At 40.8% G+C, this 144179-nt stretch overlaps 1 protein-coding gene, 1 non-coding gene and 1 pseudogene across 2 annotated transcripts; all 3 read left to right on the forward strand.

Moving 5' to 3' along the window:
• The first annotated feature begins 40842 nt into the window (after positions 1–40842).
• Positions 40843–98077, forward strand: LOC144337079 (zinc finger protein 728-like; annotated as a pseudogene).
• On the forward strand, positions 66476–67422 carry LOC144337588 (18S ribosomal RNA). The gene has a single exon (XR_013410803.1). It is a non-coding gene; the product is annotated as an 18S ribosomal RNA (ribosomal RNA).
• LOC144336940 (uncharacterized) lies at positions 85499–87240 on the forward strand. The gene is given in 2 exon segments (XM_077978653.1): positions 85499–86657; positions 86660–87240. Coding segments are annotated over 2 exon segments (1740 nt in total).
• Positions 98078–144179: the final 46102 nt, after the last annotated feature.

Raw genomic sequence — 144179 nt, forward strand, 5'->3', positions numbered from 1 at the left:
TAAAGGAATAAGAGAAGAGTCAGGTTTCCTAGCAACTAGGCTAGATTATATGTTACAATTACCCGAGTGGGCAGGACTCTCATGAGAAGACAGTCACATCATGTAGCTGATGAACTAAACAATGCATCACAATTCCCACTGTGTACTGGTCCCAGAAAGAAGAGGAGAGTCCCATCATCTAGGTGATGGGCCCAGAAATATGCCATAGGCATCTGGGCAAGCAACAGGCAGAAGTATCTGAGCATATCTGTGGTAGGCCCGGTAGTAAGTTACTCTCCTTTCTATGGGCATGACCCAGGCAGAAGAAGTCACATCGCCTAGGTGCTGGGCCCAGATATATATATCACAATATCTTTTGTGGAAAAAGACCAGGTAAAAGAAGAGACTCACATCAAACAGTTGATGGGTCTAGAGATACGTTACAATCTGTCTGTGGGTAGGGTCTGGGCAGGAGACTCAGTCACTGTGGTCCTGGGCACAGCACTATGTAAAAATGCTTTATTTTGGAAGAGTCAAGACAGAAGAATATCACCTGTCTGTTAGCTCAGGGACATGCCACAAAATCCCCTTGGTTTCAAACCAAACCTTGAAAGAAGAGTAGAGTAACGTCAGCTGGGTGCTGGTCCCAATTATTTGTCAAAATTCTTCTTTTGAGCAGAAATTGGTAGAAGATGATTATCAAAACACAAAGTTGATTGGTGCATAGATATGTCATAAAAACCTTGTAGGCAGGGCCAGGCAAGAGAGTTGCATCACCTGGGTATTGGACTCAGCAACATGGCAAAATGGCCCATATGGGCAGGGCACAGGCAGGGGAGTCACATAACCTGAATGTGGTGCCAGTGATATGTGACAATGCCCCCTGTGGGCAACATGAAGACAGAAGAGACTCATGTTACCTGGGTGCAAGGCCAAGCAATATGTCACATGCTACCTTTTTGCAATGCTAAGGCAGGAGCATGCAGCTACATCACCTAATTGCTGGTTTCAGTGAAATTTTATAATTTCAGCTGTGGGCTGGGCCCAGGGAGTAGAGTTAAATCACTGAGGTGACGGGCAGAATCTAGGTCACAAGCACACCTACAGGAATGTCCAGGTATGAGATTAACAATCCCATATATGTCTAGGTTCTAGGTGTAAGATTCAATAGCTCATGTAGGTTGGGCCTAAGTAAAGGAGTCACAATCTAGATGGTCGAATAATCTGTCCATTAGACCCTTAATTCCTCGTGTGGACTGTATCTCCTTAGTGAAGTCACAGCCTCAGAGTTGTGTTGAATCTGAGAGTCACCAACCCACCTGCGAATGGGATCCAGGTATGATAGTCAATTTTCTAATTTTGACTACCTCCAAGTCTGAGATTCAGAAGCTCAATCATTGGTTGTTTTCATGAGACAGAATGACAGTCTTTACTGTTGACTGGGTGTGCATAGGAGTCTCACAATGTCACCTGTGTGCTAGGCTCTGTTGGAACACTTTCTGCACCGCCTAAGGGGTTTACAGAGTGTGCATAAAAGTCACAGTCTGCTCTGAGGCCTTTCTGCTTGTATGTACACCATGATTCTATCTGTGACCCTAAGTTCAGGTGTGAGCATAGTTGGCAGGGTCAGATTAGAGAGTCCTCACTCTCTAGTCGGCAGGGTCTAGATTGGAGAGTCTTCACCTGTCTATGCACTGCATTTATTAATGAGTCACCACCTTAATTGTGGCCAAATGTTAATATATGACAGTAACAATTCCAACTTTGAACTGTGTCCACCTGTGAGATTCAGGAGCTCACTAGTTGTCTTTTGCCATGTGTGGGGGTGACAATCCTAACAGTTGGCAGTTTCTGCATCTTAGAAACAATCTCACCTGTGTGCTAAACCCTGTGAAGACACTCTTTGTGCCACCCAAAAGGTTTACAAAACACATCAAAGATTGGTAAGACTTTTTTTTTTTTTTTTTTTTTTTTTTGAGAAGGAGCCTCATCTCACGCTGTCACCCAGGCTGGAGGGCAATGGCATGGCCTTGGCTCACTGCAACCTCTGCCTCCTGGGTTCAAGTGATTCTCCCACCTCAGCCTCTTGAGTAGCTGGGACTACAGGTACATGCCACCACAGCCAGCTAATTTTTGTATTTTCGGTAGAGACTGAGTTTCACTATGTTGGCCAGACTGGTCTCCAACTCCTAACCTCGTGATCCACCCACCTTGGCCTCCCAAAGTGCTGGGAATACAGGCATGAGCCACTGTGCCCAGTCAGATTGGTAATTCTTTATGACATTCATACAAAGAGGGGGCCCAGGATCTTACTTGTTTCCCTAGGCTACAATACAAAAGACACTATCTCCCCTATTGGCTGATTCCAGGTATGGGAATCATCATAGCACCTATGAGTTGGGCCAGGATATTTGTCACAATTCCATCTATAAATAGAAAACGAGCAGAAGAGTCACATCACCTGGGTGCTGTATGAGGGATGTCATAGTATTTCCTGGAAGCAGGGCACAGGCAGAAGAGTCACATAATCTGGTGGCTGAGCCCAGTGATATTTCACAATGCTCACTGTGGGAAAAGACCTGCCAGAAAAGACACATCACCTGGTTACTGGGTGCAGCGATATGTCACAATCTTCTCTATGTGCAGGCTGCAGGCAGAAAAAGAGTCACATCACTTTGGTGATACATGCAAACATATGTCACAAGGCCGCCTATGGGCAGGGCTTATTCAGTAACCTCTGATCCAGTCCTATAGGTGTTGGGTCCAGTGACATGTCACAACACCAAAGATATGCATGGCTCAGCAAAACAAAAGATTTACATCATCTAGGTGCTGGATCCAGTGATATGTCACAATCCTCTTCTTTGGCATGGCTCAGGAAGAAGTAGAGAGTCACATCACCTAGGTGTAGTAGAGAGTCACATCACCAAGCCATATGTCACAACACACAGTAAATGCAGGGCTCATGAAAATAGGAGAGTCAAATCTCTGAGGTGCTGGAAACAGTGATACATCACAATTTCTCCTTTGTCAGAGCCACATCACCTAGGTGCTTGGTCCAGTAATATGTCACAATTCCCTTGAGAGGTGAGCCCGGGCAAGAGAGTCACATCATTTAGGTGAGAACCCCACAGATGGGTCACTATTTTCTCTGTGAATAGGGCTCAGGGAGAAAAGGATAGTCACATCATTTAAATGACAGGCCCAGAGGTAGATTACAATGGCTCCTGGGTACAAAAACCAGGCAGAAGAATTATATCACATGTGTGCTGGGCCCAGTGATAAGTCATTTCCCCTTGTGTGGGCATGGCTTCAGCAGGAGAGAAGAGTCACATCACCAAGGTTCTGGTTCCAGAGATATGTCATAATCTCTCCAATTGACAAAGCATGGGTAGGAGAGGAGGGTCAAATGAAGCAGTTGATGGACCCAGAGATATGTCACAATGCCCCCCATAGGCAGAGTACAAGCAGGTACCTCCCAATTCTTTAGGTGTTGTGGTCAGGGACATGTCACAATACTTAAAAAATGCAGAACCCAGGCAATAAAACAGAGTCACATCACCTAGGTGCTAGGTTCAGTGATATGTCACAATCCCTAATTCAAGACGGCTCAGGGAAATAAAAAGAGTCACATAACTAAGGTGATAAATGTAAAGATATGTCATAATACTCCTGTGGGCAGAGTCCATTTAGCAGAGTCACATTACCTTGATGTTGGACCCAGCCATATATCACAATACACAGCATACCCAGGGCTCAAGCAGGGAAGAAAAATCACATGATCTAGTTGCTGCATTTGATGATATGTCACAATCACTTGTTTTTGCAGAGCCCAGACAGAAAAGAAGAGTCACATCTCCTAGTTGATGGATGCAGAGATAAGGCAAAAGGCTCCTTGTGGGCAGGACCCAGGCAGAAGGCTCTCACGCCCTAGGTGTTTGTCTCAGACATATGTCACACTACCAAATATAAGCAGGGCTCAGGCAAACAAGGAGTTTAATGATATGTTACAATCCCCACTCTTGGCAGGGACAGGACGCACACACACACAAACAAAGGCACATCACCTAGGTGATTAAAAAAACAAACAAAAAGATATGTCATAATACCCCCTGTAGGCAGGGCCCATGCAGAAGAGTCTCATCACCTAGGTTTTAGACCCAGTTATTTGTCACAATACACAATTTATGCAAGACTCACACAAAAGAGGAAAGTCACATAATGTAGGTGCTGGGTTCAGTGATACATTATAATCCCTCCTTGGGTAGAGTCCAAGCAGTAGAAAAGAGTTACATTACCTGGGTACTTGGATCAGGAATTTGTCACAATACCTCCCGAGGAAAGAGTCCAGGAAGGGGAGTCACATCACCTAATTGAGGGGCTCAAAGATATATTTCCCAGAGCTCCTTGTGGGTAGAGCTGAGGATAATCAAAAGAGTCACACAACCTAGGGGCTGGGCTCAGCTATATGTCACAACTTCCCTAGGTGCAAGTCTCTGGTATGAGGAAGAGTCACATCACGTAGGTGCTGGGCCAAGCAATATGTTACAATCCCCACTGTAGGAAGGTCTCAGGAAAATAGAAGAGTCACATTATCTGGTTGATCAGCACAGGAACATATCACAATTACCCTAGACTGAAGTGTTACATCCCCTGTGTGTGAAGTCCAGTGATAAGCCACTCTTCCTTTTGTGCACAGGGTTTAAGCAAAAGATGAAAGTCACATCACCTAGCCGCTGGGCTTACAGAATTGTCTCAAGCCCTCCTACGGTCAAAGCCTATTTAAGAGACAAGAATTATATTAGCTGCTCTGCCTATGGAGCAGCCATTTTTTTGTTTGTTTGTTTCTTTACTTCTCTAATAAACTTGCTTTTGTTTTACTGCATGGACTCACCCTGACTTCTTGGGGTCTGGGTCAAAAGCCCTTTTCAGTAACAGCTTTCTGGCAAACTATAAAGCGACCATACTGAGGAGAAAACTTAACTGAAGGAAATAAACTGCAGCACTAATTAGCCAACTTTGGGTAAGTAGTGGGGTACACTTTACCAGGGTAAAAAATGGGATTGGGTTACAGGCCCAACATGGAAGAGTTACAGTCTCTCCTAAGACATACTGGGTTAAAGACCTCTCTTAATAAAAAGCTTGAGGCCTAAGTTAGGAAGCTTCGAGTCCTTTCTAAGATTTAGGGTGTTGGCTGGGCATAGTGGTTCACATCTGTAATCCCAGCACTTTGGGAAGCCGAGGCAGGCAGATCACCTGAGGTCAGGAGTTCGAGACCGGCCTGAACAACATGTAGAAACCCGTCTCTACTAAAAATACAAAAACTAGCTAGGCGTGGTGACACATACCTGTAATCCTAGCTACTCGGGAGGCTGAGGTGGGAGAATCACTTGAACATGGGAAGCGGAGATCACTTAAATGCAGTTAACCAAGATCGTGCCATTGCACTCCAGTCTGGGCAACAACAGGGAAACTCTGGCTCAAAAAAAAAAAAAAAAAAAATTTAGGCGGTTAGAGACCCCTCTCAGTAATGTCACTCTTGGTTAAAAATAGATGAAGCAGGCCAGGCGCTGTGGCTCATGCCTGTAATCCCAGTTACTCAGGAGGCTGAGGCAGGAGAATGTCTTGAACCCGGGAGGCAGAGGTTGCAGTGAGCCAAGCTCGTGCCATGTACAGGATCATGAGACATGGGGAGCTTCTATTCTCAAAAGGGGAAACTTGAGAGCTAGTGAAATTGCTGGAAATTTCCTGAGAAATTTGCGACTGAGAAGTCGCCGCCTGAATTTCTCAGTGTCGCTGCAATGGGTGGGTCTTTCACTGGCACCCCTGAGAGCCTCCCTTTCCCCAACCTGCCTCAGGCAATGCTTTTCTTTCCTTCTATCCTCTTTCTTTCTTATCTTTTCGGTTATTCAGGGCAACTGTCCTTTGTTTTTTTGTTTGTTTTGAGACGGAGTTTCCCTGTTATTGCCCAGGCTGAAGTGCAATGGGGCAATCTTGGCTCAACACAACCTCCGCCTCCCGGGTTCAAGCGATTCTCCTGACTTAGCCTCCCAAGTAGCTGGGACTACAGGAATTTGCCACCACGCCCGGCTAATTTTTGTTTGTTTGTTTGTTTGTTTGTTTGTTTGTTTTGAGGTGGAGTTTCACTCTTGTTGCCCAGGCTGCAGTGCAATGGCACGATCTCGGCTCACCGCAACCTCCGCCTCCCAGGTTCAAGCAATTCTCCTGCCTCAGCCTCCCTAGTAGCTGGGATTATAGGCATGTGCCACCAGGCCCAGCTAATTTTGTATTTTTAGTAGAGACGGGGTTTCTCCATGTTGGTCAGGCTGGTCTGGAACTCCCGACCTCAGGTGATCCACCCGCCTCGGCCTCCCAAAGTGCTGGGATTACAGGCATGAGCCACTGCGCCCGGCCTAGTTTTTGTATTTTTAGTAAAGACAGGGTTTCACGATGTTAGCCAGGCTGGTCTCGAACTCCTGACCTCAAGTGATCTGCCCATCTTGGCCTCCCAAAGTGCTGGGATTACAGGCGTGAGCCATCGCACCCGGTCATGTGTGATATTTGTATATGAAAGAGTTCTGATTAATTGACTTAAGAATAATAAGTGCTTAAGTCTAACTTTTTTTCAGAAAAGGAACAAACGTAATGCCTTTTAGTTCATGTGACATAAGTAACCCTTGGGAAATAAAAGCAGTTTTACATGCAAGGTGTGCAAGAAAAGTAGAATGTGGCCGGGCGCGGTGGCTCAAGCCTGTAATCCCAGCACTTTGGGAGGCCAAGATGGGCGGATCACGAGGTCAGGAGATCGAGACTATCCTGGCTAACATGGTGAAACCCCGTCTCCACTAAAAAATACAAAAAACTAGCCGGGCGAGGTGGCGGGCGCCTGTAGTCCCAGCTACTCGGGAGGCTGAGGCGGGAGAATGGCCTAAACCCGGGAGGCAGAGCTTGCAGTGAGCTGAGATCCGGCCACTGCACTCCAGCCTGGGCGACAGAGCGAGACTCCGTCTCAAAAAAAAAAAAAAAAAAAAAAAAAAAAAAAATTCTGTGTGTGAACATATTGGCTACAGTTAAAGAGATATTATGCAGTTTTTTTTGTTGTTGTTTGAGACGGAGTTTCGTTCTTGTTGCCCAGGCTGGAGTGCAGTGGTGCAATGTCAGCTCACCACAACCTCCGCCTCCAGGTTCAAGTAATTCTCCTGCCTCAGCCTCCCTAGTAGCTGGGATTACAGGCATGGGCCACCACGCCGGGCTAATTTTGTATTTTTAGTAGAGATGGGGTTTTTCCATATTGGTCAGCATGGTCTCGACCTCCCAACCTCACATGATCCACCTGCCTCAGCCTCCCAAAGTGCTGGGTTTATAGGCCTGAGCCACCGCACCTGGCCTGTATTCAGTTTTTTTTTTTTTTAAATAAATTAAACATTGGAATTTAAGTACAACAGGTGTTTTGTTTTGTTTTGTTTTGTTTTTAAAGCACAGAACTGTTCCTTAACGAAAATTGTAGAGAGTTATTAAAAGTTTACGAGAATCTTGCCTTACGGTCAAACTGATTAAGATTGGATAAATCTGTATATAAGAATTTTTTTTTATTTTTTATTTATTTTTTGAGACGGAGTCTCGTTCTGCTGCCCAGGCTGGAGTGCAGTGGCTTTATCTCGGCTCACTGCAAGCTCTGCCTCACAGGTTCACACCATTCTCCTGCCTCAGCCTCCCGAGTAGCTGGGACTACAGGTGCCTGCCACCACGCCCAGCTAATTTTTTGTATTTTTAGTAGAGACGGGGTTTCACCATGTTAGCCAGGATGGTCTCGATCTCCTGACCTCATGATCCGCCCGTCTCGGCCTGCCAAAGTGCTGGGATTACAGGCGTGAGCCACTGCGTCCGGCCAATATTTTATGAAAAACTTGTTTTGGCTGGGTGCAGTGGTAGAGGGAAGCTCAGGAGGGAGGCTCGGGAGGCTGAGGCAGGAGAATTGCTTGAGCCCTGGAAGTGGAGGTTTCAGTGAGCCGAGATCTAGCCACTGCACTCCCAGCCTGGGTGACAAAAGCAAAACTCCATCTCAAAAAGAAAAAAAAAAAAAAGTGGGTTTAACCCCAATAGTACACTCATTCGAAGGTGAAATGTAGGCTTTCTCTTTTAAACAAGATTTTTATATTACATTTCGAAAAATGAACAATTTTGTGTGCCTTTTGAATAAACTACAAGAAAAACAAGACAGGAGACAAATGGTTTTTCTTTTTGTTGGTGGGGTTTTTGTTTGTTTGTTTTTCATTTGTTTTTGTCATTGTTTGTTTGTTTTTGAGATGGACTGTAGCTCCATCGCCCAGGCTGAAGTTCTGATCTTGGCTCACTGCAATGTCTGCCTCCTGGGTTAAAGCAATTCTCCTGCCTCAGCCTCCTGAGTAGCTGGGATTACAGGCAAGTACCACCACACACAGCTAATTTTTCTATTTTTAGTAGAAACAAAGTTTGGGGCCAGGGGGGTGGCCCACGCTTATAATCCCAGCACTTTGGGAGGCCGAGGTGGTCAAATCACGAGGTCAGGAGTTCAAGACCAGCCTGACCAACATGGAGAAACCCCGTCTCTACTAAAAATACAAAAATTAGCTGGGTGTGGTGGCATGCATCTGTAATATCAGCTACTCGGGAGGTTGAGGCAGGAGAATCGCTTGATCCTGGGAGGCAGAGGTTGCAGTGAGACAAGATCGAGCCATTACACTCCAGCCTGGGTGACAAAGCAAGATTCCATCTCAAAAAAAAAAAAAAAGGAAAAAAAAAGGGAAGGGGAGGGGAGGGGAGGGGAGGTGAAGGGAAGGGAAAGGGACAGGGTTTCATCATGTTGGCCAGGCTGGTCTTAAATACCTGGCCTCAAGTGATCTGCCTTTGTATTTCTAGTAGAGATGGAGTTTCCCTATGTTGGCCAGGCTGGTCTTAAATTCCTGGCCTCAAGCAGTCCAACCAACTGGACCTTCCAAAGTGCTGAGATTACATGCATGAGCCACCACACCTGACCTCATTTTGGCTAAAAGAATGACATATGGTGACCTGGAATTTGATTTCATACTATCAAGTGTTTTAAACCTTTGATAGTTGACAAACTTTTCAATATTAAATTACAAATTTTGTCTTTTTCTGACCTAGTTAATCTTTTAAATATTAGGTTACCTAAAGTCCCCAAGTGACATATTCAGCTTATTTGGTATTAAAATCATGCAGGATGTATTGTCAAATATGAAATGGTGGTTGGCTTTCTTTAGGTTATATCAGTATAAATATGTTATTGGTGAGTGTCCCAAAATTATGGAAAACTGTAAATCTGATGTGATTTAGTGTGTTATTAATAATTATAATTTTTATGTCAAATAGTTGTATCCCACAGGAGTAAGCAAAATTTCTAGTCAATTGTGGCTTTAATAATGGCTCTCTAGTTGGGCATGGTGGCTCACGCCTATAATCCCAGCACTTTGGGAGGCCCAGGTGGATGGATCACCTGAGGTCAGGAGTTCGAGACCAGCCTGGCCAACATGGTGCAACCCTGTGTCTACTGGGAAAAAAAAAAAAAAAAAAAAAGTTAGCCTGGCCTGGTAGCAGACGCCTGTAATCCCAAGACGCCAGCTACTCCCGAGGCTGAGGCAGGAGAATTGCTTGAACCCAGGAGACAGAACTTTCAGTGAGCCGAGATTGTGCAATTGCACTCCAGCCTGGGGACAGAGCAAGGTGAGGCTCCATCTCTAAATAAATAAATAAATAAATAAATAAATAAATAAATAAATAAATAACAGCTGTCCTAAGACTTTTTGTCACCCATAAACGATTGCTGTCTTGATTTGATCCTCTTCAAGAGATGATTTATAGTCTGCTATAGAAATTTGCCAGGTGCTTTTAAATGCAGGTTTCTGATAACTTTGGAGACTGCAACATTAGAACAGAGGAAAAATTTTCAGGACTGTCACGGAGAGCTGAAATGTTAATGAATATCAAGCAGAAAAGGAGTTTATGGCATGAACTGAATTAATAGAAGACAAAAGTAATATTTTTTTTACCTTTTTCTTAAAATGCTGCAAATCCTTTTTTTTGTTTTTCAGAGTCAAAATATTTTTAGCTATTTACAGTTTTTAACAACTGAGGAATGTATACTTCTGTAAAAAAAATTCGGAGCATATTTGTTTTTCTCCACCTGATTTCTCCAGGATGTGGAAATCTATTATTTTTTTTTAATTTATGGAAATATACTTATTTGCATATGTGCCATAAGCATGTTTTCTTTTGCAACAGGGCACAATTGGAGACACTGGTAATTTCATGAAGACTTTGACTGGAATGGAGTGCTTTCCTTGAAGAAATCCTACTGAATTTGTAGAGTCAATATAAGCCTTTTGGGAAAGCTGGCCTCCGACTTTGCGCAGTCCCTATGCAGGGTTCCTGACCCATGGTAAGTATAAGAAATGTTTTTTCTTTCTTTCCTTTCTTTCTTTTTCCTTCCTTCCTTCCTTCCTTCCTTCCTTCCTTCCTTCCTCCCTCCCTCCCTCCCTCCCTCCCTCCCTCTCTCTCTCTCTCTCTCTCTCTGTCTTTCTTTCTTTCTTTCTTTCTTTCTTTCTTTCTTTCTTTCTTTCTTTCTTTCTTTCTTTCTGTCTTTCTTTCTTTCTTTCTTTCTTTTTCAAACAGAGTTTCCATCACCCAGCCTGGGGACAATGGTGTGATTTCAACTCACTGCAACCTCTGCTTCCCAGGTTCCAGTGATCCTCCCACCCCAGCTGCCTGGGTAACTGAAACTACAGGTGCACGCCAGCACGCTCAGCTAATATTAGTATTTCATGTCAAGATGAGTTTTCACCACGTTAACCAGGCTGGTCTCGAACTCCTGACCTCAGGTGATCCACTCACCTTGGTCTCCCATAGTGCTTGGGATTACAAGTGTGAGCCACCATGCCTGGCCAGGAATGTCTCTTTCTGACAGAACCAGGAGCCCGAAGTTATCTTGGGACCCCAAGAAGAGAGAAATTCACCCAACTCATAGGTATTTGATGGTACAGACCCATGGCTGGGCTTGGCTTTTAAAAAGTCTTTTCTGATAGTCCTTTAATGGAACGTAGTTACATCAAAGCCAATTTTTAAAACCTATGTGAAAAATAATTACTTTTGCTGCATTTTATACATATAATCAGGCCAAATATAATACGAAAGCTTTTTATGCAAGAAAATCAGTTTTACCATGATTTGTCTTTAGTAGAAATGGAAAACTGGAGAGACAAAAAAATTATGTTTCAAGAACTATGGTACACCTGTTATTAGACACTAGTCTCATTTGTTGTTTATGAGTATTTTCCCTGCTATTTAGACTAATTCTGCTTATTCCTGTGAACACACCACTGATCTCTGACTGCAGCTGGAAAGAACCAAGAGAGATAGGTAATCTAAAAATCTGGATCAGGGGCCAGGTGCTCATGCCTGTAATCCCAGCACTTTGGTAGGCCAAGGCGGGTGGTCACAAGGTCAGGAGTCCGAGACCAGCCTGGCCAACATGGTGAAACTCTGTCTCTACTAAAACTACAAAAATTAGTCGGGCGTGGTGGCACATGACTGTAATCCCAGCTACTCGGGAGGCTGAGGCAGGAGAATCGCTTGAACCCAGGAGGCGGAGTTGCAGTGAGCCGAGATTGCACCACTGCACTCCAGCCTGGCCAACAGAGTGAGACTCCATCTCAAAAAAAAAGAAAAAAAAAAAACAAAAAAAACTCCGGATCAGTATTCTAATTCTGAACACATATTGGAATCAGGTAGCAAACCCATAACAGCTTCGTTCCAACACTTGCCCTTATTTAGTTTACGTGGGATAATTTTACTTACTTTGCTTTACTGTTGTGGATTATATTGTTGTTGTGCTCTTTGTGTCGAAATGCAGCATAAGCTTGCTCAATGTTTTCTTAAATAGAACAATTTTGCAGATATCATCTTTTGTTAAGAACTCAAGAGTTATAAATGGCCCTTGTCATACTGATGCTTTCTCACCTGGCCGGGCATGGTGACTCACGCTTGTAATCCTAGCACTTTGGGAGGCCAAGACAAGTGGATCACCTGAGGTCAGGAGTTCAAGACCAGCTTGGCCAACATGGTGAAACCTTGTCTCTACTAAAAATACAAAAATTAGCCAGGCATGGTGGCAGGTACCTGTAATCCCAGCTTCTCACAAGGCTAGAGGCAAGAGAATCGCTTGAATCCAGGAAGCAGAAGCTGCAGTGAGCCAAGATCATGCCACTGCATTCCAGCCTAGAGTGAGACTCTGTCTTAAAAAAAAAAAAAAAGAAAGAAAGAAAGAAAGAAAGAAAGAAAAAGAAGAGTCAAATCACCTCGGTGCTGGGCCCAGAGGTACTTCATAACCCCTCACTGGGCACAGCCAAAGCAGTAGAAAAAGTTACATAACCTAGGTGCTGGGTACGGCAGTATGTCCCAATATCCCTTGAAAGAAGGGCGAGCCAGAGAGTAATATCACCCATGTGAGGGACCAAACGGTATGTTACAATGTCTTCTGTAGGCAGAGGACAGGGTGGAGGATTACATCACTTGTATGCTGAACTCAGCAATATGTCAAAACGGCCCATGTGGGCAAAACACAGGCAGGAGAGTCACATAACCTAAGTGCGAGGAGCCACAATATGTCAAAGTTGTCTCTATGGGCAGAACCAAGACATTGACTAAGTGCTGGGTGCAGCAAGATGTCACTACCCGGTCTGTGGGCTGAGCCCAGGCAGGAGCATAAAACTTCTCAAGTGCTAGGCTGAGGTATATGTCACAATCACAGCTGCAGGAAAGTCCAGAGATGAGATGAACCATCCTGAACATGTCTTGGTTCGAGGTATGAGAGGCACCACCTCCTGTATGTTGGGTCTAAGTATATAACTCACAATCTCAACAGTTTGCTGAATCCATCCGTAAGAGCCTCAATCCCTCCCACAGACTGTGTCCCTTTAGTGGAGTCAAAGCCTTACAGATATGCTGGATCTTGGTCTTAGAGTCACCAACCCACCTGCAAACCAAATCCATATATGAATCAATTTTCCAACTTCAACGTTCTTTGGATGTAATATTCAGAACCTCAACAGTCAGCTGTGTTCGTGTGGAAGAATGACAATACTTACTGCCAGCTGGGTATATACACATGAGTGTCATAATCTCACCTCTGTGCCATGCTCTGCTAGGACACCCCGTGTGTGTGTGTGTGTGTGTGTATACATTATATATACATATATTATATATATATAACGTGTGTGTGTATATATACACACATATATACACACATTAAAGTCACAGTATGCTCTGAGACCTTTGTGCATTTACAGACTCATGATCCTACCCGTGGCCCCAAACCCAGGAATAAGAGTCAACATCTCTCCATTGAACATGTCCAGGTAGAAAGGATCTAACTTGCCAGAATTAGAAATGAGTCACCATCCCAACTGTAGCTGGATGATCACATATGACAGTCACAATCCAAACTGTGGGCTGTGTCAATGTATGAAATTCAGGACCTCCCCAATGGGCTCTGTCCATCTGTGAGGATGACAGTCTTAACAGTTGGTGGTTGTTTAGTGTGCCCTGTAATGACACTTTCTGTACCACTCAAGGGCTTTATATAATATGTAAAAGAATAGTAGTCCTTTACGACCTTAATACATAGAGAAGACCCACAATCTCTCTCATTTTCCTAAGTCTAGTTATGGGAGACAGTATCTCTTCTATTGGATGGTTTGAGGTATAAGAGCAATTAATGAACCTGTGAGCTGGGCAAAATATATGTCACAATTTTAGCTGTGGGTAGGAAGTGAGCAGCAGATTCACATCACGTAGGTTTTTGGCAAAGATATGTCACAATGTTTCCTGAGGTCAGAAACCAGACAGAAGTCATATCACCCAGGTGCTCAGTCACAGATATATTACAATCCCCTCTGAAAGCAGAGCACAGGCAGCGGAGTCATTTCACCTGGGTGCTGAGCCCAGTGATATGTCAAAATGCTCTCTGTGGGCACAGCCTTGGCAGGAGAGACACATCATCTGGTGTCTGGGTCCGGCAATATATTACAGTATTTTCTGCGGGCAGGATGCAGGCAAAAGAGGAGAGTCACATCTCTTAGGTGATGGAGGAAGAGACATTTTACAAGGCTCCTCATGGGCAGGGCACATGCAGGAGCCTCCCATCCTCAAGGAATGATGCCCAGCTATATGTAACAATACCCAAGATATGCAGGGCCCAGGGAAAACAGAAGAGTAGCATCGCTTAGGTGCTGGGTTTAGTGATGTGTCAAATTCCCCCATTTTGTCAGGGCCCAAGCAGAAGACAAGAGTCATGCCACCTAGGTGATGAATGAGCAGATACGTTATAATACCTCTGTAGGCAGGGCCCAAACAGATTTGCATCACAAAAGTGTTTGGTCCAGGCAGGAATGGAAAGTCACATCACCTAGGTGTTGAGCCCAGTGCCATATCACAATCTGTTCTTGGGCAGAGACCAAGAAAAGGAAAGTCACTTCCCCTGGGTTCTAGGGCCAGCGAAATGTCACAATGCCCTCTGTGAAAAGTGCTAAGGCAAAAGTATCGGCTCACATCACCTAGATGCTGGGTTCAGTGATATGCCACAATTTCACCTGTAGGACCTAGGCAGAAGGATCAGATCACTCAGGTGCTGGGAAGAGCTGTATGATACAATCACATATGCAAGAAGGTCTAAGAATGAGATTAACGATCCCACACATGTCCTGGTTCAAGGTACGACAGTCAATACCTACTGTATGTTGTGTCTAATTACACGAGTCACCATCTCAAAGGTGAAGTGGATCTGTGGATTAAATCCTCAATCCCTCCCATGAACTGTGTTCCCTTAGTGGAGTCAGAGGCTCACAGGTGTGCTGAATCTTGGTCTGAGAGTCACCAACCCGCCTGTGGACCAGATCCTTGTATGTGATTCAATTTTTCAACTTTCAGCTGCCTTTGGGTGTGAGGTTCAGAGTCTCAAAAGTTGACTGGGTTCACGTGGTAAAATGACAATGTTCACTGTAGTCAGGGTGTGCACAGGAGTGGCATAATCTCACCTGTGTGCTTGGCCCTTTTAGGACACTCTCTGTACTATCCTAGGGCTTTATATGGTTTGCATGAGAGTCGCAATCCAGCCTGAGATCTTCATGCTGGTATAAACCTGTGATTGTATCCGTGTCCCTAAGCCCAGTTATGACAGTCAACATCTCTCCGATTTTCTGGGTTCAGATAGGAGAGCCCTCATTTTCCTATGAGCTGCATTTAAAAATGTTTTGCTGGCCGGGCGCAGTGGCTCAAGCCTGTAATCCCAGCACTTTGAGAGGCCGAGACAGGCAGATCACGAGGTCAGATCAATACCATCCTGGCTAACACAGTGAAACCCCGTCTCTACTAAAAAATACAAAAAAATTAGCCAGGCGAGGTGGCGGGCGCCTGTAGTCCCAGCTGCTCCGGAGGCTGAGGCAGAAGAATGGCGTGAACCTGGGAGGCGGAGCTTGCAGTGAGCCCAGATAGTGCCACTGCACTCCAGCCTGGGCGACAGACTGAGACTCCATCTCAAAAAAAAAAAAAAAAAAAGTTTTGCTATCGCCAGATGCGGTGGCTCACATCCGTAATCCCAACACTTTGGGAGACCGAGGTGGGCGGATCACAAGGTCAGGAGATGGAGACCATCCTGGCTAATACAGTGAAACCCCGTCTTACTAAAAATACAAAAATTTAGCCAGGCACGGTGGCGGGCACCTGTAGTCTCAGCTACTCAAGAGGCTGAGGCAGGAGAATGGCAGTACCTGGGAGGCAGAGCTTGCAGTGACCAGAGATAGTGCCACTGCACTCCTGCACTCCAGCCTGGGTGACAGAGCAAGACTCCATCTCAAAAAAAAAAAAAAAAAAAAAAAAGACCAACCAGTTTTACAATCCCAAATCTGGATGGATGGTCACTTATGACAGTCACAATTCCAACTGTGGACTGCATCCATGTGTGAGATTCACAACTGGGGTCTGTCCATCTGTGAGGGTCACAATTTTAACAGGTGCTTGGTTGTCCATACATGCAAGTCAATCTCACCTGTGTGCTGGGCTCTGTGATGGCACACTGTGTACAATCCAAAGACTTTATACCATAGGTGAGAGTGTGGTAATCCACTCTGACCTTCATAAAAATAGGAGACCTAGAATCTCATCCATTTTCCTAAGCCAAGCTATGAGAGACAGCATATCAACTACTGTCTGGTTTAAGATACGAGAGTCATCATCTCACCTGTGAGATGGGACATGTAACTTGGGAGTAGGTAGTGAGCAGGAGAGTCACATCACCTGGGTGCTTGGCCAGAGATTTGTACAATATTCCCTGATGGAAGGGACTAGGCAGGAGAGGAACATCACCTGGGTGCTGAGTCCAGTGATATGTCACGATGCTCCGTGTGGGCAAGGTTCAGGCAAAAGAAACACATCGTCTGTTCGGTAGGCCCAGCAATATGTTACAATCTTCTATCTATAAACAGAATGCAGGTAAAAGAAGACAGTCACATCTCTCAGGTAATGGATGCGGAGATACGTCACAAGGCCTTCTGTGAGCAGGGCCCATGCATGTGCCTCCCATCCCCTGTGTGTTGAGTCCAGTGATATGACACAATACCCAAATATTCAGGGCCCAGGCAAAATAGGAGTGTCACCTCACCTAGGTTCTGGGTCCAGTGATTTGTTACAATCCCCCTTTTTTTTGGCAGGGCCCGGGCAGAAGAGAAGAGGCACATCACCGAGGGGATGAATGAAAAAATATTTCATAATACCCCTGTAAATAGAACCCATGGAGAAGAGTCACATCAACTATGTGGTGGACGCAGACATGTCACAATACCCAATGTAGGCAGGGCCCAAACATAAGAGGAGAGTCACATCATCTAGGTGCTAGGACTGGTAATACATCACAATCGTTCCTTGGGCAGAGTCTAAACAGTGAAGGAGAGTCATATCACCTATGTGCTGAGTCCAGCAATGTGTCACAATAACTCCTGAGGGAAGAGTCCAAGGAGTATTGTTACATCACCTGGGTGCCGGGGCAGGAATATATTGCAATCTTCCTTGAAAACAAAGACTAGGCAGGAGAATCACATGATCTAGTTTCTGGGACCAGCAATATGTCACAGTGCTTCCCAATGGAGTAGGCCCAGGCTGGAGAGACACATGACCTGGTTGCCAGACCCAGTCACAATCTCCCCTGAGGTCAGGGAACAGGCAGAAAAAAGACACAACCCCTACATGATAGATGCAGGGAAAACACAATAAACCCCTTCTAATCAGGGTCAAGGTAAAAGTCTCTTATCTTCTAGGTGTTGGACCCAGTAATATGTCACAATACCAAAAATATGCAAGGTCCAGGTAAAAGAGGAGAGTCACATCAGTGAGGTGCTGGGTCCAGTGATAAGTCACTATTACTCTTTCTGGCAGGGACCGGGCAGAAAATGTGAGTCACATCACTTAGGTGACTAACGACATGATAGGTAATAATGTCCCTGGGGGCGGAGCCCATACAGGAGAATCACATAACTCAGACATTGCACCCAGACACATGTCACAATAGCAATGTATGTATAGCCAAGGCAGAAGAGGAGAGTCACATAACCTAGGTGCTGGGCCCAGTGATAAATCAGTTTCTTACTGGGCAGAGCGCAAGTGGTAGAGAAGAGTCATATCTCCTAGTTGCTTGGTCTGAAAATATGTAACAATACCCCCTGAGGAGCGGGCTCAGGCAGGAGAGTCACATCACCTAGGTGATGAGCTCAGAGATATGTCACAATGCCTTCAGGTGAGTAGGGCTCGGGAAGAAAAGAAAAATTACATAAACTAGGTCCAGGGCCCAGCCATATGTAACGATAACCCCAGTGGGGATCACCCAGGCATGACAAAAGAGTCACATCACGTAGGAGCTGGCTCTAGCAATATGTAGCAATCTCCAGTGTGGACAGGGCTGAAAAAAAGAATGACCACATCAGTCGTCAACCATGTAATGAACTCAGAAATATGTCAAAATTATTCCTGTGAGCAAAGACCAGGCAGAAGGATTACATCATGTGTGCTGGGCTTAGTAATAAGTCACTCTCTCTGTGGGCATGGTTCAGGCAAAAGAAAAAAGTCACATTACCTAGGTGCTGGGCCCAGAGTGATGCCACAATCTCTTCTATGGAGAAAGCCCAGGAAAAAGAGAAGAGTCACGTCAAATAGTTGATGGGCCCAGAGATATGTCACAATGCCCCTTGCTAACAGGGTCCAGGCAGAAGACTCACATCTTCTTCGTGCTGGGATCAGCAGTGTTTCCAATGTTTTTGAGAGCAGGACCAAGGAAAGAGAGTAACATAACCTCGGTGTTGGGCCCAATGATACATCACAATGTCCCCTGTGGGCAAAAGAGAGGAATCACATTATCTAGGTGCTGGACCTGGCAGTCTGCTTCAGTTCAATACCCTCTGTAAGCAGAGACTAGGCAGGAAAGGAGAGTCACATCACCGATGTAATGGGCACAGTGATATGTCAGAATACTGTCTGTAGGCAAGGCCTAGGCAAGAGAGTTACATCACCTGGGTGTTACACTCAACAATATGCCACAATGGCCCATGTAAGGCACAAGCAGGAGAGCCACATAACCTGGATATTGGGTGCAGTGACATGTCATAGTGCTCCCTATGGGCAGCGCCAAGTCAGGAGAATAGATTCCCATCACCTAGGTCCTGGGTTCAGCGATGTGTCACAATCCTATCTGTGGCCTGAGCCCAGGCAGGAGAGTCAAATCACTCAAGTGCTGGACAAAGGCGTATGTCACAAGCACAGCTGCAGGAAGGTCCATGAATGAGATGAACAATCCTGCACATGTCCAGGAGTCACAGTCTCAACCGTGGACTCTATTTCTGCATGAGAGCTTCTATCTGTCCTGCACACTGGGTCTCCTTAGTGGAGTCAAAGTCTCTTAGGTTTCAGGTGTCCTGAATCTTGGTCTGAGAGTCACCAACTCACCTGTGAACTAGATTCAAGGATGAAAGTCAATTTTCCAACTTTTGAAATGTTTTTTTGGTGTGGAAATTCAGAATCTCAACAGTGTGCTGTGTTCATGTGGAATGATGGCAATCATGAGTGTTGGCTGGGTGTGGATATGATATCACAATCTCACCTGTATGCTGAGGTCTATTAGGACATTCTCTGTACTACTTCAAGGCCTTATACTGCATACATAAGAGTCATGATCCGGCCTGAGACCTTTATGCCCACATGGACCCATAATTGTACCTGTGGCCCTAAGTCCAGGTATGGGAGTCAACATGTCTCCAGTTGGCTTAGTCCAGATAACAGATTACTTAACTGCCTATGAGCTGGGTTTAGAAATGTTTTGCCATTTCGGCCGGGTGTGGTGGCTCATGCCTATAATCCCAGCACTTTGGGAGGCTGAGGCGGGCGGGTCAACTAAGGTTGGGAGTTTGTGACCAGCCTGACCAACATGGAGAAACCCCACATCTACTAAAAATACAAAATTAGCCGGGTGCGGTGGTGCATGCCTGTGATCCCAGCTACTCGGGAGGTTGAGGCGGGAGAATCGCTTGAACCCAGGAGGCGAAGGTTGTCATGAGCCAAGATCGTGCCATTGCACTCCAGCCTGGGCAACAAGAGTGAAACTCCATCTCAAAAACAAACAAAACAAAACAAAACAAAAGAAATGTTTTGCCATTTCAACTCTGGCCTGATGTTCACATATGACATTCAAAATTGCAGCTGTGGACCGTATCCACTTGTGAAATTGAGGACCTCACCAGTTAGCTCTGTTCATGTGGGAGAGTAACAATCCTAAGGGCTGTTGTGTTGTGCCTCTGAGAAACACAACCTTACCTGTGTGCTAGGCTCTGTGATGACACTCTCTGTCACCTGCGAGCTTTACAAAATACGCAAGACGGTGTCAATTCTTTATGATCTTCATAAAGAGAAGAACCAAAAACTTTTCCATTTGCCTAAGAGTTAAAATGTATAAAATCCTAAAATGTATAAATGTATAAAATCAAGCTGTGACCCAACCACCTTAGGCCCGCGTTGTCACGACCTCCTGAGGGTGTGTCACGGGTGTGTCTTTAATCTTGGCAAAATAAACTTTCTAAATTGAGACCTGTCTCAGATACTTTGGGGTTCACTTTACTAATTTTAGGTAGAATTTAAAATTCTTCTTAAAATAGAAACAAACATAAGGACTAAACTGAGAAACACTTTAAAAAGTGTACTCAAATTCACTGACACAATCATGGGTATACCTAAATAATGAGATTCTATCCGTTTTAAGTAAGTAAGAAGAAAATACATAATTACAAAGGAGGCTTTACCTTTGGGAAAACAAAAAGCTACTTTTGACCAATTATTCCCACAGATACACACCCGGTCCCCAACCACCCGCCAGGAGGGCCCATCCTGGTGCCTGGAGGGCAGGGTTCCTGCGATCTGGGGTTGGGGTTTGGGCTCAGGCCCCGCGCGGTGGCCTTGGGTCGCGCCCGGCCTGCCGGGTCCCCCAGCCCGAGGGACCGAGCGAGTGCGGGCGGGGCGGGCAGGGCCAGGGTGTCGGGGGCTCGGACTTCTAGCCACCCCTGCCGTGGGGCGGGCTGGGGCCGGATTCCCGCTCTGGGAAATTTGCCCCCGCCGTCCCTGCCAGTGGCTGTCGTGGGTAGCCCCGCCTTGGAGCCTCGGCTACGGAGCTGCGCCGGACGGAAGAGCTGCGGGTGGGGAGGGACCAGCGGGCGGAGAAGGGACGGCCCTGCAGGTGACGCGTGGACTGGAAAGGGCGCCTGGGTGGGAAAAGGCACTGGCGGGTGATTGTGCCCCACGGGCCAGCCCCCAGGCTTTGCTGCCGACACTTCCCGAAATTCACAGCCAGAGCGGGCGCACTAGTGTGTGTGGCGCCTGGAACCGCAGGGTCCCCACCCAAGTACGAGACCCCCGGAGGCAGCCCTGCCCAGGGGCGTCCACAGTCCCGGCCCCAGACCCCAGGTCCTGGCCATATTCGCCAAAGTCAGAGGCTGGAATCTGGCGGGCGGATGTAGGGTATCAGTTGAGCCCAGCTCTTGCCCGGCGGTGGCCAGCATAACGCAGTAAGACTCTCTGGAGTCCCCACTGTCCCCAACCTGCTGTCAAGCCCGCTGGGCTAAGGGATCCCTCTGCTCCTAGAGGTGCGTACCCAACGCCAGGCAGAGGGAGCAAGTGTGGGGCTGCTGGCGGTCAAGGTCCCCGGAGATGATGAGGGTCTTCTAGGAGGAGCCCCGGGGCCACAGAAGGGGAGGGGAGTGCGCGCGAGGCCCACCTTGCAAAGGCGTTCTCGTCCCCGAGGGGCTGCACCTTCGGCCTCCAGACAAGTCTCTGTGCGCTCCCAGTGCTGCTGCCGGCACCTGCGCTCCACACTCCTGGCTGCCAAACAAAGAGGAAGCCAGCCCCCTGGGAACAGGCCACTCTCAGCTTCAGGTAGGGCTGGAGGCCCAGTGAGTCTGAGTGACCAACAAGTGAATGAGCTGGGAATGAAGCCTCCTGGGGCCAGGAGAGAGAGACCAGGTGGGAGGGCAATGAATGCCTGTACCTCTGGGGCTCCGGGCTGCCAGTGGCCCGACCAGGCTCCCGGTGTCCTCCGCCAACCTCAGTTTCCTCACCTGTCCCACAGGACGAATATAGCAGGACTGTTGTGATGATGAGGCTGGATAATACTGGTAAGCATTTATTAGCCTGCCTGGTCTCTGGATATATATATTTTTTCTTGGTAAAGAAACTTTGCCGCCCAATATCTACTATGGGGGAAAGAGTTTGGGAGGCAGAAGGCAGGACTCTCACCCTTGGCTTCAGAGTCCCTTATGGGTGCCCTGTCCCTTAGGTTCAATTAAAGCACATAGTTGGAAACAAGTCCCCTACCCAGTACAGCGACAGAGTCTGGAACCAGAAGATCTTGTTTTCTTATTGCCAAATCCTAATTCCTCGGGGTGGGGAGGGGGGTTAGCTTCAGACAGGAGTCTGAATTTGATTCTCACTCTCCAGGGTCAATCCAAGGCTCTTGTGATGCGATGTTGCTCTACCCCATCCCACCCCCGTGCTTCCCCCAGTGCACTGGGAGTCCTTAACTGTATTGACCTCAATTTGGAAACAATGTTCCCAAGGCAGGAGATGTGGCCCTCCCCAGGTAGCTGGCCTGATAAACACCTGTCCTGGGGCAAAAGACCTAAAGCAGGGAGGGACTCTCACTTCCCACTTTCATATGCTATAGCCATTTAATGGACTGTGGTGACCTCTCTGGGTCACCTAGCCTGCAGAATGGGATGTTGACTTCATGCCACAGTGAGGGAACGGAGGCACAGGGCTAGTGAGTGAGAAAATCAGAAAGACTCTGTGACTAGGAAACACTATTCAGGCCCACGGCCCCTACAGGACTCAGCATCCTTTGGGGTGCACCAGTGGGTGGTATGCAGCACCCTGGTTACCATCTGTACCTTGTGGGGGTGAGGGTGAGTGTCCTGGCAGGACAAGGTGCTCTAGGACCCACGAGGTAGATAGACATTGCCCCCCTTTCCCTGGCTGTGGGCACGGCAAGAGTTCTGAGTTCTGTTCTCTTTTTTTTTTTTTTTTTTTTTTTCGAGACGGAGTCTTGCTCTGTCCTCCAGGCTGGAGTGCAGTGGCCGGATCTCAGCTCACTGCAAGCTCTGCCTCCCGGGTTTAGGCCATTCTCCTGCCTCAGCCTCCCGAGTAGCTGGGACTATAGGCGCCCACCACCTCGCCCGGCTAGTTTTTTGTATTTTTAGTAGAGACGGGGTTTCACCGTGTTAGCCAGGATGGTCCCGATTTCCTTACCTCGTGATCCTCCTGTCTCGGCCTCCCAAAGTGCTGGGATTACAGGCTTGAGCCACCGCACCCGGCCCTGTTCTCTAATATATGTGAGGACCAGTGCCTACATGCAGTAGACACTTTCTCATTTCAGACATTCCAAAGATTTTAGGGGATGCATAGAAAGAAACTGAGATTCTAACTACATCCTCACACTGACAGGAGCCTCCAGTCCGGGCTCAGCTCTGACTCCTCCTGGGGAGGTTCACTCCACCCTCCTCCTTCCAACTAGAACCCACCCCCAATAGCCCCGTGCACACCCATCTTTTATAGCAGCAGCCTGTCTTGGGAACTCAGCATTCTCTGCAATAATCTTGCTGTTTGTTGTTTACTTCTTTAGTGTTTGCTCCTTGGAGCTGTGTCTAGTTCACCGCTATGTTCCCAATACCAGGCACAGTACTCGGCCCATGGGAGGTGCTCAATGAGCAGTTGTTTAATCCATGAACAATGGCTGTCTCTGTGCTAGGGAAGCAGAAGGAGTAGGTCAGAGCACACCTTAGCTCACCCATTCCCTACCTGGGTGACCTTGGATAAGTCCTGAATTTTTTTCCTTTCAGTCACCTCATCTGTGACATGGAGATTAATTAAACTTACCTGAGTTATTTCTGATGAGAATTTAATGCACAAAAGTATCTAAAATGCTTCTAAACACAGACTGGCACTGTCAGGCCTCTGAGCCCAAGCCAAGCCATCGCATCCCCTGTGACTTGCATGTATAGCCCAGATGGCCTGAAGTAACCGAAGAATCACAAAAGAAGTGAAAATGCCCTGCCCCGCCTTAACTGATGACATTCCACCACAAAAGAAGTGAAAATGGTCGGTCCTTGCCTTAAGCGATGACATTATCTTGTGAAATTCCTTTTCCTGGCTCATCCTGGCTCAACAAGCTCCCCCACTGAGCACCTTGTGACCCTCACTCCTGCCCACCAGAGAACAACCCCCCTTTGACTGTAATTTTCCTTTACCTACCCAAATCCTATAAAGTGGCGCCACCCTTATCTCCCTTTGCTGACACTCTTTTCGGACTCAGCCTGCCTGCACCCAGGTGATTAAAAAGCTTTATTGCTCACACAAAGCCTGTCTGTTTGGTGGTCTCTTCACACGGACGCGCATGACAGGCACAGTGAGAGTGCAGCACACATGTGAGTTGTTTGCATTATCATGCCGCAGGTTGTTGGAATTCTTTTTCACTCATCATTTAGAACTTGAAACTCTGTTTACCTCATTGCATGTAAGGAAAATACATTTTGAATTATGTTTAGCATTTCACACTGAAATTATTTAAACTAAAAATAAACTTTAAAAAAATAGCTGGGTGTGGTGGCCGGCGCCTGCAGTCCCAGCTACTCCGGAGGCTGAGGCAGGAGAATGGCGAACCTGGGAGGTTGAGCTTGCAGTGAGTCGAGATCGCACCACTGCACTCCAGCCTGGGAGACAGAGTGAGACTCCGTGTCAAAAAAAAAAAAAAAAAAGATATATATAAATAGTTGATATTTATATATGATTCCTGTATGCTGCATAACTGTTGTAGCACAGAGCTGTTTATTTTTTAGATAATGTATATTACACAGTTATTTATTTTTTAGATAATGTACATTATTTGCCTTTTTCAGTGATATTTTGGTATTTTATATTCAGTTTAGATAGCGTTTCTATTATTTGTATAAATAAATATATTCTTTTCTATTTTCAGCTAATAACCGTGGCCACATAGTTTTAAAATATTTTATTACATTATCTGGAAGAGTTGATAAGATAATCTTATATTTTGTGTATGAACATATAAATATATTTTATATTTTTGTGTGTGAATATATAAAAATATTTTATATTTTGTGTGTGAACATATAAATATCTGGACACTGAAAAACTGATAATACATTTCAAATGCTTTTCTTAATCACTCGATTTTTAATCACTCTATTACATTCATCTTTTTATACATTCTATGAATGGATGGATGTAGAATATGTTGACAGATACTATATAAATGTATGTATAGATAAATGTAGATGCAAATATACATCTGTTTAGACAATGCTGTTTTCAAAATCACAGAGAATGATCACATTTTAACCTTTTATGTAATTAAACAAAAGATTTTCTATTTTTAATTACATTTACATTTTAATAATACAATACATAAATATACAGCATATTTTTAATAAAATTCTGGATTCCATTTAATATTATATTACTAGAACTTCTGTATCTATTCTGACACTTGAGATGAACTTTAACTTTCCTTTTGCTGAGTTTGCCCAGTTTTTATTCGAAGTAATACTACATCATGGGATCACCTTAGAGGCTTTCTATATTTATATGTTTTGCATCAGTTTCTAAAACCTGTAAATTATCTCATTTTGAATTTCTTATGGAAATAGAATCTTCTCCACTAAAAAACCCCATTAGTATACTGCACATTATTATTATTATTTTTTCCAAGACAGAGTCCAGCTCTGTTGCCCAGGCTGGAGTGCAATGGTGTGATCTTGGCTCACTGCAACCTCCGCCTCCTGGGTTTAAGCAATTCTCCTGCCTCAGCCTCCCAAATAGCTGGGTTTACAGGTGCCTGCCACCATGCCCAGCTAATTTTTAAATTTTTAGTAGAGATGGGGTATCACTGTGTTGGCCAGGCTGGTCTCCAACTCCTGCCCTTGTAATTTGCCTGCCTCGGCCTCCCAAAGTGCTTGGATTAGAGACGTGAGCCACCGTGCCTGGCTACAGCACTTTAAAGTCAGGAAAACTAAATGTTTCTCTTCTGGTCATATTATCTACACAATGTTTAGTTATTATTATGTATTTTCATTTGCTTTCAATTTTAGTATTTGCTCTTGAAATTACTTTTTAAAATGGCATAATATTCCCTTGGATTCTATTAATGAACGTCAGTGCTGTTTTTTGTATTTTGATATAAAAAATAAAACCTCACTGTGGATGTGATGGCTCACACCTGTAATTTCAGCACTTTGGGAGGCTGAGGTGGGAGGATTACTTAAACCCAGGAGTTTGAGATCAGACTGGGTTACATAATGTGGCTGCCTGCTGTCTAAACCATCTGAACTCCCTGGGGGAGGGGCAACAGCCATCACTGCAGCTGCTAGCTACCAAAGACACTAAGCCCCTGGGTCCAGGGGAGGGTGGCAGTCATCACTATAGCTCCAGGCCATGCGATTCCCCTGTTGGATCCAGGGAGGTTAGATAGCTTGGTCCTAAGAGGTATTCCCTATAGCACAGCACACCAGCTGTTGCAGACAATGGCCTGATTCCCTCTTTAGGCCAGACCTCGATCCATCCCTTCTCACTGAGTGGGGAGTCTGCAGAAACTCTAACAAATCCAACTGGGAGTGAAAGGACACAAAGATAGATGTGTACCCGCCCCCCACCCGCTACACCCTTGTTCTGCTCTCTAATCTTTGCACATACCAGAGATTTCATAAGTTCTGTGAGTACCTGGTTTTCTGCACGTACCAGAGATTTTGTTTTGCACATACCAGAGATTTTGTAAGTTCTGAGGCAAGGTCACAAGACGTGTTTAAGTAAGATAAACTCTTGCTGCCATAAACCTGCTCTCCCGCCTCAAAGGTTGAACCGAAATATCAGAAATGGCGGGAACCAATCATAGTTAGCCAAATCGCCTTGTTCAAACACTAGCCAATCATATATCTGATTTGTATAATAACTCTATGCCCACTTTTCTTAGACTACATAACACTGCTCGGAGCTCAGTGGGGGAGCTGTCCTGCCCGTCTCGTTTTGCGAGCGAGGGAGAGTTCCAGGTTCGAACCTGTAATAAAGATTCTTGCTGCTTAGCTTTGACTCCGGACTCTGGTGGTCTTCTTCGGGGAATAAACGGTCTGGGCATAACACTCTGATCTTAGTTATTTCTTGTCTTCTGCTAGGTTTTGAATTTGTTTATTCTTGCTTCTCTAGTTCTTTTAATTGTGATTTTAGGGCATTGATTTTAGATCTTTTCTGCTTTCTCTTGTGAGCATTTAGTGCTATAAATTTTCCTCTAGACACTGCTTTGTCTGTGTTCCAGAGATTCTGGTATGTTGTGTCTTTGTTCTCATTGGTTTCAAAGAACTTATTTATTTCTGCCTTCATTTTGTTATTTACTCAGTAGTCATTCTGGAGCAGGTTGTTCAGTTTCTATGTAATTGTGTGGTTTTGAGTGAGTTTCTTAATCCAGAGTTTTAATTTGATTGCACTGTGGCCTGAGAGACTGTTTGTTATGATTTCTGTTCTTTTGCATTTGCTGAGGAGTGTTTTACTTCCAATTATGTGGTCAATTTTAGAATAAGTGGGATGCTTTTCAGCATTCTTTGTATGTAGGGCTTATGCAGTGCCAGTGTGCTTTTTCAAAATGTGGTTATTTTGAAAGGTTTTTCTCTTTTTATTTGGCAGGACAGATTTGCTGATGGTATTATTCTAACTTAAAAGTAAATGTAAAACAGGAAAACCCAAAAGTATATAAAAATTAAACACAAGAACTGGGCACCGTGGCTCACGCCTGTAATTCCAGCACTTTGCTGGAGGCCGAGGTGGCTGGAATACCTAATGTCAAGAGTTTGAGACCAGACTGACCAACATGATGAAACCCCGTGTCTACTAAAAATACAAAAAAAATTAGCCAGACATGATGGAGGGTGCCTGTAATCCCAACTATTCAGGAGACTGAATCAGGAGAATCACTTGAACCCAGAAGGTAGAGGTTGTGTTGAGCCGAGATCATGCCACTGCACTCCTGCCTGGATGACACAGTGAGGCTCTATCTCAAAAATAACCCAAAAAATATAGCAAGATCCTTTGGGAGGCCGAGGTGGGTGGATCACTTGAAGTCAGGAGTTCAAGACCAGCCTTCCCAACATGGCAAAACCCTGTCTCTACTAAAACTACAAAAAATTAGCTGGGAGTGGTGGCAGGCGCCTGTAATCCCAGCTACTCGGGAGGCTGAGGCAGGAGAATTGCTTGAACCCGGGAGGCGGAGGTTGCAGTGAGCCAAGAACTTGCCAGTGCACTCCAGCCTGGGTGTCAAGAGTGAGACTCCATCTCAAAATCAATCAATCAATCAATCAATCAATCAATCACTAACATATTCTTGCTCAAAAATTTAATTTTGTTAAGATGTCAATACAACCTATAGTGGTAAACAAATTCGACGTAATTTCTATAAAAATACTAATAGCACAGGTTGTTTAAACAGAAATATTCTTTAAAGTTTTTAAATTTGATTATGAACTATAACTAGCCAAACACCCATGAAAAAGAGGAGCCAATATACTTTCTCATTTCAAAACATGTTAAAAGCTATAACAAAACAATGTAGTACTGACACAAAGATGGATAAACAGATGATAAATCAGAATAGGGAGCCCAGAAATGAACCCTTCTTTAAATAAGCGATCTTCCACAAAGCTACCAAGAGCACACAATAAAGAAAAGATAATATCTTCAAAAATTAATGCTGAAAACTGAATATCTGCACTGATAAAGCTGGATTTTTTCCTTGAACCATATGCAAAAAAAATTTAAATAAAATACTTAGATATAAAAAATAGCTAACAAATCTCTTAAAAAAAACGTGGAGAAAAGACGTGACATTGGCCTTGGAATCATTTTCTTAAATGACATTAAATGCATAAGCAACAAAGAAAAGAACAGAAAAATTTAACTGAAATATACTTAGAAATTTTTGAACATCAAAAAAAAATTCAAGAGAGTGACAATGCCTCCTAGGAAATCAGTGAAAATATTTGCAAATCACATGTGATAGAAGTTAATATTCAGAGGCCGGGCGCGGTGGCTCAAGCCTGTAATCCGAGCACTTTGGGAGGCCGAGAAGGGCGGATCACGAGGTCAGGAGATCGAGACCATCCTGGCTAACACGGTGAAACCCCGTCTCTACTAAAAATACAAAAAACTAGCCAGGCGAGGTGGTGGGCGCCTGTAGTCCCAGCTACTCGGGAGGCTGAGGCAGGAGAATGGCGTAAACCCGGGAGGCGGAGCTTGCAGTCAGCGAAGATTGGGCCATTGCACTCCAGCCTGGGTGACAGAGCGAGACTCCGTCTCAAAAAAAAAAAAAAAAAAAAAAGAAGAAGTTAATATTCAGAATATATAAGCAACTCTTAAAACTGAACAATAAAGCTGAATAATGGGATTTAGAAATGGAAAACTAATTAAACTAAATTTTTATCAAAAGTATAAACAGGAAGAGTATTTGAACAGACACACAAAATTACTATTTTGTAGAGGAATGCATAAAAATTACAATGAAAGACAAAATAACTTCACACCCATTAGCATAGCCACTAACGATTTTTTAAGAAAACCAAATCTGTTGATGATGCTATGAAAATGAAACCTATGTTAATTGTTGGTGGAAAACAAAGATGCAGGCATTATTTTAAAATGTTACAAATGTTCCTCAGATAATTAAACATAAAATTTTAACCAATTATAGCAATCTTACTTATAAATTTATTTCCAAAGTATGCAGCACAGAACCTGGAAGAGATATTTAAACGTTTATGCTTATTGTACCAGAATTCACAAAAGTCAAAAGGCTGAAACAACTTAGATGTCCCTTGATTTATAAATACATCAAAAAAAATTTAACATATATAGACATGGAATATTATTCAGGCTTTTTTTTTTTTTGAGACGGAGTCTCGCTCTGTCTCCCAGGCTGGAGTGCAGTGGCCGGATCTCAGCTCACTGCAAGCTCTGCCTCCCGGGTTTACACCATTCTCCTGCTTCAGCCTCCCCAGTAGCTGGGACTACAGGCGCCCGCCACCTCACCCGGCTAGTTTTTTGTATTTTTTAGTAGAGACGGGGTTTCACGGTGTTAGCCAGGATGGTCTCGATCTCCTGACCTCGTGATCCACCCGTCTCGGCCTCCCAAAGTGCTGGGATTACAGGCTTGAGCCACCGCGCCCGGCCTATTCAGGCTTAAAAAAGAAAATCTTGTCACATTTTAAGGTAAATTTTGAAAATATTATGTAACGTGAAATAAACCAGTAACAAAATGATAGATACTACATGATTCCATTTACATGAGACAAGTTAAATAGTCAGACTCATAAAAACAGAAAGTGGAAAGGTGTTTGCCAAGGGCTGGAGAGAGGGTAAAATGGGCAGTTGTTACTTAGTGGGTATTGAGTTTTAGTTTTAAAAGATGTAGAACCTCTAGAAGCCTTTCGCATAACCAGGTGAATATACTTCAACATGCCTGAAATCCACAGCTTTTTTTTGACAGAGGGTCTCACTTTGTCACCCAAGCTGGTGTGCAGTGGCAAAATTATGGCTCACTTCAGCCTCAAACTCCCAGGATAAAGTGCTCCTTGTCCCTTGATCTCCCAGGTTGCTGGAACCACAGGTGCACACCACCATGGCTTGTTATTTTAAAGTTTTTTGTGTAGAGCAGGTCTTTGCATGTTTCCCCAGCTTGTCTCAAATGTTTGGGCTCAAGTGATCCTCCTGTTTTGACCTCTTAAGTTTCTGGGATTACAGAGGTGAGCCACTACCATGCCTGGCCATAAAATGTCCACTTAAATAGATTTTTAAATAATCAATTTTATGTTATCTGTTTTTAAAAAAATTATTTTAGAAGGAAAACTAAATGCAGAATTATAAATATTTTCTAAAATTACCTTCAAATCACAAAAGTGTTTCTCTCACACAAAGGAAATATATATTCATTATTAAACACAGGGTGAAAATAAGATTATTTCCACAACTGCTCAGACAAGATAAAACCACCACTGAAAATCAACTAAGAAAGAATATATACGAGATAAGCCATAATCATAATTGGGGTCATATTTATAGATAAAAACAGAAACATATAATCTGATGGTGATAGACATATGGCTAATTTATTTCTTAACTAAACCCTACATTGACTTAAAGTGCACAAACAGAATTGCAAATTGTCTAGAATTACAATATGTAAGTAAAACAAGAAAACACTATACACTGATATTAAGAAACTGACACTAAAAAGCACACCTATAGAACTGCAAAATAATAATAAAAGTAACGTTTACTCATAAGATCTGGTATGCAACATTGATGTACCATTAAAAAGACTGCCTAGATAACTACAATATTTGACTGTATCTGTGTACTCATGGAAGGCAGGTATTTTGAATCATCGACATGCACTGCATGGCAGTAAAATTTAAGAGAAATTGCAATATAATCATAAATAGAAGATTCTAATGATAAGCTTTTAATAAATAAGCATTAAAGAAAACTAGAGGTAAATTTCATAAATGTCATGTTTATATATGCTATTCTTACACAATATACGCTACATATATTCTTAAAGAATCTATGCTATTCTTACACAAAATGAAACTGCTGTAATTTAACTTTAGAAGCAAAGAATAGTCTTACCGGGGCTGGGCGCGGTGGCTCAAGCCTATAATCCCAGCACTTTGGGAGTCCGAGACGGGCGGATCACGAGGTCAGGAGATTGAGACCATCCTGGCTAACACGGTGAAACCCGGTCTTTACTAAAAAGTACAAAAAACTAGCCGGACAAAGTGGCGGGCGCCTGTAGTCCCAGCTACTTGGAAGGCTGAGCCAGGAGAATGGCGTAAACCCGGGAGGTGGAGCTTGCAGTGAGCTGAGATCCCGCCAGTGCACTCCAGCCTGGGCAACAGAGCCAGACTCCATGTCAAAAAAAAAGAAAAGAAAAAAAAAAGAATAGTCTTACCTTGCTAAATAAATAAAAAAAAAATCTTGCAGAATATAATTAAAGCCTCTGATATATAAAACAAATATCTGGGAAGAACTTACTTTATTATTTAAATATAAGCTGAAGAAAGTGAATGGAAATCATATAATTCCTTTCTGTCTGCAGCAAACTTAAATGTATAACTAAATATTTTAGTAAATATGGAATGCCTACTAATTATCTAATTTACTTCAGGCATAACACGTAAATTCTAACATGTCCTAAATGTCTGAATCTAAAATAACAGAGAAATTTGAAATAGAAAATAGAAAGTAAAAATGTATAGGGAGAGCAACATCAGTAAAATAATAATAATAATAATAATAATAATAATAATAATAATAAAGTGACCTATTTTCTTTTTTTATTTCTGAGATGGAGTCTCTCTCTGTCGCCCAGGCTGGAGTGCAGTGGCTCAATCTTGGCTCACTATAACCTCCGCCTCCTGGGTTCAAGCAATTCTTCTGCCTCAGCCTCCCGAGTAGCTGGGATTACAGGTGTCCACCACCATGTCCAGCTAATTTTTGTATTTTTAGCAGAGACGGGGTTTCACCATGTTGGCCAGGATGTTCTCGATCTCCTGACCTTGTGATCCACCCACCTTGGCCTCCCAAAGTGCTGGGATTATAGGCGTGAGCCACCATGCCCGGCCAGGTAACCTATTTTTTTATCCCCTGATAGCAAAAAACTTGTGAGCCATCCCTGACAAAAATGTCTTTATGAAAGATCCAGGCAACCTGGCTCATACCTGTAATGATAGCTACATAATACATTGAGGTTGAAGAATTTCTTCAGGCCAGAATTTCAAGACCAGCCTGTATTATGTAAAAAGACTTCATCTCTCAAACAAGTACCTTCAAAAGAGCTTTGAGATCCAGGGATGGAGTTGTGAAACCCTCCTAAAGCCCAAGATTGAGGAACGTTCTTTTTAGGAGACAGGCTTCTATTAAGGTGGCAAACTACAGAACCTCTGTTCTTGGCTATAGACCAAAAAATAACCAACCCAACTTGCTCCCACTGAGAATTCTGAACTTACCCTATAACCATTCCAAACTCCTCCCAGTCAAAACCTGGAGAGCTTCTGCTCTTCCAGAGGCCTGGAGGAAAACACCCATTTGTAGCCATACAGTTTAACATTTTACTTCTAGCTCCAAGCCACAGTTCATGGCCAATTGTGCTGAAGTAGAATCCCACACAGTGACCTGGGAAGATGCTCTCTGGTACTCAGTGAAAGGCATCCTCATCCACATCGTGACGGAAGGCCCACCATATGCAGACCTGACTGCAACAACTTCCCCTAGTGTCTGCTCTGCAGATGAATGTCCTGAAGGATATTCAGTTTGTCCAACAATAAAATGGGAATTACAACTACCCAAGCCTTTTGTAACAAGCCAACTAAAGGTAAATCCTCTGTAGACGCAGCAGCCTTGTGACCAACCTACCACCTCTGCTTATTACAAATGAAGAGGTCATCCTATAAATATGGGATCTTTGCCTCTTGTAACCAGTTCATATAAACTTGAAGAGGTTTTCGTTCAATGAAATTTTCAAAAACCAATGCAAAGCAAAACTATATTGTGCCCATTGTCAATGTTTCCATTTTAACATAACCCTGGAAGTATGTAGCAGAAGAGTTAGGCAAAAATACATTGTTTAAAGCCATTGAAATTGAAGACAAGTAAGTAAAGAGTTGCTGTTTGCAGATCATATAATATTATACATTTTTAAAAAACCATAAACGGTAAATTTAAGGCCAGGCATGGTGGCTCATGTCCGTAATCCCAACACTTGGGGAGGCCAAGGCAGGCAGATCACCAGAGGTTAGGAATTCAGAACCAGCCTGCCCAATATGGTAAAACTTTGTTTCTACTGAAAACAGAAAAATTAGCCACGCATGTTGGTGGGCGCCTACAGTTCCAGCTACTCAAGAGTCTGAGGCCGGAGAATCACTTGAACCTGGGAGGCAGAGGTTGCAGGGAGGCAGAGGTTGCAGTGAGCCAAGATCATGCCACTGCACTCCAGCTTGGGCAACAGAGTAAGACTCCATCTCAAAGAAAAAGAATATATTTTAGCCTAAAATATTAACTCCATGCTTCATAAAGATAAATTTTCTTGTTTCACCTAAGTTGTACCTTAAGAAATGCAATGAGATAGACAACAACATAAAAATAGTGGGGGACTTTTATACGTTACTTACAGCATTACACAGGTCATCATGAGAGAAAGTCAAACAAACAAACAAAAATCAATGGGCTTAAACTATAACTTAGAACGAATGGACTTAACAGATCTTTACAGAATATTCTACCCAGCAACTGCAGAATATATATTTTTTTCATCAGCACATAAAACATTCTTCAAGATAGACAATATGATAGGTCACAAGACAAGTCTGAATTTTTTTTTTTTTTTGTAACAGCGTCTCACTCCGTCACTAAGGCTGGAGTGCAATGGTGCAATCTTAGCTCACAGCAACCTCTGCCTCCCACGTTCAAGGGATTCTGCTGCCTCAGCCTTCCAAGTAGCTGGGATTACAGGCACATGCCGCCATGCGTGCCTGCTTTGTATTTTTAGTAGAGATGGGGTTTCACCATATTGGCCAGGCTTGTTTTGAACTTCTGACCTCAGGTTATCTGCCTGCCTTGGCCTCCCAAAGTACTGGGATTAAAGCGTGAGCCACCATGCCCAGCCCCTGAATAAATTTAACAATATCAAAATTTTATCAAGTACTGTCTTAGACCGCAGTGGAATAAAATTGGAAATCAATTCCAATAGGAACACTTAAAACCATACAAATACATGAAAATTAAATAACCTGCTCTTGAATGACTGTTGGATCCACAATGAAGTCAAGATGGAAATTAAAGAACTCTTTAAACTGAATAATAGTGACACAACATATTAAAACCTCTGGGATACAGCAAAAGCGGTGCTAAGAGGAAAGTTCATAGCATTAAATACACACATCAAAAAGATCAAAACACCACAATAAACAACCTAAGATTACACCTCAAGGAACAAGAGAAAGAAGAACAAACAAAACCCAGCAGAAAAAAAAAAAAAAAAAATCAGAGCAGAACTAACTAAAATTGAAACTTAAAAAATATAAAAGATAAATAAAACAATAAACTAGTTATTTGAAAAGATAAACCAAATTGATAAGACTATTGGTGAGATTAACCCAGAAAAGCAGAAGGAAGATCCAAATATGCTCAATAAGAAATAAAAGATCATACTGAGTTTTCGGCCAGGCGCGATGGCTCAAGCCTGTAATCCCAGCACTTTGGGAGGCCGAGACGGGCAGATCACGAGGTCAGAAGATTGAGACCATCCTGGCTAACACGGTGAAATCCCATCTCTACTAAAATATACAAAAAACTAGCCAGGTGTGGTGGCCAGCGCCTCTAGTCCCAGCTACTCGGGAGGCTGAGGCAGGAGAATGGTGTAAACCCGGGAGGCGGAGCTTGCAGTGAGCCAAGATCCGGTCACTGCACTCCAGCCTGGGCGACAGAGCGAGACTCCATCTCAAAAAAAAAATAAAAAGAAAGAAAGAAAAGATCATTCAAAGCTACTATGAATACCTTTACATGCTCAAACTAGAAAATCTAGAGGAATTCCATAAATTCCTGGAAATATACAACCCTCCTAAATTAAACCAGGAAGAAATAAAAACTCTGAACAGACCAATAACAAGTAGCAAGATTAAACTAGTAATAAAAAATTGCCGCTGGGTGCAGTGGCTCATGCGTGTAATCCCAGCCCTTTGGTAGGATGAGGCGGGTGGATCACTTGAAGTCAGTCTGCTAGGGATGCAGAGATGATTTAACATAGGTAAGTCAATACATGTTATCCACCAAATAAACAGAATTAAAACCAAAAATTATATGATTATCTCAAAATACACAGAAAAATCATTTGGCGAAATCCAGCATCCCTTTATGATTAAAATCCTCAGCAAAATTGGGATAGAGGGAACATATTGTAAGGTCATAAAAGCCATCTATGACAGGCCAGGTGTGGTGGCTCACGCCTGTAATTCCAATACTTTGAGAGGCAGAGGTGGGCGGATCACCTGAGGTCAGGAGTTTGAGATCAGCCTGGCCAACATGGTGAAACCTCATCTGTACAAAAATACAAAAATTAGCCAGGAAGGATGGCGGGTGCCTGTGGTCCCAGCTACTGGGGAGGCTGAGTCCCAGAGGTGGAAATTGCAGTGAGCGGAGATTGTGCCGTTGCACTCCAGCCTGGGCAACAGAGCAAGACTCTGCATGGAAAAAAAAAAAAAAAAAAAAAAAAAAACTATCTATGATAAACAGCCAACATTACACTGAACGGGAAAAAGTTGGAAGGATTTTTTCTGAGAACACAAGACAATAATGCCCACTCTCACCACTTCCATTCAACATAGTAATGGAAGTCTTAGCCAGAGCAATCAGAGTAAAGCAAAAAATAAACAGCATCTAAATTGGTAAAGAGGAAGTCAAACTGTCACTGCTTATCAATGATATAATTGTATAGCTGGGAAACCCTAAACACTCATCTAAAAAGCTTTTAGGGCTGGGTGCAGCGACTCAAGCCTGTAATCCCAGCAATTGGGGAGGTGGAGGCAGGTGGATCACCTGAGGTCAGGAGTCCAAGACCAGCCTGGCCAACGTGGTAAAACCCCGTCTCTACCAATAATACAAAAATTAGCCAGGCGCGGTGGCAAGTGGGTGTAATCCCAGCTACTAGGGAGGCTGAGACAGGAGAATCACTTGAACCCAGGAGGCAGAGGTTGCAGTGAGCTGAGATCATGCTACTGCACTCCAGCCTGGGCGACAGAGTAAGACCTTGTCTCAAAAAGAAAAAAAAAAAAAGAAAAGAAAAGAAAAAAAAGCTTTTTGATCTGATACATAAATTCAGTAAAATTTCAGGATACAAAATCAATGTGCACAGATTAGTGGCACTGGTGTACACTAACAGTGACCAAACTAGGACTTAAATTAAGAACTCAACTCATTTAAAAATAGCTGCAAAAAAAATAATAATTAGGAATATGTCTAACCAAGGTGGTGAAAGATCTCTACAAGAAAAATTACAAAATGTTGCTAAAAGAAATCACAGACAATGGAAACAAATGGAAACATATTTCATGCTTATGGATGGGTAGCAATCCTATTGCAACAATGATAAACCAACCAAAAGCAATCTGCAAATTCAATGTAATTTCCATCAAAATAGCATTATTATTCTTCACAGAACTAAAAAAAAATCCTAAAATTTATATAAAATAAAAAGAGAGCCTCCATAGTTAAAGCAAGAAAAAAAAAAAAAAAAAAACCCAACAAAACCAAAAACACACACACAAAAAATCTGAAGGCATCACATTATCTGACTTCGAACTATACTACAAGGGTATAGTTACCAAAACAGCATTGTATGGGTATAAAAATAGACATTTAGACCAATGAAACAGAATAGCGAAACCAGAAATAAACCCAAATACTTACAGCCAACTGATCTTTGACAAAGTAAACAAAGATATAAAGTGGGGAAATAACACCCTATTCAATAAATGGTGCTGGCATACTTGGGAAGCCACATATTGAAGAATAAAACTGGGTCTTCGGCTGGGCACAGACGGTCATACCTGTTATCCCAGCCTTTAGGGAGGTTGAAGTGGGTGGATCACGAGGTCAGGAGTTCAAGACCAGCCTGGCCAAGATGGTGAAACCCCATCTCTACTAAAAATACAAAAAAAATTTAGCTGGGTATGGTGGCGGGTGCCTGTAATCCCAGCTACTCGGGAGGCTGAGGCAGAGAATTGCTCGAACCTGGGGGGCAGAGCTGAGATCACGCCACTGCACTCCAGCCTGGGTGACACAGCGAGACTCCGTCTCAAAAAAAAAAAAAAAAAAAAAAATGGATCTTCATCTCTCACCTTATAAAAAAATTAACTCAAGATGGATCAAATACTTTAATCTAAGACCTGAAACTACCCGAATTCTAAAGCCTTGGAAAAACTCTTCTAGACATTGACTTGGGCAAAGAGTGCATGACCAAGAACCCCAAAGCAAATGCAACAAAAACAAAGACAGATGTGACTTAAACAATTCTCAAAAGAAAATATACAAATGGCCAACAACAACAAAAAATACTGAACATCACTGATGATTAATGATCAGGGAAATGCAAATCAAAACCACAATGTGATACCACCTTACTCTTGCAAGAATGATCATAATTGGCTGGTCATGGTGGCTGATGCCTGTAATCCCAGCACTTTGGGAGACCAAGACTGGTGGATCACCTGAGGTCAGGAGTTCCAGAGGAGCCTGGCCAACATGGTAAAACCCCGCCTCTACTAAAAACACAAAAATTAGCAGGGTGCGATGGCTTATGTCTGTAATCCCTGCTGCTCCGGACGCTGAGGCTGGAGAATCGCTTAAACCCAGGAGGCAGAGGTTGCAGTGAGCCGAGATCGCACCACTGCACTCCAGTCTGGGCCAGAGACCGAGACTCCATCTCAAAAACAAAGAAACAAACATACAAACAGAAAAGACCATAATTAAAACATCAAAAAATGGACCAGGCACGGGTGGCTCATGCCTGTAATCACAGCAAACTCCCTCTCGGAAAAAAAAAAAGAAGAAGAAGAAAAGAAAAGAAAAGAAGGGATAAAACCCCAAATGTTGTGTGTCCTCACTTATGAGTGGGAGCTAAGCTATGAAGATGCAAAGGCATAAAAATTATATAATGGGGCCAGGCGCGGTGGCTCACGCTTGTAATCCCAGCACTCTGGGAGGCCGAGGCAGGCGATCACCTGAGGTCGGGAGTTCAAGACCAGCCTGACCAACATGGAAAAACCCTGTCTCTACTAAAAATACAAAATTAGCCGGGCATGGTGGCGCATGCCTGTAATCCCAGCTACTCGGGAAGACTGAGGCAGGAGAATCGCTAGAACCTGGGAGGCGGAGGTTGCGGTGAGCCAAGATCGCGCCATTGTACTCTAGCCTGGGCAGCAAGAGCGAAACTTCGTCTCAAAAAAAAAAAAAAAATTAAAAAATTAAAAATTAAAAAGAATTATATAATGGACTCTGGGCACACAGCGGGAAGGGTGGGAGAGGGAGTGAGGGATGAGAGACTACATATTGGATACAGTGCACACTGCTTGGGCGATTGGTGCACCTAAATCTCAGAAATCACCACAAAAGAACTTATCCATGTAACCAAATACTACCTGTACCCCAAAACTACTGAAATATAACAATTTAAGACAAAAATAAAACCCCCAAAACCCCATAAGTTGAAGTTTATATGCTTTGGCTTTTTTTTTCCAGAAATGGTCTCACTCTGTCACCCAGAATGGAGAGCAGTGGCTTGATCAGGGCTCACTGCAGCCACAACCTCCTGGGCTCAGGCAGTCCTCCTACTTCAGTCCCTGAATAACTGGTACTACAGGTTCAGGCCATCATGCTAAATTAGCTGGGCGTGGTGGTGGTGGGCGCTTGTGATCCCAGCTACTCGGGAGGCTGAGGCGGAAGAATCGCTCGAACCCAGGAAGGCGGAGGTTGCAGTGAGCTGAGATCATGCCATTGCATTCTGGCCTGGCTGGCAGAGCAACATTTGTCTAAAAACAAAAAAAGATAAAAATAAAGATTGTTTCAAGTTAAAAAAAAAAGTCTAATAAAATAAAATAGAAAAAGTTAAAAAATTATAAGAGATTATAAGGCCAGGCGCCATGGCTCATGCCTGTAATCCCAGCACTTTGGGAGGCTGAGGTGGGCGGATTGCCTGAGGTCAGGAGTTTGAGACCAGCCTGGCCTCAACATGGTGAAACCCTGTCTCTACTAAAAAAACAAAAATTAGCCAGGCGTGGTGGCAAGCACCTGTAATCCCAGCTTCTGGGGAGGCTGGGGCAGGAGAATTACTTGCACCCGGGAGGTGGAGCTTTCGCTGAGCTGAGATCGCGCCACTGCACTCCAGCCTGGGCGGCAGAGGGAGACTGTCACAAACAAACAAACAAACAAACAAAAAAGAGAGTATAAAATTTATGTGAAAATTAGAGTGTTCAAAAATGACAAATTTGATGGATTTATTTATAAGATTTTACTAAAATTAGGTTTAGTTTTTTTTTTGTTTTATTTTTTGAGATGGCGTTTCACTCTTGTTGCCCAGGCTGGAGGGCAATGGCTCGATCTCAGCTCACTACAACCTCCACCTCCTGGGTTCAAATGATTCTCCTGCCTCAGACTCCTGAGTAGCTGGGATTACAGGCGCCCATCACCACAGCTGACTAATTTTTGTATTTTTAGTGGAGAAGGGGTTTCACTACATCGACCAGGCTGGTCTTGAACTTCTGACCTCAGGTGATCTACCCGCCTCGGCCACCCAAACTGATGCCATTAAAGGAGTAAGCCATCACGCCCGGTCTTCAGTATTGATAATACACTATTACTAAAGTAAAAATTGGTTTACTGTTGAACAAAAATTTTATGTATTATTAACATGGCAGTAAACTATATTTGTTCACATTTTGAATACATTTAAAAAGAGAGTAAAGAAGAGAAAGAATTTTCCCATGCTCTGGGGTGGGCCCGGCTCAGCTCAGGGAGGAAGCCCTGCCTGGAAAGGCTGCAGCCTTTTGTTATCAGAAGCATCTGATAACATCTTCTGTCACTCAGGGCTCGAAGGGGCGGGGCCTTAAACATCATCCAATCAGGGACGCTGGGCTGAGACCGTCCAATCAGGCATGCAGCTGGAGCGGACAGGGCGACTTCCGGGATGTGGTCGGACCTTTGGCTCTCGCCGCAGCCGGAGGTCAAGGTGGGGTGCTTGCTCCTGTGTGTCCTCTCCTCCTAGAGGCCCAGCTTCTGTGGTCCTGTGACCCGCAGGTATTGGGAGATCCACAGCTAAGTCGCCAGGACCCCCTGGAAGCCTAGACATGGTGAGTGTGCCGGGTCCGACATCCGGAGAGAGTGGCCGGGGCTGGTTGGAACCGGCTGTGGCGGGACTCAGGCCTCCCCGCAGTCAGCTCCACAATCTGTGCCCGAAGTTCTCCTTGCCTAGCTCCACCTCAGTCCGCTTCAGCCATAAGATGGCGGCTGCGCTGACACCCGGCCCCCGGGCGTCCTGTCTCTAACCTGCGCTATAACTGTGCCCTGGCCTGGAGACCTCTTGGGGCAGCTCTGCACCCGCAGCGCGGAGTGTCTCCCATATGTGCAGGGACCATGGGAGGGTCGTCAGAGGAGAATCCTGACTCCGCGTGTGGGTTCATGAATGGAAAGAGCTTTGGTCCGTGAGGTTCCCAGCTCCTGTTTCCTCTTATTAAAAATTTACGGAAGTCAGCGCACAAATATAAAATAATTTATCCAAAGAGTGATTCCAAAATTGTAGAGCACCCAGCTGTGGGTTGTAGTTTATGGTCTATTGAAGGGATTTGACGGAAGAGTTTTATAAGGCGCATAATGAAGAAAACCAAATTCAGTAATTGGTTAGGTACAGTTAGGTAGTTTCTTAGTTTGTACTATCAAGATGGAAATTTCTTGATTATGTAGTCAGAGATTAATTGGCAGTTTATAGTTACTTAAGCCTGAATTTTTTTCCCCAATATCGTAATTTACAAAAAGTGCATTTGAATTAGTTTGTTTTTTTGAGACAAAGTCTCACTCTGTCGCCCAGGCTGGAGCGCAGTGGCACCGTCTGGGCTCACTGCAATCTCCGCCTACCAGGTTCACGTGGTTCTCCTGATTTAGCCTTCCAAGTAGCTGGGATTACAGGCATGCGCCACCACGCCTCCTTAACTTTTTTTTTTTTTTTTTTTTGAGAAGGAATCTGGCTCTGTGGCCCAGGCTGGAGTGCAATGGCGCGATCTCGGCTCACTGCAAGCTACGCCTCCCGGGTTCACGCCAGTCTCCAGACTCAGCCTCCTGAGTAGCTGGGACTACAGGCACCCGGCATCACGCCCGGCTAATTTTTCTATTTTTAATAGAGACAGGGTTTCACTGTGTTAGCCAGGATGGTCTCGATCTCCTGACCTCGTGTTTCACCCGCCTCGGCCTCCCAAAGTGCTGGGATTACAGGTGTAAGCCACCGCGCCTGGCCGGATTAGGTTTTTTAAAAGTAGAATTTAGGAACTAGAGCCTCTTCAGTCTAACTGCCAGCCACTTAATTATTTGCACACCCCACAAGGAACTGCTGTTTCCTTGCATTTTTCACATGTGTCCCAAGTAGGGCCTCAAGTCTATCCCCCATCCCCTATTTCTCCAACCTGACTCTGGCTTGCAGTAAAATACTTAATTTCCTCTTCCTTCTGACATTCCCAAATGCCAGTTTGCCCTCCCTTATTCATATTATCAACTATTTGTCCTTTAGTGTATATTTTGATACCTGTTTTAATCATTTTTTTGACAAAGCATTTGATGGCACATTTAAAAAAAATTGTTTTCTGTTTGTAAATATTTTTTCTTCTGTTTTCCCTAGACACAGATATCAGAATGTTTTGGGGGTCAAGGTTTCCCTTTGGAAACTTTATAGGGAGATGTGTCCTCAGCTACCCTTCAATTTTTTTCTTGGACCTGAGATTCAGTACTGTCTGGGGAAAAACCAGGATACCCGCCATGGCTATGTCTGCGAGAGTGTCTAGTGAATATCAGTTCCTGGGTCATTTTCTCCCCTAAGACAACCTGAGGTATGGAGTGGAGCCTCTCAAGAGAGCAGGTGAATGCCCTTTGACTGAGAGGCATCTTCTGGTGCGCTGTTTTTTTGGAAAGCTACCCCCTTGAGATACTAATATTGTCTTTACCCAACCCAGCTTCCATTTCTTGGAGACGCGTTGCTGTTCAGACAATCAGATGCTGGTAGTGAAGGGGAAACCAAAATAATTTTTGCCCCTGGATTCTCTTAGGGGACAGAAAAATAGTGATAGAAAAATGGTAAAAAGTTTGTGAAATAAAATAGCACTCCAAAGACAAAGAAAAAAAACTGATCCCAGTGAGATGGTGCAAGAACTTGCAAAGTGAAATATACCTGGGGCACTCACTGGGGCAGAGTTTGTTCAGAGTCTCCTGAGAGAATGATTATTGAGCACTTAAGTGAACAGGATGGGGTGGGAGAATCTCTAAAGTAATTGGATGGCCTGACTTGACACACGAGTCAGACATATCTGTACCTTGAAATGATTAAGTGATTTCTTCACTTATTTTGACCAGGTTTTTGTGTGTGTGTGTGTGTGTGTGTGTGTGTGTTTTTTTTTTTTTTTTTTTTGGACAGTGTTTTCCTCTGTCGCCCAGGCTGTAGTGCAGTGGTGCAATCTCTGCAGTGCTACTTTTTGTATTTTTAGTAGAGATGGGGGTTTGCCATGTTGGCCAGGCTGTTTGAGCTCAAAATTCTGACCTCAAGTAATCTGCCCACCTTGGCCTCCCAAAGTGCTGGGATTGCAGGTGTGAGCCACTGTGCCCGGCTGACCTCAGTTTTTTAACTGTAAATTGCATTTTATTAGTAGGGCTTGAAAGGTAAGAAAATATTTACAAAGGGCATAAAAAAGGTGAGTTTCAGAAAATAATACCTAATTATATATTTGTTGAAAATTCTCATTCACCTTTTTCTCGGAGTGAATTTAGAAGTTTTCTCAGGTTTGTTTTGTTTTGTTTTGTTTTTTGTTGAGACAGAGTCTCACTCTGTCACCCAGGCTGGAGTGCAGTGGTGGGATCTCAGCTCACTGCAAACTCTGCCTCCCAGGTTCATGCCATTGTCCTGCTTCACTCTCCCGAGTTGCTGGGACTACATGTGCCCACCACCAAGCCCAGCTAATTTTTTTGTATTTTTAGCAGAGACGGGGTTTCACCTTGTTAGCCAGGGTGCTTTCGATCTCCTGACCTCATGATCCGCCTGCCTTGGCCCCCCAAAGTGCTGGGATTACGGGTGTAAGCCACTGTGCCCAGCCTTCTGGTGTGTTTTTTATGGCTGAATGATTTCAAACAGAATTCCATCTAGCTTTTAGAATGTTAGCTACTGAGAAAAAAAAATAAGAAAAATTGTTCTTCCATTTCGGCTGTAGAGAATTAATATATTTCCACAAGCAAATGTGGTAGATAATTGGGGAGTTACATAGATTTGTGAAAACATCAGTTTCTTTTTTTGCAGGGTGAATTTGCTAAAGTAAATATCTTTGTTCTATATCCTGTTATTTCGATTTCTGAGTTTAATGCTAAATTTTATGTGATGAAACTTGGTACCTCCTAGAAGTGTTCCCATATAACTAATTGTTTACCACATGATTTTTAATACAAAAAGTAAAATAATACTTTATTGTCCAAAAGAAATAAATACCTTTCTTTCTCTTACTGAGGTACAAAATACTAGCACCTTAACATTTTCTTATATGTTTTTGGATCATTTTGCTGGATTTTTTCAAACACTTAGTTTCAAAAACTAAGTGAATGACTCTGACATGGTAATTAAAGCTTGAGCCCAATGACTGCAAACTGAGGTTAATTTTGAGCCAGCAAAAGGAGGTTATTAAAGACCCAGTTAGTTCCTTCTGGAAAGCCTTTCCTGCAGATGTCCCAGCCTGCTCACCCCAGCGGTGGAAGAAGCCTCCATAGTGAGAGAAGCTACAGAGCCCTGCAAAGCTGGGGCCCCACAGGCAGATGCAGTTAAGGTTAAGATAGAAAGGGTTGGGGAATGTCTTACTGAAGATAAAATTTTTACTGTTTTGAGGCAGTTTTGAGAGGTTTTAAACCAGTTACATGTATGTTAAAAAAAAAAAAAATTGAATTCCAAAGGAGTATTGCAACAGGAGGAAGTACCAACTATAAGATCTTTAAGGATTGCAAAGATTAGGCAGAAAAGGGCTTTTTTTCCTAAGGATAAAAAAATAAGTTTAGAAAAAAGGTGAGGGGAATGTTTAAATGAAGGTTGAAATAATCAGGTTTTAGATCAGAGAATGTTTTACCCTGAAGTCAGTGTGTTCTTAGGAGGGATATAAAATGAGGTTGTGTGGTGGCTCAGACTGAGCATAGCTCAGAGTTCGGGAGCCTGTGGGAAGAAAATAAACTTAAGTGAATTTTGATTAAGAAGTATTTTATGTTGACCACTGAAGACAAATTCAGCTGCTTTTTTAATGAGAAAAAGAAGAAAATATGCGAGTGTTTTCCTGGCTGTGTATTGGGTAAGTAAAGAGAGAACCATCTAAGTCATAATGGGAAGGGTGTGTCTTTTCATAAAGTGTTCCTGGAGAACACAGAGGATAGAGAATTTTATTAATCACAGCTGTTTATTGTCTATGTGCTTCATCTTTTCCCACCTCTTTTCTTGGTTCTATACTTCCATTTGGCTTTTTGGGAGTTGTATATTATATTTGAAACCAGTAAATATAACTACAGTGTTCTGCTGAGTTCTGTGAGTAACTCTATCGGGTTACTGAATTTCAAAAAGGTTATGGGAGTCCCCAACTTTTAAACAGTAGGTCAGAAGCATAGATGAGCCCATGGAGTTTGTGACTGGCATCTGCAGTGAGGACAATGTTGTGGGACTGAGCCCTGAATCAGGGTCTATGCTGACTCTGGGTGGTGTCAGAATTCAAGTGTTAGACAATGAGTTGATGTTGGAGAGTTGTTGGTGTTCATCAAACTCTGCAGATTTGGTGCCAGAAGAAAAATAGCACAGACTTCTGGCCTGGAATGAAACTCTAGGTGTCTGGGAATGGGAGGCTCTGCTCTCCTCTACACAGGCTGTCACACTGCCCCTTGTTCTTTGATTTCAGATCTCCTCCCAGGGTGACAGAGGACTGAAAACTTAGAGATCTGATGACAAACCCCTTTTTGCGAAAGCTGCCAGCAGAGGATTTCCACCCACTCACAAACACTAGACATTGATGTGTCCACACCCCTCTCAGGACAAGGCACCACCCTCAGGAATTTTACCACAGCATTTTTGACCCTAGTGGTTTTTTTGGCCAAAAACCTACAAAAGTATCTACAAGTCTCCTGGCATATCTCTGTTTTCAGACACTGAATCTGCAGTAGCGACCTGTTTCTCCACCAGCCTAGGGTTGTCGACCACGTGTTCATAATCTTATCTCCCTGCACAGCCCCACCTGAGCCACTATCTATTGCGCAGACCAGTCTGTCCACCTGCATTGCACTCTCTCTAACCCAGGGACTTTTTTTTCTTTTAACTTTTATTTTTGGTTGGTTCAGGGGTACACATGCAGGTTTGTTGTACAGCTAAAATTGTGTCATGGAAGTTTGGTGTGCAGATTATTTTGTCACTGCAGTACTAATCATAGCACTAAAAAGGTACTTTTTCTGACCCTTTTAGTTCTGCCACCCTCCATCCTCAACTAGGCCTCAGTGTCTTTTTTTCTCCTCTGTGTTCATTTGTTCTTGTTATTTAGCTCTTACTTATAAATAATAGCATGCATTTGGTTTTCTGTTTCTGCATCAGTTTTCTAAGAATAGTGATCTCCAGCTTCATTCCATGTTGCTGCAAAGGACATAATCTTTTTGTTTTGTTTTGTTTTTTTGTTTTGTTTTATGGCCACACAGGATTTCATGATTTCATGATGTTTATGTACCATTATTTGTTTGTTTGTTTTGAGATGGAGTCTCGCTATGTCACTCATGCTGGAGTACAGTGGCATGATCTCAGTTCACTGCAACCTCCACCTCCCAGGTTCAAGCAGTTCTTCTGCCACTGCCTCCCGAGTAACAAGGATTACAGGTGTGTGCCACAACACCCAGCTAATTTTTGTATTTTTAGTATAGATGGGGTTTTACCATGTAGGCCAGGCTGGTCTCAAACTCCTGACTTCCGATGATCCGTCGCCTTGGCCTCCCAAAGTGTTGGGATTACAAGTGTGAGCCACTGCACCTGGCCCATATTTTGTTTTTATTAAGTTTTTTGTGTTTTGTTATATTTGGAGACAGGGTCTCACTCTTTTTCTCAGGCTGTAGTGCAGTGGTGTGGTCTTGGCTCACTAAAACCTCAACTTCTCAGGCTGAAGCTATCCGCTTCTACCTAAGCTTCCCAAGTAGCTAAGAATAAAGGCTTGTGCCACCATGCCTAGCTAATTTTTCTTTTTGTATTTTTTTTTTTTTTTTTTTTTTTTTATAGATGGGATTTTGCCATGTTGTCCATGCTGGTCTCAAACTCCTGAGCTCAGGCAATCCACCTGGCTCGGCCCCCAAAGTGCTGGATTACAGGCATGTGCCATCATATAACCATACCATATTTTGTTTATCCAGTCTACCAGTGATAGGCATTTAGGCTGATTCCATGTCTTTGCTATTGTGAATAGTGCTGCAATGAACGTGATTGTGCATGTGTCTTTGTGATAGAATCATCTGTATATTTTTAGGTATATACCCAATTGTGAGGTTACTGGGTCAAATGGTAATTTTGTTTTTAGTTTAGTGAGGAATCACCACACTGCTTTTCACAATGGTTGAATTATGATAATGGCCATTCTCACTGGTTTGAGATGATTTCTTGTTGTGGTTTTCTTTTGCATTTCTGTAATGATTAGTGATGAGCATTTTTTTATATGCTTGTTAGCCACATGTTTGTCTTCTTTTGAAGACAAGCATCTTCTTAATGTTTTTATCTTTTAAGTGAGGTTTTTTTTTTTTCTTGTAAACTTGTTTTAGTTCCTAATGAATTCTGGATAGCAGACCTTTGTCAGAAGCATAGTTTGCAAGTATTTTCTATTATTCTGTAGGTTGTCACTTTACTGTGTTGATCCTTTCCTTCGCTGTGAAAAAGATCATTAGTTTAATTAGGTCCCATTTGTCAATTTTTGCTTTTGTTGCAATTACTTTTGATATCTTCATTATCTTTGCCAGTTTCTATGTCTAGAATGGCACTTCTTACCTTCCAGGGTTTCTTTTTTTATATACATAATTTTTCAGATTAACATTTAAGTCTTTCATTTACCTTGAGTTGATTTTTTTATATGGTGTTATAAAAGGATCCAATTTCAATCTGCTACATAGTGGTAGCTAGTTGTTCCAGTACCATTTATTAAATAGGAAGTTCTTCCCCCATTCCTGTTGTCACCTTTGTTGAAGATCAGATGGTTTTAGGTGTGTGTCATTATTTCTGGGCTCCCTATTCTGTTGCATTGGTCTATGAGTTTGTTTTTGTACCAGTACCATGTTGCTTGGTTTACTGTAGCCCTGTTGTATAGTTTGAAGTCAGGTAACGTAATGCCTCCAACTTTGTGGTTTTTGCTTATGATTGCCTTGGCTATTCAGGCTCTTTTTTGGTTCCGTGTGAATTTTAAAATTGTTTTTTTAGTTCTGTTAAAAAATATTTTGGTGGTTTGATTAAATTAGCATTACATCTGTAAATTTATTTCAGCAGTATGACCGTTTTATGATAGTGATCTTTTTTATTCATGAGCATAAAGTGGTTTTCCATTTGTTTGTATCATCTCTGGCTTCTTTAAGCATTGTTTTGTAATTCTTGTCATAGAGATCTTTTCCCTTTCTGGTTATCTGTATTTCTAGATATGTTATTCTTTTCTGTGGCAGTTGTGAATGGGGTTGTGTTTTCCATTCAGATTTGGCCTAGATGTTTTTGATATATAGGGTTGCTACTAATTTTTGTACATTTCTTTTGTATCCTGAGACTTTACTCAAGTTGTGAGTTTCAAGAGCTTTTCTGCTTAGAGTATATGGGTTTCCAGATGTAGAATCATGTTGTTTGCAAATAGGGATAGTTTGACTTTCTCTCTTTTTGTTTGGATGCCTTTTATTTTTATCTTTTGCCTGATTGCTGTGGCTAAGACTTCCAATTTTATGTTGAATAGGAGTGTTGAGAGAAGACGTCCTTGTCTTGTGCCAGTTATCCAGAAGGAATGCTTCCAGGTTTTGTCCATTCAGTATGTTGGCTGTGAGTTTGTCATAGATAACTTACTATTTTGACGTATGTACCTTCAATGCCTAGTTTGTTGAGGGTTTTTAACGTGAAAAATGTTAAATTTTATTGAAAGCCTTTTGTGCATCTATTGAGATAGTCTTGTGGTTTCTCTCTTTAATTCTGTTTATGTGATGAATCACATTTATTGATTTGTGTATGTTGAACAAACCTTGAATCCCCAAAATAAACCGTAGTTTATCACAGCGGGTTAGCTTTTTGATAAGCTGCTGGATTTGGTTTGCCAGTAGTTTGTTGACGATTTCTTTTTTTTTTTCTTTTTTTGAGATGGAGTCTTGCTGTGTCACCCAGGCTGGAGTGCAGTGGTGTGATCTTGGCTCACTGCAACTTCTGCCTCCCAGGTTCAAGTGATTCCCCTGTCTCAGCCTCTTGAGTAGCTGGGCTTACAGTCGTGTGGTACCATACCCGGCTAATTTTTTTGTGTTTTTAGAAGTGATGGGGTTTAATCGTGTTGGCCAGGCTGGTCTTGAACTATTGACCTCAGATAATCAGCCCATCTTGGCCTCCCAAAGTGCTGGGATTACAGGTGTGAGCCACCAGGCCCAGCCGTTTGTTGAAGATTTTGGCATCAATGTTCATCAAGGATATTGGCCTGAAGTTGCCTTTTTTTTTTGTTTTTGTTTTTTCTGTTAGGTTTTGGTATCAGAATGATGCTGTTCTTACACAATGAGTTGGAGAGGAGTTTCTTCTTTTTAATTTTTTGATTTTGTTTTAGTAGAAATAATTTAATCTTTTGAAATTGTTTTAGTAGAAATAATATCAGCTTCTATTTGTACATCTGGTAGAATTCAGCTGTGAATATGTCTGGTCCTGAGCTTCATTTGATCGGTAGGTTATTTATTACTCTTTCAGTTTTTTGAGCTTATCTATCTATTTAGGGCTTTGATGTTTTTGTGTGTATTCAGTCTTGGGAGGATGTATTTGTTCCAGAATTTTTTCATTTCTTCTAGAGTTTTGTTTTGTTTTTTTTATGTGCATAGTATGTTCATACAGACTTCAGTATATATATATATATTTTATTTTATATTTGCTTATGTGCATAGTATATTCATAGACTTCAGTATATTTTTGTGGGGTCAGTGGTAATGTATCTTTTTCTCATTTCTAATTGTGTTTATTTGTATCTTCATTAATCTAGCTAGTAGTTTATTTACCTTTTTTTTAAAAAAATAGATTGAATGCCTGGATTTCTTGATATTTTGTAGTTTTTCATGTCTAAATCTCCTTCAGTTCAGATCTGATTTTGGTTATTTCTTGTCTTTTGCTAGCTTAGCGGCTGATTTGCTTTTGTTGCTCTCAGTCTTTTTTTTATGTTGTCAGGTTGTTAAACTGAGATCTAACTTTTTGGTGTGAGGATTTAATGCTATAAATTTTTCTTGTAATACTGCCTTAGCTGTATTGCAGGGATTCTGGTATGTTGTATTTTTGTTCTTATTTGTTTCAAAAGACTTCTTGGTTTCTGCTTTAATTTCATTTTTTACCAAAAGGTTATTCAAGTGTAGGCCATTTAATTTTTATTTAATTGTATGGTTTCCAGTTGTTTTATTGGTATTGAATTATATTTTTCTTAAGCTATAGTCTGTGTGTGTGGTTTGCATCATTTTGGGATTTTTGAATTTGCTGAGAATGGTTTTATTTCTGATTGTGTGGTCAATTTTAGAGTATGTGGCACGTGGTAATGAGAAGAATGTGTATTATGGTATTTTTAGATGAAGAGTTCTGTAGATGTCTATTAGGACTATTTGGTCAAGTGTTGAGTTCAGGTCCTAATATTGTTGTTAATTTTTTTCTTCAGTGATCTGTCCGTTAGTGCCTGTGAGATGTAGTCTCTGATTATTACTGTGTCAGATTCTAAGTCTCTTCATAGGTCTCTAAGAACTTGCTTTATTCATGTGGACCCATGGATTTTTTTATAACACCTTTCTCTCTTCTGCTTTCCCCCCCATAAACGTCCTTTCAAGTGCACACAGTGTGCAAAATTCAGATGTCCAAGAGTTCAAGAACTTGTCCAGAGACCTGGCTGTTTTAAGAGAAAATATAAATTTGCAACAAGAGGCTTTATTCTCATATGTGAAAATAAGGGAGGATAACTTGCTGATTTTTTAAAAAAGGTTTAGATTATGTGTATATATTTCTTCTGCTTTTTGAAATATATGTAAATCATATTAACAATGAAACAAACCTTTTGTCATTCTTTTTGACTCAGAATTGTCTTTATTTGGGACCTGAGATTCATTGCTTTCTTTTTGTCTTGGCAAAAGATTATTTTTTTTTTTATCTTTAGTCTTTAAACTAGACACAGATTTGTTCAGAGTAAACTTCATTTCAAGAGCATTAAAAAGTTGAGCACGAAGATCAGAATAAATTTAGCAATACAGAATAATATAGACTAAAAGATACTGAGTAAGTTCTTTGGCAGAAACCTGATTATCCAAGATGATTATTTGCAGGCTGACATACTTACACTGCAAAAGCCAGAAGAGTTCAGTGTATAAACTGAACAGTGGAGTCTGTTGTACTTGGGTTACTTCAGTACAGTTAGTGCAGTTATGTGTAGTGTTTGTAGACAACTTGCATTCATGTAAATTAAACAGTATTTTCTACGATAGTATGAATATAAGGCCACAATGTTTACTTTGAATTCCTTAGTTATTTTAATATTGTTATTCATACTTTTGAAATACAGTGTTTTAACTGAATTATAGTTCAGATAATTTTTTAAAATCTTACATACCTTCTGACAAGTACATAAAATTAGTCATATATGTATATCTGATATCCAAAGAAATTTACCATTAAATTGTTACAGTAGATATTAGTCTGACATGCTTATTAATTTATCCAATAGTAATAATTATAGGTAAGCATAATTTTAGTGTCATATTTTACCGAATTAGTATGCTGCTATTACGGAACAAATAAACACAGGTGATATGGCTACCCAAAAACCATAATAGCTCTCCAGTTAGCTATGTTGCAAGCTCTAATATATTTTACTATATTAACACAGATTTCAATGTTTTATAAAATAGTGCTGGTGGAAGCTGTCAGATATATTCCAATATAGATCTCACATTCAATGGTTAGGAAATAAGAGAGCAGCAGAGATGGAAGATAAATCTTTTAAAATTCTGCTGAGAACTGGGCATGGTGGCTCATGCCTCTAATCCCAGGACTTTGGGAGGCCAAGGTGGGTGAATCACCTGAGGTCAGGAGTTTGAGACCAGCCTGGACAACACAGTGAAAACTTGTCTCTACCAAAAATACAAAATTAGCTGGGTGTGGTGGCACATGCCTGTAGTCCCAGCTATTTGTGAGGCTCAGACAGGAGAATCACTTGAACCCAGGAGGCAAAGTTTGAGGTGAGCCAAGATCACACCATTGCACTCCAACCTGGGCAACAAGAATGAAACTCCATCTCAAAAAAAAAAAAAAAAAAAAATTCTGCTGAGAATATGCCCCCTTTATTCAATAATGCTCATGTTTCTCTTGCTGAGAGTAGCTATGCACTTCGGGTGTTTGGAGAGAAATTCTTCTTAGGGAGGTATTTTCTGGCTGACTTGATCAATTTTATATCCAATCTCAGTTTTTTCTTAACACATTTTAACTTTTTTCTCTCAATATAATTTTTCTCAGAACAAGAGCTGTTTTTCTCTCGAACGCATTGCGTGTCTGTTTCAGAAACCCTATTAGTATCCAATGGTATCTGTGAAAGATGTGGGCTGTCACAGTGAGAACTCTGAGAGCTATCTCTATCTGGAGTCATGCTAAAACCCAGCAGTATTTTTTCATGTCACCATTATAAATAAAAACTCAGGCTGAAACACTGCTCCTTTTTCTATTATTGTGAAGGTGCAATTCTACCCAGGAGGTCTGCAGACTCTCCTCCTGCTGCTCAGGCTTCACTCTCTGATGTGGCACCGGAGTGCTGCTGTGGCAATTGGGATTCAACTAAGATGTGAGTTTCCAACTGTGAGCCCTGTGCTGTGGGCCGTGCCTCAGTGGCAGATGGTAGGGGTCAAGAGAATACACTAGCCACCAGGAGAGGGAAACAGGAGTGCTCAAGCCCAATGCTCGGGAAGTAGAGAGCTATTACTTTAAAATTTAAATAGCCAAAAAGATAGCACCCGAATCAACAATTTTTGTAGAAGAGTCAAAGCCTACCTTCACCAGACACTGGGGTTCAAGTTGCACAACTACCTCCAGTCATGAAGATGTGAAAAGTTTATTTTTTCATTGATTATAACCATTTAGCATACATGGATGGCCTTCCCAACTACCAGGTGAATTTAGGATGAACTATGTGTGACATGGTGCTGTAAATTCTACTTGTAGATGAATTATGGTGATTGTCTTTCTGTCTTTGCAATCTCTTGAGCAAATTGACTGTAATGCATGTCACATTCACATGTAATTGTATCATAAAACAGTTTTCTTTCTGTTCTGTTATTGTGGAGTTCCTTTGGGGCTAAAGAAAATTTTGCTTTTAATTATATTTTCCAAACCCAGTCTAGAATTACCAGACATAATGTAAACACATAAGGTACCAACTAAGCTTTACTCTAGATGGGCCTTTTTGGCTTCCAGTCAATTCACAATTGTGCAGTGAAGTGCATGCTGTCCCCTAAATATGCAGGTGGAATTGTGTCTCTGCCTACTTGGTATCTATCATCCTCTACAGTCACTTTTAGAGAGGCTAGACCAGATGTCTACAAACTTCGTAGGTCAGATATTAACCATTTTACCTCTTCTGATGACTTGTGTCTTCAGACTTGAAACTGATTCAGTGACCATCTGTCACCGAAACCCAATCAGTAAAATATGTGCATTGAGTAGACCTGTAGACATGAGAATCTCCATTTCTCCCTCCTTCCTCATGCTAAAATGCCCACAAATGTTCAGGTAACATTTACCTTGAATATTGCTGCTACTTTACCCATGGAGGGCCTGAATTTGCAGCTCCAAATTCTAAATCTAGGTCTTGAGAATTGAGACGGAAAAAACAAGTTTTTATCTGAGGAATGCAAGTCCTTTTAGGTATCAAACTCAGAGAGACATTAAAATGAGAGCACAGTCATGTTTCTCTCCCTTTGTTTTCAGCTATATATCTCTTGAAACTGTTCACTGTTGCCACAAGTAGCTATAAATTAAACTAATTCCACAGTGGACACTACATTCCATATCCTTAACCTTGATGTATATCCAATCAATTATTAAAGTTATTTCTTTACAGAAATAAGAATTTCTCACAACAAATTTTGCATCAGTGAGCACTCACAGTTCCTTTTTTTTTTTTTTTTTTTTTTTTTTGCCTTTACAAATCCACTTGTAAGTGCTGCTAATCAAAGTGTAGGTTCCAGGCAACTTGAATATTTTGTCTCAAGTTAAAATCCTTAAGCTTGACCCAAATAAACTGTCTGCTTTTGTTCATGTCGTGTCAGCTTTTTAAAGGTTAACTATTATTTAGAATGTTCTAGAGCAGCCTCTATGAGGGAATCTCTCCTTTGATTTCACTTTACTTGCTGTAACACCCAAAAATGCAGAGTGAGGTTGATTTCACCTAGAATTTGCAAATAAGGTCTGGCTGACCTCTGCCTGGGATTTACAAGGCAGGGCCGGACTTTGGATTTAGAATTTATAGAAAACCAACAGGAGGCATTTTCTGCATTGTGAGATATCAACATAGACATTTTGAATTCCTCTTTTGAGAGTGTGGCTTTTTGACCTTTTCACATCTTTTTCATTAACTTGCCATAGTTATGTGAGAGGCTCCAGGGGTAAATAGAATCTGATGGCAGAATCTGTAAGTGTAAACAAGCATCTTAAGGCCACAAAGTATCCAGAGCCACGACCACAACTATACCTACCTGTAAAATGTGATACTGGAGTAAAGTATTCTTGTCCTTCTACTTACCCAACAGCTAGCAAATCAGGACAGCTAGCAAATCAGGATGGATGACCCAGGTTGTGGAGTTCAACCAAGGCAGTTCCATTTTTTATTTAGAATCATCCTGAGTCTTCTCTGCCTGGCTTATCAGTGGACCATCAGCCCCAGGTCACTGGGAACCCTCTCACAATCACCTGTGTATCTTTGAGACATTTGAGAATGTCCAGAACAGAATTGTGTCAGGCTGACAAGAGTGATTAATTCTGCTTCTGTCCCAGTGTGAGAGAAATGAGTCATCCTGTGTTTGTTTTGCCCCTTACACAAGAAGTATCTTTGATTGGTACCCAGATGAGAGTTTTTCCAGTTCCTTGGTACTTGGGTAAAAAATCAGGAGGTCTGGAGGCTCAAATAGATAAACTAATTGCTTTCATTTCATATAGTCATTAAAAAAAATAGATGAAGCAGGCCAGGTGCAGTGGCTCATACCTGTAACCCCAGCACTTTGGGAAGCCAAGATGGGTGGATCATCTGAGATCAGGAGTTTGAGACCAGCCTGGCCAACATGGTGAAATCCTATCTCTACTAAAAATACCAAAAGTAGCTGGGTGTGGTGGCTCATGCCTGTAGGCTTGGCTACTTGCAAGGCTGAGGCAGGAGAATCTCTTGAACCTGGGAAGTGGAGGCTGCAGTAAGCCGAGATCCCATCTTTGCACTCCAGCCTGGGCAACAAAGTGAGACTTCATCTCAAAAAACAGAAAAAGAAAAGAAAAATAGATGAAGCAGTCATAGTTCCTACTATCCTGGCAGTTTTAGCCTAGACTAGCAACTGGAAATATGGTTGAAATATACATCAGATGGTGGGTACAGCAAATAGACGTGTGCAAAAAATTGGGGCTTTATTTGGGCCACTTTCTTTATACTGTGGCTTCTGATGTCTACACCTGAACTTAGAAGAGTCATCATTATTATTTGTATTTATTTTAGCCTGCTAAGAATACTTTTCTTTTTTTTTATTTGAGACAGAGTCTCGCTCTGTCGCCCAGGCTGGAGTCCAGTGGCGCGATCTCGGCTCACGGCAAGCTCCTCCTCCCGGGTTCATGCTATTCTCCTGCCTCAGGTTTCTGAGTCGCCGGGACCACAGGCGCCTGCCACCACGCCCAGCTAATTTTTTTTTTTTTTTTTTTTTGTATTTTTAGTAGAGACAGGTTTCACCGTGTTAGTCAGGATGGTCTCGATTTCCTGACCTTGTGATCCACCCACCTCAGCCTCCCAAAGTGCTGGGATTCTAGGCGTGAGCCACCGCACCTGGCCATAATACTTACTTTTCTTCTAAAAAAGTTATTCTAGATAACCTTAAGGGATTTTTAAAAATTGCTTATTAGCATATAATATAAAATTTGCAGGGCAGTGGCAAAAAAGATTAAAATTATACAAACTCAGACTTAGGTTTACTTAAGTAAGCTTTAAAAAAATGAACTGACAATACCCCCCAGTGGCACAGAGAACTTAATTGTACATCGGCTGTACACTCTGCCCCAGCCCTGTGCATATTCACCCTTTTTAGAGTCCTTATTTATGTTTGGCTCTACCCTGGCGTCTTGCCTCACAGAACTGATTAGAAGAGATCAGAGTTTTGGGTCATGAATCCTGTTGCCTTTTTAGAGCTGCTGCTCAACATTTTCTGCAACCCAACAGATAAATGGGAAATATAAAGTATGTATTATAGGATCTTACTTTTCAAATTTTTTATTAAACCCAGTGCTTGCAGAAACATTATTTAGCAACTTGTTTTCTGTTCCTGCAGATCTAGTAGTTGATTCACAAGTCCCAAGAAAGTAAGTATAAACACAATAAAAGTTTATCTAAATTGCATTAAACTCTTTCCATCTGTATCTCTTTCATCTGTCTATATTTACCTTTTATTCTTTGCATTTTTTGAAAAAATCAATGACAGATCAACAGAAATAGAAATAAAAATGCTGGATCCTTTAAAGCCTTGGAATTATTGAACACGTAGTATCGACTCACAGGGTGTTATTAGGATTAAACCACATAATGTGCTATCACAGTGCTCTGTAACATCCTATTGAGCACATAGTACCTGCTTAATAAACATTGCATTAGTACATGTGCACATGTTGTTTTCCAAATGCAGACTTACTCAGAAATTGCTACCTTCTGTTTTCTCTGTAAACTTTAGAGTCAGCAAAGAGTATAATACTTTAGAATGAAGAATGATTGTCTTCATTTGTACCAGAAGTATTTGTGTTGTGACAAGAGTGCTGGGTTATCAGCCCAGGCTTCTAATGAGTGTCACCTGGCCATTTTGCAGAACTCTCTTTACTTGTGCCCTGTCCGTGGATTCTGTTTATTGTTCTGGTGGAAGCCACCATGTTATTTTAATTAAGTGGTTCATGTGACTCTAAGGTGAGGTCAGAATCAAGTATGAGGAATTCAAAATACATTCATGAGAGTTAAGTTCCATCTTTGCATTAAAGGGTGGTTCAAGAACCCGTTCTGTTTGGATTTGGTAGGGACAGGACAGCGTGGCCCATATTTCCAATACTGTAGTGGAAATTGCTGGTGCCTGTGTCAGGGGATGGCTCCTGAGGACAAAATAAAAGTGCATTTTTATCTCTGTGGAGCTACTCATTGTTTCTCAATCTCTTCTCCTATAAAGGACAGAAATGGGTGGAGTTTCTCTGTCTTGGTTCTTCTGCCTGTGGATGTGGTGACAGCAGGTAGACCTGTGGTGCTGACACTTTTAAAGGCATGTTCTCAAGATGCAGGTATAATTTGCCCAGAGAATTTTATCTGAGAAATAATCCTAGAGAAGGAGGAGAAAGAGGAAAAAATGGCCTTTTTTTTTTTTTTTTTCAGCTAAATATGTCTCAGATCAAGATCTGTGTCCACTCTGCTTCCTCCAGGAAACAAGTTTGGTACTTGCAAACCTGTACTTCTCTACTTGTGTTTTTCCTCCCTAATGAGTTTGTCTTAACTACTTTAAAAAATTCTTACAATAATCAAAGTCTCTGAAAAATATATTTTTCTATATACCAGAGCCTTCTCTACATTATGGCTTCTTATATGCCATGCAGAAATCTCACTATGAATTTATAATCTGCAATATTAAAAATGTCCCTTTGTGGCTGTTGAACATGGGAAGGTGTAGATACTCCAAATTCCTGTTGGGGAAAACCTGGGGTTTTTAGTGAAGACAGAGAACATGTAATGTTGAGGTTTCATCTGTGTTCTTTATTATGTCTATGCAGTACAGAATTAAGAAAATACCCATTGAAGCAGTATGGTATTTATTACCCAGAAAATTATAAAAAGTTTGATAGGAGATAACTGCTCTTTACAGTACTAAAGAAAGACTATTTAAAATCACTATTAAAAATTACAGAACATGGGAGATACCTGTATCTTGAACTTTCCATAAAACTAATGTTTCCCTATGGTTAAATTCAGACTATAATTTACCTTTCAGGGGGCAGTATCTCAGCAGTAATGCTGTGTCCTTCTGGGTGCATCAGGACATTATAAAAGTTTGTTCTAGTGTAGTTGATGTTAATAAATCACTTAGTTGATAAGCTCTCTGATACATGTTTTACTATAGAATTAATTATTTTTCTCTTCATTGTTAAGTATCTTTATGCAGCTGATGTGAACAAACCACCACATTTAATCTGGCAGCTGCCCTTCTTTCTTAGGTTTCCTTTGCATTTGTCTGTTTTTGGAAAATGAAGGCTCTCATCTTTATTTACAAACCAGAAAAACACAGGGTCATTCAATTACTGGATATTTGACAAAATAGTCTTTTTGGGCCAAAAACATTGGCATACTGATGAGCTTGTTAAAAATTCAGCAACTCAGACTTTATCCCTGATCTTCTGAAAAAAAAAAAAAAAAATCTGCAATAACAGGATCTCCAGCTTATTGTACACATAAAAATTTGAGTGATAGCTTCTAACTCAACATGTCTATTCCATCTGAATAATATACAAAAGTATGTCCATCTGAAAAATACACACAATTAATTCTTTTTTTTTTTTTTTTTTTTTGAGATAGAGTTTCACTCTTGTTGTCCAGGCTGGAGGGCAATGGTGCGATCTCAGCTCACCGCAACCTCCGCCTCCTGGATTCAAACGATTTTCCTGCCTCAGCCTCCCAAGTAGCTAGAATTACAAGCACAAAGCACCATGCCCAGCTAATTTTGTGTTTTCAGTAGGGACGGGGTTTCTCCATGTTGGTCAGACTGGTCTCAAACTCCCGACCTCAGGTGATCTGCCCGCCTCTGCCTCCCAAAGTGCTGGGATTACAGGCATGAGCTACCATGCCCGGCACACGATTAATTCTGTATGATGTAAATGTAGCACTCAAAATTGTACATGTTAGTGTTTATGCCCTCAATTTTATACTTTATTGTCCAGAAAAATACACTATATACACTGGTGTTATGGATCTTATAACACTTTGTTTTCTCAGAGTTAGAGAATACATTAGAGAATATTTCTAGTGGAAAACTATTTTATTGAATTATGTCAGTCACTCTTAGAAGTCAGAACCAGCTCTGTTTACTCTCTCCATTTTACGTTGAGTCAAATTAAAAATTATGCCCATGACCACTTGGTAAATAAGTGTGTTTGTGTGTGTTTTCCAGGGATCATTGACATTTCGGGATGTGGCCATAGAATTCTCTGTGGAGGAGTGGCAATGCCTGGACACTGCACAGCAGAATTTATATAGGAATGTGATGTTAGAGAACTACAGAAACCTGGTCTTCCTGGGTGAGAATAACTTTAATACGCAATTCCTAGTATACGCTATAGGTTTCATTTTGCTGCTGACTTTACTGGCCTGAACAAAGGAGGTTGAATGCAGGAATAAAGACAAAGACGGCACCAGGGGACTCCTTGCTTCTAGTGAACAAGGGCCGTGAACTTCTATAGCTCTTCATATTTATTGAGTAAAGGAGATAGGGAGAAGGGGGAGGTTGTGGTCAGCTGCTTGACTTAGTGACTGTATTCTTTGAACAGTACTCTCCAGATGTTCCAGTAGTTAACCTCAAGGAGCATGGCACCAGGGAGTGACTGTCCTCAGTGTACCTTCTGGCGGCATGAGCAGAAGCAAGTTTGCCCACATTCTGCATTCATGACAAACAATTTGCCGTTTGATTCATTCAAGTCCAGTGGAATGCTGAGTTGGTCACAGCCCTCAGGCTTTCGGCTCCCAACAGTATTGCTCTTTTGTATAATTTCTTTTTGGTAATTTATGCTTCAGATTTCTGTTTTCAAGAAAATCACAGGGAGTTTTCCATAGAGAAAAAATTTCAAGATGTTTCATCTTGACCTGAACTTACCACATTCTTGAGCTCCTCTCTGTCCTTCACTTTAGATTAATGGTAATTTCAAAATTTTACTGGCATAAAATATTATTGCTCACACTTTAAAATCTAATTACCACCACCAATTTTTAATTCAGTAGTGCCAGGTGATAAAAGTAAGAACCCACAAAATTAGAGTATTTTCTAAATATTTAGAAATTTCTGTTGTAATTTAGTATTTTGGGATAAATGTATTAGAATATTGTGTTAAATCCTCTTTACTGAGCACATTATTAAGTTGTTAATTGGAGAATATGAGCAAGAGGCATGTTACTTATTTTTAATAAAACAGGTATTGCTGTCCCTAAGCCAGACCTGATCATTTTTCTGGAGCAAGGAAAAGAGCCCTGGAATATGAAGAGACATGAGATGGCGGAAGAACCCCCAGGTAGGTGAGAGTGAATACAACAGACAACGTGGATGACAGGTCCAAAGTCAAGAAGAAAGCAAGTCCCTAAAGTGATATGGGAAGCAGTGTTCCAAAAGAAATAGTTTCTGGAAAGCCTAATTTTTATTTTTATTTTTAAATTTCCTCTCACACAGGGACGTCTTCTCTCTTTTGCTTTTAAAATATCTAAGAATTCTTTCCCTTCAGCAATCTTCCTTCAAGTTTACAGTGATAGCCAAAGTACTGTTCATGGCATACAAGAGAGTGTGCAAGCTTAGTTTTTTCATTTTTGTTTTTGTGGACACACAGATGTTTGCATAATTTTAAGACACTCACGTTAGACTATCTTTTAAGTTCTCTTTTTCCATCATCTCTGAAATGTGTGAGAGTAGTGATTTCTGTATTATTGGGTGTTTTTTGTTCATTTTTTCTGCACATTTCATCCTGTTTTTATTATAGTCTTGAAATATAGTTTGAAATTATAAAGTATGATGTCCTTCTGCTTTTTTCTTTTTCTTCAAGATTGCTTTGGCTATTCACAGTTTCTTGTAGTTTCATGTAAATTTTATGATTGTATTTTTCATTACTGTGAAAAAAAACCACTGGAATATTGATAGAAAGTTTATTGAATCTAGAGATCACTTTGGATAATATGGCGTTTTAGCATTTATTCTTTGAATCGATAGAGAAAATATATTTAAATTTATTTGTGTTCTCTCATTTTTCATTGATAAATCTTTCGCTTGAAAAGTTTTTCAGTTCCTCGGTTAAATTTGTCCTCAGATATTTATTATTTTAGTGCTATTTTAAATAAGATTGTTTTCTTCCTCTATTTTATCAGATAGTTTAAGTGTATGGAATCATAACTTGTATGTTAATTTTATATTTTGCTAATTTACTGAGTGTATTTATTAGTTTTAAAGGTTTTAATGTACTGTTTATGGTTTTTTTATAGAGAACATTGCATGATCTACAAGCGGCAATGTTTTACTTGTCTTCAATTTCAATGACTTTAAAAATTTTTTGACTAATTTTTCTTCCACATACATCAAGTGCTGTGTTGAAATAGAAGCTTTGACGATGGGCACAATATACTTTTGCATTGGTGTCTCAATTTGAAGGAGCAAACACCTCAAAGTTTTGATAAACTGGTTTCAGAGGGTAAAAATCTTCCTTTCTTGGGCCCCCAGGGTGATAGAATGCCCTCTGGGTTTGTAGTAGAGCGGGGTTGTAGCTTGGTCACAAGGCTGCTGGCTCTGCACTAGGGTCGGCTTATCATAAAGGACTTGGGTAGTTGTAATTCCCATTTTACTTTTGGACACAGTAAATATCCTTCAGGACTTTGCTCAGTAGGATAGATGCTAGGGCAGGTTTCTGCAGTCAGGTCTGCATATGGTGGGCTTTATATTAGGATGTGGATTAGTATGGCTTGTACTGAGTACCAGAGAGGATTTCTGAGGTCACTGTGGGTTTCTACATAGGCAGAACTGGCGATGAACTGTGGCTTAGGAAGCTGGAACTGAATCATGGAACTGTTATTGGGACCAAGGTCTGCAGGCCTGCCAGCTTGGCTCTAAATGGGTATCTCTCCAGGCTTCTGGAAGACCAAGACCTCTCACAGACTGTGGCTGGGAGAAGTTTGGGATGCTTACAGAGTAAGTTCAAAATTCTCAGTGGGATGGAGTTGGGTGGGACATTTTCTGGTCTGTAGTCAAGAGCAGGGGTCCTGTCGTTTGCCACCTAAATGAAAGCTTGCCTTCTGAAAAGGGTGCTCCTCAATCTTGGGCTCAGCAAAGTTTCACAATTCCCTCCCTGGATCTCAAAGCTCTCTTAAAGGCACTTATTTCCGAGATGGGGTCTCACTGCATAACCCAGGTTGGTCATAATATTTTGGCCTGAAGCAATTCTCCAACCTTACTGTACCATGTAGCTGTCATTACAGGTACTAACCATGATGCCTGGTTCTCTCATTAAGACATTTTTGTCATGGATGACTGACAAACTTTCTTGCTGTTGGGGGTTAAGCAAATAGGGCACCTTTTTCTTTTTATCTGCTTCTAAGAGTGTAAATGCTTTATATCTGTCTATCTCTTACAATCTTTGTCTTTTTGTGGCTGACGTTTCATTTTGCATAACGTTATCAAGATTTATCTTTATAATTGGTAGACTGTTTTCTGCTTTTTGAAAACTGAGTGATATTCCAGTATTTTTATATTTCAAATTGTATTTACTGAATGATTTGGTGACGGAAATTTGCATTGCCTTTACCTGTTAGCTTACAGTAATAATTATTGCTATGTAAATGACTCCTCATATGACCATACATGTTAAAGTATATATATATGGGTTGCATTCTATTTCATTAGTTTAATTTTCATCCTTATACCAGATTGTTTTAATTCTGTAACTTTGTAATGTCTTTTGAAATCAGGAACTTTAATGCCTGCAACATTCCTTTATTATTATTCTTATTTTAAGATTGATGGGAACTTTATTGCCTTTGGGGTTCGATATACTTTTGGGGTTGCTGTTTCTGTTTCTTCAAAAATACAATGAGAAATTTGAAAAACATTTCATTAAATTTGTAGATTACATTGACCAGGATTGACCAGGATGAACATCTTTACAATATTAACTATTACAACCTTTACATAAGAGCGTGCTCGAGTGTTTTGTTAAATTCCTATGTGTGTGTATATATATATATATATATATATATATATATATATGGTTTTTTTTTTTTTTTTTTTTTTTTTTTTTTTTTTTTTTTTGAGACGGAGTCTTGCTCTATCTCCAGGCTGGAGTGCAGTGGCACGATCTCGGCTCACTGCAACCTCTGCCTCCTGGGTTCAAGCGATTCCTTTGCCTCAGCCTCCTGAGTAGCTGGGACTACAGATGTGTGCCACCAAGCCTGGCTAGTTTTTCACATTTTAGTAGAGACAGGGTTTCACTATGTTGGTCAGAATGGTCTTGATCTCCTGACCTCGTGATCCACCTGCCTCGGCCTCCCAAAGTGCTGGGATAACAGACGTGAGCCACCATGCCTCACATTTTTTTTTTTTCCAGTTTCTGTCTATTATTGTTGTATACTTGCATTTGAGTTTAGTCATAGAAAATAATTCATAAAATTTCAGTTTTAAAAAATTTGGTAAGACTTCTTTTTTGGCCTAAGAGGTGGTCTATCAAGAAATATGTTGTATGAGCTATTGAGAAGGGTGTGTATCCTGATGTTGAGGAGTGCTCTCTATACCTCTGTCAGAAATATTTGTTTTATACCACCTTTAAGTAGTCTGTTTCCTTATTAATATTCTGTTTTGATTTTTTTTAAATTATACTTTAAATTCTGGGGTACATGTGCAGAGCGTACAGGTTTGTTACATAGGTATGCACGTGCTGTGGTGGTTTGCTGTACCTATCAACCTGTTATCTACATTAGGTATTTCTCCTAATGTTATTCATCCACTAGCCTCCCACCTCACCACAGGCCCTGGTGTGTGATGTTCCCCTTCCTGTGTCCCTGTGTTGTCGTTGTTCAACTCCCACTTATGAGTGAGAACATGCTGTGTTTGGTTTTCTGTTCTTGTGTTAGTTTGCTGAGAATGATGGTTTCCAGCTTTATCCATGTCTCTGCAAAGGACATGAACTCATCCTTTTTTATGGCTGCACACTGTTGCGTGGTGTGTATATGCCACATTTTCTTTATCCAGTCTATTATTAATGGGCATTTGGGTGGGTTCCAAATCTTTGCTATTGTGAATAGTGCTGCAATAAACGTATGTGTGCATGTGTCTTTATAGTAGAATGATTTATAATTTTTTGGGTATATACCCAGTAATAGAATTGCTGAGTCAAATGGTATTTCTAGTTCTGGATCCTTGAGGAATTGCCACATTGTCTTCCACAATCGCTGAACTAATTTACACTCCAACCAACAGTGTAAAAGCATTCGTACTTCTCCACATCTTCTCGAGCATCTGTTATTTCCTGACTTTTTAATGATCACCATTCTAACTGGGATGAAATGGTATCTCATTGTGGTTTTCATTTGCATTTCTCTAATGACCCGTGATGATGAGCTTTTTTTCATATGTTTGTTGGCCACATAAATATCTTTTTTTGAGAAGTATCTGTTCATATCCTTTGCCCACTTTTTGATGTGTTTTTTTTTTTTTTTCTTGTAAATTTGTTTAAGTTCTTTATAGATCCTGGATATTAGCCCTTTGTCAGATGGATATATTGGAAAATTTTTCTCCCATTCTGTAGGTTGCCTGTTCACTTTGATAGTTTCTTTTGCTGTGCAGAAGCTCTTTAGTTTAATTAGGTCCCATTTGTCAATTTGGCTTTTGTTGCCATTGCTTTTGGTGTTTTAGTTATGAAGTCTTTGCCCATGCCTGTGTCCTGAATGGCGTTGTCTAGGTTTTCTTTTAGGGTTTTTATGGTTTGAGGCGTTACCTTTAAGTCTGTAATCCATCTTGAGTTAATTTTTCTATAAGGTATAAGGAAGGGGTCCAGTTTCAGGTTTCTGAATATGGCTAGCCAGGTTTTTCAACACGATTTATTAAATAGGGAATTCTTTCCCCATTGCTTGTTTTTTTCAGGTTTGTCAAAGATCAGATGGTTGTAGATGTGTGATGTTATTTCTGAGGCCTCTGTTCTGTTCCATTGATCTGTATATCTGTTTTGATACCAGTACCATACTGTTTTGGTTACTGTAGCCTTGTAATATAGTTTGAAGTCAGGTAGCATGATGCCTCCAGCTTTGTTCTTTTTGCTTAGGATTGTCTTGGCTATATGAGCTTTTTTTCTGGTTCCATATTAAATTTAGTTTTTTCAAAATCTGTGAAGAAAGTTAGTGGTAGCTTGATGGGGATAGCATTGAATCTATAAATCACTTTGGGCAGTATGGCCATTTTCACGATATCAGTTCTTCCTATCCATGAGCATGGAATGTTCTTCCATTTGTTTGTGTCCTCTCTTACTTTCTTGAGCAGTGGTTTGTAGTTGTCCCTGAAGAGGTCCTTCACATCCCTTGGTAGTTGTATTTCTAGGTATTTTATTCTCTTTGTAGCAATTGTGAATGGGAGCTCAGTCATGATTTGGCTCTCTCTCTATTATTGGTGTATAGGAATGCTTGTGATTTTTGCACATTGATTTTATATCCTGAGAGTTTGCTGAAGTTGCTTATCAGCTTAAAGAGATTTTGGGCTGAGACAATGTGGTTTTCTAAATATACAATCATGTCATTTGCAAACAGAGAGAATTTGGTTTCCTCTTTTCCTATTTGAATACCCATTATTTCTTTTTCTTGCCTGATTGCCCTCATGAGAACTTCTAATACTATGCTGAATGGGAGTGGTGAGATTTAATGTAACATCCAAGTTAAATTAATCCTCCTCACCACGGATACCCCCCTCACTTAGGTGTCCCTTGTTCACCATCCTCCATGAAATCAATATCCCGCACAAGAGTGCTACTCTCCTCGCTCCGGGCCCATAAATCGTGGGGGTAGCTATAATGAACTGTATCCGGCATCTGGTTCTTTACCTCAGGGCCATATAACTAAGATCGCCCACACGTTCCCCTTAAATAAGACATCTCGATGGATCACGGGTCTATCACCCTTTTAACCAGTCACGGGAGCTCTCCATGCATTTGGTATCTTTTATCTCTGGTCTGCACGCGACCCCATCGCAGAAAACTGGTCCCGCCACAACACGTCCCGCAGAACCTGTCTTTGATTCCTAGTCCATGCCATTATTAATCGCACCTACGTTCAATATCCTAGCCCCACATAAGTTTTACAAGGTGTTATTTAATTCTTGCTTGTAGGACATACCAATAATTACCATGTAATCCATTTTCAATCACACTGCAAATAACGCAGGAAACTATCAACAAACCCTCCCACCCACATCTCTGACTTCTTCTCCAAAAATTCACTCTTGCCAAACCCCAAAAACAAAAGCTTTCACACACCTAGCCAGAGATCGCGTTTTCATCTTTTAGGTGTGCACAACTTCAACTGCCATTTCCTCAACGAACACAAAATTACTTCATTTTACCCCTCTTAACTTCATCCCACTCCTTCTCTTTCCTACTTCCTTGCTCTCATGCACTTGTTCACTACTAAATATGGGCCCTCATTGTCACAACCCGAAAGACAGCACCTCACAACTATACTTCTCTCCGTGCTTATGTAGCTTAATTCACCTAAAGCAAGACACTGAAAATGTCTAGACGGACTTGCACACCCCATGAGCAAATAGGTTTGGTCCTGGCCTTTCTATTAGCTCTTAGCAAGATTACACATGCAAGCATCCCTGCCCCAGTGAAGACACCCAATAAATCACTACGATCATATGGAGTAAGTATCAAACATGCACAATGCAGCTCAAGACACTTTGCTCAGCCACACCCCCACGGGAGACAGCAGTGACAAACCTTTAGCAACAAATGAAAGTTTAACTAAGCTATGCTAAAATCTAGGGTTGGTCAATTTCGTGCCAGCCACCGCGGCCATACGATTAACCCAAGCTAATAAAAACCAGCGTAAAGGGTGTTTTAGATCTAGTCAAATAAAGCTAAACTCCATCTAAATTGTAAAACCTTAGCTGATGTAAAATAAACTACGAAAGTGGCTTTAAAATTTCTGAACACACAATAGCTAAGACTTAAACTGGGATTAGAGACCCCACTATACTTAGCCCTAAACTTCAATAGTTAGAACAACAAAACTACTCGCCAGAATACTACAAGCAACAGCTTAAAACTCAAAGAACTTGGCGGTGCTTCACATCCCCCTAGAGGAGCCTGTTCCGTAATCGATAAACCCCGATCCACCCCACCATCTCTTGCTTAGCCTATATACCGCCATCTTCAGCAAACCCTAACAAGGTCGCAAAGTCAGCATAACTGTCCCCGCAAAAACGTTAGGTCAAGGTGTAGCCCATGAGATGGTAAAAAATGGGCTACATTTTCTACCCCAGAAAACCCTCGATAACTCTTAGGAAACCTAAGAGTCCAAGGAGGATTTAGCAGTAAATTAAGAGTAGAGTGCTTAATTGAACCAGGCCATAAAGCACGTACACACCGCCCGTCACTCTCCTCAAGTATATTTAAGGACTAACTTAACTAAACACCCCAACATTTATATAGAGGAGATAAGTCGTAACACGGTAAGTGTACTGGAAGGTGCACTTGGATAAATCAAAGCATAGTTTAACACTAAAGCATCCGGCTTACACCCGGAAGATCTCAATATCATTTGATTGCCTTGAGCTAATAATAGCCCTAAACCAATCTAAAACTAATACCAAACTAACATACACCAAACCATTTACCAACTCAAAAGTATAGGCGATAGAAATTCTATCCTGGTGCTATAGACACAGTACCGTAAGGGAAATAAAAAACAAACAAGCACAAAATAGCAAAGTTTCACCCCTGTACCTTTTGCATAATGAATCAGCTAGAAACAATCTCGCAAAGAGAACTAAAGCCAGACTCCCTGAAACCAGATGAGCTACCCAAAAACAGCTGAAAGAGCGCACCCGTCTATGTAGCAAAATAGTGGGAAGATTTATGGGTAGAGGTGACAAGCCTAACGAGCCTGGTGATAGCTGGTTATCCAAGATAGTTAAGTTTACCTGCAGAACTACCCAATCCCCCTGTAAACTTAATTGTTAGTTTAAAGAGGGACAGCTCTTCAGACATCAGGAAAAAACCTTGTATAGAGAGTAAAAAATCTGACCTCCATAGTTGCCCCAAAAGCAGCCATCAATTAAGAAAGCATTCAAGCTCAACATCAATTATATAAAAATTCCAAACACACCACTGAACTCCTTATTCCACATTGGATTAATCTATCATTTCATAGAAGCAACAATGCTAATATAAGTAACATGAACATTTTCTCCGCCGCATAAGCCTAAATCAGACTGAAAAACTTCACCGATGCTTAACAGCCTAACACTAACAAACAGAAACAAGTCAGTATTACTCACACTGTTAACCCGACACAGGCATGCTTTAAGGAAAGGTTAAAAAAAGTAAAAGGAACTCAGCAAACTTAACCCCGCCTGTTTACCAAAAACATCACCTCTAGCATTACCAGTATTAGAGGCACTGCCTGCCCGGTGACACATACTCAACGGCCGTGGTACCCTGACCGTGCAAAGGTAGCGTAATCACTTGTTCCTTAAATGGGGACTCGCATGAATGGCATCACGAGGGTTCAACTGTCTCTTACTTTCAACCAGTGAAATTGACCTGTCCGTGCAGAGGCGGACATGAAACAATAAGACGAGAAGACCCTATGGAGCTTTAATTTATTAATGCAATCAAAACTATACAAATCCACGGACCCTTACACCACCACACCTGCATTAAAAATTTTGGTTGGGGTGACCTCGGAGCATAACTAAACCTCCGAACAGCCTACGCTAAGACTACACAAGCCAAAGCGAACCAGCACCTGTAATTGACCCAATGACTTGACCAACGGAACAAGTTACCCTAGGGATAACAGCGCAATCCTATTCCAGAGTCCATATCGACAATAGGGTTTACGACCTCGATGTTGGATCAGGACATCCTAATGGTGCAGCAGCTATCAAGGGTTTGTTTGTTCAACGATTAAAGTCCTACGTGATCTGAGTTCAGACCGGAGTAATCCAGGTTGGTTTCTATCTATTCTATATTTCTCCCTGTACGAAAGGACAAGAGAAATAAGGCCCACTTCATAAAGTGCCCTCATTCCATAGATGACCTAATCTCAATCTAACAAAATAACACCAACCCAACCCCAAAACAGGGTTTGTTAAGATGGCAGAGCCCGGCAATTGCATAAAACTTAAAACTTTACAATCAGAGGTTCAACTCCTCTTCTTAACACCATGTCAACAACAAATCTCCTACTCCTTATTATATCCGTAATGGCCGCCATAGCATTCCTCACACTCATTGAACGAAAATTACTGGGCCACATACAACTACGCAAAGGACCAAACACCATTGGCCCCTACGGGTTGCTACAACCTTTCGCTGACGCCATAAAACTATTCACGGAAGAACCCTTAAAACCTTCAACATCTACCACCATTCTCTACATTACCGCACCAGCCTTGGCCTTTTCCATTGCTCTTCTCCTATGAACTCCCCTTCCCATACCCCATCCACTAATTAACTTCAATCTAGGACTTTTATTTATTCTAGCCACATCTAGTCTAACTGTCTACTCCATTTTATGATCAGGATGGGCATCAAACTCAAACTATGCACTAATCGGAGCACTATGAGTTGTCGCCCAAACAATCTCATATGAAGTCACTCTTGCTATTATTCTCTTATCAGTCTTACTAATAAGCGGCTCATTTAATCTTCTCATACTTATCACAACACAAGAACACCTCTGACTCCTCCTACCATCATGACCCCTAGCCATAAAATGATTCACCTCCACATTAGCTGAAACAAACCGAGCTCCTTTCGACCTCATAGAAGGCAAATCGGAACTAGTCTCAGGCTTTAACATTGAATATGCCGCAGGCCCATTCACCCTGTTCTTCATGGCTGAGTACATAAATATCATTATAATAAATGCCCTAATAACCACAATCTTCCTAGGCACATTATACTCTATTAATTCCCCAGAACTATTTACAACGTGCTTTACCACCAAAACACTTCTTCTAACCTCATTATTTTTATGAATCCGAACAGCATATCCTCGATTCCACCATGATCAACTTATACACTTACTGTGAAAAAATTTCCTCCCACTTACACTAGCTCTTCTCATATGATATATCTCAACACCTGTTGCAATCTCCAGTATTCCTCCGCAAACCTAGAAATATGTCTGACAAAAGAGTTACTTTGATAGAGTAAATGATAGAGGCCCTAATCCTCTTATTTCTAGGATTATAGGTATCAAACCTACCCCTGAGAACCCAAATTTCTCCATGCTACCTACCACACTCCATCCTAAGTAAGGTCAGCTAAATAAGCTATTGGTCCCATACCCCGAAAATGTTGGTTATACCCTTCCCGTACTAATTAACCCACTAGCCCAACTTATTGTCTACCTCACCATAATCACAGGCACTCTCATTACAACGCTAAGCTCACACTGATTCCTCGCCTGAGCAGGCCTAGAAATAAATATACTAGCTTTCATCCCAATTCTAATCAAAAAAACAAACCCCCGTTCTACAGAAGCCGCTATTAAATATTTCCTGATACAATCCACCGCATCTATAATCCTCATAATAGCAATTATCTCCAACAACCTACTCTCCAGATGCTGAACCACAACAGACAACATCAACCAACTTTCATCTCTAGCCATAACAACAGCCCTAGCCATAAAATTAGGAATAGCCCCCTTCCACTTTTGAATCCCAGAAGTCACCCAAGGGACATCTTTAATTTCTGGTCTGCTCCTCCTCACATGACAAAAACTAGCTCCCATCTCAATTATATACCAAATACATTCTTCAACCAATACAGATATTCTCCTGACCCTCTCTACTCTATGTGTTATAATAGGCAGCTGAGGAGGCCTTAACCAAACACAACTACGCAAAATCATGGCATATTCTTCAATTACTCACACAGGCTGAGTAATAACACTAACCTACAACCCAAATATCACAATCTATTACCTAATCATATACACTATTATGACAACTACGGCATTCCTAACTCTCAACCTAAACTCAAATACCACAACTCTTATACTATCCTGCACTTGAAACAAACTAACCTGACTAATACCATTAATATCAACCACCCTCCTATCCATGGGAGGCTTACCCCCACTAATCTGTTTCCTACCCAAATGAATTACCATTCAAGAACTTACAAAAAGCAATAACTTCATCATCCCCTCCATTATAATTACCATAACCCTACTCAACTTATACTTTTATATACGCCTAATTTATACCACCTCCATAACAATACTCCCTACATCCAACAATACAAAAATAAAATGACAACTCGAAAATACAAAACCCATACTCCTCATCCCCCCACTCATTATCCTCACCACCCTCCTCTTAACAATTTCTCCACTAACCCTAGTCATCCTCTAGAAATTTAGGTGAAGTAAGACCAAGGACCTTCAAAGCCCTCAGTAAGTTAAACCACGCTTAATTTCTGAAATATATAAGGACTGCAGATTCTATTCCACATCAAATGAATGCAAATCAATTACTTTAATTAAGCTAAGCCCTTACTAGATTAATGGGACTCAAACCCATAAAATTTTAGTTAACAGCTAAATACTCTAACCACTGGCTTTAATCTACTTCTCCCGCCGCAGGGAAAAAAGGCGGGAGAAGCCCCGGCAAAATTAACTGCTCCCTTGAATTTGCAATTCAACATGAAAATCACCTCGGAGCTGGTAAAAAGAGAACTTTAATCTCTGTCTCTAGGTTTACAGCCTGATGCTTACTCAGCCATTCTACCCCTCCTCCCCCACCTATGTTCGCCTACCGTTGGCTGTTCTCAACAAACCACAAAGATATTGGAACCCTTTACCTACTGTTCGGCACATGGGCTGGGATCATAGGCACAGCTCGAAGCCTTCTTGTTCGAGCTGAACTGGGTCAACCAGGCAGCCTATTAGGCAACGACCATATCTACAATGTTATCGTTACAGCCCATGCGTTTGTCATAATTTTCTTTATAGTTATACCCATCATAATCGGAGGTTTCGGAAACGGATTAGTACCACTAATAATTGGTGCCCCCGACATGGCGTTCCCCCGCCTAAACAATATGAGTTTTTGACTTCTCCCCCCTTCCTTTCTACTGTTACTGGCATCTGCGGCAGTAGAAGCCAGTGCTGGGACAGGTTGAAGAGTTTATCCTCCTTTAGCAGGAAATTTCTCCCACCCAGGAGCTTCCGTAGATCTAACTATCTTCTCACTTCACCTAGCAGGCATCTCCTCCATCCTAGGGGCTATAAACTTCATTACCACTATTATCAACATAAAAGTCCCTGCAATATCTCAATATCAAACCCCCTTATTCATCTGGTCAGTGTTAATCACAGCCATCCTTTTACTCCTCTCTCTACCAGTACTAGCTGCCGGCATTACTATATTACTAACAGACCGTAACCTAAATACCACTTTCTTTGATCCTGCCGGAGGGGGGGGATCCTATCTTGTATCAACATCTATTCTGATTTTTCGGCCACCCAAAAGTCTATATCCTCATTCTACCTGGATTTGGGATAATCTCTCATATTGTGACATATTACTCCAGAAAAAAAGAGCCATTTGGCTACATAAGTATAGTTTGAGCTATAATGTCAATCGGGTTTTTAGGCTTTATTGTATGAGCCCATCATATATTTGCAGTAGGAATAGGTAGACACACGAGCCTACTTCACTTCCGCCACTATAATTATTGCAATTCCCACTGGCATTAAAGTCTTCAGCTGACTTTCCACGCTTCACGGAGGCAATATCAAATGATCTCCTGCAATACTTTGAGCTCTAGGCTTTATTTTTCTCTTTACCATAGGGGGCTTAACTGGTATCGTGTTAGCAAACTCATCATTAGACATTGTACTACACGATACGTACTATGTTGTTGCACACTTTCACTATGTACTATCGATAGGAGCTGTATTTGCTATCATAGGAGGCTTCATTCATTGATTCCCCTTATTTTCAGGCTATACTCTAGACCAAACTTATGCCAAAGCCCACTTCACCATCATATTTGTAGGTGTAAATTTAACCTTCTTCCCACAATATTTCCTCGCCTTATCCGGAATACCCCGACGCTACTCTGACTACCCCGATGCCTATACCAGATGAAATATCTCATCCATAGGCTCCTTCATTTCCCTAGTAGCAGTAATACTAATAATCTACATAACCTGAGAAGCCTTCACCTCAAAACGTAAAGTCTCATTAATTGAACAGCCCTCTACCAACCTAGAGTGACTGCATGGTTGCCCTCCACCCTACCATACATTTGAAGAACCAACCTACATTAAACTAAATGAAAAAGGAAAGAATTGAACCTCCTAAAACTGGTTTCAAGCCAGCCCTGTGACCTCCACAACTTTTTCAATAAGATATTAGAAAAACTATTTCATACCTTTGTCAAAGCTAAATCATAGGTTAAACCCTATATATCTTATATGGCTCACTCCGTTCAACTAGGCCTACAAGATGCTATATTCCCTATCATAGAAGAATTAATTGCTTTTCATGACCACACTTTTATAATTGTATCCTTAATTAGCTTTCTAGTCCTATATGCCCTGTCTTCAGCTCTCACAACAAAACTAACCAACACCAATATCACGGACGCCCAAGAAATAGAAACCATTTGAACCATCTTACCCGCAATCATTTTAATCTTAATTGCTCTTCCATCCCTGCACATCCTATATCTAACAGACGAGATCAACAGCCCCTCTTTTACTATTAAATCAATTGGACACCAATGATACTGAACCTACGAATACACAGATTACGGAGGATTAATCTTTAACTCTTATATACTCCCCCCATTGTTCTTAAACCCAAGAGACCTTCGACTTCTAGAAGTTGACAACCGAGTAGTTCTCCCAATTGAAGCCCCTGTCCGAATAATAATTACATCTCAAGACGTCCTACACTCATGAACAATTCCTACTCTAGGCCTAAAAACAGATGCAGTTCCTGGACGCCTGAATCAAACCACATTCACCGCTATACGACCAGGTGTATACTACGGACAATGCTCAGAAATCTGCAGTGCTAACCACAGCTTCATACCCATTGTCACAGAACTGATTTCACTAAAAATTTTTGAGATAGGGCCTGTATTTACCCTATAGACCCCCCCCCCCCACATCTCACTCCATAACTCTCTGCAAAATATTCTTATAATACACTATACAGCTATCCTAGCATTAACCTTTTAAGTTAAAGATCGAGAGAAATACCCTCTCTGCAGTGAAATGCCTCAACTAGATACATCCGTATGGTTTACTATCATCATAACTATACTCCCCACACTATTTCTTATTATACAATTAAAACTACTAAACACAAACTACTACCCACCTCCCCTACAAAAGAATCCCAATACACAAACCTACAATAACCCCTGACAATTGAAATGAACGAAAATCTATTTGCCCCATTTACCTCTCCAACAATCCTAGGCCAACCTGCTGCAGTACTCATCATTTTACTCCCCGCGCTACTATTTCCAACCTCCAAACACCTTATTAATAATCGACTAATTACCATTCAACAAAACCTAATCCAACTAACCCTAAAACAAATAATAATATCCCATAATACCAAAGGACAAACCTGGTCCCTAATACTAACATCTTTAATTATTTTTATCTCAATAACCAATCTTCTCAGACTTCTACCCTACTCATTTACACTCACCACCCAACTATCTATAAACCTAGCCATAGCAATTCCCCTATGAGCAGGGACAGTAATCATAGGCCTTCACTTCAAAACTAAAAGCTCTCTGGCCCACTTCCTACCACAAGGCACACCCACTCCCCTTATTCCTATACTAGTAATTATTGAAACAATCAGTCTATTCATGCAACCAGTTGCCCTAGCCGTACGCTTAACCGCCAGTATCACAGCTGGCCATCTACTAATGCACCTAATAGGAAGTGCTGCACTAACATTATCAACCATCAACCTCCCTATCACCTCACTAATCTATGCACTTCTAGTACTATTGACCATTCTAGAAATCGCAGTGGCCCTAATCCAAGCCTATGTCTTCACACTATTAATCATCCTTTATCTATGTGATAACACTTAATGACCCACCAATCTCATGCCTCTCACATAGTTAAACCTAGCCCCTGACCACTAACAGGGGCTCTCTCAGCCCTGTTAACAACATCAGGCTTAATTATATGATTTCACTTTTACTCCACCACTCTACCAATGCTAGGCCTACTAACCAACGTGGTAACCATATACCAATGATGGCGTGACATTATTCGAGAAAGCACCTACCAAGGCCACCATACAATACCTGTCCAAAAAAGCCTTCGTTATGGAATAGTCCTTTTTATCATCTCAGAAATCCTCTTCTTCACCGGTTTCTTCTGAGCATTCTACCACTCGAGCTTTGCTCCCACCCCACACCTAGGAGGACGCTGACCACCAACAGGAATTACTACCTTAAATCCCCTAGAAATGCCCCTTTTAAACACCTCCGTACTACTTGCATCAGGAGTTACAATCACCTGGGCCCACCACAGCCTAATAGAAAGTAATGGAAAACAAACAATCCAAGCTTTACTCATTACAATCCTACTAGGCATCTACTTCACCCTACTACAAATTTCAGAGTACTTTGAAGGGCCCTTCACTATTTCCGATAGTATCCATGGCTCAGCATTCTTTATCACCACAGGCTTCCACGGACTTCACATCATCATCGGATCTACATTCCTTATTACCTGCCTTATCTGTCAACTATTATACCACTTCACATCAAACCACCATTTTGGATTCGAAGCCGCTGCTTGATATTGACACTTTGTAGATGTGGTCTGATTATTCCTTTATATCTCTATCTACTGATGAGGATCCTACTCTTTTAGTATAATTAGTACAGTTGACTTCCAATCAACTAGTTTCGATACTATTCGAAAAAGAGTAATTAACCTAGCATTAGCACTGACAATTAATACCCTTCTGACCCTCCTACTAGTAATTATCATATTCTGACTACCCCAGCTGAACTCTTATGCAGAAAAAACCGATCCTTACGAATGTGGCTTTGACCCACTAAACCCTGCCCGCATTCCCTTCTCCATAAAATTTTTCTTAGTCACCATTACCTTCCTACTATTTGACCTAGAAATTGCCCTACTACTACCCCTACCATGAGCTCTCCAAACAACAGATCTTCCAACCATGCTTAAATCATCAGTTACACTAATTATTGTCCTAACCCTAAGCCTAGCCTACGAATGAACTCAAAAAGGACTGGATTGAACTGAATTGGTAAGTAGTTTAAACAAAACAAATGATTTCGACTCATTAGATTGTGATAACCATACTAACCAAATGCCTTTCATCTATATAAGTGTTACACTAGCATTTATAATCTCACTCCTAGGTATGTTAACCTATCGCTCACATCTAATATCCTCCCTATTATGCCTAGAAGGAATATTATCATCACTGTTTATTATAAGTACTCTTATAGCTTTAAACATGCACTCCTTACTAGCTAACATTATACCCATCGCCCTACTAGTATTTGCTGCTTGCGAAGCAGCAGTCGGTCTTGCCCTACTAATCTCAATCTCTAACACATATGGTCTAGACTATATCCACAACCTAAATTTACTTCATTGTTAAAAATAGTTATCCCCACAATTATACTACTACCAACAACGTGATTTTCCAAAAATAGCATAATCTGAATTAACCTTACTGTACATAGCCTAACCATCAGTATTATCCCCTTATTATTTTTCAGCCAAACCAGCAACAATCTCCTCAACTACTCAATCCATTTATCTTCCGACCCTCTAACGACACCTCTCCTAATATTAACTGCCTGACTCCTGCCCCTTATGATTACAGCAAGCCAATATCACTTACATAATGAATCCCCCTCACGAAAAAATTCTCTCTCTCCATGTTAATTTTCCTACAAATCTCTCTAATTCTAACATTCATAGCCAAAGAACTATACATATTTTATATTCTATTCGAAACCAGTCTCATTCCTACCCTAATCATCATCACCCGATGAGGCAGCCAAGCAGAACGCCTTAACGCAGGCACATATTTCCTATTCTATACACTAACTGGCTCTCTTCCCCTACTCATTATGTTAATCTATACCTATAATAGTTTGGGTTCACTAAACATCATGCTACTCACGCTCATGCCTCAAAAACTAACAACCACTTGATCCCACAATCTTACCTGACTAGCATGCATAATAGCCTTCATAGTAAAAATACCCCTGTACGGCTTACACTTATGACTCCCCAAAGCCCATGTTGAAGCCCCCATTGCTGGATCAATAGTCCTTGCCACAGTACTCCTAAAACTAGGTGGCTACGGCATGATACGACTCACCTCTATCCTTAACCCTACAACAGAACATATAACCTACCCCTTCCTTATACTATCCCTATGGGGCATAATCATAACAAGCTCTACCTGTCTTCAACAGACAGACCTAAAATCACTCATCGCATACTCCTCCATGAGCCACATAGCCCTAGTAATCATAGCCTCCCTCATTCAAACCCCCTGAAGCTTCATTGGTGCAACTGTTCTTATAATCACCCACGGACTCACCTCATCCATACTATTTTGCCTAGTAAACTCAAACTATGAACGAACCCACAGCCGCATTATACTACTTTCCCGAGGACTCCAAATACTATTTCCATTAATAACCTTTTGATGATTTGCAGCAAACCTTACCAACATCACCCTACCCCCTACTATTAACCTAGTAGGAGAACTCCTTGTAATAATAACCTCATTCTCCTGATCATACATCACCATTACGCTTACAGGACTTAATATGCTAATTACAGCCCTCTACTCCCTCTATATATTTACCACAACACAATGAGGAATACTTACATATCACACTACTAATATAAAACCTTCCTTTACATGAGAAAACATACTAATATTCAAACACCTTTCCCCTATTATACTCCTGTCCCTTAACCCTAATGTTATTCTAGTTTTCACCTCCTGTAAATATAGTTTAACCAAAACATTAAATTGTGGATCTAACCATAGAGGCCTGCCACTTCTTATTTACTGAGAAAGCTAGCAAGGGCTGCTAACCCATGTCTCCGTTTTTAATAAATACGGCTTTCCCAACTTTTAAAGGATTACAGTTATCCATTGGCCTTAAGAACCAAAAACATCGGTGCAACTCCAAATAAAAGTAACAACCATGTACACCTCCATTACCATAACAATCCTAACCACTCTAATTCGACCAATTGCTATTACCTTTATTAATCCCAACAAAAGGCACCTATATCCATACTACGTAAAAACAACTATGATATATTCTTTCACCATTAGCCATCTCCCCATAATCTTGTATATTCTCCTGGACGAAGAAGCAATTATCTCAAACTGACATTGAATAACAATCCAAACATTAGAATTAACACTAAGCTTCAAATTTGATTACTTCTCCATAATATTTATCCCAATTGCACTATTCATTACTTGATGTATTATAGAATTCTCACTATGATATATAAGTTCAGACCCAAACATTAATCAATTCTTTAAGTACCTTCTCACATTTCTCATCATAATACTAATTTTAATCACTGCCACCAACCTCTTTCAACTTTTCATTGGCTGAGAAGGCATAGGAATTATATCCTTCTTATTAATTAGCTAATGGTACGCTCGAATAGAAGCCAACACAGCAGCCACTCAGGCAATGTTATACAACCGTATTGGCGATATCGGCTTTATCCTAAGCATAACATGGTTCATCCTACATTACAACTCATGAGACTTTCAACAAATGTTTATCCTAAACCCCAACCCAAGTCTTCTCCCACTAATAGGTATTCTCCTGGCAGCAACAGGAAAATCAGCCCAATTTGGTCTTCACCCTTGACTACCTTCCGCCATAGAAGGCCCAACACCAGTCTCAGCTCTACTCCACTCCAGCACGATAGTTGTCGCCGGAGTATTCCTGCTCATCCGTTCCACCCTCTAATAGAAAATAATACATTAATCCAAAGCCTTACATTGTGCCTAGGAGCCATTACCACCACATTCATAGCAGTTTGCGCCCTAACACAAAACGATATTAAAAAAATCGTAGCCTTTTCCACCTCAAGCCAACTGGGCCTCATAATAGTTACTATCGGCATCAACCAACCATACCTAGCGTTTCTACATATCTGCACCCATGCCTTCTTCAAAGCTATATTATTCATCTGCTCTGGATCCATTATTCATAACCTACACAGCGAACAAGACATTCGAAAAATAGGAGGGTTATTTAAAACAATACCCCTTACTTCAACCTCCCTATTTATTGGCAACTTAGCACTTGCAGGCATACCCTACCTCACAGGCTTCTACTCCAAAGACCTCATCATCGAAACCGCAAACATGTCGTATACCAACGCCTGAGCCCTATCTATCACTCTCATTGCCACATCCCTAACTAGCGCTTACAGCACCCGAACTATCTTTATAACCCTAACAGGACAACCCCGCTTCCCAACCTCAATCTATATTAACGAGAACAACCCCACCTTATTAAAACCAATCAAACTCCTCACTATCGGCAGTATACTAGCAGGATTTCTTTTTTTTTTTGAGACGGAGTCTTGCTCTGTCACCCAGGCTGGAGTGCAGTGGCCGGATCTCAGCCCACTGCAAGCTCCTCCTCTCGGGTTCACGCCATTCTCCTGCCTCAGCCTGCCCAGTAGCTGGGACTACAGGCACCCGCCACTTCGCCCGGCTAGTTTTTTGTATTTTTTAGTAGAGACGGGGTTTCACCGTGTTAGCCAGGATGGTCTCTATCTCCTGACCTCATGATCCGCCCGTCTCGGCCTCCCAAAGTGCTGGGATTACAGGCTTGAGCCACCGCGCCGGCAATATACTAGCAGGATTTCTTATCACCAACAATATCTCCCCTACTTCACTCCCCCAACCAACAATACCTCACCATCTAAAACTCTCAGCCCTATATCTAACCACCCTGGGCTTTCTAGTAGCCCTAGACCTTGCCCTTATAACCAACAAACTTAAGATAAACATGCCATCACACACATTTAAATTCTCCAACATATTAGGATATTACCCTATCACAATTCACCATATAACCTCCTTCCAAAATCTACTTATAAGCCAAAACCTATCCTTCCTCTTACTAGACTTAACCTGACTGGAAAAATCTATAACCAAAACAATTTCACATATCCACACTACCATCTCCACCATCACAACCACCCAAAAAGGCATAATCAAACTTTACTCCCTCTCCTTTCTTATTCCCCTCATTCTAACTTTATTCCTAATAACATAATCTATTACCCCGAGTAATCTCAATAATAATGTATACACCAACAAACAACGTTCAACCAGTAACCACTACCAATCAACGTCCATAGTCATACAAAGCACCTGCACCAATAGAATCCCCTCGAACTAACCCCGACCCCTCACCCTCAAAAATCACCCAATCCCCCATACTATTAAAGTTAGCCACCACCACTAAATCATCAAAATCTATAACTCATAAAATTAAACCCACCTCCATCGCTAATTCTACCAGAAAACTCACAAAAACCTCAAGCCCCGATCCCCATGTTTCAGGATACTCCTTAATAGCCATCGCCATAGTATACCCAAAAACAACTATCATACCCCCCAAATAAACTAAAAATATCATTAAACCCATATACGCTCTCCCACAATTCAAAATAATCACACAACCAACTATACCACTAACAATTAATGCCAGCCCTCCATAAATAGGAGAGGGTTTAGAAGAAAACCCCACAAACCCCATAACTAATGATACGTTTAACAAAAATAAAATATATGTCATTGTTCTCACGTGGACTCCAACCATGACCAATGATATGAAAAACCATCATTGTACTTCAACTACAAAAACATTAATGACCCCAATACGCAAATCCCACCCAATCCTAAAAATAATTAACCACACCTTCATTGACCTACCCACCCCACCTAACATTTCTATATGATGAAACTTCGGCTCACTTCTTGCAACCTGCCTAATTCTACAAATTATTACAGGACTATTCCTAGCAATACACTACTCACCAGACACTTCCTCCGCCTTCTCCTCAATCGCACACATCGTCCGAGAGGTAAATAACGGCTGAATCCTTCGCTACCTCCACGCCAACTGTGCCTCCATACTCTTCATCTGCCTTTTTCTACATGTAGGCCGAGGCCTCTACTACGGCTCCTTTCTTCTCACAGAAACTTGAAACACTGGCATCACACTTCTACTCATAACCATAGCAACAGCCTTCGTGGGCTATGTACTCCCATGAGGCCAAATATCATTCTGAGGCACCACCGTAATTACAAACCTACTATCAGCAATCCCATACATCGGAACCACTCTCGTCCAATGAGTTTGAGGTGGATATTCTATTGAAAACCCCACCCTCACACGATTCTTTACCCTTCACTTTATCCTACCTTTCATTATCACAGCCTTGACTACTCTACACCTATTATTTCTACACGAAACAGGATCAAACCCGGCGGAATTTCCTCTCACTCCGATAAAATCGACTTCCACCTCTACTACACAATTAAGGACATCCTAGGCCTAGCCCTCTTTTTCACAACCTTAATAACATTAGTATTATTCACGCCTGACCTTCTAAGCGATCCAAACAACTACATCCCAGCCAACCCCCTAAGCACGCCTCCACACATTAAACCAGAATGATACTTCTTATTCGCATATGCAATTCTACGATCCATTCCTAATAAACTAGGAGGGGTGTTAGCACTCCTCCTATCAATCCTTATCTTATTATTCATACCCACTCTCCACAAATCCAAACAACAAAGTATGGCATTCCGCCCACTCAGCCAGTTCCTATTTTGACTCCTAATCACAATTCTACTAACTCTTACCTGAATCGGAAGTCAACCAATAAGCCAACCCTTTATGACTATTGGACAAGTAGCATCCGTAATACATTTCACCACAATTCTAGTCTTAATACCACTTGCCTCCCTAATTGAAAACAACCTGCTCAAATGAACCTGCCCCCGTAGTATAAATAAATACACCAGTCTTGTAAACTGAAAATGGAAAGTAGGCTAATAATTACTGCCTCATTTTCAGGACTTGTTATTGGCCTCTTCAGGATTTATTTTATTTTTATTTTTTGAGGGGTTTTTTGTGTCTCTCTCTCCTTCTGTTCTGCTCTTAGTTACTTGTTGTCTTCTGCTAGGGTTTGAATTTGTTTGTTCTTGCTTCTCTAGTTCTTTTAATTGTGATTTTAGCATGTGTATTTTAGATCTTTCTTGCTTTCTCTTGTGGGCATTTAGTGCTGTAAATTTTCCTCTAGACATTGCTTTGTCATAGTCCCAGAGATTCTGGTATTTTGTGTCTTTGTTCTCATTGGTTTCAAAGAACTTTTTAAGTTCTACTTTCATTTAATTATTGACCCTGTAGTCATTCAGGAGCAGGTTTTTCAGTTTCCATGTAGTTGTGTGATTTTTAGTGAGTTTCTTAATCCTGAGTTCTAATTTGATTGCAGTGGTCTGAGAGACTGTTATGATTTCCATTCTTTTACATTTGCTGAGGAGTGTTTTGCTTCCAATTATGTGGTCAGTTTTAGAATAAGTGCGATGTGGTGCTGAGAAGAATGTGTATTCTGTTGATTTGTGGCAAAGAGTTCTGTAGATGTCTATTAGGTCTGCTTGGTCCAGAGTTGAGTTCACCTCCTGAATATCCTTGTTAGTTTTCTGTCTCATTGATCAGGCTAATATTGACAGTGGGATGTTAAAGTCTCCCACTGTTATAGTGTGGGAATCTATGTCTCTTTGTAGGTCCCTAAGAACTTGCTTTATGATTCTAGGTGCTCCTGTATTGGGTGCATATATATTTAGGATAGTTATCTCTTGTTGTTGCATTGACCCCTTTACCATTATGTAATGCCCATCTTTGTCTCTTTTGATCTTTATTGGTTTAACGTCTGTTTTATCAGAGACTGGGATTGCAACCCCGGATTTTTTTTTTTTCTTTCCATTTGCTTGGTAAATATTCCTCCATCCATTTCTTTTGAGTCTATATGTGTCTTTGCACATATAGACTGAAATACAGCACTTAGATGGATCTTGACTCTTTATTCAATTTGCCAGTCTGTGTCTTTTAATTGGAGCATTTAGCCCTTGTATTTAAGGTTAATATTGTTATGTCATTATGATGCTAGCTGGTTATTTTGCCCATTAGTTGATGCAGTTTCTTCATAGTGTCGATGGTCTTTACAATTTGGTATGTTTTTGCAGGGGCTGGTACCAGTTGTTCCTTTGTGTGTTTAGTGCTTCCTTCAGGAGTTGTTGTAAGGCAGGCCTGGTGGTGACAAAGTCTCTCAGCATTTGCTTGTCTGTAAAGGATTTTATTTCTCCTTCACTTATGAAACTTAGTTTGACTGGATATGAAATTCTGGGTTGAAAATTCCTTTCTTTAAGAATGCTGAATATTGGCTCCCCACTCTCTTCTGGCTTGTAGGGTTTCTACAGAGAGATCCACTGTTAGTCTGATGGGCTTCCATTTGTGGATAACCCGACCTTTCTCTCTGGCTGCCCTCAACATTTTTTTCATTTCAACCTTGGTGAATCTGGCAATTATGTGCCTTGGGGTTGCTCTTCTCAAGGAGTATCTTTGTGGTGTTCTCTGTATTTCCTGAATTTGAATGTTGGCCTGTCTTGCTAGGTTGGGGACATTCTCCTGGATGATATTTTGAAGAGTGTTTTCCAACTTGATTCCATTCTCCCTGTCACTTTCAGGTACCCTAATCAAACGTAGATTTGGTCTTTTCACATAGTCCCATATTTCTTGGAGGCTTTGCTCATTTCGTTTTATTCTTTTTTCTCTAATCTTGTCTTCTTGCTTTATTTCATTCAGTTGATCTTCAATCTCTGATCTCCTTTCTTCTGCTTTATCGATTCAGCTATTGATACTTGTGCATGCTTCACGAAGTTCTCATGCTGTGTTTTTCATCTCCATCAGGTCATTTATGTTCTTCTCTAAACTGGTTCCTCCTGTTAGCAATTCGTCTAACCATGTCATAAGACTGTTTGCAAATCACTTTTATCTTGCAGCTCCCAAAATTCTCTTTTCGTCTGTAACTATTGAAATTGTGATTATAAATACGTTTTTGTTATAAATGTATTTGTGTGTATCGTAATTTGCTTTTTGAGCTTTTTTATTTTTACATAGTTTTTCTTAATTTTAGAATCTTTCAATTATTTATTTTTGTATTTTTATCACCACAATTTAGATATTTTTGTTCTTATCCTCATTTTTCTAACTTTTTATAGTCTTTTGTGTTCCTGTTTCACGCATTATTATTCCATTTTTAAAATTAGTATATAAATTTTTAGTGGTTTCTTTCTGAAATTTTAATAATATTTTTGGTGGGATTATGTTGCCCTATTTTGTATAGATTGTATGTAATCTTTGAGATTTGGACATTTAGAAAGGTTACCTGTCACAAAATTTATTAATGTAGCTTTGTCCTGGCATAGTCAGAAAGCAATGGTCTTGACTAGAGATTGTGTGGTTCTGTCAAACATGTTCTTCAGATTTGTGTTGTCTGAAATTTTGTGCTTTTAGTTTAAAGAGATTATGTTTCTCCTGAAAAGTAATTACCTGGTACACCTGTTCTGTCTCTGCAGCACTGCAGTGCTCTGCTGCAGTGTATTTACCTTTGGTCTCAGCAGACTCAAAATGAAAGTATACCATCATTTATTTCAGCAACTTATGTCATGGGAGACAGAAACCAGTGTGTGGAAAGGCCAGTAGAAGACAGAAATTAAATTGTACATGCCAATATTTTACTTTCCTTTAAAAAAAAGCCAGAAGTTACAATTTACTTCTGAAGGGACTAGGTAATACTGAGGAGCAGAAAGAGTTGTTATAGGTAAATGTAACAAACTTTTCTTTTTTTCTATGTGGTTCTTCGCATTGGGTTTAATTCAGACACTGTACACACTTAACTCATGTATAAATTATCCACATATGTATTTTGGTCTGTATGTTTTCATTACATTTATAAGTCTGTGAAGAATTAGGGCTTGTGTCATATTGCAGTGTAATCTTACTTATGTAGTTTGAATAATTTTATAGGTTAGATTTGGAAACTGTATTTATCTGAGTCTAATAAGTGGACTAATTTGTTATTTTTATTTCTTTCCAGTTATATGTTCTCATTTTGCTCAACACCTTTGTCCAGAGCAGGGCATAGAAGATTCTCTCCGAAAAGTGATATTGAGAAGATGTGAAAAATGTGGACCTGAGAATTTACAGTTAAAAATTGGTTGTACCAATGTGGATGAGTGTAAGGTGCACAAAAAAGGTTATAATAAGCTTAACCAGAGTTTGACAACTACACAGAGCAAAGTATTTAAATGTGGCGAATATGTAAACGTCTTTCATAAATGTTCAAATTCAAAAAGACATAAGATAAGGCATACTAGAAAGAAGCTTTTGAAATGTAAGGAATATGTCAGATCATTTTGCATGCATTCACACCTATGTCGACATAAAAGAATTTATACCAGAGAGAATTCCTACCAATGTGAAGAAGATGGCAAAGCCTTTAACTGGTCCTCAACCCTTACTTATTATAAGAGAATTCATACTGGAGAGAAACCTTACAAATGTGAAGAATGTGGCAAAGCCTTTAGTAAGGCCTCAACCCTTACCAGGCATAAGGTAATTCATGCTGGAGAGAAACCCTACAAATGTGAAGAATGTGGCAAAGCTTTCAACCAGTCCTCACACCTTGTGGAACATAAGAGAATTCATACTGGAGAGAAACCCTACAAATGTGAAGAATGTGGCAAAGCTTTCAACCGGTCCTCAAGTCTTACGGAACATAAGAGAATTCATACTGGAGAGAAACCCTACAAATGTGAAGAATGTGGCAAAGCTTTCCAGCGGTCCGCAAACCTTACAGTACATAAGAGAATTCATACTGGAGAGAAACCCTACAAATGTGAAGAATGTGGCAAAGCCTATGATAACTTCTCAACCCTTACTAAACATAAGGTAATTCATACTGGAGAGAAACCCTACAAATGTGAAGAATGTGGAAAAGCCTTCAGCTGGCCCTCAAGCCTTATTCAACATAAGAGAAGTCATGCTGGAGAGAAACCCTACAAATGTGAAGAATGTGACAAAGCTTTCAACTGGTCCTCAAAACTTAGTGAACATAAGAGAATTCATACTGGAGAGAAACCCTACAAATGTGAAGAATGTGGCAAAGCTTTCTACCGGTCCTCAAACCTTACGGAACATAAGAGAATTCATACTGGAGAGAAACCCTACAAATGTGAAGAATGTGGCAAAGCCTATGGTAACTTCTCAACCCTTACTAAACATAAGGTAATTCATACTGGAGAGAAACCTTACAAATGTGAAGAATGTGGAAAAGCCTTCAGCTGTCCCTCAAGCCTTATTGAACATAAGAGAATTCATGCTGGAGAGAAACCGTACAAATTTGAAGAATGTTGCAAAGCCTTCATCTGGTCCTGAAGACTTAGTGAACATAAGAGAATTCATACTGGAGAGAAACCCGATAAATGTGAAGAATGTGGCACAGCCTATGTTAACTTCTCAGCTCTTACTAAACATAAGATAATTCATACTGGAGAGAAACCCTACAAATGGGAAGAATGTGCAAAGCCTTTAGTAAGGCCTCAACCCTTACTGCACACAAGACAATTCATACTGGAGAGAAACCCTACAAATGTGAAGAATGTGGCAAAGCTTTCAACCGGTCCTCAACCCTTACGGAACATAAGAGAATTCATACTGGAGAGAAACCCTACAAATGTGAAGAATGTGGCAAAGCTTTCTACCAGTCCTCAAACCTTACAGAACATAAGAGAATTCATACTGGAGAGAAACCCTACAAATGTGAAGAATGTGGCAAAGCCTATGGTAACTTCTCAACCCTTACTAAACATAAGGTAATTCATACTGGAGAGAAACCCTACAAATGTGAAGAATGTGGAAAAGCCTTCAGCTGGCCCTCAAGCCTTAGTGAACACAAGAGAATTCATGCTGGAGAGAAACCCTACAAATGTGAAGAATGTGGCAAAGCCTTTAGCTGGGTCTCAGTCTTCAATAAACATAAGAAAATTCATACTGGAAAGAAATTCTATAAATGTGAAGAATGTGGTAAAGAGTTCAACCAATCCTCACACCTTACTACTCATAAGAGAATTCATACGGGAGGAAAAACCCTACAAATGTGAAAAATGTGGCAAAGCTTTCAATTAGTTCTCAACCCTTACTGAACATAAGGGAATTTATACAGAAGGGAAACCCTACAAATGTGAAGAACGTGGCAGATTTTTTAACTCTTCCTCAATCCTTACTAAACATAAGGTAATTCATACTGGAGGGAATTCCTACAGTTGTGTGGAATGTGGCAAAGCCTTTAACCAGTCCTTAAGGCTTACCACATATAAGACAACTCATACTGGACAGAAAGCATACACATGTGAAGAATGTGGGAAAGCCTCTAACAGATCCTCAATTCTTAACAGACACAGGCTAATTCATACTAGAGAGAAACTACAAACCTGAAAGATGTGACAATGCTTTTGGCAACACCTGAAACTTTTCTGAGTATAAAAGAAATCATACTGGTGAGAAATCCTAGAAATGTGAAGAATGTGACAAAGCCTTTAAATGGCTGTCACACTTGATTGTAGGTAAGATAACTCATATTGGAGAAAACTAGTGTGAACAATGTGGCAAAACATTTAACCAATGCTCATGCCTTTTTGCAAAGGAAAGCATTTATACTAGCCTGGGCAACAGAGGGAAACTCTGTCTGGAAAAAAAAATCATTAATATCTTCTCACATCTTAGTCAATATCAGAGAGTTCATACTAAATAAAAGCGTTAAAAGTGCAATTGGTGTCAATAGATCTTTCAGAAAATATAAGCCCTTAAATTACAGAAGAATATTTATTTTGAGGAAACACATTACAAATATAAAGAGGATTGTAGTACCTTTACTTGTATCACAGGTTTTATTGTACACATTTTGTACTACAGGAAAACCCTGAGGTAGTTGTTCCAACTTTGCTCAACATCAGGGAATTAATATTGAAGAATAACCCTGCAAATTTAATGAATTTGGAAAAACATTTTTTCAAAAACTACAGATTATAAAACACAAAAGTTTATACTAAAATATATTTTTGCAGATACAGTAAATATTTTAAAAATTTAATCCAAAATTAAGTAAAGAGAATCCACAGTAGAAATACCTGTCTCTCAAACTTCAGACATTACACTTACTCAGATTGCTGAGTATAGGAAAAAATTCAAAACTAAAGTTGATAAAAAGAAAAATTATTTGTAAGTAGCTTTAAAAGAAGTAGATCTTTGAAGAGTTATAATTTCATTTAAAGTATACTTTTGTCCTGAAAATATAGATTTTTTTTTGCCAGACACAGTGGCTTACACCTGTAAGGCCAACACTTTGGGATGCTGAGGTGGGCAGATCACCTGAGTTGAAGACCAGCCTGGCCAACATGGTGAAATCCCATGTCTACTAAAAAGAAATACAAATATTAGCGAAGCATGGTAGTGCACACCTGTAGTCCCAGCTACTTGGGAGGCTGAGGCATGAGAATCACTTGAACCTGGGAGCCAGAAGTTGCAGTGAGCTGAGATGTTGCCACTGCATTGCAGCCTGGGTGACAGAGCGAGACTCTGTCTCAAAAGACAAAAAAAAAACCCCAAAACAAAAACAGCTTATTTGGAAACTGAATAATGATGGAATTCAACTCTTTAATTACTTCATGCTATTTCTTCGTTTCTGTTGTTTTCACATGTAAAAGCCTGTGATCAATTCTTTCTGCATCAAAGATTTCGGAGACTTTTATTAGGTGGTCATTATTTATTACCTTTCTTATGGATGACTGAGGACATTAAAATGTAAGATGCATGATGAAAATCTAAGTAGAAAAGCTATTTGTGGTTAACTTATAGAATTGAGTGATGTATGAGGTAGGCGTTCAGAGTAATATTCTTTTTTTTTTTTTGAGAGGGAATCTCGTTCTGTTGCCCAGGCTGGAGTGCAGTGGCATAATCTCGGCTCATTATAAGCTCCTCCTCCCAGGTTCAAGCTATGCTCCTGTCTCTGCCTCCCAAGTAGCTGAGATTACAGGTACCCATGACCACATCCAACTAATTTTTGTGTTTTAGTAAAGGAAGGTTTCACCATGTTAACCAGGCTGATCTTGAACTTTTGACCTCAAGTGATCTGCCTGCTTTGGCTTCCCAAAGTGCTGTGATTATAGGTGTTAGCCACTGCACCCAGCCCTAAGTAATATTCTAATACATTATTATGAGAGAAAATCGTTCTTATAGTTTTTTTTTTTTTTTTTTTTTTTTGAGACGGAGTCTCGCTCTGTGGCCCAGACTGGAGTGCAGTGGCCGGATCTCAGCTCACTGCAAGCTCCGCCTCCCGGGTTTACGCCATTCTCCTGCCTCAGCCTCCCGAGTAGCTGAGACTACAGGCACCCGCCACCTCGCCCGGCTAGTTTTTTGTATTTTTTAGTAGAGACGGGGTTTCACCGGGTTAGGCAGGATGGTCTCGATCTCCTGACCTCGTGATCCGCCCGTCTCGGCCTCCCAAAGTGCTGGGATTACAGGCTTGAGCCACCGCACCCGGCCATTACTTATAGTTAAAATTAAATCAAAATAATTAGTATGTCATTTTACTAATTGTACTTTTATGTGATAAAACTACAGTTTTAAAGTTTTAAATTGTGTGTTAATTTTTTAATTGAACATTGATGACATGTTAAACACTGTTATACATTCAGCAAAGTGTTATTATGCCACTAATTTTAACCTATTCCACCTTACTCAAGGGTGTATTTAAAAGATGGTAACATTACACTATTTGGTAACATAATAGACTAACATTTCTAGTATTCTTCTTTTTCAGTGGCTTTAAACTGCAAATAAGTGAAAGAATATGGTTCCTGTGGGTTAATTTTTTTTATATTTAAATTTATTTTTCTTAGTTTTTGTGTGTACATAATATGTGTATATATTTATGTCATATATGGTATATTTTGGTACAGTCATACAATGTATAATAATCACATTGTGATAAGGTACCTATAACCTCTGGCCTTTATGTTTTGTATTACAAACAATTCAATTCTACAGTCTTAGTTACTCTAAATTGTACAGTTAAATTGTTATTGACTACATGGTTATTTTTATGGTATCATAAAAATTATATATAAACATAAATAAAATCAATATATTCCTGAGTCCTGAATAATTTTCGAAACTTTATTATGTATTTTTTGAACATGTGGCCTCTGCCTGAGAGCACATAATGGAGTTTTAGTTTTGACTTACATACAGTTACATGTACACATCTATTAGTCTAAAGATATAACTTAGGTTTAAGGAGCAAGGGTGTTTGAGTATAAGTTTGTAACTGTTTTCAGAAGAAAAGGGCAATATTGAAACAAAGCAAAGCATTTTAACAAGATGTCTAATTTACTAGAAAACAAAAATCCTCAAAAATGCTAAAAGCAAATGTATACTCTGCTTTGTATTCAGTTTATTACACTATCTTATAGCTTATGATTTAGAATCTTTCCATGCAAATTTTCTGTTTTTACTTGCATGATACTCATTCTAGACCCACAATCTTTTTTTTTTTTTTTTTTTTCTGAGACCAAGTTTCCTTCTTGTTGCCCAGGCTGGAGTGCAATAGCATGGTCTTGGCTCACTGCAACCTCCGCCTCCTGGGCTCAAATGATTCTCCTGCCTGAGCCTCCCGAGTAACTTGGATTACAGGCATGTGCCACCACGCCTGGCTAATTTTTGCATTTTGCGTAGAGATGGGGTTTCACCATGTTGGCCAGGTTTGTCTCGAACTCCTGACCTCAGGTGATCCAGCCATCTCAGCCTCCCAAAGTGCTGGGATTACATGTGTGAGCCACCATGCCCGGCCTAGACCCATAATCTTTTTGTTTCCTCTTTTTTTTTTTTTTTATATTTTATGAAGTATTTATTATCTGAGCTCATTTGTAGTCATAAGAATAATTTTTATAAAATTTCGTCGTGCACACAAAATTATTTTTAGAAGTAATTCCACAATTTGTGTATTATTACATTTTATTTAGTTAAAACATTCCATTAGCTTCTAGAACCCTATATAAGCTTACTTTTCTTTAATTATTCCCTTAACTTTTTATAAGTGACATAAGTAAATTTTATTTATTGAGTCAATTTGTTTCAGTAAGTACTAGGGAAGCTTCATAAGTCATGTGGATGCTTTTATATATAAATGTAGCAAACAAACATGATGGTGTTCAGTGTATAACAGATGCTCCATAATTAGTCATAAATATTCCTGCTAAAGTTAGTTTGTAACTTCAAGTCAGAGATGGAAAATACCAATTGCAAAGAAATAACATTTATTCTTCATGTGAGAACATTTTTTCCAGGCTGCAAAGCTGAATCTTGCTGAATTTAAAGAGAAATGCTTCATTCATGTCCTAATTATCTAAGTTTTATCCTTTTATGTGCATTCAAACCATATATGCATCACAGACCTTCTTTTTCTGTGTTACGACTACAGTTTTCTCACTGTTGTTTTCCTGCCATGTGGTTTCACACGGTATGTTGTAGGTTTTAAGGAGGACATTGGTATTTTTTAATGTACTGAAAAACTGGTTTTGACTAGAAAGTTTGCTTATAAATATAACTTTAAGATTGGCTAATTAACATAAAAGACATACGTTGTCTATCGAAGAGGGGATTAAATCATCATGGTGTTTCTTTGTAAAAGAAAAATGTTAGGCTTTTATACAAAGTGTGGCAAATATGTAATTTGCTAGAACATACATATAAAAATTAAATTTTTAAGAGAATTAATAGTGAGCAATTTTAAATTTAGTTATTTAGGATGTACTTACAGAACAACTTACATTTCCATGCAAAATCCTCTATTTAAAGTGTGAATGTTAAAGACTGCAAAACAATAAAATAACTGCTGTAAATATGGAATAATACTTATTTTCTATATTGATACTACAATTTGGAGAAATTTATCACTCATTTTTTAAAGAAATGTTTTAGTGGTTGAAGTTTAGTCTACAGTTTATATTCTTAGTCACCTAACTGTAGTGATCTCCTAGATGATTTTCTCTGAAAACTTTTGGAGATAATGGCAGCTTTTGGATTAAAACATTTCCTGTTAGTTTGCATGCAAACCAGTTTACTGTGATCACACAGTGGCCAATCATGTGAGCATAAGCAAGCCTGCCCTTTTCGTGTCTTTCATACTATTCCCATAAGCACCAATAACTTCAGGTGCCCCAAGCTTAAAATAAAAGTCCTAAAGTCTTTGACTTCTCCCATGTACTGTGCTGGGTTCAGAACATACTGTTAAACATCAAAGTTCCTGTGGTTATGACTGACAAATGAGAAAACAGCAAAGAGACAGACAGTATTTGAAACATTGTTATTCTTAACTTGACAAATAAAATGTGTATTTCATTAAACAACATTTTGAAGTATATATATACATTGTCAAATGCTTAGAACTAGGTAATTAATACTTTATCTTATATTGTTAACATTTTTATGGTTAGACAACATGAAATTTTAAACATTTTTCAAAAATACAAATACATTATGAACTATAGTCATCATGCTGTACAATAAGTCTCTTGAAATTATTTCTTTTATCCAAGTATAATTATGTATTATTTGACAGGCATCTTTCAATCCCCCCATTTCTTCTAAATACCTTGGCATTTGGTGGTCACCAGTTTACTCTACATCGATGAGATTAACTTTTTTAGAATCCATGTGTAAGTGAAATCATGAGACATTAATCTTTCTGTGCTTCCCTTATTTCAACTAATATAATGTCCTCCAGGGTAATCCATGTGATTGAAAATAATAGAATTTTTGTTGTTTAAAGATGAATATTATTCCATTGTGTATATCTACCACATTGCCTTTATTTACTCATTAGATGTTGAACTGTTGATTTTATATATTTTACACGTGAAGAGTGCTGCAAACAACCTAGAAGTGCAAATGTTTCTTCATTCTAATTTCATTTGTTTTGGATATACAGTGGTGCAATTGTTATATGGTAGTTTGATTTTTAAGTTTTTTAAGAAAACTATTTTGTTTTTCATAATGGCTGTCCTCACTTACATTCAAACAAATAGTGTGCAAGCATTTTCTTGTCTTCAGAATTCTACCAACACTTTTTCTTCTTAGAGTCCTTCTAACAGAAGTGAGTTGGTATCTCATAGTTCTTTTTTTTGCTTGCCTTTCCCTGATAATAATTGACGTTGAGCATGTTTTTAATATATCTGTTGGCCGTGTGTATGTCTTTTTCTGAAAAATATTTAAGCCTTTTTCTCATTTTTAATAGTTATTTGCTTTTTGTTGTATAGTCATTTGATTTTGTTATATAGTTTTGATATTAATCCCTTATCACATTTATGATTTGCAAACATTTTCTTCCATTTTTTGGTTTCCTCATCCTGTTGATTGTATTATATTCCATGCAGCAGTTTTTAAATTTAAAATAATCTGATTAATCTATGTTTTCAATTTGCTCCTTGGGATTTGAAGTCAAATTTTAAAAGTCACTGCCCAACCAGTGTTACAGGGCTTTCAATCTGTTGTTTATAGTAGTTTTGGAGTTCTAGATCTTATATTTAAGTATCTAATTTATTTTGTGTTTTTATTTTAAGTATCTAATTTATTTTGTGTTTTTATTTTATTTAAGTATCGAATTTATTTATATATGGTATTAGTTGAGGGTCTTATTATATTCTTGTATATGTGGATATAAAGTTTCTCAACACCATTTATTGAAGATGCTGCCTTTTCCCTAAGAAATTGCCACCATTATTTAAAAATCAGATGGCTGTAAATACATCAATATATTTCTGGTTTCCTTTTTCTTCTCTACTCGCTTGTGTGTTTTAATTCAGGTACCACACTTTTTTTTTTTTTTTTACTGTAGCTTTTTAGTATATCTCAAAGTCAGATACCTTCACTTTTTCTATTGCTTGATTACTTTGGCTATTCAGGGCCTTTTGTGGTACCCTATAAATTTTAGATGTATTTTTAAAAATTTGTTAATTATGTCACTGGTATTTCGGTAGAGGTTGCATTATAGCCGTACATCATTTTGTATAATACAGATGTTTAACAATATTAGTAACGCCAATTTATGATTAATATTTTTCCAATTGTGTTTAATTTCTTTAATTTCATTTAATGATAGTTGTCAATGTATAGAAATTCTACTGACACTTGTATGTTGCTTTTGTATTCTGCAAGTTTAATACATTTATTAGTCCTACTAATTTTTAGTAATGTCTTAGGCTTTCATTTACTTAAAATTATGTATAGAAATAAAAATTACACCGGAATAATTTAACATTTTTTCTAATCTCAGTGTTTTGATTTTTATTTTCTAATTTTTCTTTCTTGGATAGTTAGTACTATGTTTAATAAGACTGAAGAAAGTGGGCATTTTTGTCTGCTCTTAGAGTGAAAGCTTACAAGATTTCCCTGTTTAGTATGTTATTAGCTGTGGTTTTTGTGTGTATGTGTGTGTTATATGTGGCAATTATTGGCTTGAGGTTCATTTATCCTATACCTACTTTTTTCAGAAATTTATGAAGAAATGTCGAATTTTGTTAAACTCTTATTCAGCATTTATTTAAATGTTAGAGATGAGAAATCACATCTGATTATACATAGATTTAAAAATATCTTCAGAGACTTCTGTGAACATGCATGCAAAGTAGAAAATTTAGAGAAAATAGATAAACTCCTGGATACACAAAACTTCCCAATATTGACAGAAAATAACAGAAGCCTTTAACAGAGCAAAAATGTAAAATGTGTAATGACATTGAATAAGTAATAATAAAACTACTAACCATAAAAAGCCCTGGATCATATGAAACCACAGCCATATTTTACTACATATACAAAGGTAAGCTGGTCCTAATCCTACTGAGTATTCCAAAAAATCAAGGTGGCATTTCAACCTAATTGCATGAAATCAGTGAATTATGTGAAACTAAAATCTAGTGAAAACATAACAAAGGAAACTACAGGTCAATATTCTGGGTGAACAATAATCCTCCATGAAATACTAGCAAATACTAGCAAACTGAATTCAAAAGCAAATCAAAGTTATTTTGCTACTATCATGTGAGCTTTATTCCATAAATACAAAGATGTTTCATCATATGCAAGTCAGTAAGTGTGATTCACCATGTAAAGATAATTAAAAGAAAAAATATTTAACACAGTAGCGGCAGAGAAAGCATTCAAGAAAATCCAATATTGACTCAAAAATATTCTCAACACACTAGAGATTGATGAGACATACCTCAAAAGAATGAGAGTCATCTATGACAAATCCTTAACAAACATACTAAAAATGCAAAAAGTAGATGCATTCTCTATAAGAATAAAAATAAGATGAGAATATCCATCCTAAACAGTCCTACTGAACATAGTAATGGAGTCCTAGCCAGAAAAATAAAAGGAATCCAAATAGCAAAGGAAGTCAAATTATCTTTATTGATGATATATTTCTCTACCTAGAATACTTTAAGGATTTCACCAAAAGACTCCTAAGCCTAAAGACTTCAAAAAAATCTCAGAATACAAAATCAACACAAATACATAGAATTTCTGTACGCCAATAATAAACTGAGAACAAAATTTTAAAAGAGCTCTATTTACAATAGCCACACACAAAAAAATTACCTAGAAATACATTAAGTCAAGGGGGTAAAATATCTCTACAAAGAACTGCAATGCTGAAGTAATAAGAGAGAATGCAAATAAATAGAAAAATACTGGATGCTCATGGATTCAAATAATATAGTTAAAATGGTCATTCTACCTAAAGCAACCTACAGATTTAAGTGCTGTTTTTATCAAGACTATCCATGACGCTTTTTTATAGAATTAGAAAAACTATTCTAAATATATATACAAAAGAATTAAAGAGTTCAAATAGCCAAGACAACTTCAGACTAAAAGAATAAATCTGGGCCAAGTGTGGTGGCTCACGCCTGTCATCTCAGTCCTTTGGGAGGCTGAAGAGGATGGATCACCTGAGGTCAGGAGTTTGAGACCAACCTGGCCAACAAGGTGAAACCATTGTCTACTAAATACAAAAAATCAACCAGGTTTATCACCGAAACAAGTGCTCTTCGTCATCATCAAAGTAAGAAGAGCATTGCCTGCTTTCTTGGAAGCAGCTGACCTGTTTTCTACTGATACAAAGTGGAGAAGGCATTGAAATAGTGAAAGAGGATGATATAAATTGAATACTTATATGAAATACAGTTTATAATAAAAAATAGTATTTGGTGTTCTACAACTGTAGATGAGACTATTAACATGAGGTCATATTCTTATTTCTATTGACAAATTACCTTCATTTACAATATTCTTGTTTCAGAAATATTCTTTTTTCTGCTCTATATTTGCTAGCTTTTGGTAAAATCTTATCTGAACTCAATAGAAATAAAATAAATCCATTCTACCACAAGCATTTTATTATTGCTGCATATGCTTATTTTGCTTAAAATACGTTAGCTTTTGTTGAAAGATTTATAGTTTTGTTTCCGAGTGTTGTTTATTTCTGAGAAGTTGCTTTCATGATAGAAAACTGCTATTCTCAGCTCAAATCACCTTGACTAATAGCAAGTGAAAGTGATGTGTGGATGAGAAGAAAATGTGTCTTCTCTGCATCTCTTTTTTAATCAATTGGCTGAAGAAAGAGAATGCAGATAGAAGGTGAACGAAAATATAATCCCTGAAAGACCATGAAAAAGTCTTCTTAATCAGAAAAAAATAAAGGAAATGGTGATTTGAGCAGAATATATATTATTTTGCAAAGCCTCTGAAATTTCAGTATACAACCTTCATTGCTTTAATAAATATGTTATTCTTTCAATTGTAATTCTTCAGGAAATAATTCAATTCCCTGGTGATTTAAAAAAGAGAAGAATAACTTATTTGTTAAGGTAAGAGATGTAGGAAAGACTCATAACTTTTGACCAACATCTCCTCCACCTCCAGCTTCAGGCAATCATCATTCTACTCTTTGCTTTTATGAGTTTGAGTTTTTTTTATTTTCCAATTTAAAACGTTTAGTTAAGAAGTAGACTTTAATGTCGAAAATACAAACTTGGGGAGGGCAGAAAGATCACACACAAGGCCGCCACTTCACACCTGGAGTGAGTTTGAATTTTTTAATACTCTACATAGAAATGAGATAATTTTTTATTATTTTGTGTGTGTGCTGGCTTATTTCACTTAACCTAATGTCTTCCAGGTTCATCAATGTTGTTGAAAATAAAAAGACTTTTTAAAAAAATTTTTCTTCTTTGAAATATATTTTTAAAATGACCAAATAAAGTCTAAGTGAATTAAGTATAGCTCCTAGCATAACTCACAGTTAATTTTAATTGACTGTTGTCTCTGTAGAAATATTTTTTATCAGCATTTTTTAACATACAACTAGAACTCAACTAACAGTCATTATGTGTCACAAAAATGAATCAGTTTAGAAGCTATGTTAATAATGAGACAATTGACTTCTGGTACCCAATTCAGAACAACTACAAAAGGAGTGGAGAACAGATTTCAACTGTGATGCACAATCTTATTCATTGGCTTGGTAGCTGAGTGCAGTGTTAAGGATTGTAAAGTCACTATTAAGTGGAAGTAGATCATCATAAAAGTCTTCATTCTCATCATCATCTCACTGAGTAAGGTTGCTTTCTTTTCTGCAATTGTGTTTAAAACTGTCCAAAGAGACTTTCCAAATGCTTGGTTTCTGTCTGGAAGTTTCAAATGAGGCTTTTGGGTGTGCATCTTTTTCTAGTTTTGCACAGCTACAGAGGCTTCAGGAAACTTCCCATCGTGGTGGAAGGCAAAGGGTAAGCAAAGACTTTCTGGTTGTGGCTGGAGAAAGAGCTACAATATGCTAACTGGTCTCACTCGGGATGTTCCTCACTTTCAGGATAGGTGGGGTGACCCAGCAATCATATGGACACTATCCTTTGCAGTGTCCCTCAAACTTTGGTTGCATCAGAATATCTGCAAGGCTTGCTAAGGCACAGACTGCTGAGCCCACCTCCAAGACTTCTTTCTTTTTAAGAAATGAATAGCATTCCCTTGTGTAAATATATCACTTTTTAAAATTCATTCACCTGTTGATGGACACTTAGGTTGATTTCATACCTTAGCTATTGTGAGTAATCCACTTTTTTTCTTTTCTTATTTATTTATATATCTCTTTTTTTATTTCTAGAAACATTTTAATTTTATACTATATAAGTTTTTAAAAATTTTTTTGGATCAAGGCCATTACTTTGTTATTAACATAATTTGAGACAAAATAACAATAAAAATCAACATTGATTAGTGAAAACAATTTTCTAGCCCTTAGTAATCATTTTCTCTCCCAGCTGACGTAAAAGTTGAATCTTTGTGTCATTTCTCACAGTTGTAACAAAGTAGCTTCTGATTAAATTGGTCTGCATATAATTTTGTAAAATTTTACTTTTTTAATCTAAAAATTAAACTTCTCTATTACCAGAAAAGTTATTTTTAATAGGTATTATTTCACTCTATTATATTTACATATGTGTACATGTGCCATGTTGGTGTGCTGCACCCATTAACTCATCATTTACATTAGGTATGTCTCCTAATGCTATCCCTCCCCCCTCTCCCCACCCCACGACAGGCCCTGGTGTGTGATGTTCCCCTTCCTGTGTCCAAGTGTTCTCATTGTTCAATTCCCATCTATGAGTGAGAACATGCAGTGTTTGGTTTTCTGTTCTTGTGATAGTTTGCTGAGAATGATGGTTTCCAACTGCATCCATGTCTCTACAAAGGAATGAACTCATTCTTTTTTATGGCTACATAGTATTCCATAGTGTATATGTGCCACATTTTCTTAATCCAGTCTGTCATTGATGGACATTTGTGTTGGTTCCAAGTCTTGCCATTGTGAATAGTGCTGCAATAAACATACGTGTGCATGTGTCTTTATAGCAGCATGATTTATAATCCTTTGTGTATATACCCAGTAATGGGATGGCTGGGTCAAATGGTATTTCTAGTTCTAGATCCTTGAGGAATCACCACACTGTCTTCCCCAATGGTTGAACTAGTTTACAGTCCCACCGACAGTGAAAAAGTGTTCCTATTTCTCCACATCCTCTCCAGCACCTGTTGTTTCCTGACTTTTTAATGATTGTCATTCTAACTGGTGTGAGATGGTATCTCTTTGTGATTTTGATTTCCTTTCCTCTGATGGCTAGGGATGATGAGCATTTTGTCATGTGTCTGTTGGCTGCATAAATGTCTTCTTTTGAGAAGTGTCTGCTCATATCCTTTGCCCACTTTTTTATGGGGTTGTTTGTTTTTTTCTTGTAAATTTGTTTGAATTCTTTGTAGGTTCTGGATATTGTCCCTTTGTCAGATGAGTAGATTGCAAAATTTTTCTCCTATTCTGTAGGTTGCCTGTTCACTCTGATGGTAGTTTTTTTTTTTTTTTTTTTTTTTTTTTTTGCTGTGCAGAAGCTCTTTAATTAGATCCCATTTGTCAATTGTGGCTTTTGTTGCCATTGCTTTTGGTGTTTTAGACATGAAGTCCTTGCCCATGCCTATGTCCTGAATGGTATTACCTAGGTTTTCTTCTAGGCTTTTTATGGTTTTAGGTCTAACATTTAAGTCTCCAGTCCATCTTGAATTAATTTTTGTATAAGGCATAAGGAAGGGATCCATTATCAGCTTTCTACTTATGGCTAGCCAGTTTTCCCAGCACCATTTATTAAATAGGGAATCCTTTCCCCATTTCTTGTTTTTGTCAGGTTTGTCAAAGATCACATGGTTGTAGATGTGTGGTATTATTTCTGAGGGTTCTGTTCTGTTCCACTGTTCTATGTCTCTGTTTTGGTACCAGCACCATGCTGTTTTGGTTACTGTAGCCTTGTAGTATAGTTTGAAGTCAGGTATTGTGATGCTTCCAGCTTTGTTCTGTTGGCTTAGGATTGTCTTGGCAATACGGGCTCTTTTTTGGTTCCATATGAACTTTAAAGTAGTTTTTTCCAATTCTGTGAAGAAAATCATTTGTAGCTTAATGGGGATGGCATTGAATCTATAAATTACCTTGGGCAGTATGGCCATTTTCATGATATTGATACATGAGCATGGAATATTCTTCCATTTGTTTGTGTCTTCTTTTATTTCATTGAGCAGTGGTTTGTAGTTGTCCTTGAAGAGGTCCTTCACATCCCTTGTAAATTGGATTCCTAGGTATTTTATTCTATTTGAAGCAATTGCGAATGGGAGTTCACTCATGACTTGGCTCTGTTTCTCTGATACTAGTCTGTAAGAAAGCTTGCAATTTTTGCACATTGATTTTGTATCCTGATACTCTGCTGAAGTTGCTTATCAGCTTAAGGAGATTTTGGGCTGAGACGATGGGGTTTTCTAAATATACAATCATGTCATCTGCAAACAGGGACAATTTGACTTCCTCTTTTCCTAACTGAATACTCCTTTTTTTTTTCTCCTGGCTGATTGCCCTGGCCAGAACTTCCAACACTATGTTAGGAGTGCTGAGAAGGCATCCCTGTCTTGTGCCAGTTTTCAAAGGGAATGCTTCCAGTTTTTGCCCTTTGAGTATGATATTGGCTGTAGGTTTGTCATAAATAGCTCTTATTATTTTGAAATACGTTACATCAATGTCAAATTTATTGAGAGTTTTTAGCATGATGGGCTGTTGAATTTTGTCAAAGGCCTTTTCTGCATCTATTGAGATAATCATGTGGTTTTTGTCTTTGGTTCTGTTTATATGCTGGATTACGTTTACTGATTTGCATATATTGAACCAGCCTTACATTTCAGGGATGGATGAAGCCCACTTGATCATGGTGGATAAGACTTTTGATGTGCTGCTGGGTTCGGTTTGCCAGTATTTTATTGAGGATTTTTGTATCGATGTTCATCAGGGATATTGGTCTAAAATTCTCTTTTTTTGTTGTGCCTCTGCCAGGCTTTGGTATCAGGATGATGTTGGCCTCATAAAATGAGTTAGGGAGGATTCCCTCTTTTTCTATTGATTGGAATAGTTTCAGAAGGAATGGTACCATTTTATGCCTCTGGAAGAATTTGGCTGTGAATCCGTCTGGTCCTGGACTTTTTTTGATTGGTAGGCTATTAATTACTGCCTCAATTTCAGAGTCTGTTACTGGTCTTTTCAGGGATTCAACTTCTTCCTGGTTTAGTCTTGGGAGAGTGTATGTGTCCAGGAATTTATCCATTTCTTCAAGGTTTTCTAGTTTGTTTGCTTAGGCGTTTTTATAGTATTGTCTGATGGTAGTTTGTATTTCCATGGGATTGGTGGTGATATCCCCTTTATCATTTTTTATTGCATCTATTTGATTCTTCTCTCTTTTCTTTCTTATTAGTCTTGCTAGTGGTCTATCAATTTTGTTGATCTTTTCAAAAAACCAGCTCCTGGATTCATTGATTTTTTTTGAAGGATTTTTATGTCTCTATCTCCTTCAGTTCTGCTCTGATCTTAGTTATTTCTTGCCTTCTGCTAGCTTTGGAATGTGTTTGCTCTTGCTTCTCTAGTTCTTTTAATTGTGATGTTAGTGTGTCAATTTTAGATCTTTCCAGCTTTCTCTTATGGGAATTTGTGCTATAAATTTCCCTCTACACACTTCTTTAAATGTGTCCCAGAGATTCTGGTATGTTGTATCTTTGTTCTCATTGGTTTCAAAGAACATCTTTATTTCTGTCTTCATTTCGTTATGTACCCAGTAGTCATTCAGGAGCAGGTTGTTCAGTTTCCATGTAGTTGAGTGGTTTTTATTGAATTTCTTAATCCTGAGTTCTAGTCTGATTGCACTGTGGTCTGAGAGACAGTTTGTTATACTTTCTGTTCTTTTCCATTTGCTGAGGAGTGCTTTACTTCCAACTATGTGGTCAATTTTGGAATAAATGTGATATGGTGCTGAGAAGAATGTATATTCTGTTGATTTGGGGTGGAGAGTTCTGTAGATGTCTATTAGGTCCACTTGGTGCAGAGCTGAGTTCAATTCTTGGATATCCTTGTTAACTTTCTGTTTCATTGATCTGTCTAATGTTGACAGTGGGATGTTAAATTCTCCCATTATTATTGTGTGGGAGTCTAAGTCTCTTTGTAAGTCTCTAAGGACTTGCTTTATGAATCTGGGTGCTCCTGTATTGGGTGCATATATATTTAGGATAATTCGCTCTTCTTGTTGAATTGATCCCTTTACCATTATCTAATGGCCTTCTTTGTCTCTTTTGATCTTTGTTGGTTTAAAGTCTGTTTTATCAGAGACTAGGATTGCAACCCCTGCCTTTTTTTTGTTTTCCATTTGCTTGGTAGATCTTCCTCCATCCCTTTGTTTTGAACCTATGTGTGTCTCTGCAGGTGACATGGGTCTCTTGAGTACAGCAAACTGAGGGTCTTGACTCTTTATCTAATTTGCCAGTCTGTGTATTTTAATTGAAGCATTTAGCCCATTTACATTTAATGTTAATATTGTTATGTGTTAACTTGATCCTGTCATTATGACATTAGCTGGTTATTTTGCTCATTAGGTGATGCAGTTTCTTCCTAGCATCAATGGTCTTTACATTTTGGCATGTTTTTGCAGTGGTTGGTACCTGTTGTTCTTTTCCATGTTTAGTGCTTCCTTCAGGATCTCTTGTAGGGCAGGCCTGGTAGTGACAAAATCTCTCAGCATTTGCTTGTCTGTAAAGGATTTTATTTCTCCTTCACTTGTGAAACTTAGTTTGGCTGGTTATGAAATTCTGGGTTGAAAATTCTTTTCTTTAAGAATGTTGAATATTGGCCCCCACTCTCTTCTGGCTTGGAGAGTTTCTGCTGAGAGATCTGCTGTTAGTCTGATGGGCTTCCCTTTGTGGGTAACCCGACCTTTCTCTCTGGCTGCTCTTAACATTTTTTCCTTCATTTAGACTTTGGTGAATCTGACAATTATGTGTCTGGAGTTGCTCTTCTCGAGGAGTATCTTTGTGGTGTTCTCTGTGTTTCCTGAATTTGAATGTTGGCCTGCTTTACTAGGTTGGGGAAGTTCTCGTGGATAATATCCTGCAGTGTTTTCCAACTTGGTTCCATTCTCCCCATCACTTTCAAGTACACCAATCTGACGTAGATTTGGTCTTTTCACATAGTCTCATATTTCTTGGAGGCTTTGCTCATTTCCTTTTACTCTTTTTTCTCTACACTTCTCGTTTCATTTCATTCATTTGATCCTCAATCACTGATACCATTTCTTCCAGTCAATAGAATCGGTTACTGAAGCTTGTGCATATGTCACATACTGAAGCTTGTGCATTTGTGACATGGCTTTCAGCTCTATCTGATCATTTAAGGAGTTCTCTACATTGGTTATTCTAGTTAGCCATTCATCAAATCTTTTTTCCACCTTTTTAGCTTCTTTGAGATGGGTTGAAACTTCGTCCTGTAGCTCGGAGAAGTTTGATTGTCTGAAGCCTTCTTCTCTCAACTTGTCAAAGTCATTCTCCATCCAGCTTTGTTCTGTTGCTGGCGAGGAGCTGCATTCCTTTGGAGGGGGAGAGGCACTCATGATTTTCAGAATTTCCAGCTTTTCTGCTCTGTTTTTTCCCCATCTTTGTGGTTTTATCTACCTTTGGTCTTTGATGATGGTGATGTGCAGATGGGGTTTTGGTGTGGATGTCCTTTCTGTTTTTAGTTTTCCTTCTAACATTCAGGACCCTTAGCTGCAGGTCTCTTGGAGTTTGCTGGAGCTCCACTCCAGACCCTGTTTGCCTGGGTATCAGCAGCGGAGACTGCAGAAGAGTGAATATTGCTGAGCAGCAAATGTTGCTGCCTGATTGTTCCTCTGGAAGCTTCATCTTAGAGGGGTACCTGGCCATGTGAGGCGTCAGGTGTCTGTCTGCCTGTGGTGGGGGTTGTCTCCCAGTTAGGCTACTTGGGGGTCAGGGACCCACTTGAGGAGGCAGTCTGTCTGTTCTCAGATCTCATACTCCATGCTGGGAGAACCACTACTGTCTTCAAAGCTGTCAGACAGGGACATTTAAATCTTCAGATGTTTCTGCTGCCTTTTGTTTGGCTGTGACCTGTCCCCAGAGGTAGAGTCTACAGAGGCAGGCAGGCCTCCTTGAGATGCAGTGGACTCCACCCAGTTCGAGCTCCCAGGCTGCTTTGTTTACCTACGCAAGCCTCAGCAATGGCGGGTACCCCTCCCCCAGCCTCGCTGCCACTTTGCAGTTAGATCTCAGACTGCTGTGCTAGCAATGAGGGAGGTTCTGTGGGCGTGGGACCCTCTGAACCAAGCACAGGATATAATCTCCTGGTGTGCCATTTGCTAAGACTCTTGATAAAGTGTAGTATTAGGGTGGGAGTGACCTGATTTTCCAGGTGTTGTGTGTCACAGTTTCCTTTGGCCAGGAAGGAAATTCCCTTCCCCCTTGCACTTCCTGGGTGAGACGATGCCTCACCCTGCTTTGGCTCTCGCTTGGTGGGCTGCACCCACTGTCCTGCACCCACTGTCCCACACGCCTCAGTGAGATGAACCCAGTACCTCAGTTGGAAATGCAGAAATCACCTGTCTTCTGTGTCACTCACGCTAGGAGCTGGAGGCAGGAGCTGTTCCTATTCGGCCATCTTGGAACCCCATTTTATATTTTAAGTTGTAGACCATGCAATGTAATCTTCAAACAATTGACAAATGTTTTTCCGTTTATGACTCTCTGCTTAATCCGCAGTCACTTTATTTTCACTCCTCAAAGGTATTTTTACTGCCTGAAAAGCAAAGGGATCGTTCAAGTGAGTGTGTTGAGCTAATCTTCTCCAGTGTCAGTCTATTCAGATTCAGAAAAGTATTCTGGTGAAAGAGAGTGCATTTCAACAGTATTATAACAGCAATGCAGAAAAGATGTAATAGAATAAAATGTGAATCACAACCTTCTAAGAAAATAAGTTAACTTTTCTTATTCTTTGTAGGTGAGTATGTGCTAGCTCTAAGGTAGGGAATTGAGACTAAAGTGAGAGAGAAGAACTCTTCACATGAGTAGGACAAGAAGGTCTTATGACACCTTCTTGTTTGTCAAACATACTCAGAATAATTCTATGAAGAATTATTTGTTGTATTTATCAATTATTAGACTCTGATGATCATTTTTTACTTTATAAATTTAAATATCCCTTATCATCATTCAATGTCCTGTCCTTGATGCTTAAGTATTCAGACATAAAACAATTAAAATATTGATAAAAGGTGATTTTTTTTTCTTGAGACTGACTTTCACTCTGTTACCCAGGGTGGAGTGCAATGGTGTGATCCCAGTTCACTGCAACCTCCACCTCCGAGGATCAAGCAATTCTCATGCTTCCTGAGTCACTGGGATTGCAGGTGTGTGCCATTATGCCTGACTTGGTGGGTATGTGATTATGAGGCACTGACTCATGGGTTAGGGGTTCTCCAGGGACCCTTCCCTTGCTGTCTGCCTTAGGCTAGCTAGCTAATCCCTCTCAGTCCCCTCTCAGGAGTGGAGACCCTAACTGCTGTTAGGGAGAATAGGCATTGATATCTTTGGCTATGCCTCAGTGGAGAGTGGTGCTGTGTAGAAAACAACAGTTAGAATTTCTTCTAGGGCTGGTTTAAGTGTCTCAGAAGAAACATGTGTTTATGCGTCATTCCATTTGCATTACCACTTGGAGCTTGGTAGTTTTTAGGGAAAAAGAAACAATCTGATTTACCAGAAGACATACTTTGAAATGAAACAAGGAGGGTAGGAAAAGCCTAAAAATGTTGAGACTGCTGACACACCCCGATAACTGGTAGCTATACTTATGTTTGCTAAGATTTGGGTGCATAAGGCTTGGCTTTGGTTAGCTCCTTTTATCTTACTTTCTGATAAAAGAAGCCTCTGGGTTATTGGCACCTTATTTATTTTCATCACCCAGCAGGATTTGCAGAATACTTGATTAGAACTAGAATATTGATTTAGATTTTCACATTACCCATCCCTTTCTATTTTTTCTGAGTTGCAGGCAGAGATCACTGGTTGGCTTATAGGAATAAGCAGGGTTAGTTTAAAATATCATCAAAAACTTTAAAACAATGAATGAGACTAGAAGTTCATAAGAAATGTATGGTAAGTTTTGAAAGATAATTTTTTTTAAGATGTTATTTTGTTAAAAACAACTCAGAATAGACTGAATTGTTTGCAAAATAGACTTTAGCATTATACTTGGCCTGACTATTTGATCATAGTACAGCAAGAATAACTACCCCTAAATAGGCCTTTTTGATAGGCTTTGGTGAAACTCTGTTCCAAAAGAAATCTTAGATAGGACTTTTTAAACCTGGGCCAAGCCATGGATAAATACCTGAGTTGGGTAAACTTCTGTATTTTTTGAGGTTCCAAGAGCATAGTGTTTCTGAGTCTGTTAGAAAGTGACATGTTTTACTCACCACAGGCCAGGAACTCTGTATGAGGACTGTGTAGACAAGGTATGAGACCAGCTTTCCCAAGAGACTGTTACTGGCTTTGCAACTTAAACTTGATTTCTTAAAGGAAAACACACCCTTCCAGTTAAAGCCTTGGTGAAACAGCTAGCATTTTTCTATTGTGTTTCATTGTGTAAGAAAATGGATTTTTTAGCTGGGCGTGGTGGCTCATGCCTGTCATCCCAGCACTCTCGGAGACTGAGGTGGGAAGATCAGGAAGTCAAGAGATTCAGACCATCCTGGCCAACATGGTGAAACACCATCTATACTAAAAATATAACAATTAGCTGGCCGTGGTGTTGCACGCCTGTAGTCCCAGCTACTCAGAAGACTGAAGCAGGAGACTCACTTGAACCCGGGAGACAAGGTTGCAGTGAGCTGAGATTTTGCCACTGCATGCCAGCCACAGACAGAGCAAGACTATGTCTCAAAAAAAAAAAAAAAAAAAAAAAAAAAGGAAAGAAAAGAAAATTGATTTTTGTTTCACTGCTGCAAATAACTATATTGTAAGTTAAGAATACTTAGAACTAGTTTTTGATTTTTAGCAGAACCAGGCAAAGAGAAACAGACAGGGTCCAAATTATGTTTACAGCAGTACACCTTGCTCAATTGTTTAAAACTTTTGAGAGAGTTCTGACTCTGAAAAACAAAATAAGAATTAGCAATGTTTTAAGCGACAGTTAAAAACATTGCTTTAGTTTTCTATTAACTAAATCTATTCTATTAACTTTGTTCTGCTTGATATCCATAAACATTTTCGCTTTTTATGAGTTCTGTACTTTTATGTCTTATCAGAAGCCCGCATTTGAGAGCACCTGTTAAAGTTCCACAGCTAATTAGAAGCCATTTTTTAAGAGGATTAAAACAAGAAAATTGTCTGTCAATGACAAAATGTCCAGGGTTACAGTGAGAAACATGATTGACAAAAAAATTTGGTTATCTGCAGTTTACAATGACCCAACATAACAACGTTAATTTTGATTGAAGCACATATTTAGACATTAGAACCTTGGACACCCCGTATGGTTTTGGAACAAATGTTAATATTATACACTCAAATATAAACTGAAAAAAAAAGACATCATTTTGACAATCCCATGTTCCTAAACATATTAAGTAATTCTGTTTGCCTTTCTTTTTAATGCTTTAGGGACTCTTTGTAGCAGCAAAAAGTCAGTAATCAGAAAAGACAACCTTGAGACTGAAGTTTGACTTTGGGGAGCTTGTTAAAGATGTTAGAGGTCTAAAACAGTTAATCTTATGGAATAGAATTTCAGATTACCACAAGTTATTTGTTTTGCCACATGAAGAATTAAAAATTTGAAAAAGCAAAAACCTTTTATTAGCCCTTACTATTACATAAAAATCCTGTTAAAAAGAGAAAGCCAAATTTTACCCTTGTATTAGTTTACTATTAATGTTAACCCCAATTTTAATGAAATTATAGACAATTATATTTAATCTTAACCAGTTTGACCACGAAGTGAGATTTTTACACATCTTTATTATTATTGTTATTATTATTATTATTATACTTTAGGGTACATGTGCACAACATGCAGGTTTGATACATAGGTGTACATGTGACATGTTGGTTTGCTGCACCTACCAACTGGTCATTTACATTAGGTATTTCTCCTAATGCTCTCTCTTCCCCAGGGCCCCACCCCCCAACAGGCCTCAGTGTGTGATGTTCCCCACCCTGTGTCCAAGTGTTCTCATTGTTCAGGTCCCACCTATGAGTGAGAACATGTGGAGTTTGGTTTTCTGTGTTTGTGCTAGCTTGCTGAGAATGATAGTTTCCAGCTTCATCCATGTCCCTGCAAAGAACACGAACTCATCCTTTTTTATGGCTGGATAGTATTCCATGGTATATATGTGCCATATTTTATTAATCCAGTCTATCATTGATGGACATTTAGGTTGGTTCCCAGTCTTTGTTATTGTGAATAATGCCACAATAAACATGTGTGTGCGTGTGTCTTTATATTAGCATGATTTATAATCCTTTGGGTACACACCCAGTAATGGGATTGCTGGGTCAAATGGTATTTCTAGTTCTAGATCCTTGGGGAATCACCACAATGTCTTCCACAATGGTTGAACTAATTTACACTCCCACCAACAGTGTAAAAGTATTTCTATTTCTCCACATCCTCTGCAGCATTTGTTGTTTCCTGACTTTTTAATGATCACCATTCTAGTTGGCATGAGATGGTATCTCATTGTGGTTTTGATTTGCATTTCTTTGATGACAAGTGATGATGAGCATTTTTTCATGTGTCTGTTGGCTGCATAAATATCTTCTTTTGAGAAATGTCTGTTCATATCCTCTGCTCACTTTTTGATGGGGTTGTTTTTTTTCTTGTAAATTTGTTAGAGTTCTTTGAAGATTCTGGATATTAGCCCTTTGTCAGATGGGTAGATTGCCAACATTTTCTCCGATTCTGTAGGTTGCCTTTTCACTCTGATGACAGTTTCTTTTCCCATGCAGAAGCTCTTTAGTTTATTAGATCCCATTTTTCCATTTTGGCTTTTGCTGCCATTGCTTTTGGTGTTTTAGTCATGAAGTCCTTGACCATGCCTATGTCCTGAATGGTATTGCCAAGGTTTTCTTCTAGGGTTTTTATGGTTTTAGGTCTGACATTTAAGTCCTTAATTCACCTTGAGTTAATTTTTATGTAAGGTGTAAGGAAGGGATCTGCTTTCAGCTTTCTACATGTGGCTAGCCAGTTTTCCCAACACAATTTATTAAAGAAGGAATCCTTTCCCCATTTCTTGTTTTTGTCAGGTTTGTCAAAGATCAGATGATTGTAGATGTGTGGTGTTATTTCTGAGGTCTCTGTTCTGCTCCATTGGTCTATATATCTGTTTGGTACCAGTGCCATGCTGTTTCGGTTATTGTAGCCTTGTAGTATAGTTTGAAGTCAGGTAGCGTGATACCTCCAGCTTTCTTCTTTTTGGTTAGGTGCAGGGGCCTTTGAAAACAGTATGCTAAGAATAGATAGGGCTCAAGGACAGTCTCTCCAATTGAACTTTTAATGAACTCCCGTAGGCGCCAAGAAGGCGGGCAGATAAGAGCATAAAGACAAGGAACTGAGTAAAAGGTTACATCTGGGTAAAGAAAGTTTGTTTTGCATTGTGTTCTTTCTGCTGACGTGAGGTTTATGGAATATAAATAAAGTGAGGCAGAGGCTCTGAGTGCAGCCGCCATGTTCTCTGTTTGTCTTTGTCTTTTGTGTCTGTTCATTCTCCACCACCCCCGGCACGGACCCCAATAAGTGGCGCAGCGAGCAGGGTTCGCACGGGTGAGTAGGGGAGAACAAGAAGGGGAACCCCCTAGGACCGGGTAAAGCCCGGATATTGTTAAGGGGAACCTTCTTAAGCTTTCATTATGGGGAATTCCAGTTCCTTGGCCTCAGAATATTTAAGATTATTACAAGGGCTTTTACTTTCAATTGGAGTTGATACCAAAGAGAGAACTTTACGCAAATTGTTTGCTCATGTGGAACAACATTGCTATTGGTTTCAATATCAAACTAAAGTGCAATTAAATAAACGAGATTGGCAACAGGTTGTTAAGACCCTTCGTCAAGCGCATCAGCGTGGCGATGTAATGTCGGCACCTTTGTGGGCCCTCTGTGCCTCTATTACTCAGGCTTTGGAGCTCTTAGAGACAGACTCTGAAAAAGGGGAAGGTGGAGATGAGGAATCTTTGAAGTCTCCAATAGCCATTTCCTCTCCTTTAGATAATCCTGTAACTGATGGGGAAGGTTCTTTGTATAATGATGTGTCTCAGGAAAGGGAATCAGGAATTCAAAAGGAGCTTCAGCCCGTTGTTCAATTGTTACAACAAATTTTAAAATTGCAGTTATCTCCCCCTCACCCTTCTCCTCCACCCACTCCTGTTTTTACTTTTCCCATGGCTCATCCACCCCCATCAGCACCCAAGGCGGAGGAGGAGGATAGTTTTCCACCACCACCACTGCCGGTGGAAATGCTGCCTCGTTCAGGCACGGTTTTTACTGTCCCTGCTTCTACTGCTAAAGCTGTAATTGAGGTATTGGATTCTCAAGAGGATGAGGATCCTCTACAATTGTTTCCCATTACTAGGCAACCTTTTGGCCTTAATGATCAATTTCCTCAAGGAGGTGTGAATGTGCAGTATAATGTCCTTCAATTTAAGTTCCTTAAAGAAATGGAGGCAGCTGTTGCTAATTATGGCCCTCAATCTCCTTTTGTCATGGGGCTTTTAGATTCTTTCTCCTCTGAGAATTTGTTTTTGCCTCTTGATTGGGAGACTTTGGGGAAGGCTGTTTTGGACCGCTCTCAGTGGCTCCAGTTACGCAGTTGGTGGCTGGAAGATGCCAAAGAACAGGCCTGCCGCAATGCCACTAAAAATCCTCCAGGACCAACAGAGGAGCAATGAACAGGTACTGGTCAGTTTGCTACTGTAGCGGCTCAATCTGGGCTCGATGACATAGCATTATCACAAGTTAAAGGACATTTTTTTAAAAGCTTGGTGTAAAGTAGAACCATTGGGAAAAACTGCTTTGTCTTTCGTTAAGATTTTGCAGGGTGCTAATGAACCTTATCCTGATTTTGGTGCTCGGCTCCGAGATGCTGTAATGAAGACTGTGGGTAATGGGGCAGCAGGCAAAATCCTGATAACCACATTAGCTTTCGAGAATGCTAATCAAGAATGTCAAAGGTTGTTTCGCCCTCTAAAGGCTGCTGGAAACTTACAAATAGAAGATTTTATTAGAGTCTGTGCCGGAGTGGGAGGGGCTGCCTATAACACACAATTGTTTGCTGGAGCTCTATCTAAGGCACTCATGGGAAAAAAGGGGGTTTGCTTTCAATGTGGAAAGACTGGTCATTTTAAAAAGGATTGTCGTAAGTTATCTAGTAAGAATGACTCCCCCAAAATAGGATCTAAAAGGCTTCCCACTGAGCCCTGTCGTTGTTGCGGCAAAGGGCGACACTGGACTAATCAATGTCACTCTAAAGTGGACAAATATGGTAACCCTCTAACCTCCGGATCGGGAACCTTGCAGAGGGGCCCTTCAGCTTGGGGCCCCAGCAACAATACAAGCCCTCTTCATTTGCAATTTCCAATCAGCTCGGGGGTCCAGCATCAGCAGGCCAATCAGTCAATGTTAACCCCCAATTTTCACTAACTCAACTTTTCTCTGCTACTTCTGGTAGCACCGCTGCTGATGTGTCAATTTTGCAGACCGTCGAACTCACCCCAGAAATGGGAGTTGTTAAATTGCCTACAGGTGTTTTTGGGCCATTACCTCCACATACTGTTGGATGGCTTATAAGACATAGTAGTAGTATTCTAAAGGGTTTACAAATTCATTTGGGTGTTATAGATTCTGATTATAAAGGGGAAATTCAAATTATGGCACAGGCTCATAAACCCATATCCCTTAAAGAGGGGCAACGGATTGCACAACTCCTTTTACTACCCTATTTTCAGTTTCCTTCACGGAGGCAAGAAAGAGCTGGAGGTTTTGGAAGCACGGGTAAACATATTTTTTGGGAAACTTTAGTAACCCAACAAAAACCCTTGTTTCCTCTCGAAGTAGAGGACAAATTTTTCAGGGCTTGGTTGATTCAGGAGCTAACGTTTCCATTATTGCCTCCGACCAATGGCCTTTACAATGCCGCCTCAGAGGTGTATCAAAGTTCTCAATCCTTGAGTTGTCGAGGGCCGGATGGCCAAATGGCCCAAGTTCAATTTTATATTGTTCCTATTGCCCTAAATTTATGGGGGCGAGATTTATTGCAACAATTTGGAGCTTTTGTTTCTATTCCTCATGTTTCTAATTCTGCCAAGAATATGATGTTCCACATGGGCTACAATCCCCTTAAAAAGTCTTTAAACATGTAGCCACTGTTCAGCAGCCTCAAGCCCTTCCCTTAAAGTGGAAAACTAATATTCCTGTATGGGTTGAACAGTGGCCTTTAACACGTGAGAAGCTTGAGGCCTTGGAAAACTTAGTTCAGGAACAATTATCCTTAGGTCATCTAGAGCCTAGTACTTCTCCATGGAACTCCCCTGTTTTTGTGATAAAGAAAAAGAACGGTAAATGGAGATTATTAACAGATCTTCGTGCTATTAATGCATGTATTCAACCCATGGGATCCTTACAACCTGGCCTTCCTAATCCTTCTATAATTCCTCAAGATTGGGGGCTCATGGTTATTGATTTAAAGGATTGTTTTTTTTTCTATTCCTTTAGATCAAAAGGATTGTGAGCGTTTTGCCTTCTCTGTCCCTGTTTTTAATAATTCTCAGCCACTTTCTCAATACCAATGGAAAGTTTTACCTCAAGGTATGTTAAACAGCCCTACCTTGTGTCAAAAATTTGTCCATTGGGCCTTGGATCCTGTTCGAAAGCGTCATCCTTCTGTTCTTTTATATCATATAGGTGACATTCTTCTTGCTGCACCCACCAGAGAAAAGCAGCAAGATGCTTTTGCATCATTACAAACTCAGCTTTCTTTCTACTCACTTAATGTTGCCCCAGAAAAAATTCAAGTAGATTTTCCTATTCAATATTTAGGTTATACCTTGAAAGCATGAAATATTCGACCCCCAAAAGTTCAAATTCGATGTGATCATTTAAAAACATTAAATGATTTTCAAAAGCTTTTAGGAGACATTAATTGGATGTGTCCTGTTTTAGGAATACCAACATATCAGTTACAGCATCTTTTTTCTATTCTAGAAGGAGACAGTCACTTGGACAGCTCACGTCATTTAACTCCTTTGGCTTTACAGGAACTCCAGCTTGTAGAAGAGCAACTTGAAAAGGCCCATTTACATTATATCCTTCCCGACGTTCCCCTTTCCCTTTGTTTATTTCATACTTTACTTTCTCCTACAGGAAAGATTCATCAAACCAATCGGCCGCTAGAATGGATCTTTTTGTCCAATAAAACATCTAAACGCGGGCCTGAGTGGTTTCCTACAAGACGATTCAAACCCTGTTGAAAAGAAAACTGGATTCAGCATGCATTTCTTCCTTTGTTGGATGTGCCTCGGCGGGGGACTTATTTCCCTTAGTGAGGCTTTGTATGAATATTGGACTTATATTCCCTTTCCACCCTTGTATCAGGGAGTCGCCTGGGGAGAGGCGGAAATTAAGGTTTTCACCAATGACACTACTTGGATGCCGTCCCCCTATATAGACAAGGACAACACAGAATGGGAAACGGGAATCATAAACAACACATACCAATTTGGAGTGGAAGGACTTCCAATATGCATGGAAAATAGTCCTCATTGTCTCTGAAAATCGCATGAAGCCTGGGCTGTTCGCTATAATCATAGTCATGTGGCTGCTAATACTGTTATTATTGTAACTAGAAGCTTTCAGTATAATCATACTGTATATAGTAATGAGACTATTCCTAGTTCTTTACCTTTTTGTCCTAACCCAGAGGTTTTTCCCCTAATATTGTGGTGCTGGAGTGGCAACAATGTCGGGAAACTAAACCCCAGATTTTATTAGAATACAATGGGATGCAAATAACTGATTGGAGTGTGCACGGTGATTTTCAAACAAAATTTAGTCACATACCTTTGAAATGGCACCAGGTAAATAAAAGTATTGCCGCTGATGGTAATGAAACCTTGGTATGGCGTGAAGGAGGCCTGTCACCACCTATGCCTCATCTTAGACACTCTTTACAAGTACAGAGTCATCTTTGGAAGTTGTTAGCTGCAGGCGATGCCATTAGCACTTTTGTGGGGAATATGTCCCTTAATCTTTCTAACCCAAATAACTCCTTTCATATTCAGTTATATTGGAATACCTCCTGATATATTATTGCTTGTGTCCATAAGCCCTACCTATTATTAGTGGAGAATTTGACATGAGATAATAATATGGAGATTGTTAATTATACAGATACGTGTACATTTTTTTCTTGCCTCAATCATTCCTGGTGACACAACTTTACTAGAGATATTTATATCCTCAGGGCTCGTAAAGAAATTTGGTTACCTGTTAACCTTATGCGACCGTGGGGGGCATCACCTCTTGAGACTTATATTTGGACTTCTCTCCAGCGAGCCCGCCGTGCCCTTGGACTTATAATTGCCTCGGTGATGAGCCTTGTCGCCATCGCCTCCACTGCGGCCGTAGCAGGGCTCGCTCTTCATCAAAACATACAAAATGCTGAATTTGTGCAGCAATGGCACGAACAATCTCACGGGTTATGGCTTCAACAACGAAACATTGATTCTCAACTTGCTGAAAGATTAGACAACATGGAGCAAGCATTGACATGGCTTGGAGATCAGCTCACTGTCCTCAGTACTCGGATAACATTACAATGTGATTGGAACTCCACTCAATTTTGTATAACGCCTGTGCCTTTTAATATCTCTCAGAATTGGACCAAAATCCGAAAATTATTAATAGGCCATAAAAATATTAGTTTAGACATCCAAGAGCTCACTCAGAACATTTCCGAAGCATTTCAACAACAATTACATGTGTTGTCCGGAACCACAACCCTACAGGAGCTGGGTCAACGCCTTGCTGCCTTTAACCCATGGAACCCAGTATCAGGATGATACTGGCCTCATAAAATGAGTTAAAACATGGATTTCTACAATCTCTGAAAGTATATTGCTTTGGACACTCGGATTGGGTCTACTTCTCTTGGTGATTCGATGCTCCCTCTGTCACCTCCAAAAACAAAAAAAACACAGAAACAAATATGGGCTACCTTTTTAGGATTGAGGCAAAGCAAAAAGGGGGAAATGCAGGGGCCTTTGAAAACAGTATGCTAAGAATAGATAGGGCTCAAGGACAGTCTCTCCAATAGAACTTTTAATGAACTCCCGTAGGCGCCAAGAAGGCGGGCAGATAAGAGCATAAAGACAAGGAACTGAGTAAAAGGTTACATCTGGGTAAAGAAAGTTTGTTTTGCATTGTGTTCTTTCTGCTGACGTGAGGTTTATGGAATATAAATAAAGTGAGGTAGAGGCTCTGAGTGCGGCCGCCATGTTCTCTGTTTGTCTTTGTCTTTTGTGTCTGTTCATTCTCCACCACCCCCGGCACGGACCCCAATAGTTAGGATTGTCTTGGCAATATGGGCTCTTTTTTTGGTTCCATATGAACTTTAAAGTAGTGTTTTTCAATTCTCTGAAGAAAGTCAATGGTAGCTTGATTGGGATGGCATTGAATCTATAAATTACCTTGAGCAGTATGGCCATTTTCACAATATTGATTCTTCCTATCCATGAGCATGGAATGTTCTTCCATTTGTTTGTGTCCTCTTTTGTTTTGTTGAGCAGTGGTTTGTAGTTATCCTTGAAGAGGTCCTTCACATTCCTTGGCAGTTGTATTCCTGGGTATTTTATTCTATTTGTAGCAATTGTGAATGGGAGTTTACTGATGATTTGGGTTCCTGTTTGTTCGTTATTGGTGTATAGGAATGCTTGTGATTTTGCACATTGATTTCATATCCTGAGACTTTGCTGAAGTTGCTTATCAGCTTAAGGAGATTTTGGGCTGGGACGATGGGGTTTTCTAAATATACAATCGTGTCATCTGTGAACAGGGACAATTTGACTTCCTCTTTTCTTAATTGAATACACTTTATTTCTTTCTCTTTCCTGATTGACCTGGCCAGAACGTTCAACATTATGTTGAATAGGAGTGGTGAGAGAGGGCATCCCTGTCTTGTGTCAGTTTTCAAAGGGAATGCTTCCAGTTTTTGCCCATTCAGTATGATATTGGCTGTGGGTTTGTCATAAATGGCTCTTATTATTTTGAGAAACATTCAATCAATACCTAGTTTACTGAGAGTTTTTAGCATGAAGCAGTGTTGAATTTTTTTGAAAGCCTTTGCTGCATCTATTGAGATAATCATGTGGTTTTTGTCATTTTTGTCGATAATCATGTGGTTTATGTGTTTATGTGATGGATTACGTTTATTGATTTGCATATGTTGAACCAGCCTTGCATCCCACGGATGAAGCCGGCTTGATTGTGGTGGATAAGCTTTTTGATGTGCTGCCGGATTTGGTTTGCCAGTGTTTTATTGAGTATTTTTGCATCAATGTTTATCAGGGTTATTGTTTTAAAATTCTCTTTTTGTGTGTGTGTGTCTCTGCCAAGCTTTGGTATCAGGATGATACTGGCCTCATAAAATGAGTTAGGGAGGCTTCCCTCTTTTTCTATTGATTGGAATAGTTTCAGAAGGAATGGTACCATCTCCTCTTTGTATCTCTGGTAGATTTCAGCTGTGCATCCATCTGGTCCTGGACTTTTTTTGGTTGGTAGGCTATTATTGCCTCAATTTCAGAACGTGTTATTGGTCTACTCAGAGATTCAACTTCTTCCTGGTTTAGTCTTGGGAGGGTGTATATGTCCAGGAATTTATCCATTTCTTCTAGATTTCTAGTTTATTTGCATAGAAGTGTTTATAGTGTTCTCTGATGGTAGTTTTTATTTCTGTGGGATTGGTGGTGATATCCTCTTTATCATTTTTTATTGCATCTGTTTGATTCTTCTCTCTTTTTTTCTTTATAGATCTATAAATTTTATTGATCTTTTCAAAACACAGCTACTGGATTCACTGATTTTTTGAAGGTTTTTTTGTGTCTCCATCTCTTTCAGCTCTGCTCTGATCTTAGTTATTTCTCACCTCTGCTAGTTTTTGAATTTGCTTGCTCTTGCTTCTCTAGTTCTTTTAATTTTGATTGTAGGATGTCAATTTTAGATCTTTCCTGCTTTCTCCATGGGTGTATAGTGCTACAAATTTCTCTCTACATACTGCTTTAAATATGTCCCAGAGATTCTGGTATGTTGTGTCTTTGTTCTCATTGGTTTCAAATAAAATCTTTATTTCTGCCTTCATTTTGTTATTTACCCAGCAGTCATTCAGGAGCACGTTGTTCAGTTTCCATATCTTGTGGTTTTGAGTGAGTTTCTTAATCCTGAATTCTAATTTGATTGCACTGTGGTCTGAGAGATAGTTTGTTTTGATTTCTGTTCTTTTACATTTACTGAGGAGTGCTTTACTTCCAATTATGTGGTCAGTTTTAGAATAAGTGCAACGTGAGAAGAATGTATATTCTGTTGATTTGGGGTGGAGAGTTCTGTAGATGTCTATTAGGTCCACTTGATGCAGAGCTAAGTTCAAGTCATGGATATCCTTGTTAACTTTCTGTCTCATTGATCTGTCTGATGTTGACGGTGGGGTGTTAAAGTCTCCCATTATTATTGTGTGGGAGTCTAAGTCTCTTTGAAGGTCTCTGATGACTTGCTTTATGAATCTGTGTGCTCCCATATTTCTTGGAGGCTTTATTTGTTTCTTTTTAGTCTTTTTTCTCTAACCTTGTCTTCTCACTTTATTTCATTAATTTGATCTTCAATCAGTGATACCCTTTCTTCCACTTGATCGAATCAGCTACTGAAGCTTGTGCATGCATCACGAAGTTCTCATGCCATGGTTTTCAGCTCCGTCAGGTCACTTGAGGTCTTTTTTCAAGGTTTTCAGCTTCTTTGTGATGGGTTTGAGCATGCTCTTTTAGCTCTGAGAACTTTGTTATTACCAACCTTCTGAAGCCGACTTCTATCAACTCATCAGAGTCATTCTCCATTCAGCTTTGTTCCATTGCTGGTGAGGAGCTGTGATCCTTTGGAGGAGAAGAGGCGCCCTGGTTTTTAGAATTTTCAGCTTTTCTGCTCTAGTTTCTCCCCATCTTTGTGGTTTTATCTACCTTTAGTCTTTGATGTTGGTGACCTACAGAAGGGGTTTTGGTGTATATGTCCTTTTTGTTCATGTTGCTTCTATTCCTTTCTGTTTGTTAGTTTTCTTTCTAACAGTCAGGTCCTTCAGTTGCAGGTCTGTTGGAATTTGCTGGAGATCCACTCCAGACCCTATTTGCCTGGGTATCACCAGTGGAAGCTGCAGAATGGCAATTATGGCAGAACAGCAAATATTGCTGCTCGATCCTTCCTCTGGAAGCTTCATCCCAGAGGAGCACCCACCTATATGAGATGTCTGTCAGCCGCTACTGGGAAGTGTCTCCCAGTTAGGCTACAAGGGTATCAGGGATCAACTTGAGGAGGCAGTCTGTCCATTCTCAGAGCTCAAATGCCATCCTTGGAGAAGCACTGCTCTCTTCATAGCTATCAGGCAGGCATGTTTAAGTCTGCAGAAGCTGTCTGCTGCCTTTTGTTTATCTATGCCCTGCCCACAAATGTGAAGTCTATAGAGGCAGTAGGTCTTGCTGAGCTACAGTGGGCTCTGCCTGGTTCGAGCTTCCCAGCCACTTTCTTTAGCTACTCAAGCCTCAGCAATGGTGGACCCACCTCCCCCAACCAGGCTGCCAGCTGGCCGTTTGATCTCAGACTCCTGTGCTAGCAGTGGGCAAGGCTTTGTGGGCATGGGACCCACCGAGCCAGGCATGGGAGAGAATCTCATTGTCTGCTGGTTGCTAAGACCTTGAGAAAAGCACAGTATTTGGGCAGGAGTGTCCTGTTTTTCCAAGTACAGTCTGTCCCGGTTTCCCCTGGCTAGGAAAGGGAAATTCCCCAACCCCTTGTGCTTCCTGGGTGAAGCGACACCCTGCCCTGCTTTGGCTTACCCTCCATGGGCTGCTCCCACTGTCCAACAAGTCCCAATTAGATCAGCCAGGTACCTCAGTTGGAAATGCAGAAATCACCCGTCTTCTGCCTCAATCACGCTGGGAGCTGCAGACCAGAGTTTTTCCTATTCGGCCATCTTGGAATGGATTTCTGATTTTTACAAATCTTTTATAATCTTCTAGAATTTTTGATATAGAGCAGATTAGCATCTTAAGAAAACCTTGTTGTGCTTTCATTTAAACCCTTAAAGAAAAATCATATGATATTCCTTTGAATTTAGCTAATATGTTTACACAGAGTTTTCTTTCACAAAATTAATTTATATGGTATTTTTAAAATTTGCTTAAAAATTTCACTTTATTTAATTTAAGACAATCTTTTATTCCTAGGGAAAAATGTAGAATTTTGTACCTTATAATTTTTTATTAAAAAATTTTACTGTTTTTACACACATTGCTTGCAAATACATTTTTAGTAGTCTCAATTACATGTTATAATGGTAGCTTTTCATAATTTTAACATTAATGTAAAATCTGGTAAGTTGTTTTAATTATGTGCTAGGAGCAGATAAAGTCTGACTTCTACCAGTACAGTTAGAGGCATGGTTAGTTTTATATGTCACCAGGCCTTACTAATTGTGAAACTGGCAGGTTGACAGTTCTTAAAGGCTAAAGAAGCAGTTTACAACATTAAAATATTTAGTAAACCTACTATTTGACCTGCATAATTTAGACCACCTATTTACATTTGTAAGATATTTGTATTCTACAAGAATGTTTTTATTTCTTAAAGTTACATGAACCAAGAGGCATTAGAGCCTTTAGTTTTGTCTTAATATTTTATCTAAGTGCTTATTTGTAGACCAATTAATTAGAGGGTTTTTTTATAGACATCACATAAAACACGTATATAACCATCTAGACGGACAGAAGAAGATCAGTAACTATAAGATTTTTTGTTTGCCAATTTTCTAATTGGATTATTGGTCTCTGGTTGAGGACCTTTATGAACAGGGCTAGGGGCCAGGTATGGTGGCTCATGCCTGTAATCCCAGCACTTTGGGAGGCCGAGACGGGTGGGTCACGAGGTCAGGAGATCGAGACCATCCTGGCTAACATGGTGAAACCCCATCTCTACTAAAAATACAAAAAAAAAAAAAATTAGCTGGGCATGGTGGCAGATGCCTGTAATCCCAGCTACTTGGGAGGCTGAGGCAGAAGAATTGCTTGAACCCAGGAGGCAGAGGTTGCAGTTAGCCAAGATTGCACCATTGCACTCCAGCCTCGGTGACAGAGTGAGACTCTGCCCCAATTGAAAAAAAAAAAAAAAAAACAGGGCTAGGAATACGGTTTCCAGGGCCTAATAAGCAAGCATACCTAGAAGAAAAAGACATATTTTGAGAGGACTTATTTACTTTTAATTCTAGGGCTTTCATAAAAAAAAAAAAAAAAAAGCCGAATTTCTTTTAAAATGTAATTTGTGGTGGCTTTTTTGTTTTCTTGAGGAGTCCCAGACCTCCAGACGTTATTTTAGGGCCTTCTATGCTTGCATCAACAGTGACAAATAAAAGTGGAGAAAAGTAATTAAGTGAGAAAAAAAATCCTCTTCCAGGAAAACAGGTTTTTTAAAGATAAAAATAGAAAGGCTTTTTGAATATATTGATAGGTTGGATATTCACTTTTCATTTAGGCAAGTGCACTTGAAAAAAGGTTTTTTTAATTAATCAAAACTTTACAGAGTATATAAACAGTGATTCTTATTATTTCCTTTACCAGTTTACACCACTACCTGTTTACAATCCTGTTTAGGCTTCTTAGTTTCCTCTGGGAGAAAGTGTCTGAGTTCAGGCAAGGGCAGGTTTTCAACTGGAATGCAGATAACTTTAGCAACAAAGCTTGATATTTGAAGAGGTGATTATTAGCCAGAGGCTTCCCTTAGAGGACAGCAGTCCAATGTGGGAATGCAAACAGTTATTTCCCATTGTTAGCTTCATGGCCTTTGGTACCAACAAGCCACCACTAAAACTGCTCAGAGGCAGGCTGGCCATCTTCTATCCATCAACTCAAGTTTCTTGCTTAGATAACCCATTGGTTGTTTAGCTGGACCTTGAGCCTTAGTTAAAACTCCCATGGTCATTCACTTCGTTTTTGATACATAGAGATTAAATTCCTTTGTTATGAAAGAACTGAGGGTTGGTGCTTTAAGTAAGACTGGCTTCAGTTGGTTAAAGGCTTTTTAGTATTAGGTTCCCAAGTTAGCAAGTGAGTTTTAGGTGCTTCAGGGTTTTTTTAATATCATGGTATAAAAGATTAGCTATTTCACCATTCCTAGGTGCCCAGAGTTTGCAAAAACCAGTAACGTCTAAGGCCCCTCCAACTGTTTAAGAGTTTTGGGAAAGGCAATGGAGAAAATGAGTTTAATTCTTTCCTTACCTGGTGTGAGTTTAATTCTTTCCTTACCTGGTGTTCTGGTACCTTCTGACTACACCTATCAACTTTACTGCATTTTGACAGAGCTGAGCTTTAAATTTTGAGAGCCTATATTTCCTTTCAGCTAAAAAATTGAGGAAAACCTTAGTGTCTTCCTGAGACCTCCTCAGTTGGGGCACAGAGAACAGTGTTATTTAAATACTGCAAAGTTTCAACTTGAGGATAATAAAACCTAGAAAGATGTTTGAACAGGGCCTGTTTTAGCAACTTCCTTCTGATATTAGAGTCTGCCTAAGTAATAAACCTTTTTTATTGAATTAGAACACAGGGAGGTGTGTTTTCCTAAAGTTTTTCTCAGTCTTTTCAAAATGTCCTTGGGATTTTGATCTGGTTTCTGATTTAACAAGGACAGGTTAGAGTAATTAACATGCTTGATTATGGTTCTTTGCAAGCTTTCTAATATGCACATCAGACAGTCTTTTATTTTCCACTTCTCTATAGGATCACAAGGGCCCCAATTAGGATATTTAAGGGGCTTTGTTTTTATTCTTATTGCAAATGGGGATTCTGTCACTTTATTTTCCCCTTTCGACTGAGTTTCTTTTCTGACTGGCTATAGGAAAAATACTGTTTGTTTTTCAGTTTTTTTTGCTGCCCGTAAGCCTGCCTGTTTCTTAACAGTTAGGGTTTGGCTTAAAAGCAGCATAGCATCTCTCCACGTAACATTAAACACTTGGGTTAAATTTTGGAAAGACTCTATATATGTATCGGGGTTATCACAGAACTTGCCTGGGGCTCATTTTATTTTTTTAAGGTCCTGCAATGAGAAGGAAACTTGAATCCTAGTAACACCATGTCTATTGGGCATTTTCTGTAGGGGAAACAGTGATGTTGTGGGTTTCTTGAGTGGCATTACCAGAGGAGCTGATGATATATGGGTATTGAGGGTCCAAAATATGGGAGGCTGGTAGGGCACCCAGAAGTTGCATTTGAGGGTTCCCCAAGAGTTTGTACCTCAACTTTTGGGAATTATATTTTGTAGGCTTGTCTGATATGGCTGCCAAGAGGGCAGATTTAATTTTACGATGCTTACAAAGATCTGGATTTTCTCACAGAGCAAAGAAAGATCTATTTGTTGGATAGTGTTGAAATTAATGTTTCCTATAGAAAGCCAGGCCTCCTGTCTCTAAGATGGTCATGGATTTGTGCAATGGAATATAAGCCATTTTTTCTTTCGAGTTTCAGGGTTAAAGAAGTTCCAGTGTTTCAGAATGCACTAGAGGGGAATGCGGACTGTAGATGGTTTGTTACCTATCTAGAGAAATAGGGGAGACAAGGCATTCCTCAGTCCCCTTTCTCTTTTCAGTGTGGCCTATGGTGGAAGGAAATAGAAAAAGGGCATACCACTTCTCAACTTTCCTTTTACTCCTCTGGGTCCCAGCAACCATCATAGACGTTACCACGTATGCAAGCATGACCTTCACCCAAGGGTCCGGAGGAGTTCGTCGGCAGGACACGTTATGTTCACCTTCTCACCTAGCTTTCCATGCTGCTGGTTTTCTAGGCCCACTCAGCCCAAAAGGCTCTCAAGGTACTCCAGTGGCTGAGGAGAGATTATGCAGTTGTTGGATTTGGGCACTATACTTTTATAGAGGGAATGCCCTAATACCATTTTTGGCTTCCCTTGCTATGGCCCCAGGAAGACATCAGAATCCCAGAGAGTGGGACCGATTTACTGTCAAACATAAAATTCCTTTTCTGTTTAAATTCGAATGTAGTTTGATGAGGAACAGGTGCCTTAAAAATCTGTGAAAATTGAAGATTTGTTTTGCTAGCATGGCTTTCTTCCATCTGTTGAAAGTTGAGTTTTTCTGTTTACAAATAGGGCATGAGGCCTTATTACTGATAAAGGGATGTAAAAGGGAAAATAATTGGGGAACTGTAAGTTTTGGACAGAGCATTGACAAGGCTTCCCATGGAGAATAATCCCATTCCACTAGGGATGCTGTAAAATTAGAAATGCTAGGTAAAAACTCCAACTTTATATTTTTAGGCAAAAGTTAGAATGAGGATTGGGTTTTGATAGGCTGTTCCTACAGCATAAGCTCCAGAACAAAAAAATGAACTTGTCTCATAAAGGAACTGTTTAGATTCATTGGACAGTGCTGAGCTTTCACATGGAGAGAAAAAACAAACCAAATGCAAAGAAGGGTATTTACTCAGGGTGAAATATTATTTCATACAGTGCCATGAATATTTATTACTGGGGGACAGGAAGGCCCTTATTAAGTAAAAATTTAAAGGGATTTTGAGATCTCCCTGTTGCTAGGAAATTACAAAAAATAACTCTGAGTTACATATCTGATTACCAAGACACTGACTTTAGTCAGCTTGATTATATCCATGGGCTGTAAAAATGTTCACAACATTGCATACAAAGAAAGGCTGCTCAGGTTGGCCCAGAACCTGTTAGAAGCTGAAGCCAAAGCTTGGCCTAAGACCTTTGCCCATGACCAATCAAGGGCTCAAATAATAATTTATAAAGACCAGACTCCTCACAGTTAAAAAAGAAAAGAACATGTCCACTGGAACCCATCAAAACCCACTGTGTTCATGCCCACAAAAAAAGAAAGAAAACTTTTTTCTGGGAGCCCACTATACAAAGAACAAAGACATTTCTATGTCAGGCCTTGTTCCCTTATCTAAGTAAGCCAGAAGTGTGTGCAAATTTTTATCTAAATGGGCTTTAGGTTCTCCTACTTGTGCATCCGAGGGCATGAGTCCAGGCACAACCCCCTGTACTAGTTCCCTTAATAGTGCCTGGAGCTTATTTTTTTTCCAAGCTGCTTTTTATGTTATGTGGGGCTAAGGCACTAACCTGCGGGTTGGGGGCTCTCCATAAACCCTTCCCTTGCTATCTACCTAAGGCACACTAGCTAACTTCTCTGAGTGCTAGTAAGGTTAAGTTCCTTAAAACTTTGTAAACATGTTTTAGTTTTACCTTAGTGTGGAAAGCCAAATTTGGTCAAAAGTAAATATAACAACATTCTTCCATATAAATCATTTCAGAATTGAATGTTCAGAATGTTAAATTTGATATATGTATTTGACTGTCAAATTTTTTTAAAAGTTGATTAGATAGAAAGTGTAGTGAAGGTGAAACAAGAGAGATATACATGCTTTTATGATAAATTATTTTGTGGTCATTTAAATTTTCAATTTAGTAGTGTTGACTGTGTTCAAAATGTGAATATTGACATATCAGAGAAAAAATGTTAACAATAAAAAATACAAAACAAAGCCTGATACTGTTAATGGCTTTTGTGAAACCTCAGTTGTTGTCTTAGTTTGAAAAAAATTTAAACAAGAGACAAACAAAAAAGAAGATGCAGCATAGAGTAATTTATTGCAAAGGAGTAGGACTACTTTTAAGGTTAGGTGCAGAATACCCAGTACACCTTGAGAGAGAAGGGATTCAGAGCGGGTTGTTTACAGGAATGAGAAAACGAAGACTGGAATGAGGGACTTTATGGGAGTCTTATGTAATTATTTATAAAGAGGTGAAAAGTAGTGTTATCAGTAAGCATGTTTTGGGTGGCCCTCTTGATACACAGACACAGTAGCTGTACCTGCTTGTTCATATTTCAGATCTCACTAGCATCTTAAATCTCCATTCACAGGTTTGCTTTTACTATTATAATGAGTAAAAGGTCAGTTTGAGGAAAGGTAAAATCAAAATGTTCATGCTCTTTACAGGGGAGTTTCTCTATTGGAGAGAGCTTTGCTTGAATAAGCTGGAATACAATGCAAATGCTGGGGTTTATTGGGTTGGCAATATGCAACCACTGTACAATGGCCATGTTTGCTGCATCCCAAAGACATAGTCACTTTCTTGACTACTCATCCTTCCTCAATAGTACTTATCTGGATTTATTCCATACTACCAGCTCTGAGACTAAGATTTAGCTGTTATATCAACATTGTCAACAGTGGGAAAATTAAAATTTTTAAATCAATCATATTTGAGCTTGATTTGGGTAATTAGCTGTGTGCCCAGGAAAAAATTCTTTACATCATTGGAGCTTCGATCTTCATTATTAACCAAAAATACTATTTTCCCACAGCTGTTTTAATTCATACACGGTAGCTGTAAGTATTTTTTACTGAAAGTCTTGTCTAAATAATATGTATTTCAGAATAAGAATAAAACCATATATATTTCAAAATATTTTATTATAAGTAGTGGGTATCTTTTGTCATATGTAATGTATTTATTTTTTCTAAAAATGCCAAAATAAGAATTTGATGATTTGTTCTGAATAACAGGTTAAGGGTTTCTACATCGTGACTTTGCTAATTTTTGCACATGGTTTTGACAACTACTGTTGAATTGAGGTTGAATTTTAAAACCACTGTTGTTTAGCTTGTGTGGTTTTTGGTTCATTTGGGGAACCAAATATATTAGGCATGGACTGTTTGGGTAACTTGGCTTCATTTCTGCTCTCTTTCTATTATTACATAGGGAGCTTTAGAAATGACTAGGATTCAAAGAAGGTTGGTTTGGAAACAAGCAACAGAAAATCCCAGAAAAGACTGAGGGAAATAGCTACTGAATAGTGCCTTTTAGTGAGATTTATACATGAAACAGGGTTTAATGAAATTCATAAAATTATTGCAAGTTGTTAAATTTAGAAACTAACTGCAAACAACATATTAGACACTTGCTTAGTTTGTCTATGGCATGTGTAGCTTGGGGAAGCTGACATTACAGACAAGAGTACTGCTACTGTAACAAGATATGGAACCAATACTAATGTGTTTGTAAATATTCCCTTTCATTCTGGCTCAATACTTTCAGCACAACTATGTATAATTCCAGAGACTCTGTTCCACCAAATCAAAGTCATGGTGTTTTCAGCTTTTTATGTTCATTTTTACCCAGCAAGATTCCTAGTAGATATCGTTATATTGAGGTACCCCAGGCAACTGCTGATTCTTAGAAATGACCACCCTATCTCATTTTTTTTTGTTTCACATGTTCTGTTATTGAGTCCCTCTCACTCCATATTTAAGCCTTAATCAGGCTTCAGTTTGGAAGAAACAGAGGAATGGGTTGCCGTATATGTTTAGTTGAGAATCAGGATCCTCTTGAGTATAAGGACTTTTACATTTATTACTCATAGTACAAAGCAGTATTTATAAGATGTGGACATGTTCATTCAAATTAAAGATAGTTTTTATTAGTATGCCAGTGTGGCAAAATAACTGTATAAAGTTCACACAATGGTCTGTTTCATACTCTTCCAAAACAAGGATCAATATGTATGCACTGCTGGATCTTAGTTTTTTTCGGGGGGTGGGGGAGCGTAGGCTTTTTGTTTATTTACATTTTTAAAGTTGTTTTTTCCTAATTATGATAATGTTAAGCTACAGAAAGCTTACCAAAAGCTCTATTTTACTACATTTTTTTATTTTTTATTTATTTATTTATTTATTTTTTTTTTTTTTTTTTTTTTTTGAGACGGAGTCTCACGCTGTTGCCCAGGCTGGAGTGCAGTGGTGCGATCTCGGCTCACTGCAAGCTTCGCCTCCTGGGTTCACGCCATTCTCCTGCCTCAGCCTCCTGAGTAGCTAGGACTACAGGCGCCCGCCACCGCGCCCGGCTAATTTTTTTTTTTTTTGTATTTTTAGTAGAGACGGGGTTTCACTGTGGTCTCGATCTCCTGACCTTGTGATCCGCCCGCCTCGGCCTCCCAAAGTGCTGGGATTACAGGCTTGAGCCACCGCGCCCGGCCTTACTACATTTTTTTAAACCAAAAGTCCAAATACTAAAGCATTGAAAGTGACATTCTCGATTGCCATTTTTCATTTGATGTGTCTACACTTATTACTACTGCCTATCTTTTACCAACTCTTAGAATTGCTAGACATAATTTTTTGACAAAATGGTTAATTAGAAAAACATATTATTTATCGTTTTATTCCATAGTTACTAATGAAGTTAGCATTTTTCATAAGTTTGTGCTTTAAGACTTGCCATCTGTCCTACTTTTAATGTTTTCCATTCCTTGTTTATTCATACATATTCTGTAATATGTATTTTCTAAATACTAATTTTTTGTACTATGTGTTTTTAAGCTATTTTCCCCCAGTTATGGTTTGCCTTTTCACCGTCTTTATTAAAACATGTTTTAGGCCGGGCGCAGTGGCTCAAGCCTGTAATCCCAGCACTTTGGGAGGCCGAGACGGGCGGATTACGAGGTCAGGAGATCGAGACCATCCTGGCTAACACGGTGAAACCCCGTCTCTACTAAAAATTACAAAAAACTAGCCGGGCGTGGTGGCGGGCGCCTGTAGTCCCAACTACTCGGGAGGCTGAGGCAGGAGAATGGCGTGAACCCGGGAGGCGGAGCTTGCAGTGAGCTGAGATCCGGCCACTGCACTCCAGCCTGGGCGACAGAGCGAGACTCCGTCTCAAAAAAAAAAAAAAAAAAAGAAAAGTAGAATGTGCTTTTGGTAAATGATTATAAGATGGCATAAAAATGTTAATTTTTTTGGCCTAGTTTAGAGAACTGAAGAGTTGTTTTAAGTTAAGTTAGGATTGAGCTGAAGGTTTGAGCAAGTTGTGGAAGGTTTGTAAAAAATTAATCTTCTAAAAAAAATTCTGGGGCCGGGCACGGTGACTCAAGCCTGTAGTCCCAGCACTTTGGGAGGCCAAGATGGGCGGATCACGAGGTCAGGAAATTGAGACTATCCTGGCTAACATGGTGAAACCCCGTCTCCACTAAAAAATACAGAAAACTAGCCGGGCGAGGTGGCGGGCGCCTGTAGTCCCAGCTACTCGGGAGGCTGAGGCAGGAGAATGGCCTAAACCCGGGAGGCGGAGCTTGCAGTGAGCTGAGATCTGGCCACTGCACTCCAGCCTGGGCGACAGAGCGAGACTCCGTCTCAAAAAAAAAAAAAAAAAAAAAAAATTCTGTGTGTGAACATATTGGCTAAAGTTAAAGAGATATTATGCAGTTTTTTTTGTTGTTGTTTGAGACGGAGTTTCATTCTTGTTCCCCAGGCTGGAGTGCAGTGGTGCGATCTCAGCTCACCACAACCTCCGCCTCCCAGGTTCAAGTAATTCTCCTGCCTCAGCCTCCCTAGTAGCTGGGATTACAGGCATGGGCCACCATGGCGGGCTAATTTTGTATTTTTACTAGAGATGGGGTTTCTCCATATTGGTCAGCCTGGTCTCGCACTCCCAACCTCACGTGATCCACCTGCCTCAGCCTCCCAAAGTGCTGGGTTTATAGGCCTGAGCCACCGCACCTGGCCTGTATTCAGTTTTTTTTTTTTTAAATAAATTAAACATTGGAATTTAAGTACAACAGGTGTTTTGTTTTGTTTTGTTTTTAAAGCACAGATCTGTTCCTTAACAAAAATTGTAGAGAGTTCTTAAAAGTTTACGAGAATCTTGCCTTACGGTCAAACTGATTAAGATTGGATAAATCTGTATATAAGAATTATTTTTTATTTTTTATTTATTTTTTGAGACGGAGTCTCGTTCTGCTGCCCAGGCTGGAGTGCAGTGGCTTTATCTCGGCTCACTGCAAGCTCTGCCTCACAGGTTCACACCATTCTCCTGCCTCAGCCTCCCGAGTAGCTGGGACTACAGGTGCCTGCCACCACGCCCAGCTAATTTTTTGTATTTTTAGTAGAGACGAGGTTTCACCATGTTAGCCAGGATGGTCTCGATCTCCTGACCTCGTGATCCGCCCGTCTCGGCCTCCCAAAGTGCTGGGATTACAGGCGTGAGCCACTGCGCCCGGCCAAGATTTTATTAAAAACTTGTTTTGGCTGGGTGCAGTGGTAGAGGCAAGCTCAGGAGGGAGGCTCGGGAGGCTGAGGCAGGAGAATTGCTTGAGCCCTGGAAGTGGAGGTTTCAGTGAGCCGAGATCTAGCCACTGCACTCCCAGCCTGGGTGACAAAAGCAAAACTCCATCTCAAAAAGAAAAAAAAAAAAAAGTGGGTTTAACCCCAATAGTACACTCATTCGAAGGTGAAATGTAGGCTTTCTCTTTTAAACAAGATTTTTATATTACATTTTGAAAAATGAACAATTTTGTGTGCCTTTTGAATAAACTACAAGAAAAATAAGACAGGAGACAAATGGTTTTTCTTTTTGTTGGTGGGGTTTTTGTTTGTTTGTTTTTCATTTGTTTTTGTCATTGTTTGTTTGTTTTTGAGATGGACTGTAGCTCCATCGCCCAGGCTGAAGTTCTGATCTTGGCTCACTGCAATGTCTGCCTCCTGGGTTAAAGCAATTCTCCTGCCTCAGCCTCCTGAGTAGCTGGGATTACAGGCAAGTACCACCACACACAGCTAATTTTTCTATTTTTAGTAGAAACAAAGTTTGGGGCCAGGGGGGTGGCCCACGCTTATAATCCCAGCACTTTGGGAGGCCGAGGTGGGCAAATCACGAGGTCAGGAGTTCAAGACCAGCCTGACCAACATGGAGAAACCCCGTCTCTACTAAAAATACAAAAATTAGCTGGGTGTGGTGGCATGCATCTGAAATATCAGCTACTCGGGAGGTTGAGGCAGGAGAATCGCTTGATCCTGGGAGGCAGAGGTTGCAGTGAGACAAGATCGAGCCATTACATTCCAGCCTGGGAGACAAAGCAAGATTCCATCTCAAAAAAAAAAAAAGGAAAAAAAAGGGAAGGGGAGGGGAGGGGAGGTGAAGGGAAGGGAAAGGGACAGGGTTTCATCATGTTGGCCAGGCTGGTCTTAAATTCCTGGCCTCAAGTGATCTGCCTTTGTATTTCTAGTAGAGATGGAGTTTCCCTATGTTGGCCAGGCTGGTCTTAAATTCCTGGCCTCAAGCAGTCCAACCAACTGGACCTTCCAAAGTGCTGAGATTACATGCATGAGCCACCACACCTGACCTCATCTTGGCTAAAAGAATGACATATGGTGACCTGGAATTTGATTTCATACTATCAAGTGTTTTAAACCTTTGATAGTTGACAAACTTTTCAATATTAAATTACAAATTTTGTCTTTTTCTGACCTAGTTAATCTTTTAAATATTAGGTTACCTAAAGTCCCCAAGTGACATATTCAGCTTATTTGGTATTAAAATCATGCAGGATGTATTGTCAAATATGAAATGGTGGTTGGCTTTCTTTAGGTTATATCAGTATAAATATGTTATTGGTGAGTGTCCCAAAATTATGGAAAACTGTAAATCTGATGTGATTTAGTGTGTTATTAATAATTATAATTTTTATGTCAAATAGTTGTATCCCACAGGAGTAAGCAAAATTTCTAGTCAATTGTGGCTTTAATAATGGCTCTCTAGTTGGGCATGGTGGCTCACGCCTATAATCCCAGCACTTTGGGAGGCCCAGGTGGATGGATCACCTGAGGTCAGGAGTTCGAGACCAGCCTGGCCAACATGGTGCAACCCTGTGTCTACTGGGAAAAAAAAAAAAAAGTTAGCCTGGCCTGGTAGCAGATGCCTGTAATCCCAGCTATTCCCGAGGCTGAGGCAGGAGAATTGCTTGAACCCAGGAGACAGAACTTTCAGTGAGCCGAGATTGTGCAATTGCACTCCAGCCTGGGGACAGAGCAAGGTGAGGCTCCATCTCTAAATAAATAAATAAATAAATAAATAAATAAATAAATAAATAACAGCTGTCCTAAGACTTTTTGTCACCCATAAACGATTGCTGTCTTGATTTGATCCTCTTCAAGAGATGATTTATAGTCTGCTATAGAAATTTGCCAGGTGCTTTTAAATGCAGGTTTCTGATAACTTTGGAGACTGCAACATTAGAACAGAGGAAAAATTTTCAGGACTGTCACGGAGAGCTGAAATGTTAATGAATATCAAGCAGAAAAGGAGTTTATGGCATGAACTGAATTAATAGAAGACAAAAGTAATATTTTTTGAACTTTTCCTTAAAATGCTGCAGCCGGGCGCGGTGGCTCACGCCTGTAATCCCAGCGCTTTGGGAGTCCGAGGCGGGCGCATCACAAGGTCAGGAGATCGAGACCATGGTGAAACCCCGTCTCTACTAAAAATACAAAAAAATTAGCCGGGCGCGGTTGTGGGCGCATGTAGTCCCAGCTACTCGGGAGGCTGAGGCAGGAGAATGGCGTGAACCCGGGAGGCGGAGCTTGCAGTGAGCCGAGATCCCGCCACTGCACTCCAGCCTGGGCGACAGAGCGAGACTCCGTCTCAAAAAAAAAAAAAAAAAAAAAAAAAAATGCTGCAAATCCTTTTTTTTGTTTTTCAGAGTCAAAATATTTTTAGCTATTTACAGTTTTTAACAACTGAGGAATGTATACTTCTGTAAAAAAAATTCGGAGCATATTTGTTTTTCTCCACCTGATTTCTCCAGAATGTGGAAATCTATTATTTTTTTTTATTTATGGAAATATAGTTATTTGCATATGTGCCATAAGCATGTTTTCTTTTGCAACAGGGCACAATTGGAGACACTGGTAATTTCATGAAGACTTTGACTGGAATGGAGTGCTTTCCTTGAAGAAATCCTACTGAATTTGTAGAGTCAATATAAGCCTTTTGGGAAAGCTGGCCTCCGACTTTGCGCAGTCCCTATGCAGGGTTCCTGACCCGTGGTAAGTATAAGAAATGTTTTTTCTTTCTTTCCTTTCTTTCTTTTTCCTTCCTTCCTTCCTTCCTTCCTTCCTTCCTTCCTCCCTCCCTCCCTCCCTCCCTCCCTCCCTCCCTCCCTCTCTCTCTCCCTCTCTCTCTCTCTTTCTTTCTTTCTTTCTTTTTCAAACAGAGTTTCCATCACCCAGCCTGGGGACAATGGTGTGATTTCAACTCACTGCAACCTCTGCTTCCCAGGTTCCAGTGATCCTCCCACCCCAGCTGCCTGGGTAACTGAAACTACAGGTGCACGCCAGCACACTCAGCTAATATTAGTATTTCATGTCAAGATGAGTTTTCACCACGTTAACCAGGCTGGTCTCGAACTCCTGACCTCAGGTGATCCACTCACCTTGGTCTCCCATAGTGCTTGGGATTACAAGTGTGAGCCACCATGCCTGGCCAGGAATGTCTCTTTCTGACAGAACCAGGAGCCCGAAGTTATCTTGGGACCCCAAGAAGAGAGAAATTCACCCAACTCATAGGTATTTGATGGTACAGACCCATGGCTGGGCTTGGCTTTTAAAAAGTCTTTTCTGATAGTCCTTTAATGGAACGTAGTTACATCAAAGCCAATTTTTAAAACCTATGTGAAAAATAATTACTTTTGCTGCATTTTATACATATAATCAGGCCAAATATAATACGAAAGCTTTTTATGCAAGAAAATCAGTTTTACCATGATTTGTCTTTAGTAGAAATGGAAAACTGGAGAGACAAAAAAATTATGTTTCAAGAACTATGGTACACCTGTTATTAGACACTAGTCTCATTTGTTGTTTATGAGTATTTTCCCTGCTATTTAGACTAATTCTGCTTATTCCTGTGAACACACCACTGATCTCTGACTGCAGCTGGAAAGAACCAAGAGAGATAGGTAATCTAAAAATCTGGATCAGGGGCCAGGTGCTCATGCCTGTAATCCCAGCACTTTGGTAGGCCAAGGCGGGTGGTCACAAGGTCAGGAGTCCGAGACCAGCCTGGCCAACATGGTGAAACTCTGTCTCTACTAAAACTACAAAAATTAGTCGGGCGTGGTGGCACATGACTGTAATCCCAGCTACTCGGGAGGCTGAGGCAGGAGAATCGCTTGAACCCAGGAGGCGGAGTTGCAGTGAGCCGAGATTGCACCACTGCACTCCAGCCTGGCCAACAGAGTGAGACTCCATCTCAAAAAAAAAGAAAAACAAAAAACAAAAAAAACTCCGGATCAGTATTCTAATTCTGAACACATATTGGAATCAGGTAGCAAACCCATAACAGCTTCGTTCCAACACTTGCCCTTATTTAGTTTACGTGGGATAATTTTACTTACTTTGCTTTACTGTTGCGGATTATATTGTTGTTGTGCTCTTTGTGTCGAAATGCAGCATAAGCTTGCTCAATGTTTTCTTAAATAGAACAATTTTGCAGATATCATCTTTTGTTAAGAACTCAAGAGTTATAAATGGCCCTTGTCATACTGATGCTTTCTCACCTGGCCGGGCATGGTGACTCACGCTTGTAATCCTAGCACTTTGGGAGGCCAAGACAAGTGGATCACCTGAGGTCAGGAGTTCAAGACCAGCTTGGCCAACATGGTGAAACCTTGTCTCTACTAAAAATACAAACATTAGCCAGGCATGGTGGCAGGTACCTGTAATCCCAGCTTCTCACAAGGCTAGAGGCAAGAGAATCGCTTGAATCCAGGAAGCAGAAGCTGCAGTGAGCCAAGATCATGCCACTGCATTCCAGCCTAGAGTGAGACTCTGTCTTAAAAAAAAAAAAAAAGAAAGAAAGAAAGAAAAAGAAGAGTCAAATCACCTCGGTGCTGGGCCCAGAGGTACTTCATAACCCCTCACTGGGCACAGCCAAAGCAGTAGAAAATGTTACATAACCTAGGTGCTGGGTACGGCAGTATGTCCCAATATCCCTTGAAAGAAGGGCGAGCCAGAGAGTAATATCACCCATGTGAGGGACCAAACGGTATGTTACAATGTCTTCTGTAGGCAGAGGACAGGGTGGAGGATTACATCACTTGTATGCTGAACTCAGCAATATGTCAAAACGGCCCATGTGGGCAAAACACAGGCAGGAGAGTCACATAACCTAAGTGCGAGGAGCCACAATATGTCAAAGTTGTCTCTATGGGCAGAACCAAGACATTGACTAAGTGCTGGGTGCAGCAAGATGTCACTACCCGGTCTGTGGGCTGAGCCCAGGCAGGAGCATAAAACTTCTCAAGTGCTAGGCTGAGGTATATGTCACAATCACAGCTGCAGGAAAGTCCAGAGATGAGATGAACCATCCTGAACATGTCTTGGTTCGAGGTATGAGAGGCACCACCTCCTGTATGTTGGGTCTAAGTATATAACTCACAATCTCAACAGTTTGCTGAATCCATCCGTAAGAGCCTCAATCCCTCCCACAGACTGTGTCCCTTTAGTGGAGTCAAAGCCTTACAGATATGCTGGATCTTGGTCTTAGAGTCACCAACCCACCTGCAAACCAAATCCATATATGAATCAATTTTCCAACTTCAACGTTCTTTGGATGTAATATTCAGAACCTCAACAGTCAGCTGTGTTCGTGTGGAAGAATGACAATACTTACTGCCAGCTGGGTATATATACATGAGTGTCATAATCTCACCTCTGTGCCATGCTCTGCTAGGACACCCCGTGTGTGTGTGTGTGTGTGTGTGTGTATACATTATATATACATATATTTTATATATATAACGTGTGTGTATATATATATACACATATATACACACATTAAAGTCACAGTATGCTCTGAGACCTTTGTGCATCTACAGACTCATGATCCTACCCGTGGCCCCAAACCCAGGAATAAGAGTCAACATCTCTCCATTGAACATGTCCAGGTAGAAAGGATCTAACTTGCCAGAATTAGAAATGAGTCACCATCCCAACTGTAGCTGGATGTTCACATATGACAGCCACAATCCAAACTGTGGGCTGTGTCAATGTGTGAAATTCAGGACCTCCCCAATGGGCTCTGTCCATCTGTGAGGATGACAGTCTTAACAGTTGGTGGTTGTTTAGTGTGCCCTGTAATGACACTTTCTGTACCACTCAAGGGCTTTATATAATATGTAAAAGAATAGTAGTCCTTTACGACCTTAATACATAGAGAAGACCCACAATCTCTCTCATTTTCCTAAGACTAGTTATGGGAGACAGTATCTCTTCTATTGGATGGTTTGAGGTATAAGAGCAATAAATGAACCTGTGAGCTGGGCAAAATATATGTCACAATTTTAGCTGTGGGTAGGAAGTGAGCAGCAGATTCACATCACGTTGGTTTTTGGCAAAGATATGTCACAATGTTTCCTGAGGTCAGAAACCAGACAGAAGTCATATCACCCAGGTGCTCAGTCACAGATATATTACAATCCCCTCTGAAAGCAGAGCACAGGCAGCGGAGTCATTTCACCTGGGTGCTGAGCCCAGTGATATGTCAAAATGCTCTCTGTGGGCACAGCCTTGGCAGGAGAGACACATCATCTGGTGTCTGGGTCCGGCAATATATTACAGTATTTTCTGCGGGCAGGATGCAGGCAAAAGAGGAGAGTCACATCTCTTAGGTGATGGAGGAAGAGACATTTTACAAGGCTCCTCATGGGCAGGGCACATGCAGGAGCCTCCCATCCTCAAGGAATGATGCCCAGCTATATGTAACAATACCCAAGATATGCAGGGCCCAGGGAAAACAGAAGAGTAGCATCGCTTAGGTGCTGGGTTTAGTGATGTGTCAAATTCCCCCATTTTGTCAGGGCCCAAGCAGAAGACAAGAGTCGTGCCACCTAGGTGATGAATGAACAGATACATTATAATACCTCTGTAGGCAGGGCCCAAACAGATTTGCATCACAAAAGTGTTTGGTCCAGGCAGGAGAGGAAAGTCACATCACCTAGGTGTTGAGCCCAGTGACATATCACAATCTGCCCTTGGGCAGAGACCAAGAAAAGGAAAGTCACTTCCCCTGGGTTCTAGGGCCAGTGAAATGTCACAATGCCCTCTGTGAAAAGTGCTAAGGCAAAAGTATCGGCTCACATCACCTAGATGCTGGGTTCAGTGATATGCCACAATTTCACCTGTAGGACCTAGGCAGAAGGATCAGATCACTCAGGTGCTGGGAAGAGCTGTATGATACAATCACACATGCAAGAAGGTCTAAGAATGAGATTAACGATCCCACACATGTCCTGGTTCAAGGTACGAGAGTCAATACCTGCTGTATGTTGTGTCTAATTACACGAGTCACCATCTCAAAGGTGAACTGGATCTGTGGATTAAATCCTTAATCCCTCCCATGAACTGTGTTCCCTTAGTGGAGTCAGAGGCTCACAGGTGTGCTGAATCTTGGTCTGAGAGTCACCAACTCACCTGTGGACCAGATCCATGTATGTGATTTAATTTTTCAACTTTCAGCTGCCTTTGGGTGTGAGGTTCAGAGTCTCAAAAGTTGGCTGGCTTCATGTGGAAAAATGACAATGTTTACTGTAGTCAGGGTGTGCACAGGAGTGGCATAATCTCACCTGTGTGCCTGGCCCTTTTAGGACACTCTCTGTACTATCCTAAGGCTTTATATGGTTTGCATGAGAGCCACAATCCAGCCTGAGATCTTCATGCTGGTATAAACCTGTGATTGTATCCATGTCCCTAAGCCCAGTTATGACAGTCAACATCTCTCCGATTTTCTGGGTTCAGATAGGAGAGCCCTCACTTTCCTATGAGCTGCATTTAAAAATGTTTTGCTATCGCCAGATGCGGTGGCTCACGCTCGTAATCCCAGCACTTTGGGAGGCCGAGATGGGTGAATCACAAGGTCAGGAGATGGAGACTATCCTGGCTAATACAGTGAAACCCCGTCTTACTAAAAATACAAAAAATTAGACAGATGCAGTGGCAGGTGCCTGTAGTCTCAGCTACTCAAGAGGCTGAGGCAGGAGAATGGCAGTACCTGGGAGGCAGAGCTTGCAATGAGCAGAGATAGTGCCACTGCACTCCTGCACTCCAGCCTGGGTGACAGAGCAAGACTCCATCTCAAAAAAAAAAAAAAAAAAAAAAAAAAAAAAAAAAAGACCAACCAGTTTTACAATCCCAAATCTGGATGGATGGTCACTTATGACAGTCACAATTCCAACTGTGGACTGCATCCATGTGTGAGATTCACAACTGGGGTCTGTCCATCTGTGAGGGTCACAATTTTAACAGGTGCTTGGTTGTCCATACATGCAAGTCAATCTCACCTGTGTGCTGGGCTCTGTGATGGCACACTGTGTACAATCCAAAGACTTTATACCATAGGTGAGAGTGTGGTAATCCACTCTGACCTTCATAAAAATAGGAGACCTAGAATCTTATCCATTTTCCTAAGCCAAGCTATGAGAGACAGCATATCAACTACAGTCTGGTTTAAGATACGAGAGTCATCATCTCACCTGCGAGATGGGACATGTAACTTGTGAGTAGGTAGTGAGCAGGAGAGTCACATCACCTGGGTGCTTGGCCAGAGATTTGTACAATATTCCCTGATGGAAGGGACTAGGCAGGAGAGGAACATCACCTGGGTGCTGAGTCCAGTGATATGTCACGATGCTCCGTGTGGGCAAGGTTCAGGCAAAAGAAACACATCGTCTGTTCGGTAGGCCCAGCAATATGTTACCATCTTCTATCTATAAACAGAATGCAGGTAAAAGAAGACAGTCACATCTCTCAGGTAATGGATGCGGAGATACGTCACAAGGCCTTCTGTGAGCAGGGCCCATGCATGTGCCTCCCATCCCCTGTGTGTTGAGTCCAGTGATATGACACAATACCCAAATATTCAGGGCCCAGGCAAAATAGGAGTGTCACCTCACCTAGGTTCTGGGTCCAGTGATTTGTTACAATCCCCCTTTTTTTTGGCAGGGCCCGGGCAGAAGAGAAGAGGCACATCACCGAGGGGATGAATGAAAAAATATTTCATAATACCCCTGTAAATAGAACCCATGCAGAAGAGTCACATCAACTATGTGGTGGACGCAGACATGTCACAATACCCAATGTAGGCAGGGCCCAAACATAAGAGGAGAGTCACATCATCTAGGTGCTAGGACTGGTAATACATCACAATCCTTCCTTGGGCAGAGTCTAAACAGTGAAGGAGAGTCATATCACCTATGTGCTGAGTCCAGCAATGTGTCACAATAACTCCTGAGGGAAGAGTCCAAGGAGTATTGTTACATCACCTGGGTGCTGGGGCAGGAATATATTGCAATCTTCCTTGAAAGCAAAGACTAGGCAGGAGAATCACATGATCTAGTTTCTGGGACCAGCAATATGTCACAGTGCTTCCCAATGGAGTAGGCCCAGGCTGGAGAGACACATGACCTGGTTGCCAGACCCAGTCACAATCTCCCCTGAGGTCAGGGAACAGGCAGAAAAAAAACACAACCCCTACATGATAGATGCAGAGAAAACACAATAAACCCCTTCTAATCAGGGTCAAGGTAAAAGTCTCTTATCTTCTAGGTGTTGGACCCAGCAATATGTCAGAATACCAAAAATATGCAAGGTCCAGGTAAAAGAGGAGAGTGACATCAGGGAGGTGCTGGGTCCAGTGATAAGTCACTATTACTCTTTCTGGCAGGGACCGGGCAGAAAATGTGAGTCACATCACTTAGGTGACTAACGACATGATAGGTAATAATGTCCCTGGGGGCGGAGCCCATACAGGAGAATCACATAACTTAGACATTGCACCCAGACACATGTCACAATAGCAATGTATGTATAGCCAAGGCAGAAGAGGAGAGTCACATAACCTAGGTGCTGGGCCCAGTGATAAATCAGTTTCTTACTGGGCAGAGTGCAAGTGGTAGAGAAGAGTCATATCACCTAGTTGCTTGGTCTGAAAATATGTAACAATACCCCCTGAGGAGCGGGCTCAGGCAGGAGAGTCACATCACCTAGGTGATGAGCTCAGAGATATGTCACAATGCCTTGAGGTGAGTAGGGCTCAGGAAGAAAAGAAAAATTACATAAACTAGGTCCAGTGCCCAACCATATGTAATGATAACCCCAGTGGGGAGCACCCAGGCATGACAAAAGAGTCACATCACGTAGGAGCTGGCTCTAGCAATATGTAGCAATCTCCAGTGTGGACAGGGCTGAAAAAAGAATGACCACATCAGTCGTCAACCACGTGATGAACTCAGAAATATGTCAAAATTATTCCTGTGAGCAAAGACCAGGCAGAAGGATTACATCATGTGTGCTGGGCTTAGTAATAAGTCACTCTCTCCTCTGTGGGCATGGTTCAAGCAAAAGAAAAAAGTCACATTACCTAGGTGCTGGGCCCAGAGTGATGCCACAATCTCTTCTATGGAGAAAGCCCAGGAAAAAGAGAAGGGTCACGTCAAATAGTTGATGGGTCCAGAGATATGTCACAATGTCCCTTGTTAACAGGGTCCAGGCAGAAGACTCACATCTTCTTCGTGCTGGGATCAGCAGTATTTCCAATGTTTCTTTTTTTTTTTTTTTTTTTTTTGAGACGGAGTCTCGCTCTGTCGCCCAGGCTGGAGTTCAGTGGCCGGATTTCAGCTCACTGCAAGCTCCGCCTCCCGGGTTTACGCCATTCTCCTGCCTCAGCCTCCGAGTAGCTGGGACTACAGGCGCCCGCCACCTCGCCCGGCTAGTTTTTTGTATTTTTAGTAGAGACGGGGTTTCACCATGTTAGCCAGGATGGTCTCGATCTCCTCACCTCGTGATCTGCCCATCTCGGCCTCCCAAAGTGCTTGAATTACAGGCTTGAGCCACTGCGCCCGGCTTTCCAATGTTTTTGAGAGCAGGACCAAGGAAAGAGAGTAACATAACCTTGGTGTTGGGCCCAATGATACGTCACAATGTCCCCTGTGGGCAAAACCTAGAAAAAAGAGAGGAATCACATTATCTAGGTGCTGGACCTGGCAGTCTGCTTCAATACCCTCTGTAAGCAGGAACTAGGCAGGAAAGGAGAGTCACATCACCGATGTAATGGGCACAGTGATATGTCAGAATATTCTCTGTAGGCAAGGCCTAGGCAAGAGAGTTACTTCACCTGGGTGTTACACTCAGCAATATGTCACAATGGCCCATGTAAGGCACAAGCAGGAGAGCCACATAACCTGGATATTGGGTGCAGTGATATGTCATAGTGCTCCCTATGGGCAGCGCCAAGTCAGGAGAATAGATTCCCATCACCTAGGTCCTGGGTTCAGCGATGTGTCACAATCCTATCTGTGGCCTGAGCCCAGGCAGGAGAGTCAAATCACTCAAGTGCTGGACAAAGGCGTATGTCACAATCACAGCTGCAGGAAGGTCCATGAATGAGATGAACAATCCTGCACATGTCCAGGAGTCACAGTCTCAACCGTGGACTCTATTTCTACATGAGAGCTTCTATCTGTCCTGCACACTGGGTCTCCTTAGTGGAGTCAAAGTCTCTTAGGTTTCAGGTGTCCTGAATCTTGGTCTGAGAGTCACCAACTCACCTGTGGACTGGATTCAAGGATGAAAGTCAATTTTCAAACATTTGAAATGTTTTTTGGTGTGGAAATTCAGAATCTCAACAGTGGGCTGTGTTCATGTGGAATGATGGCAATCATGAGTGTTGGCTGGGTGTGGATGATCCAGCCTGAGACCTTTATGCCCACATGGACCCATAATTGTACCTGTAGCCCTAAGTCCAGGTATGGGAGTCAACATGTCTCCAGTTGGCTTAGTCCAGATAACAGATTACTTAACTGCCTATGAGCTGGGTTTAGAAATGTTTTGCCATTTCGGCTGGGTGCGGTGGCTCATGCCTATAATCCCAGCACTTTGGGAGGCCGAGGTGGGCAGGTTAACTAAGGTTGGGAGTTTGCGACCAGCCTGACCAACATGGAGAAACCCCATCTCTACTAAAAATACAAAATTAGCCGGGTGTGGTGGTACATGCCTGTGATCCCAGCTACTCGGGAGGCTGAAGCAGGAGAATCGCTTGAACCCAGGAGGCGGAGGTTGTGATGAGCCAAGATCGCGCCATTGCACTCCAGCCTGGGCAACAAGAGTGAAACTCCATCTCAAAAACAAAAAAACAGAATAAAACAAAAGAAATGTTTTGCCATTTCAACCCTGGCCTGATGTTCACATATGACATTCAAAATTGCAGCTGTGGACTGTATCCACTTGTGAAATTGAGGACCTCACCAGTTAGCTCTGTTCATGTGGGAGAGTAACAATCCTAAGGGCTGCTGTGTTGTGCCTCTGAGAAACACAACCTTACCTGTGTGCGAGGCTCTGTGATGACACTCTCTGTCACCTGAGAGCTTTACAAAATATGCAAGACAGTGTCAATTCTTTATGATCTTCATAAAGAGAAGAACCGAAAACTTTTCCATTTGCCTAAGAGTTAAAATGTATAAAATCCTAAAATGTATAAATGTATAAAATCAAGCTGTGACCCAACCACCTTAGGCCCGCGTTGTCACGACCTCCTGAGGGTTTGTCAAGGGTGTGTCTTTAATCTTGGCAAAACAAACTTTCTAAATTGAGACCTGTCTCAGATACTTTGGGGTTCACTTTACTAATTTTAGGTAGAATTTAAAATTCTTCTTAAAATAGAAACAAACATAAGGACTAAACTGAGAAAAACTTTAAAGAGTGTACTCAAATTCACTGACACAATCATGGGTATACCTAAATAATGAGATTCTATCCGTTTTAAGTAAGTAAGAAGAAAATACATAATTACAATGGAGGCTTTACCTTTGGGAAAACAAAAAGCTACTTTTGACCAATTATTCCCACAGATACACACCCGGGTTCCCAACCTCCCGCCAGGAGGGCCCATCCTGGTGCCTGGAGGGCAGGGTTCCTGCGATCTGGGGTTGGGGTTTGGGCTCAGGCCCCGCGCGGTGGCCTTGGGTCGCGCCCGGCCTGCCGGGTCCTCCAGCCCGAGGGACCGAGCGGGTGCGGGCGGGGCGGGCAGGGCCGGGGTGTCGGGGACTCGGAGTCCGAGCCACCCCTGCCCTGGGGCGGGCTGGGTTCGGCTTCCCGCTCTGGGAAATTTGCCCCCGCCGTCCCTGCCAGTGGCTGTTGTGGGTAGCCCCTCCTTGGAGCCTCGGCTACGGAGCCGCGCGGGACGGAAGAGCTGCGGGTGGGGAAGGACCAGCGGTGGGAGAAGGGACGGCCCTGCAGGCGACGCGGGGACTGGAAAGGGAGCCTGGGTGGGAAAAGGCGCTGGCGGGTGATCGTGCCCCCCGGGCCAGCCCCCGGGCTTTGCTGCCAACACTTCCCGAAATTCACACCCAGGCGGGCGCACTAGTTTGTGTGGCGCCTGGAACCGCAGGGTCCCCAACCAAGTACGAGACCCCCGGAGGCAGCCCTGTCCAGGGGTGTCCACAGTCCCGGCCCCAGACCCCAGGTCCTGGCCATATTCGCCAAAGTCAGAGGCTGGAATCTGGAGGGCGGATGTAGGGTGTCAGCTGAGCCCAGCTCTTGCCCGGCGGTGGCCAGCATAACGCAGTAAGACTCTCTGGAGTCCCCACTGCCCCCAACCTGCTGTCAAGCCCGCTGGGCTAAGCGATCCCTCTGCTCCTAGAGGTGCGTACCCAACGCCAGGCAGAGGGAGCAAGTGTGGGGCTGCTGGCGGTCAAGGTCCCCGGAGATGATGAGGGTCTTCTAGGAGGAGCCCCGGGGCCACAGAAGGGGAGGGGAGTGCGCGCGAGGCCCACCTTGCAAAGGCGTTCTCGTCCCCGAGGGGCTGCACCTTCGGCCTCCAGACAAGTCTCTGTGCGCTCCCAGTGCTGCTGCCGGCACCTGCGCTCCACACTCCTGGCTGCCAAACAAAGAGGAAGCCAGCCCCTTGGGAACAGGCCACTCTCAGCTTCAGGCAGGGCTGGAGGCCCAGTGAGTCTGAGTGACCGACAAGTGAATGAGCTGGGAATGAAGCCTCCTGGGGCCGGGAGAGAGAGACCAGGTGGGAGGGCAATGAATGCCTGTACCTCTGGGGCTCCGGGCTGCCAGTGGCTCGACCAGGCTCCCGGTGTCCTCCTCCAACCTCAGTTTCCTCACCTGTCCCACAGAACGAATATAGCAGGACTGTTGTGATGATGAGGCTGGATAATCCTGGTAAGCATTTATTAGTCTGCCTGGTCTCTGGATATATATTTTTTTTCTTGGTAAAGAAACTTTGCCGCCCAACATCTACTATCGGGGAAAGAGTTTGGGAGGCAGAAGACAGGACTCTCACCCTTGGCTTCAGAGTCCCTTATGGGTTCCCCATCCCTTAGGTTCAATTAAAGCACATAGTTGGAAACAAGTCCCCTACCCAGTACAGCGACAGCGCCCAGAACCAGAAGATCTTGTCTTATTGCCAAATGCTAATTCCTCGTGGGGGTTAGCTTCAGACAGGAGTCTGAAATTGATTCTCACTCTCCGGGGTTGATCCAAGGCTCTTGTGATGCGAGGTTGCTCTACCCCATCCCACCCCCGTGCTTCCCCCAGTGCATTGGGAGTCCTTAACTGTATTGACCTCAATTTGGAAACAATGTTCCCAAGGCAGGAGATGTGGCCCTCCCCAGGTAGCTGGGCTGATAAACATCTGTCCTGGGGCAAAAGACCCAGAGCAGGGAGGTACTCTCACTTCCCACTTTCATATGCTACAGCCATTTAATGGGCTGTGGTGACCTCTCTGGGTCACCTAACCTGCAGAATGGGATGTTGACTTTGTGCCACAGTGAGGGAACTGAGGCACAGGGCTAGTGAGTGAAAAAATCAGAAAGACTCTGTAACTAGGAAACACTATTCAGGCCCACGGCCC

This window comes from Macaca mulatta, chromosome 19, assembly GCF_049350105.2.
Source record: "Macaca mulatta isolate MMU2019108-1 chromosome 19, T2T-MMU8v2.0, whole genome shotgun sequence".
Lineage (NCBI taxonomy): Eukaryota > Metazoa > Chordata > Mammalia > Primates > Cercopithecidae > Macaca > Macaca mulatta.